Raw genomic sequence first — 110,420 nt, 5'->3', positions numbered from 1 at the left:
GAGGACACCCCAAACTCTGAAGGCTGGTGACAATCCGATTCAGGAATATCTGTCACCCACCGCCCACTCCTGCCTCTGATGCTAGAAACTCAAATTAGCTTTTGATGTTTAATGTCATTTAATCTTATCTATTGACTTATTTAAAACAACTATGACTTTCTTAGTTTTAAGTATGCATTAAAGCACATTTTGTACTTGCTGACAAGTACAAATGAAGTGATCTCTTAAAACACATCATTGGAAGTAATTTCAGATGCCTCAATTTCTTCCCAATTTAGGCTGCCATCAAGCCTTACCGTTCCCATCACAAAACTTCCAAAGTACCCCCATCTCTGCACTTTCACCCCTACTGGGCTAAATTTAAAAACTAACTCTGACTTTTGGGTGTAGAGTAAGGGTTGGGGGTGGGCAGAGCAGAGAAAGTCAGTCATCTCTGAAAGTTTCATGAGAGGCTCACTTTTCATAAAATCGTTTTGAGTGGTGTACTGATGGAGCTTACCCTCACTCAGAAAGAGCGTTGGTATCCTCACGATGGAACCTTAAGTAAAGAATAACGAAAGTTGGTTGGGGAAAGAAAGTAGGAGAAGAGAGTGATTAATATACTCAGTTTGTCAAGTGCAAAGAAATTTCAGCGAGCTGTAAAGTTCGAGCATGGGCATAACTTTTTATTCTCCTTTGACGTGTGATTATGCTTACTAGCTCCTGGAAGTTAACATTTACACACCAGCTGTAGCAGCAACACATTTTACATTCATTTGCAAATTAGTTTTCAATCTAGTATATCTCCAGAAAAGAGAAAAAAATCCTGAAAAAATAGCCCTCATAAACCAAAATATCATATTTTTGACAGAAACTAAAGGGAAAAGGGAGAAGTGAGAACTCAAGATTTGCTAAGCGTGTAATGTGACCGGTGCTCATTGCTGTAATGCGCATGTCATCATTTAATTCTCACTACGTTATCTCCATTTTTATTCAGGAGGATGCTGAGCCTTGAAAGAATATGGAGATTTCCTATGTCCAGTCAGCTGGTCCTGCTTGGGAAGGGTAGAACTCGCCTGCAGGCAGACTCCCGCCCCTCTGGCCCCACCTTCCAGCCAGTGTTCTGCCTCATCTGGGCGGCTCTGACTGCTACGGCCTCCCACCACCCTCCGCTTCACTCCCACCCCAGTGAGGGCAGGGGGCTGGGCCACCCCAAGGACCCACTCCCAGGGGTTGCACAAAGCTCAGTCAGGCCCTTTTTGTCTCATTCCAGAGTTAGCTTGCTTTGCCATTCTGCCAAACTCGGCCACAGGAAGATGCCACACCACAGCTCTGTCTTCAGGTTACATCTGGTCCAGCCGGCTCTCCAAAGGAGTGAGGATGTACAGTTTCAATGGGACAAAAGTGGGTTTTGGGAAGGGGCAGAAACTCGTAAAGCATATATATACACATAGTACAGAAACAGAGATCTCCGGCACACCTGTGCTGTGGCCATTTCAAGGAAGGGAGCGATTAGGAAAAAAAAAAATCTAAAAAGTCTCCTCACGGGGGTGATAATAATAAAAAAAGTTGAGAACATTGGGCAAGGGGAAGAGTGGAGGCCCGAGAGGCATGGGTGGCTGTTCAGTGAGTTGCTGGATCTGCCACTGCCTTCCTTGGTGGCCTGGCTCCATCATGGGTGTGACCTGGAGCCCAGGGCTCCTCCTGCTCTTTCTCAGCCTTTCTGAACATGGAAGTCCACACCAGGCACAGGCCACAGCCAGCAACGAGAATGTGTTACACAACCCGACCTTGTGCTCTCCATTTCCTCCCTGGGAGCTTCACTGGGGGGTTTATCTCCCACACAGAAATAGTAAAAAGACTTCAAGGGAATGAGCAGTAGTCCCCTTCCTTAAGCAGCCCGGGGACACTTGAAGTGGGAACACTCTAAAGGGCAACGACCCAAAGACCTCTTCATCTATCTAATTCACGGAACCCCCAGGTATGGCGTAGGTCAGGGCCGCGTGTGAAATCCTCCAGCTGCTCTGGCATAATTGGCAACAAGGGTGGGGTAGGAGGGCTTTTCAGAAAACGAAATTAATCTTTAGGTCGACCTAAGGATTCCTCCACCAAAGTGAGATTTGAAGCTTTACTCCTGCGAGCTCAAGGGTCTGTTCTCTCTCTCCTACAGGGGACTGTGGAAGGGGCTGCAGTGACTGATTCTTTTGTTACTTCTCCACTCTTGACAGAGTAGCATTTAAGGCAAGTATCCTCTGGGTTACCATCCTGCTCATCAGTTGTTGTTTTAAAAGTTACATCAGCTGTAGTCCTAGTTTGCTAAATATAATCTGTGTCTTTTCACTGTAATAAAGTACCATCATGAGTTTAAGAGATTTTCTGAGTTGCGAGAGTCCATCTAGCAAATCACTGAAGCTGAGAGTAGTCTTAAAGACTTTGATTCCGATGTTTATTGGGCATTAAAGAAAAGATGTCTCATAGACTGTTGGCTAAGTAAGTTGAGAACTGTAGGAGGACTCAAAGCTGGAAAAATTAATTGAGTCATTGGCATGTGGATGATAGACAAAAATGTGGGAAGGTCACCTACAAAGTATCTCAAGGAATATGAAGAAAGAAAGAAAGAAAGAAAGAAAGAAAGAAAGAAAGAAAGAAAGAAAGAAAGAAAGAAAGAAAAAAGAAAACTGAAGAACAGTGCTCTAATATCTGTGCCTTCTCTGCATGTGACAGGGCATAACGTGTTTTCACTTACTTGTCTTTGTCTCGAAGAAGGGAAAGGACTATTAAAGATTTTTAAATGTGAGATAAAGGAAGAGTTCTGTTAATGGTAGGAAGAAAACTATACATTTAGGTCAGTCACTAACACACTTAAAAGAAAGTGTCTCCAGTGACCATAAATAATTGGATTTCTTACAGGGGGCACACAATGCTTCAGATAACTCCTTTCCCCTTTATGTAGGTTTTTGATACCTGGTAGGAGGGAGTGGGGGAGAGACACTTCACAGTGGATGGAGGTAGATAAAAGGGAAAGATCTGACAGTTGCCATTATTACCGTGCCGTATCATTTACCTCAGCCAGGAGTCACCAACATGCCAGGTCACCCCCGAGGTTGAGGGCAAGACGAGAAGTTTACACAGCCACGCGGGGTAGCTTGCTGGCTGGGGGCGTACATCAAAGTGTGACAACAAACATGAGAAGAAGATTTGTTCAGGTACAGAGATCAAGATAACAGTGCTTTCCTTGCAATATTCTACCTCTTTGGTGGAAGGGGCGCTTTAAATTTCAGCATCAGTTCTTTCCGGGCTTTTGAGAAGGAGCAAACGTAATTAAGGGTGTCGTGGAATATTGAGTTTCTTTAGAAGTGAGCTCTTCCTAAAAATTTATTGTTTCACTAATGTCTTCCTCTGTACCATCTCCAGATTTGAAATAGAAATCTCCCTGTTTTATTGTGGTAAAATATACATATATAAAGTTTCTCATTTTAATCATTTTTATGTGTACAGTTTAGTGGCATTGAGTACATTAACAGTGTGCAAACATCACCATCATCCATTTCCAGAACTTTTTCATCATCTTCAACTGAAGCTCTGTACCCATCAAACGCTAACTCCCCATTCCTTCCATAACCCTATAACCTCCCAGTCCCTAGTAACCACTATTCTACTTTCTAGCTCTACAAATTTGATGAATAGTTACCTCACATAAGTACAATCAGACAATATTTGTCCCTTTGTGTCTGGCTTATTTCACAATGTGAAATAATGAAACTTGAATGAAACTTGAAGCAGAATGTCTTCAAGTTTCACTCATGTCGTAGCCTGCATCAGAATTTCATTCGTTTCTAAGAGTTAATAACATTCCATTAAATGTATATATTACATTTTGTTTCTCCATTCATCTATTCATGGACATTTGGGCTGTTTCCATCTTTTGGCTATTGTGAATAATGCTGCTATGGATATTGGTGTACAAGTATATTTAAGTCCATGCTTGTAATTCTTTTGAGTATATACCCAGAAGTAGAATTGCTGGATCATATGGTAATTATATGTTTAACTTTTTGAGAAATGACCATGCTGTTTCTCTCCTACCCCCTGCCTTTTTTTGCACCTTAAACCGATGTGGTTTTTTTATTGGGCATTATATGAATATATTTTATGATGGTAAAATGGTTCCGTAGACTAAATATTTTGAAATAAGTTACACTTTTCTACAATGGCAGTGATTGCCTGTATAGGGTCTAAACAGTACCGACAGTCAGCTAGGGGGTGAGAGATACCCAGTGAGTGTTATTTCCCACGAGATACCTTATTACAGTGAGATCAGCATGCTGTCTTCAATGTTAAGCCAAAGGCATCAATGGAGTAGATGTCACTAATCCAGCATGGCTACTCTCCACTTGGGACATCGATTTGCTACCACATGAGAAACCTGTGAGTTCTGAATTCGGTTCATCAACGCCCAGTTCCCTGAGACTTGCGAGTAGCGGCAGTACAGGGAGACTTAGGAGACCTGGGTGCTAATCTGATCCTGTCACAAATTAGTCTCTTAAGCGGGTCCTTGAGCCTCTCAGAGCCATACATTCCCTAAGTGACCTTAGAGCTTTATAATTCTGTGATTTGACAGTTACTTTGATACTATGCTGTTGCCAAATATTGATAATTCCTAATTCTGGCTCCTTTAACAAATCCAACAATTTTTTTTAAAAAGCTGTAATAATTCTGACTTTTTATTCCTGGTTACTAACAGCTTTCTGCTCAGTCACAGAGGATTTTTTGTTGCACCAACATTTTGGCAGCTCCTCTGGGTGCTTGTGGGTTTGTCCATTTGCCCAATATTTGTGAGTTCTTCTGGTCTCACCTGTTTCAACATTATGAGTTCCAAAAAGCACCCTTTGAAAGAAGAAAACACTGGAACTTCCCAAAGGAGGAGCATATCCAATGGGTGCCTACAATTGACTACACAAAGATACCCATTTCCCTGCAGTTAGAATAAAATTAAGTGAAGAAAATAAGATTTTACCTGTGCATAGAGTTACAGGTTATTTCCCCCTCAAACACCACTGTGAGATAAATATGATTTCCTGGGTTTTTACGAAAAAAGTGATTTGAATATTGGGTCTGGAGTTCCAAATTCAAACTGGTTGTTTATTGTAGTTCTCGTTCTAACAGGGCTTGGAGGCTAGCCAGAATTTCCAGGTGCCATTCGGAAAACCTGCAGGTGGGAGTTTCGATTTGCAAGAAATTAAAACAACACCCAGGTTAAAGTGCCATTTCTTATTAGCTAAGATCTTGGCCAGGCTTATAGTGGAAAAGGTTGATTCTGTGAAGTGTGCCATCCAGGTTGTTGGATTCTATGATAGGTTCATTTGTTTAAGACAGTAGACATGGGTATTTGTGTTTCGTTTCTGAATCCTTAACCTTACATGATGAGTAGTATGACTCCAAGAGATCTCAGATTTCTAGTGATTAAGGAAACCATACAATTAATGTGTTGCAGCATTAGAGAGGTAGTGATATGATAAATAATAAAACTGTACTACCACTGTTTAGCGGGTATTTAATGGTGTTATATCAAAATTTAAAATACAACAAAGTGTATAATACATATATATATGATTTAGAGACTAATATTCTGAAGACTCCATCGCACAGATGAAAAAATAATATTTCTAGTACTTTAAGCCCTGCGTGCCCCTCCTGCAGCACATCCTACACTCTCCCCCGGCAGTAGTGATTTGTAACTCTGGCTACACATGAGAATCACCTGGAAGGCTTTTAAACCATGATGATGCCAATCCTGATTACACATTACAATGGGGGAGGCCATATATAAAACAATATGATATGATGCAATATGATGTAGTATATATGTAATCAGTTTTGATTCTAATATACAGCATACAGCTAAGGGTAAATGCGACTATACTAGAGCTCTTCTCAAACTTTAAAATTTAACCTAAAGATATTGTTAAAATGTAGCCCTTAAAAGGCTTGCACATCCTTTGTTAGGTATCTTGTGATTATATTTTTGTTACTATTGTAAATGGTCTTTTAACTGATTGTTGGCAATCTATTAAAATGTATTGGCTGTTTTATATTAATACTATCCGGCAAACTTGCTATTTATTCTCTCCAACCTCTATAATTATGTCTACATATTAATTCTTAATTAGTTTAGTTGTCTTCCTCTTTCTCTTCCTCTTTTACTAATCTTACTTGTCAAAAACCCAACTTTTGGCTTTGTTGATTTTCTTATTTTAAACTGTGTTTTATATTTCATCCATTTCTATTTTTATATTTATTATTTTGTTTCTTCTACTTTTGGAGACTTATTCAGCTATTTTATTTTCTACTTTATAAATTTAATGCTTAGGTCATTGAATTGAGACTTCCTTCTATTCTAGTATAAGTATTTGAGGCTATAAATTTCTCTCACTACCACTATATCTTGCATATTTTAATATATACTAGTTAACTATTATTCTATTCTAAATATTTTATAACTTCCATTATAGTCTCTTTGAAGTTGTTTAGAAGTGTGTTTTGTAACTTTAAACATATGAGGATTTTCTATGTTTTTTTTTGTTATTGATTTCTAATGTAATTGCCTAGTGGTGTAAGAATATGTCCTGAATCATACCAACCACTGGGATTTATTTAGGTTCCCTTTAAGCCTATCATGTAGTCAGTTGTTTAAGTGGATAGATGTATACTTGATAAAAATGTGAATTCTGAGAGAGAGCGAGAGAGAGAGAGAGAGAGAGAGAAGGAGAGAGAGAGTGTGTGTGTAGGGGGCACCATAGCTACTGTTTGTTTATTGTGCTATTCAAATTTTTCACTTTAATACTGATCCCACTGGAATTACAATCTGTTGAGTTGTACCTTCCGGACATTAACCTCTGTCTCTTAACTTATCTTTCATATTTTCCAACTCTTGGTCTGTTCTGTATGCTGGGTTTTCTTTGAATTTGTCTTCTAGATATGAAGATATCTAGGCATGCCTTATATCCTGTTTAACTTTCCAATGAGTTTCTAGTTTCAATAATTTTTTATCTCTAAAAGTTCTAAGAGGTCTTATCTAAAATTATTGCTTATATGATTTTGTATTCCCACCAGCAATCTTCAGTATTTCACATTCTCACCAACACTTGGTGTGGTCATATTTTTAATTTTAGCAATTCTAGTGGATGTGTAGTGGTATCTCATTGAGCTTTTCATTTACATTTCTGTGATGACTAATGATATCAAGCATCTTTTCATGTGGTCTTTGGCTATTCCTATATCTTATCTTGTGAGTGTGAAACACTTTTACCTATTAATTTGACATTATTATTGAATTATAGGAGCTCTTTCTACATTCTGTATATAATTCTTGTCATATATATGTATCAAAAACATTTTCTCCAAGTCTATAGTTATCTTTTAATTTTCTTAACATTGCCTTTCGAAGTACAGAAATTTTTTGATTTCATAAAGTCCAAGTTGCCAACTTTTCTTTTGTGTTTAGTGTATTTTGTGTCCTGTCTACAAACGCTTTGCTTATTCTAAGTTTATAAAGATTTTCTTCTATGTTTTCTTCTGGAAAATTTATAATTTTAGCTTTTAGCTCTATAACTCATGTAGAGCTTATTTTTGTGTGTTGTGAGGTAAGAGCAGAGTTTCATCAGGTTTCCCACACAGACAGATAAATTGTTTTAACACTATTTGTTGAAAAGGCTATTCTTTCTCTCACTGAATTACCTTGGCACCTTTGTCAAAAATTAGTCGATCATTTATCCATGCGGCTCTATTTTTGAAGTCTATATCTGTAACATTGATCTAAATGTCTATCATTATACTAAAACCACACTGTCTTAATTGCTGTAGTTTTATAGTAAAACTTGTGAGCTGGTAGAGTAAGTCCTCTAACTTTGTTGTTCTTTTTCAAAATAGTTTTGGCTTTTGGGCTCTTCTACATCTTTTTATTTCCATACGCATTATAGCATCACCTTATCGATTTCTATAAAATGAGTCTGCGAGGATTTTTATTGGTATTGTATTTAATCTATAGATCAATTTGGGGGAGAATTTACGCCTTAAGAGTATTCAATCCATGAACAAGGTGTATCTCTTCATTTATTAAGGTCTCTAATTTTTCCCAATAGTGTTTTATAAATTTTTAATATATGTAAGATATGTCTTATGTATATCTTATTAAATTTATCCCTAAGTCTTTCATGCTTTAATGCTATTGTAAATAGTATCATTTTAAAATTTCATTTCCAGTTCTTTATTGTAGTATGGAAATATAATTGCTTTTGATGTATTGACATAGCCTGTGACCTTGATACATTAATTAGTTGCAGTAGCTTTTTAATAAATTTTTTAGTATATGATTATGGTACCTGCAAATAAAGACAGTTTTACTTTCCCCTTCCAACCTATATGTGTTTCTTTTTTTTACTTTTGCTTTATTGCATTGGTTAGGACATTCCAAAGAATGTTGAATAAAAATGGTAAGAAAAGACATCTGAGAGAGGACATTTTTTTCCGATTCCTGGTAAGGGAGAACCCTGTAGTCTTTCACCATTAAGTATATTAATGGTAGCATTTTTGTAGATGCTAGGCCAAATAAACAGAAAACTCATTCTAGGATTTCAGTATGGCAGAAATGGCAGTTGATAGCAGGACTTAACCGAGACTTCTTCATAGTTGTACAGATTGATGCTCAAATTAATAAGATGTACGAAGGTTTCACTTCAGAGTGAGGATTATGTCATTCTTATCAAATCTTTTCATAAACCTCATTAGTTCTTAGATTTGAGAACTACTCTAATATCTTGTTATTTAAAGACCTCTGAACTGAGAGGATCCTGGCTGAACATCACGGTGAGGATTCTGATGTTTAGAGTAGGCAGAGCTGGTGAGCAGCATCAGTTACAAAATTATTCAGCCCTAGCCTGTTATTTTTTGGTCTATAAGTGCTATACATCTACTTTGTTTTAGGTTTCTTTACTGAAGGTTAATTATTAATTTAATAATGGGTTTCTAGTGTGATTACCAATAAAGAGAACTGTCTTTGTAGTTCATGCACTTTCATGGACCTGCCTTTTTCATAGTACATTTCAGACCAAATCTAGATCTTAAAAGAACATTTTTAGTGTTTCTAGAAGTTATAAAAATGTTTTCTATACAAATTTTTCTAATTAAAATAAAAACCAATAAAATTTTAAGATGCATGACTTTTCCAATTATTCTTCATTTACTGTGGAAGATAGATTGAGTTAGGTCTTTATCCAGAATATAGATAAAATATGTCCAGTGGATGCAATATCATTTACCTTTATTGTACTTATAGATCTTGGTTAAAGAAAATAACTGGATTTATCGAGTGTTACACAGAAGAGAAAATTATTAAATTATTGCTTGTCAGGGTTCTTCCTTCATACCTTTTTTGTAGGAAAATTGTCAACTCAGAATTTCTCTTATGGGTCTCAGAGGCTAGTAACTTATTGAATACAGAAAATGTCTTGTTTAAACTTATATGCATGTGAAAAATCACCTCTTAAAAAGTCTCTAGTGTGATATAATGTACAGCTTATGCAATAGCTGTAGATAGATTTAACTATATTTATAGAGTTGCACAGATATATATTCTTGGACTTCTCCACATGTCTTCAAGAATTTTTCTTCTGAGGCCCATTCCCAGGGTTTTTTGTTTAGATGAAAGGAAAGATGACTCTTTGGCCTTCACTGACAGTCCCATTATTTATGAGTTTCCATCTAAAATTTAGTCTAAAAAGCAAACTGTGCCTTTTCCTCGTCTGAGCATTAAACAAGGCTCCAAGGCATTGAATATTCATACATTTTTGGAAATTGAGAAACTGTATTTGTAGGTTATTGACTGAAATAGATAAACTAAGAATTTGGTTTTACCTTCATAATTTTGACATAGTTTGTGCTACAGATATTTGATGGAATTCTACTATCTATGATAATGAAATCATAATTCAAGGTTACTGTTTGTTTAGGGAACACAGGAAGAGGAGGCAAGATGAATCTCTGCTGTGTTTTTGATTCACAACCATAAAGCTCTGTGGTGAAACCATACAATGAGGCATTCATTTATGTAAAAACATGCCTCTAGTGAGAAGTATTCTCTCTCTGATGTCACATTTTCACAGAAAATTAATATTAGGAAATATGGTTACATGTAGCTTTCTATCGGATTCTGACTTTCTAAGCCTTTTTTCATCCATAAACAAATAAAAAAGGATTTTAAAACTGAATGTGATTTTAACAACCCTGGGAACTTTCTAGTAACAAGACTACACAGATTCGAAAGCACCAGCCCTTCTCGTTTATGCTCAGATATTTTTAAAATAGTCCTCCATGAAAATGTTAGATGGTTTCAAAATGCCTCTGGACATATGCCCAATGCTAGTGGGAAAATAGGAATTTCCTTCACTTTTTTATGACAGAAAAAGAAACATTAGGACTTCCCTCGCCCCCATTAAGACTTCGTAAAGGGGAACTTGCCAAGTGTCCAAGTGCGATAGGAATTAGCTCGGTCAGCTTTATGTACATAGACCACATCTGCCCATGGAAATGCAGAATTAAATACAATTAAATTAAATACTGAGAACTAGCATCAATATTTACTTAAGTAAGTAGATTTGCCTGAAAAAAATTAACTTTAGCCTTGTCGTCACAGTATGAGTGACAGTTTCTAGATCTTGGTTCTATGGATAATAGATAATAGAGTTGCAAGTACGAGGAAAGAACTCTTCCTGATGGGTGTGATTGATGTTAGAGCAGAAGATGAAAAGTATATGGAGAATGGCTGGGTGCCAGCCAGACGGGTCTTTTTTCTTGTTGAGTAGCTGCGTCAAATCCTCCTGTATTCTGAGGTGAATTATCCAGCTGATTGATGAATATTGGGAGCCATAGCTTCAGGTGAGGAATTTATCTCCTTGAACTTCACATTGGATGAGAGAATGTCAGAAGGAGGCAGAAGAGCAACTTTCCTGACTTTATGATTCTAGAGACTATTATATTAGTTGGGGCACTATTACCTGCTGCAGCAAAAGACACAAAAAAATTGGTGACTCAAACAAGATAGCAGTTTATTTTTCATTCTAGTTGCAGTTCAGGGCACATGTTCTGGGGTGGCAGATGACTCTACATTTTTGTTGTTCATGAGTTCAGGCTGACAAGAGCTCTACCATCTTCAGTATATGATTTTCAAGGTCAGTACAGACTCTGCCATCTTAGCTGTCAGGCATGGTGGAGTTCAGGGTTAGAGATTTTCTCTTAGACAAGTGAGAAGAAAATTATATTCATTACTTCTCGTCTTGTTTCTTTAGCAAGAGCTGAGTCACTTGGACACACCAAATTGAGGAGGGCTAAAAAAAGACAATCGCTAACTTACACAGTCTGTGAGAAAGTTTACATACATCTTAGATGTGTGTATGGAAGGTATTTGTAGAATGTTCACTCCAAAAACTGTGAAGGTTCTAAGATATTCCCCTGCTTACATGGTTACACACATCCTCTCTCTCTCTCTCTCTCTCTCTCTCTCTCTCTCTCATTCCCTCTCAATCAGAAAAACTAGACCTCTAGATCAGAGAAAAAAAACCCTGTTTATTTACTCACAAAACATGGTAGCTCCAGTTCTTAGGAAATGCATTCTAAAGTATTTAAGGGTAAAAATGTCTGCAATAATTTTTTGTAACAGCTTTATGAGATATAATTCATCTCCTTAAAATGTACAGTTCGGGGGGGAGGTAGACGAGGTAAGGGGGGTCAAATATGTGGTGACAGAAAGAAATCTAACTATGGGAGGTGAACAAACAGTGTAAATATATATGTCTTATTGTTAAAGTATACAGCTGAAACTTATTGGATTTTATTAACCAATGTCACCATTAAAAAACAAATAAATAAATTAATTTTTAAAAATATAATGTACAATTCAATGTTTTTAAATTGTACTTAAATATATTATGTTTAAATATAAATATATAAACACACACACACACACACACACACACACACACACACACCGAGTTTATGACCATCGATACAATCAATTTTAGGACATTTTTATCAACTCCAAAGAAAACCTGTATGTACCCTTTAGTTATCAAACCCCAATCCCTACACCCCCTTTATCCTTTGCAATTGCTAATCTACTTTATGTCACTTAGACTTTCCTATCTTGGACGTTTCATGTGAATGGAATAATACAATATATGGTCTTCTTGTGACTATCTTCTTTAACTTAGCATCACGTTTTTAAGATTCATCCATGTTGTAGCATGCGTCAGTACATCATTCCTTCTTATTACCAAATAATATTTCATTATATGATTATACACATTTTGTTCTCCATTTATCTATTGATGGACATTTGAGTTGTTTTTATCTTTTAACTATTATGAACAGTGCTGCAGTGAACATTCCTATACAAGTTCGTAAGAAACATGGATGGACATGTTTCTATTTCTCCTAGGAGTGATATTGCACTTGAGTGTTTTTATCGTGAAAGGGTGCTGGAGTTTGTCAAAACCTCTTTCTGTATCTACTGGAATAAGCATGTGATGTTTATCTTTTATTCCACTGATAAAATGTATTATATTAATTGATTTTCAGGTGTTAAAATTCTCTTGGTCATGATGTATAATCCTTCTTACACATTGCTGAATTAGTTTCCTAGTATTTTGTTGAGGCTTTTCATATCTATATTCATAAAGGACATTGATCTGAAGTTTTCTTTTCTTGTGATATTTTGTCTGGTTTGGTATCAGAGTATTTACAGCCTTATTGAATGAGTTGAGCAGTGTTCCCTCTTTCTATTTTTTGGAAGTGTTTGGAAAGAATTGCTATGAATTATTCTTTAAATGTTTGGTAGAATTCACCAGTGAAGCCATCTGGATCTGAGCTTTTCTTTGTGGGAAGTTTCTAAAAATTTTTGTTATTAATTCAATATCTTTATTGTTATAGATAGATGCAGACTTTATAATTCTTTGGTCAGTTTCAATACTTTATATCTTACTAAAAACTTGTCTATTTCATCTAAGTTATTTAATTTATTGATATACAATTGTTCATAGCCTTCCCTTACAATCCTTTTTATTTTTTAAAGGCTGATAGTAACATCCCTTCTTTCACTTCTGACTTTAGTAATTTGAGTCTCCTCTCTCTGTTTCCTGGTCAATCTCAATAAAGATTTGTCCATTTCATTGGTCTTTTCAGAAAAACAGCTTTTGATTTCATTGATTTTCTATTGTTTTTCTAGTCACCATCTCATTAATTTCCAGCCTAATCTTTATTATTTCCTTCTTTCTGATTGCTTCAGGTTTAGTCGTTCTTCTTTTTCCAATGTCTTAAAGTGGAAGGTTAGATGATTGGTTTAAAATCTCCTTTTTTAATGTAGGTATTTACATTTCCTCTAAATACTGTTTTAATTGTATTTGGTAAGTCTGGGTATGTAATGTTTTCATTTCCATCTGAAAGTGTTTTGTAATTTCTCTTGTGTTGTGGATGAATTGTGCCTACCCCTGCCCCCTAATTCGTACATTGAAATCCTAACCCCTTGTACCTTAGAATGTGACCATATTCAGAAATAAGGTCATTGCAGATGTAATCGGTTAGGATGAAGTCATAATAGAATAGGGTGTCATAAAAAGATCTTAAGAGAGTTTAAAAAGGAATTGTTTCCAGAATTCACACAGGATTCCAAATCAATAAGGGAAAAGATAGACAATGCACCAGAAAAGTGGACAAGAGTTTTGATCAGGTCATTCACCGAAAGAGGATACTTAGGCTGTGAATAAACAAAAAGATGCCGAACCTCATTAGTTGTCAGGGAAATGAAAATTAAAACCATAGTGGGATACAATCGCAATCCACCAAAACGTCCGAAGTTTAAAAGGCTGACACTACCATGGGATGGCGAGGGATACCTGGTGGTACTGTAAATTGGTGCTACCACTTTGGGAGACTGGAATTATCTATTCAAGTTGAATATGTCTATATGTACATTATGACCAAACAATTTTTCCTTCAGATGTAGACCCTACAGAAATGTATACTCATGTATATCAAAAGACATTAATGATAATGTTCTTATAGCTTTAGTCAGTCTGAATTAGAAACAACCATAATGCCCATCAACAATGTATAAATTGTGGTATACGCATATGATGGAATGCTATCAGTGATGAGAATGAACAAACTATCGTTCTGTATAACAGCATAAAGTAATCTCACAGACATTGCTGAGTGAAAGAAACCAAACATAAAGCAATGTATAAGTCTACTTTTGAGTCCATTACAAGAATATATACCACGCAGGTTTCCTTCGAAAATCCACCATATACATATATATATACAAATATATATATATATTTATGTAAAGTTCAATTGTAGTCATAACAAATCTATGGTGTTAGAAGTTAGCATGGTTGGTAACTCCAGGCAGGGGGAAGGAGTAGTACTTGACTGGGGGGCAAGGTAAAGGGGTTCCAGGGAGCTATAGTAACATGGGTGTGTTCACTTGGTTATGGTTCATTAAGATAAACACTTATGATTTGTGCCCCTTTCCATGTAATGCACATTACCATATTTCATGTATGCTTTGTGTGCTATACACCAATAATAAAGCTGGTTTTGTTGGTTCGTTTGTTTGTTTGTTTTTAACTGGGACTTAAGAACTGAGAAGAATTTCAGCTGAAAGATACAAACCACTGTCACTTTCGGTGACCAAAGCCTCTACTATTTTCACCTGACAACAGCTTTAAAAATTTTAAGGTTTTTTTTTTTTTTTTTTTTTTAGGAGTGAATAAACTTCTAAAGGTTAAATCTCCATACCTGAAGTTATGAAATGATGACAAATGTCATAGATCTTCACTTATGTTCTCACATCCAGACACAAGGATAATTGAGCAACATCTCAGATGAAGTTTTTTTTTTACCTTCCTTACTCATTTTTTGAACTCTGGGTTACTTTTTAAATTTACAAATTGCTGCTAAGCACATACTAGCACTAAATACATTAACATTCCTTAGAACAAATGTCAGAGTGAATACAAAACCTGTCCTCTTACCTAGAACATACGGTTTTAACAACAACAGTGGTAATTTTTCATGTACCAGAGATGAACAGTTTGGCTTGTGCCTTTTTTATGAATTCAATCTGTTCTTGGTCCCAAGCCTATAGTACGCCTCTTTCTTTCTGAATGGCTCTCAAAAATGAGATGACAATCTGTAGATATTTCCTTTTACCACCAAGGGTACTAATCTTTTGGAAGAGATGGGAACAGATGAGAGTATTTGGTTCTGGGAATGGAAATTACAGATGGATAGAATCCCATTACAATGAGCTTTGCTGGCATTTTCTATTGAGCAATTAGCCCTTATCTGAGTGAAAAGGCTTCCCGCCACATCCTGTAGGGAATAAGGCAATATGGATTTTTATCTATTCCAGACAAATAAATATTTTGTATTTCCAGCTTCTTTAAATTTCAAATATATATATATATATATATTTTTTTTTGCCAAAGAGGATGATTTTCCACATTGAAGGCTAAGGCTGTGTGTGTGTGCGTGTGTATGTGTGTGTGTGTGTGTGTGTCTCTGTGTCTGTGTGTCTGTGTGTCTGTGTACAAAGTACGTATCCCCTATCCTGTGACTAAAATATAAATATGACTAAATAAAAGGTCTATTGGGGGTACTTGTTTTTTCATTAATTTGTTTTACAAAATATTTTGAGATCTAATTAATTTAACCTAGTTTTTAACATAGCAGAAGCTACATGCCATAAGCTACATGCCATAATTTAATCTAGTTTTTAACATAGCAGAAGCTACATGCCATAAGGTTGCATGACAAAATGCTAAAAATAATAACTCACTTAAAGTAAGATTTTGTAAAAGAATTACAGGCACAATAAAAATTCCCAGGTGTCTCTTATTTTGGTAGATGCTGTTATTAATCCAAAATAAGCACACACGCAAGTAAAAATACTAATAAACACTTATTTGTTTTATGAAACTGACCAAAATATTGATGGCATACCTCCTTTTCGTGGATGCTCTGAGACCTATTAGAATAAGGAGTACAGTGTACTTCTGTCACTAGTTTTCCTTAGTCTTTAAAAGGCTGTATACTACTTACTACTCAGACTTGCAAAGAACACACAGTTTATTTCTATAATTGATATAATCTGCTCAAACCTTCCGCCTAGGTGTGTGTGCAGTAGGCTTGTGGGAGGGGGAGAAAAGACTTGCCAATGAAAGCTTTCTCTTTCAGCTTAAATAACTCTCTTTCAGGTAAACGCTTGGGTGTTCAGCTTTTCCCCTTTGCCTTTTCCGCCACGAGGCAGTGTTTGGGTACAGACACAAGCATCAATGACCTCATGGTGGCCAGGAGAGGAAGCCTCAGGCCCTCAGGTTCAGCTCCTTGTGCGGTCCTCTGAGCTCATCACCTATTCCCTGTGCACTGCTGCAGTCACTGTTGACAGCTGCAGCTGATGAACTTGTGGTCTATTCTCTTAGCTTGGTCAGGGCCCTAAGGATGTCCTTTAATGCCTCAGTTGTACCTTGATTCTTACTGCTATGAGCGACTCTTATGACTCTCAGTTGTTTTTTCCTTCTGCTCATACTTTTCTCCTCTTTTCCTTTCTCCTTCCTCTCTCCCTTCCTCCATTTCTCTCTCCCTTCCTTCTGTATTTCCTTCCACTAATATTTATTGAGTATCTATTATGTGCAAAGCACATGGAATCCATGAATAACATTAAGATCTCTGCTTTCTTGGAGCTTACATTTTTAAGAGGGAAATTAGACAATAAGGAAAAAGCAGAAGCAATTATACAGTATATTTAAAGGTGATGAGTGCCATGGAAAAAAGGAAAGAAAAATTAAAACAGGGTAAGTGAGATCAGGACTGCCAAGAGAGAAAAGGGCAGATATAGTGTTACAGTGGTTGGGAAAGGCACGGCAGCAAGGTATTGTGCGACCCAAAGCTTGTACAAGTTGGGGGAATGTCCACCTTAAGAAACAAATACAAAATTGTGAATAAAAACTTAGTTCCCAAAGTAAGTATTTATTTAGAAAGAGAAAAGTTTACAAGAAATTACTGTCATATTGGCATCATAGCTCCCTAGTTTCTGACTAAGCAACTTACCAGAAACGTTTACATAGAAATGCTTCCTGATTATAAATGGATGTCCCCTTCCCCACACCCCACAAATACCAGCAACTTTCAGCACACACAGGGGCTTGTGTAAGTAATGTTTTCTGCAACTTAAATGTCACAAGCTTCGTTCATAAATCTGCCCCATATAGGTGTGTCTCACTAAGAAGGGGAGATTTGTCCAGGACTTGAAGGAGGGGAAAGATTTATCCAAAGACACAGATATCTAGAAGGGAGTGTTCCAGGAAGAAGGAACAGCTAGAGTAAATTCTGTAATAGTCCTCCATCTGTGCCACAATGTCTATTCTGTTCATGAGCACTTTTACAAGCATTGGAGTGGCACAGATAGAGGCTGGCCAACATCTACTGGTGAGCCATACAATCTGCTTGGTGGTTTAATGCCTCTTTTGCAGCAGAAGTTCTTGGTGGGTATTACCATGCAATGGAAAGATCTTCACATTTTGTGTCTACTTCCATAGGTTCATCTATATGTGTTTTCCCTGGACCTCCTTGTCCCCTTTCAAATGTATTCTTTCCATGCCCTTAATAAAACCAGCTAAAATCACTGGCCAGCAGTCCAAATATATATGCACCTTGAACCACTTCTCTTTCAATACAAAGGGGTCACTAGGTACAGTATCCAACTGCTTTGCCCAATAGGAGAATTTCTCACTCATCACTATCTTTCAGGGCTACCTCTGAGTGTATCTGTAGTACATCTGCAGTCCATTTTTAGCTTACTCTAACATCATCTGTTGACTTATCTTTGAACCAGCCACTTTTTCTTCTTGGTATCTTTCAGGGCTACCTCTGAGTGTATCTGTAGTATGTCTGCAGTCCATTTTCAGCTTACTCTAACATCATGTTGACTCATCTTTGAACCATCCACTTTTTCTTCTTGAACAACTGGCCATAGGTGTGAGATGAGGGAGAGGTGATAGTGTGTGTATCAGTTTCCTAAGGCTGCTGTAACAAATATCACAAACTAAGTGGCTTCAAACAACAGAAACTTTACACTGTACAGAGTGTCTGGCCAATGATGAGAATGGAGACTGAAATCCAGACAGTGATTTTGGGGTTGTATCTACATAAAAGGAGGACCTTTTTCTATTTGCACAAAGGCAAGCAGAGGTTCTAGGGAGAGGTTTAAGGTACACTATTGTCATGTATTTTAGTCCTTCTTTATCATGGGTAGAGCCAAGGTTAGGGGGATTCGACTGTTAACAAAAGATTTTATATCTTAAACATCCAAATTACATTGTATCTTTGGAATATCAAGAAACAGAAACAAACATATCCAAATTAAAAGTCAGAAAGAAATTTAAAGAAAAAGATTTAATGGCAACAAAAATTGCTTTATTATGCATTTTACCAACAAAAAGTAGAAGCACATTTCAAAGCACATCTTGAAAACAAGAGATAAGGAACCTGAAAAATTCCCAAGGTATTATAGCTGGCAAATAAAAATTAATTTATAGTAATTATTATTACCAGTTACATATATATATATGTACATTTTATTGATATTTCCTTAATGGACTGCTGTTTCTCACCTAATATGTATTACTTATTTTGTGGATATGAAATTACTTCAAGGGCTATCAGTATTTACCATTTTATTTCTCTGAACATAAAATTTATAAAGATTTCACAAGTTTAGGTGCAATCTTTGCTCCACAATCCTTTTTTTTTTTTTCTTGTAAAGTTTTAAGTTGTTCAACTACGTGTTTCCCACTCTGGAGATTTTTAGGATTCCTAACTCTCATGTTTGAGAAGGTAATACTGTAGATTCTATATTGTTTGTGGATTTTTTTTCCAGTGGCAATTACAGTGTGTTTGAGTCTCATAACTGATTACCCTTTCCCTCCCAGTCACCTAAGCTGAAAATTCCACATATTCTTTGACATTTTTTCCCTCTTAACATCTGGGATTTTTATTTTACAACATCCTTTGCAACTCTGGCTTCTATTTCCTCAGCGCCACCAGCCTAGTTGATATTTAGATTCTTGCAATAGTCTCCTAACTAGTCTTCCTAACTTCAACAATAAACAAATACAGTAAAGTTGCAGGATACAAAATCTACATACAAAAATCCATTGTGTCCTTATATAGTAACAATAAAATTTCAGAAAAAGAAATGAAAAAAGTTCCTTTTGCAATTACAACAAAAAGAATAAAATACCTAGGAATAAACTTAACAAAGGAAGTGAAGGACCTATACACTAAAAACTACAAGAAAACACAAAGAAATAGCATGTGTTTGAGGAATGGAAAATCAATACAGTCAAAATGGTTGTATTATTTAAAGCAATTTATAGATTTAATGCAATTACCATAAAAATTCCAATGGCTTTTTTTTTTTTTTTTAAAGAAATAGAACAACAAAAAAATCATCAGATTTGTATGGAATCATAGATCTCGAATAGCCAAAGCAATCTTGAGAAAGAAGAACAAGGCCAGAGGTATCACTCTGCCTGACTTTAAATTATACTACAGAGTGACAAAATCAAAATAGCAGAAAAACAGACATAGATCAATGAAACAGAATAGAGATCCCAGAAATAAAGCCAGGCCTAGAAGGTCAATTAATCTGACAAAGGAGAAAAGAATATACAATGGGGTAAAGACAGTCTATTTAATAAATGGTGTTAGGAAAACTAGAGAGATACATGCAAAAAACAAAAACAAAATGCTAGACCATTTTCTTACACTATATACAAAAATAAACTCAAAATGGATTAAAGACTTAAATGTCATACCTAAAACCATAAAACTCTTAGAAGAAAACACAGGCAGTAAATTCTCTCACATTGCTTTCCATAATATTTTTTCTGATATGTTGCCCTGGACATGGGAAACAAAAGAAAAAACAAACAAATTAAACTACATCAAACTAAAGTTTTTGTACAGCAAAGGAAACCATCAACAAAATGGAAAGACAACCTACTGAATGGGAGAAGATATTTGCCATTGATAAATCCAATAAGGGATTAATATCCAAAATTTATAAAGAACTCATGCAACTTAATACCAGAACAAACAAACAAAACCCCTCTAACGATCTAATTAAAAAATGACCAGAGGACCTTTGGAGACATTTTTCTGGAGAGGACATACATATGAACAATAGACTTATGAAAAGATACTCAACATCACTAATCATCACAGGAAAGCAAATGAAAACCACAATGAGATATCACCTCACACCTGTCAGAATGGCCATGATCAATAAATCAACAAACAACAAGTGTTGGGAAAGATGTGGAGAAAAGGGAACCCTGATGCACTGTTGGCAGGATTGCAAATTGGTACAACCCCTATGGAAAACAGTAGGGAGGTTCCTCAAAACATTGAAAATAAAACTACCACATGACCCAGCAGTTCTATTTCTAGGTATTTATTCGAAGAAATCCAAAACACTAATTAGAAAAGATATATGCATCCCTATGTTGACTGCACCATTATTTACAACAGCCAAGATATTGAAGCAACCTAAGTGTCCATGAATAGACAATTCAATAAGAAAGAAGTGGTACATATATACAATGGAATATTACACAGCCATAAAAAAGAATGAAATATTAATCATTTGTGAAAACATGGATGGACCTGGAAGATATTATGCTAAGTGCAATAAGTCAGATAGAAAAAGACAAATACCATATAATCTCACTTATACATGGAATTTAAAGAACAAAATAAACAAACAAAACAGAAACAGATTCATAGATGCAGAAAACAGTTGCCAGATGGAAAGGGGTTTGGGGGTTGTGGTGAAAAAAGTGAAGATATTAAAAAGTACACATTGGCAGTTGTAAAAATAGTTACAAGGATGTAGAGTACAGTATAGAGAATATAGTCAGTAATATTGTAATAACTGTATGATGCCAGGTGGGTACTAGACTAGTCGGGGATCAGTTCGTAAATTATATAAATGTCTAAACAGTATGCTGTACACCTGAAACTAATATAAAATAATATTGAATGTCAACTGTAATTGAAAAATCAAAAAGATGGGGGAGAAAAAAATACTACCAGTATTAAAAGCCCTCAACAACAACAACAACAACAACAACAACAGCAAACCCAGAGATGAGGCAGTCAAGGGCTGTCTCACTGTCCATGGTGCTGAATTATCATTGCACACTACCACATAAAAGGTCAGGAGGACATTTAGATACTGGAGATTCTTGTCTATCTTTCCTTATATTTATGAAACAAAAGGAAATGTTATTGACTATATCCTCAGTAGGATTCTAGCTCCTAAAGCAGAATTTCAGAGGAATAAAATAAGGATTTTCTGTCCTCCATGATAGAGAAACAAAGTACCTCTTTTTCTTGGAAAGAAACAGACTGGTAATAAAAAATAAAAAAGGGTTTAAATAAATCTTCATATTAGCTGAAAAATTTCACTTTTCTGTTGAAAAAACATAGTCAAGGAAAGTGTTAAAAGAAGATTTTGATCCTCTTGTTTTCATAATTTTATAGCTTCATAACCAAGAATGATTGAAAACAAGAGAAAAATGGCTGTCAAAGATTGTACAGTATAATGAAGTTGTACAGCAAGGTTCAAAAATATAAATGTTAGCAGGTACATGAATACTTCTATGACTGTTGGCTATTAGAACAAGACTGTAAATTTCTGCCTTGAGGAAGATTCTGATGATCTATAAAATGTCAACTGATGTTGTCACAAATCAGTGGTTCATATGAATCTCATAAAGATTATAGAACCTACAGCACTTGTTATATAAAGATGAAAGAGTATTTCCTCTAAATCTCCAGCTAGCTACAATTCAGCTGAATGCAAATCAGAAAGCTTAAGTAAGACCTAGAGTTTTGAAAATAGTTAGGTTTCTCATATAAGTAAAAATGAATCGAGAACTTGAAAAAACAGAACAATATCTGTTATTCATGGTTCTACCATAATGCTGTTACAGTACTTACAACTATTATAGCAGCTTGATGTAGACCATTTAAAAACTTACTTTCTCCTTTCTGTCACAGCAAATCTCTGTTTGCCTGATGCTGAGAAAAATTACTGTTTAATTGTGGGAATCACCACGAATGTTCGACTTCATATTAACTGTAATATTTGAATGACCCAATGTACTGAAACTCTTCTTCGATGTGAGTTTTTAACGTAGATTTCCATTTAGTAAGTTTGTTTGCAAGTGTTACATGCTAGGCCATGCAGATATCGAAATAAAAAGACAGAGTCTGACACTTAGAAATTTCACTATCCAGTGAAGGACACAGATAAGAAGATAAATCAATATCACTATATTATATTACCTGATAGATGTATAAACGAAAGTATGTCAGCACATAGAGAGATACCTAATCAAAAGGAGATAGTCTTCCCAGGTAAGATGATGCTCACTCTTTCAGGACAGTAGGAGTCAGCTAGGCAAGCAAATGGAAGAAAATCATTCCAGAGTAAGGAAGCAGTATGAGCAAAGAGGTGTGCGGCAGTAGAGCAAGATTTGGAAATTAAATGAGGTTCACTCTCCTGGCACAATGGGTGTGAAAGAGAAAAAGGCAAGATCAAGAAAAGCCATGTAGAGTATTTTAAGGAATTTGAATATTTTCCTGAGAGTAAAGGGGAGGTATTAAAGGATTCTGAGTAGTGAAGGGACACGATATTATTTGCATATTAAGAAAATCCTCTGACAATATTATAACGAGTAGATTCACATGTAAGACTCTGAAGAGGGAGATGATTTTTGAATATTACAGAAATATTGAGTCGCCAAGTCATTGGAAGTGAAGATGGAGAATAAGAGAAAAGTTGAAAAGACATTTAGTGCTGAATCGCTGTGTGTATAACTGAAACTAATATAATATTATACTTCGACTATAATTAAAATCAATTAAAAATATAAAATAAGCTAGTTAAGTTATAGTTTCAATAATACATATTAAACAATTAGGTTTGGAGCACGGGAGAGAAAAAAGCCTCAGATAACCTCAAAGTTTCATGTTAGGAAAAGGATACCCCTTGCTGAGCAAGTGGATGCAGAAGGAGAAACGTATTTTGGGGAAAGATGACATGTGTTTTGGACATGTTATATTTCAGATGCCCATGGATCATAAGAGTCGAGATGTCCAGCAGGAAGATGCATACTTGATTTTGAAGTTTGGAAGATCAACGTTGGCTCAAAGAAGATATTTAGAAGTTATTAGTGGTAGGTGCATCCATGAATGGAATCCCCAGAGAGAGTGTGTAAAGTGAGGCGAGAGCCAGGTAAAGTCTCCAGGGAAAGGTAATATTTATGCAGTGATTGGAGGAAGAGGAACCATGGAAGGAGAATAAACTTGGGTAGACAGAGAGATCAGAGGAAAACAAAAGAATGTGTATCATGGAGGCCAGTGGAGGAGGAGTTTTCAAGAGTGGAAATAATAGTGAATAAGAAGACTGAAGGAGTCTGTAACTTAATTGCTGTTATTGTCATTTTTGACTAGTTGAAATTTGTATTTATATTCTATTTATATTAGCTACTAAATGCAAAAATATATGTTTAAATAAATTACATAAAAATCTACATAGTCATATTTTATAGATATTTCAGCTAACAATTATGGCCACCTCAGGGGACATCTTCCTCTGGTACTCTTATAGTAATGCCAGAGACATTCTTTCCTGTTGTGCTCGAAGCAAAGCCTGGAACCATATAAAGCAACAATGTCTGAGATTCCTCAGTGTAAAAATGAAATTTTAAGTTATTAAATCGAACTCTTAACATATGACTGAATGGATCCTTTTGAGAGACATTTTATAACACCATAATGTAACTACTTTATACTCACAGGTTCAGTCATTCAGGTTTTTACATTTGTCATAATGTCAGAAATTACCCTGAGGTGCCCAGAGAGTAGAGGTGCTTTGGATGCGGTGGAAACACATTCAGAGTTCTCAACAGTGTCACGTAAACGTTGAACCTAAATAATTGAATGAGAGAAATACATTTTAAAAGGTTTACTTCATGAGTTAAGGTCAGATTATTTTATAATAGCCTCAAAAAGAATGCTGAATCTAGATCTGGGATACTGGTCGTTTGGGGCTAAAGGATAAGTGAGTTGAAACTCAGAATATTACTTGTTAGGTGCGGCATTCACAATTGTGTGTTGGTTTATAGGATGTCTGCCAATGACACATCTGGAGTCTAGATTGCCTAAGAGGCAGGATGGCGTATATGAACAGTATAGGTGCACTCTTCCCAAAGGGATTTACATATTAGGTGGATGCTCTGTTCCCTTCTGGTTTCTCAAAAAGGGATGCATTCTTATAGCTCTTACATATACCCACTTAAAAAAGATGTGGATTGAACACATCAACCAATTTGTTTACAAGTAGTTAATTTGTTAGGAAATAAGTATGGGCTTCATATCTGTTAAAAAGTGATGGTTACCATAAACCACCACCCACAGGAAATGTAATAGTTCCCTCAATTTACTATTTTGAACAATTTCAAAGCTACAGAGAAGTTGAAAGAGTAGTATATACATCGTTCATCTAGAATCACAAGTTGGTAACATTTGGCCACATTTGCTTGATCAATCTGTATATGGGTGCATGTGTGTATATATTTTCTTTGAATTATTTGAAAATAATTCATAGGCATTATGACCTACCAGTCCTAAAAACTCTGTACCCCTAAGAATGAGGAAATATCCTATGTAATCACAGCACCATTCACAAACACACAAGGGCTAACATCAGTATCATAATATTATCTATTCATATTCAAAATTCTCCATTTGTCCCTGTAATATCCAGGATCTAATCAAGAGCCACATACTACATTTGGTTATCATATCTTTATAGTCTCTTTCTTGGGTTGTTGTTATTTGTGATATTGGTATTTTTAGAGAACCCAATCTGAATTCGTGTTATTAGTTTCCTAGGGCTGCTGTAACAAAGTACCACAAACTGGGTGGCTAAAAAAATAGAAATTTGTTGACCCACAGTTCTGGAGGCTAGAAATCTAAAATCAAGGAGTTGGCAGTGCCGCACTCCCTCCAAAGGCTCTCGGGGAGAATATTTTCTGCTTTTTCCAGCTTCTGGTGGCTCCTGACATCCCTTGGTTTCGTAGAGATCATTACAGTCTCTACCTTTGTCTTCACATGTTAGGCTTCCCTATGTTCTTGTAAAAACACCATTCACTGCATTTAGGGTTTACTCTGCTCCTTTATGACCTCATCTTAACAAATTGCATCTGCAAGGACCCTATTTTCAAATAAAGCTACATTTTCAAGTACTGCACATTACAGTTTTAAAATATGAATTTGGAAGAGGGGAGACACATTTCAACCATCCCAGTGTGACTATTTCCTTATGATTAAAATGAGCCTGAAGAGTTTTGCCAAGAATACGTCATGGATGATGTTGTGTACTTCCCATTGTATTAGTTTGTGCCATTATTGGTGATACTAAGTTTGTTCACTTAGTTAAGGTGCTATCTACCACCAGAAAATTAATTTCTTTTGTTATTAATAAGTAATCTGTGAGTGTGGGGACAAACTTGAGACAGGATTCAAGTGCAAGTCTTTATTTGGAAGCTCCTCTAGGACCAGAAAAAGCCCTCAGATCTTCGGTGCTGGTGCATCACAAGTTAGGCTAAGGGTGATGGCCAGGGCACTGACAGCATCTGTTACAATGGCCTTTTAAACTTACTTGATAAGCAGGTTATCGACCTCAGCTACTCGGTCTTTAGCTACGCTTTTAGGAGTTTTCTCTGTAAAATGTCCTGCCTTGTCAATTTCAGTTAATTTTGGTTTCATATTTTTATGGTCTTAGAAATCAGAGTTAATACAAAGTCTGCTTCTCACACATCACAGATAATATAGTTTTTATATTGTTAATAATGTTTTCATTAATTAAAGAGAAGTAAATGTTCATTAAATAAAAACTGGGAAATATAGGAAAGTATAAAAAAGACAATAAAAGTTATCCATAATATGACCCTTGGTGGTAACCACTTTTAAATGTTTTGTGTATTTCCTTCCAGTCTTTTTTTTCTTCCTACATATATGTGCATGGGCATGCATATATCACCCTGATTAACATCATACCATGTGTATGATTTTGTGTCCTAAGAAGCTGTATAGCCTAGTGCTTAAGTACATGGGCTCTGCAGTCATTTGACCTAAATTCAAATGCTGGCTCTGCCATTTATTAGCAATGCGACTCTGACCAAGATTCTTAAATCTCTGACTCAGTTTCCACATTTTAAAATGGAGATAATAGAATTAATTATGCCATCAGTTAATGAGGATTAAATGAAACAATGTACATATAGCAACTTTCACAATGTCTGGTACACAGTAAGTACTCAAAAAAATTTATCTTTTTTGAAAGATATTATGGTATTTTCTCATACTATCAAATATTCTTCAAATACAGGGTTCATTCTAATTACTTAGTATCCCATTATATCTATGTATTCTATATCCATCCCTTTTTGATGACAGCATAATGTAGAAACCAAGGCAGTGCAGCATAGTGGCAAGCTCTAGAGTCAAAATGCCTGACCCCTGGCTCCGCCACTTACTGTCTGTGTGACTCTGGGTGAGTTACTTATCTTCTATAATCACAATCTCCTAATCTGTGAAATGAGTTATTTATATTTCTCTGAGTCGTTATGATAATTAAATGATATGTGTGAAGTACTCAGTAAATCTTGGTGATGATGATCATGGTGGTGATGTTTTCAAACATTAAATTTGTTTCCAATGTATGCCAATTGCCTTGCTGGCTTTACAATCTTTAGGAAGTGAGATTAAATGAAAGCATAGAGCTCACCAGAAAACAGGGCGCTCTGGTTGGCCAATGGACAAAATATACTTCAAGGTTCTAAAAGGTGCAAGTGAAATAAATCTTGTTTAGTAACAACAAATGTGTCATATGTTTTTAGCAAGACTGTTGAATAAAAGAAAAAGGTCAACCACTTCAAGAGGACATGTGATTTGATTATAAAGCAATGACACAGACTCCATAACAATCAATATTATTATTTTAGAGTCACACCTAAAATACTTACTCCCTTCTGGAAATAGGAAGCTTTGGTGAGCCTAATGATTATGTCACTAGATGTCAGTTTATGATGAGTAAAAGTATACACATCTACTAATATTCCTTTTGGCTTTAAGCCTTGAAACTAAAAATATGATCTAGCATATGTCGTACTGGTTTTCATGTGATCAGATATAATCTTCTATTTGATGACTCAAGTACTAATGAATTCAATACATTAACTGTTATTGTCAGAGAAAAATTCTGGTAGATTCTTAGTTATTTTCTCAGTCGATGATATAGGCCTGAATTCAAAAAAGTAATTCAAGTTCTTTTGAAGCTCTATGAGATCTGTTTTCTTCATCTGCTCCATGCATGAAGTAATTAACTTTGGTTATATTAATATTATGCTGTCCCATAATAAAAGAAAATTATTCCAACATTTTTCAAACTTTTTTTAAATATTAAAATCATAGACCTGGGAGCATCAAAAATAGTGGAAGGTAGAACCTGGCCAAAGGCAATACAACAAAGATTAATTTACACCTAAACACTTCCCCATTAATTTGATAAGCCTTTCATACACAGTATAGAAATGACACAGTTGAATATAATAAGTGTTTTATGGGGAGCAACGCAATGATCGGAAAAGGCAAGTTTGCTCAAAAATCTTCCCACAGATCCAGGAGGTGGCCGATTGCAGTAGAAAGCATATCTACTGTGCCTCTCTAAGAAGCCTCTAGTTCTGAATCCTTCCCGCAGTGCCTCCATGCATTGAAAAATTTTAAGTTCATCTGGCCACTAGAGAGCACCTTGAGACTGACAAACCTTGGTCTGGGCACCCAGGTCTCCCTCTGAACCCTGGTATCCCATGACAGAGGGGCCGCACGCTCAGTCACTGCGCCATCTAGCTACCCGGCGGCAGCTTACAAATGGCCATCAAGGCTGATGGATGCATTTGGTGAAGCTTAGTGACCTGTGGTAGTGATAATGAAGTATTCTGAAGCCCAGATAACATTTTATTCTGTCACTATGGTTTTCTGCCTCTGGTGACATCACCTAATTTGTACTGCTTTACAGCGTATTTCTAAGGCAAGCATTTTAGCCAGGATCCCAGTTCCCTTATTGCTCCTTCTCTTTCCTGTCAGATTGAATTTCTCTCAAAGAGAAAATATTGCCTGATATTGATTCCAGTGTACGAGATAATTTCAGGTTCTCACTCTGCAGTTCATCCAAAGCCCTGTTTAAAATCTTGAAGAGATTTTCCAAGTCTAAGAGGCGCAGTTCTAAAGAACAGTTCTTAAATGTGTTTAAAGGACCCTCGGCTACGTTTTCTGATGTTTCATCAGCAGTTTGCACTGGTACACTTTCCATTGTTATTACAACTGAGCCATGTCATAGGGAGTTGTACCAGCAAGACCATCCAAAAGCTATAAAGTTTTGATGTTTTCTGGCCGATTTCTTACTGTGCTCTTAAAAATATTTAGCTTCTGCTGAGCCAAATGGGTACCTCTAAAGGCATATGTAGCAAAAAAACTCTTCAAGCATCTCGGTAACTGCTGCAGTATCTGTATAGACAGCAGGAAGATGAGATTCTGTTTAGATGAAGCAAGTGCGTGTGGGGGCGGGGCGGTGTTCTTTGTGGCAGGCGTTGTGAATGAATAATGCCGACCTTCAGCTAGCCCTTGGCCCATCAGCATAGGGGTCTGTCTGTGGATATAGAAGAATCTGCTTTCTTAACCACTCTTATGAGGTTTTCCCTAAGCCATTTCATTCTCGTATTATTGTTTGCATCAAAGAGAAATCAAAAGCATCACTTCTAGCCCTGATTCCTAACACTGATTGAGGTGTTTATAAGGCTGGTTTGCAGGGGATTTCTTTGATGTTTTAAGAAATCCTAAATAATTTCTCCCTCTTTTGAATGACACTTGACTTTCAAGTAAAGAATATTTCTGCATGTGAAATGTCAGTTACGTCTAATAATAACCTGATTAATGTGCCACTAAAATCTCTGAAAGAATTTGCCACCATTTTTATAAAATGAAGTTCTTTCTTCTCTCTGGGTGCCTGGCTTGTAGAATCTGGTTAGAATAGTGGCAGACTGTCACAAACAGATTGCTTCATAATGAAATTACACTCTAAAATGTAAACTTGCTATCTCACCTTTTGCCAACACATACCATTTGTGATGTGACACCAGAATAGCACGGGAGTGAATAGGCTATTAACAAAGACTTTCGAGAAATAGTCTCCTCTGGGTTTCACAGGTAGCCATGACTATGAAAACATAAAGGAGTGGAAGGCAAAGATAAGGAGTTTACAAGGGGTATATGCATTATTGTGCAGATATTGTTGCTTTCAGCAGCCAGACTCCGTTTTTAGCTATCAGTCTCTATGCCAAATTCAGAGACAGTCTTCTTCCATCCTACAGGAGTACTCCCTGCATGGTCTTATTTATTTATGTCATGTGATGCTTTTTGTGCAGGTGAAAAGATAGGGGAACTCTATCTATACGATAATGTTATCCCTGGGATTTCAACGAGGATTGAATTAAATAGTACAAAGTAGAAAGATAGCGTGCCTGTGTATATGTGTATATATTTGTTTGTCTGAAACTCCAGGGGCTATGATTATGTTAGGGACACGTTATCATTTGAGATATAGTGAATGCAAAGAGATGGCACTCATTTTTCTTTGTCTGGGCTTACCCACAGTGCTAAAGACAAATTAAGATTTTCTCAGATAGGATCTTTTCCGTAGGTTGTGCAGGACTTTGGTTCAGGCAACTTCTTATAATCAAGGTTGAGATGAAAATTATTCCATACGTCTGTGCAGACTCTCATTCTTCGTATCTTGTATACTTTACATTTCTTCCAAAAAAGAGGTTGAGTTATAAACGGAATACTGTACTAAATGGAAGTAACAGTGAAGGAATCAGGGGGGTAGCTCTGGGTCCATAAACTACTTCCCGGGTGAGCAGAAAGAGATTTTTTTAAGGTAGAAGACACATGACAAATCATGTCCTACTTTGGGATAGCTCTTTTATTGTTGTCTTACATCGCAACATTACACGCATTTGAATGTTGATTAACCTGTTATGTAGTTTTATCTTCTCTTTGGCAAAGAATCAGAGAAAGCTCATTCAGCTTTCTTTATACTCCTTGAAGGCTTAGCAGAGCGCCTTCCATAGAGGCTTTCAATAAACAGCTATTGTTTGATTCACAGACTCTAAGACTGGGGACAAGCAATGTGGCATGGAAGACACCTCACCAGATCAGCTGTGTGAATGGGAGTGAGCTTTCCGGACCACTATTTCCTGACTTGTAAAAACAAGGGGCTGGACTCAGTGATTGCTAAGGTCACTTCTAACTCTGTAAATTCTATGCTTTTAAAAAATACTCGGATCCTGATAGAAGAAAATCTTCTTGCGTTTCCGGACAAAAGAGCCCAGGGCGCATTTGTACTTGACCTCCTACCACATCCTGAGTTTCTACTCTAATGAATCCAGGTTTATTCTTCAGTTAAATGGCTCAGCTCCAGGAGCCCTTGGTGTGATTCTAACACTGTGTAGATATTGATTTTTCTTGCAGGAGAGTGGTTACTCTAACCACCAAACTATTAAATCTCTCCTGTTCTCATAAGGATGATTTCACGAGTGTCAATTCACTCCCTTTGGTTGATATTTAACTCCATCCAGGGCTCGTCTGAAGATAGCAATATTATCAAAGTATCTCAGAATGCTTTGTGGCCGAAGGTGCTCTACCTTTCATCATCTCTGTGTTGTCTATCAATCACGGCAGTAGACAGAATTTGGTCAAAATAAGACTGGAAGACTCTGACCTCGTTGCTGCCATGTTGTTTTCCATTACCTCCTGCATCAAAGCTCACAGTTTCTTACTGTGAACGGTATCAATAGCTATTCAAATCAAACAGGCTTCCTCCTTATTTTGCTTGTTCGTGCCATTAGAAGATGACTTTTCACCTCCCAGCATCGATTGTTGTCGTGGCAGGACCACAGACGTTATCCTCAATATACACGGCACAGCGAGCTACAATAGTAAAATATTAATTAGATTCTTGCTTTCTCATTTTAGAAGTTTACCCTCAGCGAGCTCTCCAGTTAGCTGATGGAAGGTACAACATGTCGATCAGGTTATGATAGGTGTTAACTTCCAAGTACAATTTAACAGAGGCTTTCATGACAATGATTCTTGGGCACTCACCTTGTTACATTAGTTAAAACACACACTATGAAATCAGTGGGGACTTTGATGCCAGTAAAGAATTCTATATCCAGAACCATAATACCTTGTTGGTTATCTTTCAGTGGATTCCATGGTGACCCCAGAGTGGAGGGGATAATTTAATGAGATCGTTAATATTTCTATACAACCAGCAATCTGATAAATTCTCTTTTGGTAGGCATTTTTGCAGAACTAGCATAAGTGACTGTTCCACATGAAGCTTTATCTTTTCTTGTACAACATTGAAAGCTTACATGCTGCTTGACAAATTTGAATTTTAAAAAGTAAGAATGATTGGCACTTGGTAACTTCCACAGAAATATAAAGTGGTACAAGAAAATTGCCCATTTCTTTTAGATTTACATTTTATATGTTTTTTTTTTCTTTTAAGGAGTGATAAGACATGTAATTTCCATCAACTTCAACCAGTTATGTATGAAAGAGGCTACAAGTTCAGCTCTGTAGAGAAAAAGCAAGTTGTAGGGAGAACTGACATACCATAAAAAAAGCACACAGCCTTCCCAGCTGCCTTCCATTCTGGTACTAGAGATGCTTATTTGCAGGAAAGACCAAAATCCTAAGACTAGGGTACCACACGTCTTGAAACAACTCTGCTTGTTCTTGGTTCCTGACTCACCAGCCCCACTGTCTCACTGATTAAATGTCCTTTTGAGTCCATTAAACGCAAGGAGAAAAAGAAAGCAGATAGAGAGGTATAATCAGAATTTACAGATGAAGACTTCTCTTGATGCACTGGATGCTCCAAAAAACTTGGCATAAAGCAATTACTGTCTATTAATTCCTTTATTTGGTCAACATTTATTGATATATAACAGTAAAGCACCCAGCTCAATGCATATAGCAAGCAAACATTCCCTCATTGATCTCATTTATAATTTTGAAGATATGTAATGATAAAAATAATTGAGGGCCTCGACTCATAACATAAATCCTATTTTGGAATCTTGATTTTTTTTGATAGGAATATTATCATTTCATTTGTAGTCTGTATGTCTTTCATTGAACATGAAGTGCTGACCTCATGGTCTAACACATGTATAAAAAATGACATGATTGTATACTTAATTTTTTTCTAGAATTTTCTAGACATCTTTTCTGGTTTACCATATATTCTAGTCATCCCCTTACTTAAACAGTTCTCTCTAGTTTGGACTGTTGAATGCAAACATAAACAATTACTTCTTTGAAAACCACTAAAAGTGGTACTTAGCCTCTAAGGACAGTTGTTGGGCAATGAAAAAAAGTTTTTGGTCCTGACAACCACTGAATTAAGAACAAAGCTATTCCAATGGGTGATTTATCTTATAATAACACTTAGTGTATTGAATTATCAATGAGGTTCATTTATTCAGCATTTATTTGAGATGGGAATGGAGGTAAGTCCTCTGAAGGCAAGAACTGGTTTATATTGTTCGTTGTTAGTATTTGCAGCACCTAGCACACAGCGCATTAACGACAACAACAAAAATGATTGATTGAATGAATATGATTTAGCGATGAGGAAGCAAAGACTCCAAGATGTAAGTATATTCTGAAGGTCTCGTAGGTGGTAAGAAGTGGAATTAGAGTTCCAAGGCTGTTTTGACTCCAAGGCCTATGCCCTTTTTCTCAGGACAAACTTGATGTACAGGAACTTTCCAGACTCCCTGCCTCTGTTTCCTGGTTTCAAGTCATATCCTTTCCTGGGCAGGCAGAAGCAGTGGAAGAAGCGGTAAGCAGTATCTTGGGAGAGTAGACATCCATGAATGCCATCAAAGCCTCATCTGAAGTAGCCCCAGAAGAATCTTACCTTGATTTCTATCTTTTTAATCTGGATCCCCATCTTCGAGGTACCAAAATACATTCCAGCTTATGCTATAGATCAGACATAGATAATTTATGGCAGGCCCGTAAAAGGAGGAGCCAAGCCAACACCTGAGACAATAGTTCTCACAAATGTCTGATTGTGTTCACCCTTATGTGAAGCCCACTCTCCTTGCTCTTGATGTGGCCAAAAATATAGTGATCCTCTGTGTCTGTGGCTGGGGAAGAAAGATCCTCAATTATAAACCAAAAATACCAGGTATTTACAAGAGAGATTTAATAGCTACAGTCACACTTGGAGTTATAGGGTGTTAATGAACAAGCTATACCAAGAAATGCACTTTTTCCCCTTCTTGGCTGCCTGGATTCGCTGTTGGTACAGAATAATTGAAACCCCAAGTTGTGAAACTATGAATCAGGAGGGTTTCCTGTATAATGAATGATGTCATCTTATAAGATGGGAGACTTCCAGTGAAATGCAAGAACATTCAGGGTAATGTGTCTGTAGCAAGCAGGATCCTGAATTTATTGCAGAGGGGAGTGTGTGAGTCGACCAAAATGGAGAATGATGAGAAGTAACTAAATTATGTATGACAGTCTTTACAGAGCAGAGGAAGGAAGAAAGCTTAATGATGTTGTGGTTGAAGGACCAGCAGCAATTGGTGATGTATAGGTTGGAGGTTGGTAAGAAGAGAAATGGATCTATGAAGACTCAAAGAGTATACGTGACTCTTGACAAAGACCAAGCAGTAGATTTGCGAGGGGGAGGGGTAACGGGAGCTGAGCATATAATAAATTTTAGGGCAACAAGACAGCCAAGTAAAGTTAACTTGACATTAAAAATCATCATCTTAATCTATGTAGCTCTTTCAAGCCTGAGTCTTATCAAGGAAAAAAAATCTATAGTTAACGATGAAGTATTTTTCTTCCCTTTTGCTTTCCCGGCATCCACCAAATGCAGTACATAATTTAATTATTGAATCTACAGGCTGGACCATGGAGATGAAGAATGATGTGTCTGCTGTAGTGAGAAATTAGATAGAACCGACTGTTTATTCTCATCATTCTTCCTCCGGTAGGCTAAATTAATATAGTTAACAAGCTTTTGTTTGGATTAGTGGCTCAGATCTGGGATGTGCAGATCAGAACTCGTGATTATTACAGTAGCTATTATTTATGGAGTGCTGACAGTATCCTCAAGCTCCATATGTAAAACACTAAGGGGCTCTTTTGTCATTCTCTGTGCTAGAACCAATGTTCCATCAGACTTAGGAGGTAGACGTCTGAATAGAATAATGTTCAAGAAAATCAGATTTTGTTTCTTGGGGCATACGACTTCAGAAATGTCACTGAAGGTCTTTCCTTTTGACCTGTGCCATCTTTTTCTGATCTTTTAAACAATTGTAACAAAAATATGCACAGTTTTATAGCCAGCAACCTTAATGGGGAATACCAAGAGGGATGTGTGGATAGTAGTGAGGTTTGGGCAATAATGGCTGGCTTTAGCCTGTATTTCAGGCTCGTCCACAAAATTTGAGTGGGAACAGCAAACTGGCTATACAAAGCACAAATGCAAATGTAGCTTCGAGGCATTTGTGCCTCGAGGCAGAGCATCCCCTCTTGACCCTGTGAAGCTGCTACTGGTAAATATTCCCCACAAGAACACAGCGACACAGCAGGCCTCTTTCAAAGGCCAAAACGGGGTCTCACTTTCTGCCTCTTTCTGTTTCATTGCACTGTACTCGAGTCGTCTTTTATTCACATATTATGTATATAATTATAGCTAGAGTTTTAAGTAGTTGACGGGGATTCAAGTGGAGGAAAAAAAATCTCACCCTCAACCCTCAGATTCAGAGAGCTGAAAAACGCAACGGTTCGGAAGCCTTCGCCTTGGAGCAGCCGCGAGCAAACCCTCCCCGCGCCCACTCGGGGTCCACGGTCGTGGGCGGGGCTCCGGGGTCGCGGGACCCAGGGCGGCGTGTGCTTCTTGGTGAGCGTAGTGTTTATTTCCTTGTTAGGCTTTTATTTAATCTTCCTTGTGATTAAACTTGCCTCCATAGCACATGGCTAATCTATTATTTTTCTCTCTCTGGCCTGAAAAATTTCTCCTAGGAAAGGATATCCAGCTTGATCTCCCTCATTTTGCTGCCCAAGTATCAACGTGGATGATGCAGGGTGGAGTAAAGGCAGGTAGGAAGAGCAGAATAGAAAATACAGTTCTATCTTTAGCTTTTCCTCTGAAAGTGATCATCTTGGTGGCAAGCTGAGGTAAGAGAATCAGCAGCTCAGTTCTTATAACATTCTTTGAGCTGCCTTGGAAATTCTTAGCTAAAGAAACTCTCGAGGCTCTTAGAAACGTATTTCTATTCGGGGGGCCCCGAGCCGCCGGCCCCTCTCCGGGTTAAGCCTGGCGCTCTCTGCGCAGGAGTGCGGGGCCGGAAGTGCGCGGCTAACTTCGCCGCTAACTTCGCAGCAGGCGGCGCGGCCTCCGGGAGGCCTTCCCCATCTGGGAAGCCGAGAGAGGGTGGATGTGGGACTCAAAGTGGCAGTCATTTCTTGCGCCCGCGTGTGCGTTGGGAATGCGTGATTTCGTCCCGGGGTCGGAATCGAGGAGGGGTGGAGGTGGGACTAGGTGTATCTCCCTGGACTAGTTGTCCCTCCTCTGTCACTGCAGCTGGGGTTAGGGCACCAGTTAGCATTCAGCTAGACTCAGGGAAAACGCCGGGTGGAGCATAAGTTCCTTTCCCTCCTCTTCGTCTCTTCCCCACCTCGTGTGGTAGGCAGTTACCTAGCACCCTGCAGCGATTATGGTGCGAACCCTTTAGCTGGGTAGTGAACCAGTCCAATCCAGCATCGCTTCATGTTAAGAGGTTTCCCAGGTTTCTGAGAATTTAGGCAGCGTAAACAGCGGGTACTCCTGGTTCCCAGTACCGACCTGTTCTCTGCGTCGCAGCCGCGGGCACTGCAGCTGTGCACTTTAGCATAAGGTTCCCCGGTAGAAGTGGGGAAATTCTCACTTTCGTTTAGCTCAGATGTCTAGGCTTTCTCCAGACATCTCAAGTGATACCTACCCAGTTCTTGTGTTGCCCTCCTTCCTTGTCCTTGAAAGTACCCTCTTTCCTGGAAGTTTTAGGTCCCCTTCAGGGGCTGTCCCTGTTGTAACAACAGCTTGTGCCTGCTCAAGCATAAAGCCTATTTTACTACAACTTGACACTTTTCATAGTTTCTCCTCATTTGATTCAGTTCTCAGAGTTGATAACTCTGTCCCATCTGGGGAAAGTAGGGGAAATGGAAGGGACACATTATCTGGTTAATGTCAGAGTTGGGACAGCTCCAGATGGATAATAATCTTGTGTGATTAGGAGAGTTACCTAAATTCTCAGAGTCTCTAAGATGGAATGTTAATATATGCCTTAGCTAGGAATGAGGCTTGAGTGAGGTGATGTGTATAACCTTTAACATGGTCTGAAATATATTATGTCCTTTTTTCCTCTTCCCTCTTGTGCTGACTCCATTTTATGAGAGAGGTAAAGGATGAGAGCAATTTGTAGGGTAGGCATTTGTATTAACTAAAAAAAAAAATCCTATGACAAAGTTAGTAAATAGATATAATATTTGGGAAGGTGAAGCTCTGTGTGCCAAATTCAAACTTCTGAAATAATAATTTAATTTCTTAATTTTTCTCTTTAGATCAGAGACTGTCTGGGGGTCCATAATCTGTGATTTCTGATTGGTAAATGTAACTGAAGTCGTCCGAGCTTGGTGATACAAAGTCTGAATGTGGTTAGGTTGTACTGCAAAGCAGATTTACCAAAATGCTTTTCTCCACTGCTGTTTTGTCATGTTTTCCTTTTAGACCCAGAATGAGTGAAGTTCCCTGCAAAAAACGTGAGGACTATTTGGAATGGCCCGAGTATTTCATGGCAGTGGCCTTCTTATCGGCACAGAGAAGCAAAGATCCAAATTCCCAGGTAAGTGAGTTTTATAGGAGAATGTTTAGACCCTCACAGACACAGAGATGCCTGCAAATGAGCAACTTACAAAAAGAAGAGACTGGGTGGACACCTGTCAGTTTACAAAGGCAGAGTAAAGCTGCTGTCTTTACTCAGTAAAGCTGTATTCCTGCATGCTTACATTTTCCTGTGAGAGAGTAAGTTGTCACATGCCATCATTCATTACCTCTTGTACCCCTCTGGGGCCGTGGGTACTCTTTCTCTGGCTTGTGGGAACCGCCACAGAAAACAAGCAAGGAGACAGAGCTCTTAGTACCTCCAGAAGCTGTGTGCCCATTTTTGAGCTCTGCAGCCCTCTGGTTTCATTTATTGCCGCTCCAGTGGCAGACGGGCCATTTGAAGTCACCAAGCCTTTGGGCATATTTCTTTGTAGGTCGGAGCCTGCATCGTGAATGCAGAAAACAAAATTGTCGGGATCGGGTACAATGGAATGCCAAATGGGTGCAGCGATGACCACTTGCCTTGGAGGAGAACAGCGGAGAGAAAGCTGGATACCAAATACCCTTATGGTAGGGAATGCTTTGTGTTCCACTCTGCTTAGCGGCATAGCCTCGAGTGCTTAAGTTTGGTAGTTGGTCAGAAAGTGTCATCTCCCTTTTTAGTCAGCAGCAGCTGGAAAGAAAAAAAAAATCCTATTGAACTACCCCAATTTCCTGTCCCCGTCCCTTAAGTTCCAAAGAGAGCCAACAGATGGAAGCATGGTTGTGATCACGCGGCCTAGCCCTGAGATCCACGGCTGTGTTGCCTGCGGTGGGCCTGGCATGTTTCACTGGCGACCTGCCAGGCTTTACAACACCAGAGCATTGATGGCAGGCTTCTCTGCAGAGGGCCACCGCCTCTGGCTAAGGAATGTGCATAATGCCTCTGCGGTTGTTTCTTTGCTCCTTGGAAGAAGAGACAGCTAACCAAGTACTGGCCGGGGCTTTGCTCTGATGAGAAACAGTTCACTCAGCCCTTCTGCCTACCCAGGAAATCTGGCTCAACCCATCTCTGGGAAGCAGGAAACAAACTGTGTTCTGGACATTAGAAGATAGATGATGGGTAGATGATGCAGTGGCCTCTTCCTGTTCCAGGGGACTCTGCAGTTGCAGAGTAGGCTGTGGTCAGATCATTAGCCAGATGTGTGGTACTGAACACTTCTGGCCGGGTCATCCCTGGTTTTCATTTTTAAGTGAGGGAAGTGAACCTTTTATAATTTGTTTCCTATCTAAGCCCAAGGGAGAATCACTTCAGAGATTATCTGGGAGAGACAAACCACAGATTCACTTTTCCTTTAATTCCCTGGAGAATTTGTAACTAATGCCCTAAAAGGCAAATTGGGCTGCATATGCTTGTTGCTGCCTTTTCATGTTAGGACCTGTGCTTAAGTCTTGAAATGAATAGATGGGCTGCGGCGGGAGTCAAGTAGATTAAGACAACCCAAACGGGAAAGACTGTGCTTTTGGGAAACACGGTCACGGTGCTGCGTGAGGCCTTTCTGCTGTGTTGACTCCTCCCAGTAGGTTTTCCTCTGGGTTCTTCTCACGAAGAATTCCAAGTCTACCTTTAGCCTAATTTGCATATTTTTACTAATGTTCCTGGACCTTAATCGTGTTAAATAAACTCCATAAATTTCTTTTTTAAACTCTGGGCAACTGCCGTATTTTGGAAAGAAACAGAAAAAAGGTGCCTGGAGGTGGAGAGGGCATTGAGGAAGGAGGATGAGGAGAATTACAAAGCACTCAGGGGTTTCAGGGAATAAAACATACTTTAGTGATTAAGGGGATTTTAGTCAGATCAGTCCATTTTAACTTCACCCCTTGGAGGAGCAGGAAGAGTGGGATTCCAGTTGGGAGAATGTAAAACTGTCTTCTCAGCCCTCACTTTGTAGCTGAGTGGAATGCGTGAAATGAAAAACGTGCTCACGTATTTTAGAAACTTTTTCTCATCCTAATTTTGATTCTGTAAGCTTTTGGATGTTAAAAAAAGAAGGGAAATGATTACTTGTTTATAGGTACATGCAAAGGTAATTTTTCACGGTACAGGTCAGTGTCCCGTATAAAAATCACAGCAGTGAAAGGGTCGATGTGTTTAAGATTACACTGAAATATATGATTGCCGTAGTCATTACTTCACGAAGTGAAGACAGTGAAGTATAGGTCCTTGCGCTGATCCCCTATGTGGGGAATTCTTAGGTGCTATCAGTCTTTGGCGCTGAGGCTGGTTGCAACATATGCCAGTGGTTGGACCGATGTAGAGGGGTCCTTACTGGTTACTCTGCGGCTCACCCAGGGGGACCTGTGCCTTCTTCAATCACTGTGAGCCCCAGGCAGATCTGTGGCAGTGACCTAGAAGCCAGAGGCTTTGTAGCACATTTGTAATCCCCCAACTTCCCAGCGTTTAGAATCTCTCAAGTAGCTGATTTTGGTTGTTCTGAGACACTGCATTTTGTCCAAGTTGGAGAGAATACCTTTCAGAGCTCCTTTCCAGAAAAAAATGAAAAAAAAAAAAAAAATTCACACAGGCATTTGTCCAACTTCACTGATTGTTTTTTATTGAATAGTTGCTGAGTTTCTGGGCACTGGTTGTCTGTCTGCATTATATTTTACTATCTGTATGATACCTCTTGGTTTTCAAAGCTCTTTGCCCTCACTTATCAATTATTCATTTTACATGTAGCTGTGTTAGAATGTAGACAATTTTCTTTCACGAGAGTAAGCTTGTAATTTGATGTGCTACCGTAAAAGTCGTCGAAGGTATTAAATGATTTTTAAAAGGCATTTAGTATTACTGCCATCATAATACACACGTAGATGGGCCTTCAGTCTGAATAACGGTGACTGGCTGTAAACTGTACACTCAGTCTTATCTTTTCAAAGGACTTCGGGCCACGGAGTAATAAATATTTAGATAGCCTTACATGTAATAGAAATGTTTGGTGGTAATTGACTAAAATGAAAATTCACTTTACTTCCATTTTAAGACTTCAAAAATTAATTTAAAAATTAAGTGCTAATGTCTGGAATTGGGTAGGCCTCTTTCCTCACCAGCATTAATGGTGGCTGAGCTGCTCTATCAGGAAGGATAGATTATGGGTTAATCCTTTTAAAGGAGCTTTAGTGATTATCTGGAGCTCTAGACCAATGATTCCTAATTCTTTTGACTATATGGGAACACTCTTAAATGTCAAGAAAACTTCCAGGACCCCTACATTCGTATCTTTTGAGTAAGAAAATCCGTGATGACAAAAAGCTACTTGATATCAGTAATGCTTTGTGTTAATCTGGACATTATTAAACAGGATCGTATGTGTTTGGAAAAGTATATTACGTCCAAGATGTGATGTTTACCCAGTCAGTGGCCCATGCTGGACCCCTTGCAGATCCTCCGTAGTGCCTCAGGGTTCTGGGCCCACAGGATCCAAGTCTACCCATTTCTTTTAGGATAGGGAAATGAAGTCTCCCAAAATGTCAGGTAACTTCTGTCATGCCACACCGGCAGGGTGACATCTCCTAATTCCCAAGTCAGTGCTCTTTTCCCACCCCACTCTCTCATGTGGGACACAGGAATTCAGCTTTTCTGAAATGATATATAATCCTTGCACAGTGGACCCCCTTTTCTCACTCTGCACTTGAGCAAACAGTGGCTTAGGTGAAGTGACTCCCCAGAAGTCAAGCACTGGCGGTGGTGGCCTGTACCTAGCGTTATAGGCAGAAAGCCATTTGCACGGGGCTGGCTGTAACATTTCTCCAAAGTGGAGCTACAGATGGGGCTTGTATAAGTTTGAATTTACCAATAGCAAATACAACTTAATTCTCCTTATTAATTCTGTAAGTTAGGAAGTCATTAGTCTTGATTGACACTCTGTGGAAAGGAGGGAGACTGAATACTTGTAACATAATAGGAAGATGGAGCTTTTCCCAGCTGTGTCTCTGGAGAGGCATTTTTAAAGGGTGTTTTTGTTCTTCCAACCTTAGGATCAAAACTTCATGAAACTATTTGATTACAATGTAGTATTAATATGGAAAATGAAAATTCCCCCTGCCAAGGAAACAGCTTTTTATCTCATCCTTTTCCTGAAAAATCCAAAAGATAGTGTGATGTCAGTAACATTAAGTGGCAGGAAGAAGTCAGAGTTATTACAGTGACACATTTTCACGTGAATGACAATTAAAAAACTGGGAAGCAGCAGATTGATCTAATTTAGTATAAAAAAAAACTTTGGAAGATTTTTATTTTTAGGAGGGGGTGGTTGTTAAACCTGGGATGAAGTGTTCAGCTGACATTTTTAGTTCTTTTCTCTTTGTGAAATTCATTAGAGTGAAGCACATTTAATCAAAATACCAATTTTATAAAATGGGAGTAAAATACTCCTGGTAATTCACATATCTCTCTTTCCTTGGGTTTTTGTAACCGATTTTGAAGACATAGTTTACAGACCGGAGAGTTGGAGTAGAATCACATTCTTTAATCCTCAAGACCCATTGTTAAACTTTACATTTTTAGTAGCGCTCGCTATGCTTATTAAGTTGTATGCATTTTCCTGCTATGCTGTTTCTTGTTGTTGAAAGGATTTGTGGGTAAGCATACCTCCGCGTGGCCTCCTCTTCCATCCCGATCGTTCGTGAAGCCTGGATTACTTTTGTCTGTTGTCACATCACATTTCTTCGTCATAGAAGGGACCATAGTCTTAATGTCCCAAGAGTGGGTGGTACCACATGCTAGATGCTTGAAGCAGAAATGGAGACATGAGGCTGTTTCTAGAGTTAGTTCATATTTCTGCAGGAATACTGTAAAAAGGATAAAATTCTGGAAAGAAAGTGCTGGAATTAAGGCAAGAGTTCAGCATGGCACTTTAAACAGTTTTGCCAGTGTGTGGCAGTACTCCTTTAAATTTTATATTTAAATTTAATCTTTATCTTTCAGATTTAGCATATTGTTAAGCATGCATAGATGTCATTTTAGTGATTACTTAGCCATTTACCTTACCCCCTTGAACACTGACATTTTCCTGACTGCCATGCATGTGATATATTTCTTTGGCATCTAAAAGGTTAGTCTTGAGAAACTAATTTATCAAGAAGTTAGGAGGCTGATCCTTCTTAAGCTGTGACTTCCTCACAACTTGTAAGAGCTTCTTAGTAATTAAGATCAAATTTGTTCCTTCAGCCAGTTGAAATTGAATGCCCTCTGGTTTTGTTAGGCAGATCCATGGATTTGATGACTTGCTGTTTCTCTTCCTGCAGAATTCTAATTTCACTTATAGCTTCCTATCATCCCTCCCCTGCCTGGCCATCCAATAGTTGTGGTCTGACAGTGGGTCTAATTAGGGACTTTTATACAAAATAACTAATCTAATCAATGAAAAACCTTTGAGCAAGTTTACAGGAAAGAAAGTAGGTGATTTTTATGAATCAAGAAACAAATTCAGATATCACTGTGTGGTGTTTTAGATAAACGGGAAAACCATGGCTTCTGTATGAGGCTGCCCTCTACCTGCCCCAAAATTAACCAGTTTGAATAAGCATATTTCACTTTTAGGTATAATTCTTTATAAACGGTCTTCAGAAAAGAGTACACAATGACTTTTTGTTAATTTATTTGATTCTTATCTGTGTATTTTAATCTCTAGATTTAGGGTTAATGATTTTTGAAGAGCTGTAGATCCCTATTTTACTATGAATATCTACAAAGTACGTATATAGTACAACTCCCTGTCCTGATGATGCAGGAAAAGCTGAAATGCTCGTCTCTTGGACTAAACCCACCCATGAAAAGACATATTTGCTTTTGTTTTATAAAGAATCAGTTTACTTCATAGAAGGTTGTAATAAAACTTAAAATAATTCAAGGTTAATGATTCCCAAGTTGATGACCAAAAGTGGCTCAAGTTGATCTTTGTCTTGTCTCTTGAAGGAAAGGGTTTGTTGAGAAATTAATAGCCTCAATAAAATTTCAGGGCCAGTTTTCAACTTATTTTAGATTTTGTGGTGTGCGAGCACATTAATTATCTAAATGAAAAAGGATAGCCCTATTGATAAATATAGCTTCTTTAAGTCTGAGCTTTGTACAGGGGGCGCCTGACAATGATGAACCTCATAGCCTTTATTCTGCCTACCTAGTCTATGGGTGTTATGCTGATTTTTGACTGTTCGTCTTTGAAATTGGCTTGAATTACTAGTTTTATTTTGAGTTTTTTTTCAAGGATCTCTCTTTCATAAGTTTTGTTAATACTGATATTAAAGGAAAATATTTATTATTGTTTGCTCCCAGAAATATGTTCTAAAACCTGGTTCCTAGAGGTTTTCGCAGATATTATATTGTGTTTTACTTTTACTTCTTAAGACTTTTGTATTCTGTTTGGATGTATACATCTTTAATATGAATATCAGCTAAGAAAAGCCCCATAATGTTTAAAACAGCAATTCTCAGATTCAAGGGAAAATGTCATGGACTGGTCATCTGGAGCCTGGGTTCCAAATGTGTTGTATTTTTATCCAGTAATCGTGAGATTGTTAGATACATAACTTGACATTTATTTCTCAATATCTTTATGAAATAAATGATCAGTGAGGACTCTTCCAGTTCTAGAATTCTAAATAAAAATTAAACAATATAGTTTTGATTGCATTGGATTAGGGTGCTCTTTCTGCTGGGTGAAGGTACAGAGTTGTAAAAAGCTGTGGGTGGCAGTGACACAGAGAATACACATCTGTGCATACGGACAAATTAATAGAGACAGCCTTCATCCCCTCCTCCGTAGAGGTTCAAATCTGCACCAGTTCTAAGATGAATATGAGAATATAAGCGAGACGGAGACATATGCACAAGCAGGAGGGGCAGTTGAAGGATGCAAGTTACCCTACAAACGTGGAGGTTAGAAGACATTGGATGAAAAAAGGTTGGAGGACAGCAATGAAGAAAAAGACCCATGTCTAAGTATAAGAAAACATATGAATAGACGGGGCACACTTAAAACTCTTTGGAGACAAGAGGGTTTTCTAAAACCAAATAGAAAAGAATTTCGAGATCCTTTTGTGAACGAGTCAATGTGACAGTGTTTATTGAAACATATTTGCCTAGCTTTGGGAATAAATGGAGAATGGAAATAAGTGGGGCTAAATAAATCCCATGATAAATGGAGAATATTGGGGAAAGCAAGGGAGTTAGAATGTGAGGGAGCTCTTCGTGCTCCCTGATGCTCAGCTGTCGGGAGGGTAGGTACTAGCCAATTAGTAGAGGTGTAAATTTTATCACTGTGCTTCTTCCAAATGATAGATGCCATAGCAAATTTAAAATATTGAATATGATAACTGAGCATGAATTTTTTAATTCTGCAATTAAAAGACTTTGCTCAAAATGCCATTAATTTTGAGTTTAGGTGAAAAAGGGAAGCAGAATTCCTCATTGTCGTTTTTTTCCTTGGTGAGTGAGTTATAACGTTTTAGAAATTGAAGTCAATACTAATGAGTCATCTATTCTTTTATCAGCTTGAGTCATGTTGGTGATGGGGGAGTTCATGAGTCATCTTGCTTCCTTTTGAAAAATTATAACTAATTTTATAATGCACATTTCTAGAGTACGTTCACCTGTCATCATTCATTCACTCAGCAAATACTTACAGGGCAATTAATTATATGTATTCTGTGCTAGGCACTCTGCAGTGGTAAATAAAGTGTCCAATGTCCTGGTTTTCAAGGAGTGTGCACACTGAGAGTGGAGGTTGACATTAATGAAATAAACATATTATTGAATATTCCTTTCCAAGGAGGTGACTTTTGAACTGAGGTCTGAAGGATTAGATGAGTCCCATCAGATGAAGGTGGGGTAGTCAGTGTTTGGGGCTGGGAAGGGCATTCCTTGCAGGAAGAGTGCTTGGGTGAAGGCCGTCAGGCAGGAAGGCATTTGGAGCATCATGTGAAAGGAGAGAGTTTGGCTCAAGCTTAGTGGGTGAAGCTGCAGTAGTAAGGTGAGGGGTCCTGTAGGGTAAGGAGTTTGGATTTAAAAGATGACATTGGTTGTGCTTGGGAAATGGATTGTTGGGGGCAAGAGTGGAAACAGGGAGACCAGCTGAGGGATGATGGCCACAGACTGGGTGGGGGACTGTGTTAGAGGGGGTGGAAGTGCTGGAGATGGAGAGGATGGGTGAGTATAGGGTGTATTTTGGAGACAGTACCAAGAGGGCTGGGTGATATGGGGTGGGGGATAGAGATTGACTCCCCCCCAAACATTTCCAGCCTGAGCACTTGGGTTTGGGGGAAGGTCAAGGAAGATTTGGACCCCTGACATTTGAGATGTCAATGAGGGCTCCCAGGAAGGGTGTCAGGTGGTCAGGTTGGGTACATGAGCGCCTAGAGAAGTGTAGGTTGGAAATGTCAGTATCTGCATGTGTGCCGTTTGGGTGACATCAGTGCCATGGAAATGAGTGGGGTGATCTTGCGAGAGTGTGCAGAGGCCGGGCCCAATCCCTGAGAGCTGCCATATCGAGAGGTAGAGTGGAGGAGGAAGGGCCTGCAAAGCAAGAGTAGGACATCATAGTGTGCACATAGGGCAGTGTCGTAAGTAGGAAGGAGTGGTCGGCTGTGTCAAAGGCTGCTGAGAGGTCTAAGAAGATTGAAGAATGTCCATGGAGGTTAGCAACATGGAGGTCACCGTTGATATTCCAAAGAGCAGCTGTGATGGAGCGGCAGGTTGGAAGGCAAATTGGAAACAGCAGGAGGAGCAGAAACTGAGAAAGTGGGGACAGTGTATGTAGATGTGCTTTTGAGATATTTGTGGAGAGAGCAGAACAGTAGGGCGGTGGCTGGAATGGGAGATGGGGCCAAGAGAAAGGTTTATATCGTCTGTATGAGGAGAGAATTTTATTTGTTTTTTGCAACAGACATTTGTCTGCTGATGGGAATAATCCAGTAGAGGGAGACTGATATGCAAAACCGGGAAAAGAGGCAAGGTCTTGCAGGAGGTGAGAGGGGAAGGCACATTGATTAGTAATAGGAGGGACACTAAGTGGGGGGCGAAAGAGGGACCGTGATAGCCGATACAGAGGTTCATGGAGTCGCAGGCGGGGATATGGTCAATTACAGCATTTCAGGGGAGAGCGAGGCAAGGTCGTTGTCAGTTGAAAGAGGAGGGAGAAGGAGCGTGAGCAGGTTTGGACACTGGGGAGAAAAGAAGCAAAAATTGTCCCGTGCATGGAGAAGGCCTGCTGGAGAGATGTCCTAGGAATGTAGGGCAGTGTCAGGGGCTCTGTCTCATCTCAGAAGCCTGAGTTAGGTCAGTTAAGCCCCATTTTCTCCATGCTGGAACAGCATCAGTGAGTTGCCTGGGGCATGCCTTGTAGAGCTGGAATTAATTAGAACACACACATCCTGACTCCTATTCCAGTGCTCACTGCTCAGTTCCAGTTTACCCTTTAAAAGCTATTAACACAAGAGGGAAGCTTTGAATCTTTTTAGTATAGATTTGCATTACAAAGCTGTCAAACCGTGATTAGTGTTCTGTTTCTTTTCGTGTTTCCTTAGTACATTTCAAGCATCAAAGGTATTTCACAAGAACAGTAGGAAGGGAGTTGGGCTTGGCTCACCCATCGATGAAATGCAGATGAAATGCAGTATTTCCACGTCCTCCTCCTTCTGACCTGATTGTGTGCCTTTAGCACATAGGGAAGCAGTGTAATTAGAGTTCTGGGGGCTTTATTATCAATAATGGAAACACCACAGTCAGAAATCTCTTTAGCCCTAAGCACTACCATTGGGGCTAAGTGGCTCCCCTGGGTGCCATGAGTTGCTGCCAGCAGTCTTTGCAAGAGGCAGCAGGGAAGGGGGCAAGGGATGGGGACCAAAGTACGAGAGAAAGAAAAAGAAATGTCTGTTTTCTCCCATCCACAGAGCTGAACAGCTCAGGGCTGTGGGTGTCAGCTGGGCGGCCAGCAGGAGAGGTTTGGGAGCACAAGCATTTGTCAGGTCCGTCTTCTGCACTGTGCTCTCACAGATACTAGTCTTTGTGATGGTTCTCTTGTTCTCTGCATTTCACAGGCCAGGAGGCTGAGGCTTCACAAGATCGTAAGGTCATAAAACTAGCAGGTGAGGGAGGCAGAGTCTGTGAGGAGGTGACCAAGGGGACATGTCAGGAGGAAGCACTGGGAAAGGCAGAGCCATGGGACGCCTGCAAGAACTGGGCCTATTTGGACAACCCCAAAGCCATGATTCCAGTGGAGACGGGTCATTAACTTGTTGTGGTTCACAAGGCCGTCAGCAGGTGGGGCACCCTTGGAGTTGGGGCTGTACCAGGCAGAGCCTGGAGGATTTGACTGTCTTATATGTGAGCAGCTCACCTTCAGATCCCAGACCCAACCAGAATTCCTTTCTGTTGTCACTTTCTGCTAGCAGAGACCTCTTCTCTGGACACAGTGTGGTAACAGGCTGACTTCCTGTGCTTTACCACTATTATGTTTTTAGTTTCATATGTCAGCTTATACTGTAATAATAAATGCCCCTCCACTGAAATTGTGTGGCCCTCGATGCCCTGAGGTTGTGGGCCCAGTTATTTTATCTTCTGAATAGAAAGGCCCCTGACCGTGCATGGGGTGACATGGGGGTGGGGGGCATGGTGTTGATTCTGAGCACACGGAGTGGAATGGCTGGAGCATGCTCCTGTGGGACAGAAGTGCTGTCACCTGTCACCTCTGCTCAGGAAGCCCTCGTTCCTGGCTGCTGACTCCCCCAGGTCTTCATCACAGGCAGGACCTGCTGGAGTCGAGGCTGTTCTTTTTCAGAAAACAAGCCCAGGTCTGACTCTTGATAACGACTTTATTTGCATAATTCTTTCTAGTTCATAAAACTTTTTCCTACCTCGTTCCTCATCATTGTAACCCTGGGAGATAGGAAGGGATGATATTAATATTATTCCTGTTTGTAGTTTAACGAGGCTGGTATTTGAAACCTCGTGTAGGCAGATCCCAGGGTTTAGACCCCTTTTGCTCTGAAAAGCCATTTGTAATCCAAATACATTTTCTACAGAGATAATGTTACCTGCAGATTCAGTTAAGTCTACCCACAAACAGTGCATGTAGCCCGTTTCCTGGATTTTCTCAACACTTTACTTCTTCTGAGGTCCTCCTGCTGTGTCTGTAGCCTTCACTCAGAGCTCTGGTTGATTCTGTGTGTGGGTGTCCTCTGCCTGTCCCCGCAGCCCCCAGCACCCAGCCCTGTGAGTGCTCTGCCTGGGTCAGGTGATGTTTGCAACCTGCACGTATATGGGGAATGTCTCCAGTTTTAAACTCTCTTCTGTCCCCGTTGCAGCCCAATACGAAGGGTGCTTCTCTGGCCATGGGGTGGGCAGAGTTCTCTCTGAGAAGCGTAAGAGTGAAGTAGGCTTTGGCGCACGCCAAGAAGTTGCGTGTGGGGGTGGACTATGAGCAGGGGCTCGGGGCCCGAAGAGTGGGGAGCAGAGGCTGAGAAGAGCGAGGAGTGGCTGGCGGGGCCTGTTTGGTTGCAGTTGCCTTAGAGAAGAGCTGTAACTGTTGTTTCCTAAGTTGCTTCTCCTCCCCTTTATTTCAAATCCTTTGAAAACCCTGATAATGACTCTCACTGCTATTTTACAGATATGGGCAATTCTTGAAGGAGAGATAAGGTAGAGTAGTGAAATTGTTTGGAGCCAAATTGGAGAAGTATTCGCTTTAGATTTTGGGGTAGCCATAAGAGTGAACATTTTATAACGGGGGGTTGCCCCAGGGGTAGATTGGAGGGGCTTAAATTTAGAGGCTACTCTATTGTTAAATTATTGACTTGAAGGATAGGTACTTTGAAGGTTGGCAGTGATATATGAGGCCCTGTCAGGATATCTTTCAATAATTAAGAAATAAGTAGTTGAAATTCCATTTTAGCTTCAGGAGCTGTGAAACTGTTCCCTAAATGGATCTTTTAGAGGAGTGAGCGCGTGCCCGCCCCTCCAGTGGAGTTATCCATCAGGCATCTGTGGGACATTGAGAGCAGGGAGGGGGTTCCCATGTTCCAAGAGAGAGAAGTGCCTGGATTTAGTGACTCTGATACTTGTAGAACCCCAGAAGTGAAGACATTTAGGTCTGTATTTTAAGAAGTAGCGACAAAAAGCTTTGTCATCAGAATAGAAATGGAATATCTTATAAAAATTAACATCGAGTTATTTTTAAAAATGCACAGGTCAACCTTGAACTTTGGTACCCATTTCATGTCAATTATTAATTGCAGGATGAAGCTTCCCACATTTTTATTCCAGAAGGCTGTGAGCAGACGCTTCTTGGCTCTTGAGTTCTGACCTCTGTCTTGTCAGTGAGCCCAACTGTCTGTGTTTTGAATGTGGTTGGCTGCACAGCCCGGGAACCTTCACGGTCATCAGTCAGGGGCAGAGGTGCGTTTCCCCAGAGACAGTCAGAGGCTTGTATGATACAGCCTGGAGCGTTTTGGCAGAAGGTGGTGCGGGTCCGGGCTCAGTGGCAACAGGTGCTCGGTGACTGGCCCTCAAACCTGACCCTCACAAAGCTGCCACAACAAGCTCCCCACTTTTCAGCTCAGCTTTGGCCAAATACCCCTCGGGCATGAGGAAGTACTTTTCTTCAGATACCTCTAAAAACAAGGAATTTTAAACAATCTGGAGAGTTTCTTTAACTTGAATAGAAACTTAGTTTTCCTGACTCCAAATTTTATCATGTGCTGGTAGCACAGGAAGACCAGTTGAGGGTAGAGTTACAGAAGTACTGCTAAATTATTTGTGCAGCAATTAGCATCTGTTTAGCATTATTCAGGGTTTTTTTTTTTTTTTTTTTTTTTACCTATTAAAGTAACCTTAATAATACTACCATCTAAAATAGATATTATATTAGTCTTATATCAAATGAGATGAAAGTCAAATTTATAAAATGTTGAATCTCTTAAATCTAAATCTAACCAAGGATGGAATATATCCTGTTAATTTGTCAAACTTGGAGAGAACCGCCTTACATGAGACAGTAAGGATTAATCAAGCCTGAGTAAGAGGGAATTTGAAAAATACAGTTTTCTAATTATACAATCTCTTCTCCATGGTCCAAGGTTAATGCAGTTCTGAATTCTGACAGTTAGTAATAGAAAAGAAGGAAAAAAAAAAGACCAAAGCTTATGAATTGTCTTATAATTACCTGAAACAGAGGTTCTCCTTCTGGCAATGAAGAACTTTATAAGTGTTAATCTGATATTTTTAGCTTTTGATTCTTTTCCTTTTAAACAATGTTGAGAATAATTGAAGGGTTTTATGTCACTCTTTGTGCCTATCACAAATACTTGTAGTGTTTGGAGAGTTCTTTTGCCTATTGCTTAGCCACAGATGACTAATTCTAGGTAAATAGTTAGAAAATTGGTCTCTTTTTTTTTTGGACAGTTTAGTTATCTTATGACTACTTCCTAGACACTATATCTTTGGGATCATGGTTCTCTTTTTTTAAATATTAAAACTGTGCTCATCTCAAGATCACTGTGAGAACTGTCCTCTGTAGTTGGTTTTTGCGCTCAAATATTTGTAGCATTGCTGCATTTATTCCAAGGCAATATAATAAAAATGCTAGCACGACAAAAAGATAAATTCTTTAACTTTTTGCTGTCAAATGCCTGTAGAATGTTTATTGTAGTGAGAAAAGTTGCAGAGAAGTCTCAGGCCACCCAACGAAAAGGCTTGAGGAGAAGATGAGACATAGAGGTTAGAAATGTAGATTTAGGGTTTTACAACTAGATCTATTTGAGAATCTAGGAATGGATGAATTCTTTAAGTCATTGACTGCTGGAGAAAAGTTGAAGAGCAGAACTGAAACTTGGGAGATGCCCAGAAAGACAAGAGAAAGAAAAGGACCCGCAGAAAGCAGGAGACCCCAAAGGGTCTGGTGCTCCTGAGAGGGTTTAGAGTGGAGAGTACGCAGTCATCAGGAGCCGGCGGAGCAGACAGATGAGATTGCAAGCACGAGATTTGGGGTTTAGGTCAAGATAAAGCACCCAGTGGTGTGGTGGAACCAGCTCACCAAAACAGACGTGCGCATATCTTCCCAACTCCGTGTCATCGTGTCATGTTGGGAACTTGAAATTGGCCACGTGGGAGTATTCACACCACAGAAATGGGCAGATGCTACAAATTAGAGCCATTTAAAAAAATTGTCGGTTGTAAACATTACTGACATGTTACAGAGGTCAGTGGGTTTCCACAGAGTAGTGTTTCCCAAACTTTTTATATGGTGACTCAGCAAACATAGTTTACACCTGAAACACACACACACACACACACACACACGGAACAGTTTTAGGAGCAGCACCTAACCTTACCATGAGGGGTGCATTCTGATCTTGTTCCTTCTCTTTTAATCCATTTCATTAAAAAAGAAAAAAAAAAATGCTTTTTATAACTCACTAAACTGATTTCATGACCTGCAGTTTGAAAGATATGGTTTTAGAGACAACTAGGGTTTTTATATGCATTACAAAGTCAAGAGCCAGTTATTTAAAAAGTAAATTAGAGTAGCAGTTGTAAATGAGACAATTTCATCTTGAAAGAAGAAAGTAAAGAGATCTAAAATACTGAAAAGATAGGCTCTTCGGAATGGGGACTAAGTATACATGCATAAAGGAGAAGAAAATGGAGTAGAGAGAAGCCAGTGCCATCAGAAGTGGCCGGAGTGAGAGCTTCGCTGAGAGCCAGGCCTTGCCCTTGGCAGTGGGAGAGAAGACTCATGCTTCGTGGTCAGCAGCCTGTCTTGGAGAAGATCAGCTATTTTAGCAGATGGAAGAAGGAAACTGGACACATTAGGGAAAAACTGAAAATTGGATACTTGCTATTTTTAAAATTGTTTTTATTTAGTTAGTTGGAAATGCACTTTTTGAGAGGCATTGTTATTCCTGCAAACCGAAAGAGCACTTATGCACCTTGTCACACAGCTGTAAGTGGCAAAACTGGGCCTTGAACCCTGGGGCTGACTCCTGTTGCAGAGCTCTTCCTCCATACTTGCCTGCCAGGTGGAGAATAAAGCGGGGAGATGTTTGGCCTGTGGTCAGGCCAGCCAGGGCCCGGAGCAAGGAGTGAGCCAGTTAGGGCTTGTCCTGAGTGCTCTTTGTGGCCTGAGGCATATTTGGCAGTTACCTGTTATTTGATCAGTTTAGGTGGCCAGTACAGGTAAATGAGTCCCCAAACTCCACTCTGATTGACCTACATTAAGTAAATCAAATGGATAGTTGTCAAGTTGTTCTGCCAAGTTTCCGCTGTGGGGACAGTCTGGGGGGCCTGAGGCCTAAGGCCTGACTGAGTAGTGCCTCCTGATGCATCAGTCCTGGAGAGAAATGCGTGTGGTTTTGGAGATGAAGCCGAGGGTCAGAGCCACAGAGGCTGTGAAGCTCGTGGACCTGGGCCAGTTTCAGGCTTCTCGCTCTGGACACACCCCACATGGAGAGTTCTGAGGTGGGCGGGGCCGGACTGAGGTGTCAGGTGCTGCCCTGGGTTGGGGTTTCTCTTTCAACCATGTAGGGACAGACAGGGGAAGCCGGTGTTAATCAGACAAGGTTTGGTGGGCCAAGGGGACTCTGGGGAAGGTGGGAATTGGTGTTTGTCATTTCTGAAGTTAAAGAGGTACAGGTATGAATCAGAGAAATCAAGTGTGGACGGAACACTTGAATCTTATTTTTGCCATCGTCTCGTTTTAAATATGTGGGGTTGTGGATTGTGAACTGTTTCTTTTAAAGAGTCTCACATGTGCCTGACACTCAGCTATTCGTGTTGCCTGGTAGACCTCATGCTTTTCTAACAAGAAGCCTTATATTTTCCATCTTGTGATTTTGCAGTTAAGAGAAAGAAAGTCTGTTTATGATCCTGTATATTATTTCTATAAACCACCCTTTATACAGGGATGTTGGATGCTGCCCAAGAGAATCTGTTTCAGATGGTAATTTTCATTAATGAATCCAGACATATAATGTTAAATTTTGCCCTGAACTGCCTCAGATGAATTAGAGGACAGTAGTTGCTGTCAGTGTGACAATTTTTAGAGATTCAAAAGAGGACAGTGTAATAGGTTTCCTAAGAGATTCAGAAACTGTAGTTCTGAATATTAATACCAACACCATCAAAAAATATTTGTTAGATGGGAAAGCATAGTTTTGATATTTGAATTTAAGAAGACTTTCTGTATTTCCCAACGTCACCATCAATAATTGGAATCTGCATTTCCTCTTTTATTCATTCAATAAATATTTAACACCCATTATGTTCATGGCATCGAATTACACTCTGGGGGAGTTACAAAGGACCTGGAAGACTGGTCTCTGCCCTCCAGGGGGAAATAGAAGAAATAATTACATCTAATTGTTTTTAACACCAGAGCAGTGTTAATCCCTGCTTGGGAATGTTTTGGTCGCCAGGGAAGGAAATGGGGCCAAGGGGACTTCTGCTGAGGCCAGCACCTTCATGGCCGCTGAGCATCAGGGCCTTTCTCTTTCCTGTCCTCACGCCCCTCGAGGTTTATAAGCCAGCGTGGCTCAGGGAGCTGGCTCAGGTCCCTCTGGCCCATGGGGATTGCTCTCTGATGGGCTGTGATCTGATTAAGTGCAGCTTTTTTTTCTTCAGATTTTCTTACAATACTAGAGACTTTTATTTCCACGCACGACCAAGACTTTCTAAATCATGGTCTTCACAGACTAAACGAGCACTCCCCTGTATTTTCTGGAAGGGCCCTAGGTCAGCTTTCTGCCTGCAGCATGGCAGAGCGGCTGTGGGACACACACTCGTACACAGTGGCCGTTCTACCTGGAAGCTAGAGGCCTGGGGAGGAACGTGGCCCTTCACCCCGTCTGAGCCGGAGCAGGTATTCATTCAATAAAGGCTCGCTAAGGGAACACCTGATGGCCGAGCTGTGTGAGAGCCACGAGTTTAGGCCTCAACGCTCCTGGAGGAAGGTGTGAAGTGTAGGAGGCTGGTTGGAGAGGGTGGAAGAGACCCTTGACGTCTCCGTGTTTCTAATTCTAGGAGATTTGTGTGATTTGGACCAGGGCCAGGTCGTCATTAATTCGTTCAACAAACATTTATTTTAGCACTTGTGTGCATAGCGTGTGTTAAGTCACCTTGGGGATACGATACCAGAGGATTCTGTGAGGTAGTGTTTCCTAAACATGTCTGCACATTAGAATCATGTGGGGGAACTTCTTAAAAATTTCGAGGCCCAGACCATACCCCAGGCTGTCTCAGGCTCCTTGTGTGAGACATGGATGTTGGTGTTTTGGAAGCTGCCCATGGAATTCCAACAGGCAGACAAGTTTGTGAATCACTGTCACAAGGAGATTATAATATAGTTTTAGATAATGTACCCAGAAAATTAAATAGCAATATAAGGTAGCATATAGCAACCTCACAAAGCAGGTAGAGGATTCCAGACTAAATCAGTGGTGAGTAAGACTCCTCCCTTGAGAAGAGCGCCTGTGGGTTAGGTGGTGGGAATACCTAGCTAAATGGCCGATGGAATGGGTAGGCTTTGATAAGTATGGGTGAGGAGGGTGTCCCTTTATCCTTGAATTCAGGCAAGTCTGAGGATGACCGTGGATCACTGTTTGGGGATCTTTGGTGGAATGGGCCATTATAGCAAGAACTTGACTTTTAATTGCCATTAAATGGATGAATATTTTTCTTATAAAAGATAAACTACTGGTTATCCACTGGAGTCCTTGTGTGAGTGTGGGTTGAGAACCTTGAGGTGAAGCAAATCCCTTGGGGTAGAAATGCTCAGCTTCACTTCTTGATTCTCTTGCTCTTAAAATTGCTCCCTGCCCTCTTAACGGCCACAGCAATATCCCTGCCTGTGCATATCGACACCCAAATGAGCCGTTTTATGTGGGCAATTCCATACCCCAGGGTCTTGTGGAGCTGCGAGCTATTGTTCCACTGAGGGTGGGTGAAGATATTGACCTTGGCCCCTCTTGGCTGCTGTAGGTGCTTACTGACCCAGGGCTGCCTTGGCGAACCATTTTGCTGCTAATGGCCAACCTGTCAGACCACATGACCCTCATTTGGTATTCTCAGTGCTTTGTTTCTAATCAGTTTTTTTTTTTAAATTGAGTCTATTATATGTTATTTCAGAGGGAGAATGGAATGCTTCAACACTATTAATAAATTCTTCATGAGCTGCGGTCTAAGTTTTTCTTTTTTTCTCGTTCGCACCCACAGTGTGCCATGCCGAGCTGAATGCCATCATGAACAAAAACTCGACTGACGTGAAAGGCTGTACTATATATGTGGCCTTGTTCCCATGTAATGAATGTGCTAAGCTCATCATCCAGGCAGGTAGGAACCGGCCGTTCCATTTGTCCCATTTATATCGCTGCCTGCTCATCAGTAGCTCATTGCAGACGTGTTTGATCTTAAGTTGCTATTGTTTAGATCTAAATTAATTGCACTATCATCTTTGCAGGATATTTCCCGTGTTTTGTTTTTGAATGGTGCCAGGTATTCTAAGACTAATTGTATCCTCTGTGATTCTTAGCATGTTTTTAATTTAGTTTGCAACTTCTTAAACTGCAAGCTGCCAAAAAACAACACAGGCTTTGCATATAATTACTGTCAATTTACTCTTCTCTGACATATTGTGCATAGATTAAGGGGGAGGGAGAGAAATGAATTTCTGTCAGAAACAAGGTCAGCTGGGAGTCTGTATATGAAATTTTAATTTGTATCTAATATATGATAGATGTTTGAGGACCTAAACATACCTTTGCATATAAATGTCATAAGGCTCCAATGGTACTACTTTAAGTTTTTCTTACCATAAATCTGGGCCATTGTAATTCAAATACTTCACTTTTTTCAAATTGTCACATCTAAGATTCAGTTACACTTTATCTCCATAAAACTCTTGGCGTGAGATTTAAAGACTTATCACGTTAGCCAGATGTCTGGTTTAAAGGGGCTGTTTTTGACGAGCCCATGGCTCTCTGAGCAGAAGAGGTCTAGTGGTGTCACAATCAAAAGTCTCTGTTAAGAAGTATCGTGGGCTCCCGCACTGATGGTGCGAGGTCCTTCGGGAGTTTTCTAAGGCTGTCCTTAAGCACAGAGGTGGTGGCAGGCATGTGGGAAGGTCGGCATGTGCCCTGTGAGGTGTCTTCTGCTGTCCCTTCAGAGGCTGGTGGAGGAGCAGGGTGGTGGATCAAGCGCCCTCCAGATTCTTGGCCCTGAAGTTAGCACTGCCGGGTGAGACAGGAAAAGAAAACAGATCTGTTCTCTGTGGCACTGGCTTGAGCTGGTCTGCAGGGCCGTTCTTGGCAGCCCGGTGGGACTTCTCCTTGATTTTGCCAGCATTCTCCACTCCCCTCCATTCGCCTCTTGAGTTGAGTAGTCGCCTTATGAATAGAGTGTATTTGACTGCCTGCCGTAAAGAAAATTTGTTAATCGGATCAAGGCTTGACTACTTGACATGTTTCACTATGCATTTGTTAAAAAAAATCCATAAAAACTGGAGAGCAGATTAAGTATAATGTGTTCACTGCTGTATTTGAGAGCAGCGGCTGTATATTGTAGTAACTGGACATGTGTGCAAGTGCGCTTGGAAAAGGCGATTCATCATAGACACTGTCAGGGCTGTCTGCTTCTGCACGTCCATCGTGGTGTCTCTGGGTGTGTATACTAATGGGGCTTCTTTCACTGTTGCCTTTTAAGGTATCAAAGAAGTTATTTTCATGTCTGATAAGTACCATGATAGTGAGGAGGCAACAGCTGCGAGGCTCATGTTTAATATGGCTCGGGTTGACTTTAGGTAAGTAGGAAGAGCTCGGGGGAGAGGTGGCATGGAAGCCTGATGGAGAAACAGATTTGACCTGGGCCGATGTTTAATTTCTACTTGTGATGCCCGACTTCCATACCTGGAAGCATCTTTTCCAATGCAATAGGCTAAGAATCTAAGGATTATTTTAGGGATAGATTTTTAAGAGTAGTGAGAAAAGTATTTGAAGACAATCTGTCTAGTGATTGCACTTCAATATTAGTAGCTTTCCAAGACTTGGACTAATTATTCTAGTAGCAAGAAATTTAAAATAATTCACAAGTTTTATAATATTAACATTGAACCTCTGTAAATTTTGCAAATGTAACAACTCTGGCATAGAAAATTTAGGATGAAAGTAACCTGCCAGGTTTGAAACACCAGGAATTCTTTTTACAGTGACATTTTAAATGGAGATTTGAAGTCATTTAGGTTTTCATGATTATCTTTGCTAGGCAAAATCAGGAGGTATGTTTTACTTGCAGGTAAGTTTATCCAGCTTTGATTCATGGTGGAAACTTCTTTTGAGACTATAAAAGCTTTCAAAGCAGTTCCTTTATAGTATTTGTGGTCAGCAGTGGGGTTCTTGTAAATGGTAACCTACCTGGCCCCTCCCATTCCTCCTTAGGGATATAGGTTATAGGTCATGAATCTGTTGTGCCTTATGAAACTTCAAATCCAAGTTATTTGCATAATAATAATTAGATATTTACTCTCTATGGATTTTTAAAAGAATATATTTAGTCCCCAAACATTTTCTTTTTAGAGGGTACATTAATGGGTAAAAAATACAATGGGCTTATTTTACTTCCGCATTTTTTAGAACATGATTTTTAAAAATGACTCCTCATTGAACCTAGCTGATTTTTGCTATGTACAAGAGGCAAAAGAAATTTCAGCTCTTTTTTGCTTTAAAGTGATTCCACATTGGCCGCAGAAATTTCCTAGAAAATAAGCTAAATCTAAATGGGAAAACGTAATCGGATGTCATTTTATGCAGTTAACTTGTTAATCCTTTGACCCCCCGATAATTCATGAACTCAGCCAATTGAAAAACCTACAAGCCCAGCCACCCCATGCATTATTTTGGGTCTTGGTCTTTTCTGGGTTGTGTTTCTCTCACTGGTGCTCTGTAATTGGCTCTTATAGGATAAACTATCAAGCAAATCCCGGGAAAATTTTTCCTCCCCATAGAAAATGTAGGTTAAGCCGAAGTAAACAAATCGCTTTAACTACTCACTGGCTAATATCATTATATATTTTGTTTCTCACGTTTAGGAAATTCACACCAAAGTGCAGCAAGATTGTCATTGACTTTGATTCAATTAACAGCAGACCGAATCAGAAGCTTCAGTGAGTTACATCTCATTAAACCTCCAGAAGATTGAGATTATCCTCTTCTAAGGAGCTGCTAATGCCTTTCATCTTGAAGTTACACATAACTTTTTAATAGCCAGTACAGCAAAAGTAGACATCTAAAGAATATAAAGCCTCAAATCTTCCTAACTCTCTCTCCTGTCACATGAAATCTGCATCTGTTTAAGCTATTGATTTAGGGTTTAAGATAAAGGAGCCTGTAGATGGCCTGTCGCAGTGGAGTGGGGTGCCTTCCCTTTGTGTCCTGGTTTGCTGGGATGCTGATGGCTCTGCAGAAGGGTGTCAGCTCTCTGTCATCCACTGCATCTCACAGCTGCTGCATGCTGCTACATGTGCTGGAAGGACAAATAAATAATTGTTGTGATCCTAGCGGGATGAACAGACACACTGATTTGAACATCTGGCCCAAATGAAGCATAACATGTAGTGCCCTTGGAAAAAAGAAATAGGACCCACACGACAGCAGTGTTAAAGTATTTGCCTTAGAGAGTTGAGGGAAACCCCCACCCACTCATCCAAAAGACCTAGAGAGGATGGCACATCTGTCCTGACAGCCGATGAGCGTAACTGAGCTGTGGGTAACTTTCTCTACTTCTGCTGTCTTGATACCACAGGGTAGTGGCACAGTGTTTCTCTGGAGATGGGGACCCCTGTTGTTTTGGCATCTTAGTTTTGGTTTGTTGGTCACACGGAGCTCTTACATTAGTTTATCTGAGTAATGAGTTGTTCCAGGAGGAGACAGCCTATCTCCTCTTGTCACCCCTAAGACCACGCCCTGCTGTGGCGTTGAGGATTGTGTGGATGGAAGGGGGCGCCAGGCGCCACTTCTGCCACGTGGGACCGTGTTGCCACTCCTCCACGTGCCAACACGGTTCATTTCCAAGGCCACTCCACAACCGGAGAGTAAATTAATTCTTATCCTGTAAGTGAAATGTGAGGAAATTCAGCCCACCTCGGGGCAGTTTATTCCAGATCTATTGATGATGGGAGCTCATTTGTGCTCCTGGCGCCATGCCTGCCTTCACTGACACAAATCTCAGCTTCCTAATCACTGTGACTTGGGGACTGTGCACCTTGTCTTTAATCTCATTTAATTTTTATTAAACATGCTCAGTACCTTTGTTGAGAAAATGGTTTCTTTATCCTAAAGATAATTACTGTTTTAAAGCACTCTTATATTTTTATGAGTTTTATTTTGTCTCTAAGGTTTTGTACTCCATATTCTGGGGCATTTTGTAATTTGGCTGCTTACCAATATTATTAAAGTCTTATTAAAATCTACCCTACCGAAGTATGTTCATTTTTACATTATAATTATATGCTTAACTCTTCATTTCTCTCATTTCTGTATTGTCTGCGAAGCACATTGCATATGTTTTAATGCCCAGAGAACAATCTGAGACCCTGACACCGTGTGCTCCATTTGGGCTGATGGGTAGCACTTCTTTATGGACCAGACTAAAGATGTTAAGAAAGGTTCTCTTACCTTTCGCTCCTGTGTGCCTGCTCCTTGTCTCAGGTGTGGCCATCTGATCGGTCCCAGGCCTCCTCCCCGCTGTAATACTTCAGTCTCCAGTTCCGGTTTCTCCTGCTGCTCTCTTGCCTTTTTAACCCCTCTTCCTACATCTCTCTTCTTTTATCTTCTCAATTTTTTCTCTGTTACCTCCTCCAAACCCCTTGTTGTCTCTTTGTTCCAAAACGCATAAAACAAAAGCTATGTAGAAGAAAAAAATCAGTAAAGGTACTTTAAAGATGGAAAATATATTAGATACTTACAGTGCTGCAAATCCTGAGTTGGGAGCCCTGTTAACAATGTATAAGTTTCGTTATTTCACATTCATAAATATGTGCAGGGGCTAATAAGCCAGCAGTGCATCTAATTTATTTAATTTGACACTATCTTATATTTTGTCCCATTTTGCTACATTGAGGTTTAGTGAAGAAAATCTCTTTTCTTTTTCCTTTTGGGAGGAGGTTAACAGAAAGGACCCTTGCTGAGAAGGGGGTGTGTCTGTTGACAGTCTGAGGTTGAGTCCTTTGTGCAGGGCGATGCTCTCAGTGTGGGTGTGTGAGGCTTCCAGGTATAGACCATGTTGCTGAACTTGATTCCTAGTGACTGGAGTGTAAGTAATTATGTCTTAGTTGCTGGCCTTAACTATGCGAGTAGTGGAATCTTCTGTCCAGAGAATTCTGCAGATGTCAGTGTTCCAGTTAATAGGGGTTTGCTTTGAATTGTTGCCTTTGAGAAAAGCGTTCCAGAAAGGAGTTTCGAGCAGTCTTCTGTCTTGCGGGCAGCGCTAAATAATTGTGGTGAAGGGAGACTGTGTCTGAGAGGAATGTTGCTGCTTGTCATGGCTAATAAATGACAATAAAGAAACCACCTTTCACTGAACTGTTAGTGGCAGAATTACAGTTAAAAGGCAAAATTTGTGAGTGAAATGATAGGAACTCCATTTTTCTGATACATTTTATGCTTTTGTATTTTTTACAAGTCTGCCCTTACAGACTTCTGAAGCCCAAGAAGACCCAGCCATGAAAGTGATCTAGTATATTAGCCATGTTTTCCTAAATTAAAAATGAAGCAAAATAAGGGAACAAGTATAAGCAGAAAAATCTTGAGAAAAGCTTGCATAAACTTCTCGTGTGATCGCTGATCTAAACTTCCTGTGTGCTAGACAGATATTTTTCTCTTCTGATGTCCATATCTACCTACAGATTAAAAATATTTAGGCTGAAGAATCGATTATTGCAGCAGGGCCTAAAAATGCAGGGGAGATCATTTTCTTATTGTGACACCAGTAAGAAGTTTTAATGGTTATAGTTCACTTGTTTTTGTTTTTTAAAGTAAGGTCACTAAAAATGGTAGTTTCATCAAGTCGTCAGTCAGGAGGCCTCCCTAAAACTCGTGGGAAGACTGGACTTCACAGGACCGGGGCTTTACAGACCTACCTGCTGTCGGAACCATGGGGATGAGAGTTACAGGTCACATCTGTGGAGGCAGGCAAAATAACCTTGGGCCTAGGACTTTTGGGATCCAAGGTCACATTTAGAGGAAAGGCTTATCACATTTAGAGTAAATGAGGATGCCCAAGAATTCTTCTGAAAAGACCTAGAGCTAACGCAATTTTCCTTTCAGAACTGTCGGAGTGGTCTAACGCCATTTCTTCACGAGAGTATATGAATCTCCAAATAGTTGCTGAGCGCCTACCGTGCCTCAGGAGGCCTCTGCAGTGGTTCCTGCTTCAGTGTTAGAGAAGATGCAGAGGGTCAGATAATGGAATTGTTATTTAGATGAAGCCTTCGATATTGCGATTTATCATTAAGATATATATTTGATCTTTTTTGCCATTTCTGGCACGGAGCTAAAACCCTCGGACTATCCTATGTGATGTGAGTGATAAAGGTGTCTCTTGTTAGGTAAATGAGGTGACTTTGGGGTCCCACGTAAGGATGAGGGTTGGTTTCCAGGAGAACCAACCGTGCGATTAGAGGGTTGGAACTTTCAGTCCCACCCGACCCCATTCTGGTGAGGGGAGAGGGGCTAGAAGTTGAACCAATCGGCGGTGGCCAGTGATCTAATCACTCATGTCTGTATAGCGAAGCCTTGAGAGAAACCCAAAGGACAGGATCTGGAAGAGCCGTGTTGGTGAACATGTGGAGATCTGGGGAGAGCGGCCCTCCTGGTACGGTCAAGGGTGCTCTGTGCCCCCTTTTCCATGCCTTGCCCTGTGCATCTCTTTCATCTGGCTGTTCCTGAGTTACATCCTTTTACAATAAATGGATAATCTAGTAAGTGAAACGTTCTCATGAGTTCTGTGAGCTGCTCTAGCAAATTAATTGAACTCAGGGAGAGGGTGGTAGGAACCTGATTTATAGCCAGTTGGTCGATAGTACCGGTGACAACCTGGGCTTGTAATTGGCCTCTGAACTTGGGGGTGGGTGGGTGGGTGCAGTCTTGTAGGACTAAGCCCTTTTTACCTGTTGGATCTGATGCTAAATCCAGATAGTACAGAATTGAGTTGAGTTGTAGCTGGTGTCCTGAAAATTGCTTGGTGATATGGGGGAAAATTATTCCCCTACTAAGGTTGAATTTGGGTCTAGGAACCCAAAATAAAGCCCAACTTTGCCACCCTCTTTACTAAACTAAATAATGCTGTCCACCTACCTGTGCCATGCAGATACGACCTGCACTTTATTTTCTCTGAGATTGAGTTGTCTCCTTTAGTGTCCGCATTCGAGTAAGGCCAGTAGGGGGAGGGCAGGCTCAGAAGCGAGCACCCAGCTCTTATTCATGTCCAAGGTCAGAGATTTTTAAAGTTTTTAAAGGTTTTCATTACGTTAAAACAAGTTCAGTATTTCCAAAGAAAATTGGGGGAGGGCTTCTGTTTACCACCTGCTCACCACTCAGTAGTGGCATTACTAGATGGAGCCCAAGGGTCTCACAGGCCTGGAGCCTAAGAAAGATGTTACCCTTATTTTTGGCGGTCAACTGCCAAATCTCTCGAGCCCTGCCCTCCCTCTTGAACCGCAGTCTGCATCTTTGCTTTCCTGCTGCTGTCCTTTCTCTATGTTTTTAAATCTCTCTCTCTCTCTCTCTCTCTGTGTGTGTGTGTGTGTATGTGTGTAAATGCATTAAAATATACGTAAAATAAAATTTGCCATCCTAACCATTTTTAAGTATACACAGTTCAGTGGTATTAAGTATATTCACATTGTTGTGCAACCATCACAACCATCCATCTCCAAGTCTTTTCATCTTGCAAAACTGACTCTCTGCGCCCATTAAACACTAACTCCCCATTCCCCTCTCCCCTCAGCCCCTGGAAACCACTGTCCTACTTTCTGCCTCTGAATTTGAGTACTCTAGGTACCTCATATAAGTGGAATTATACAGAACTTTTTCTTTGTGACTGGCTTATTTCACCTAGCATGATGTCTTTAAGGTTTACGCGTATCGTAGCACATGTCAGAATTTCCTTCCTTTTGAAGTCTGAATAATATTCCACTGTATACCATATTTTGTTTATTCATTCATCTGTTGATGGATTCTTGGATTTTCTCCACCTTTTGGCTGCCACTTTCTTTTGAACCACCTAGGCCCCTGACTGCCTCCCTCCCTACACCAGTCACACAAATATCCTGGAGGACTTCTCACTTTGAAAAAAAAATAAAAATAAAAACAGCCTTTCTAGGAGGCTGTTAATATGCTTCCTTGGCCCACCCACAGGGTTAGATGCATCTTTCAAGATTGAGCTAGGATCCCGCTTTCTCTAAAATGTCTCCCCCAGGCCTTTCTCAGCTCCAGCTGATCTTTTTCTTCTCTGAAACCCTGCAGCAGTTATTGTCAGCAAGTCTTTTTGGCAATGAATCATGCACTTTTATGACATCTCTTTTGCTATCTAGAACTATTATTGAAACATTTCATTGAGAATCCCGCAATGACCTCTTCCTGTTCTAACTGGATGGTGAACTCCACAAGGGCGTATGTGTGTCTTGTGTGTCTCTGTGCCTACTCGCCCCCATTCCACCCACGTTTGCACAGTATTTCACTCAGAGGTACTTAATACACATGTTTAATATTTCCATTTAAAAGTTATAAACCTGATTGCACTTTAATTCAGTGAAGTAGCTGATCAGGAGCCAACTTCCCAAATTATTTTCTCCGAACCGATTTCCTCATGAGTGGCTTGAAAAAAATGGTCAGATGAAATGTAAGAGAAAGAAATCTTCCTGTTAGCACCAGGGTTAATGGGCACATTTATCTTTGAGAGAGAAGGGAGATTACTATTTAAATGTCTTATTTTTAACTTCTGTGTTTCAGTTAAAGCATTCTTATATACGGTCTTGCATTGGGAATTTGGCAATAATATACACTCTTGGCAGGACACCCAGAGATGATGTTTCCATTTAAACCTATCTGATTAGAAGATGCCTTGACCCGTTCAGGTCTTAAATCACTGTAAAATGCTGACTGTTGCAGGCGTTCTCTATTTTAACTTTTGTTAATGAAAATTGTTACATCTTTGGTATTGTTAAAAATGCCATTCAGCTCTGGTTTGAAATGGAAATTTTATTACAGAATTGCTTCCTCTGCACAGTGGTGCACGGCGTGCAGCCTTTTGTATTTATTCTCTTGCCTTTCCCGGGTTTTCCTGAATAAGCAGCCGTCAGTAATATGTGCAGCTGTAAGTAACAGACACCTGACTCTCAGTGGCTTAAATAGTATATTTGTCTCACATGGTAAGTATAGAGGTAAGCATTTGCTGGAGTTGGTTCAGCTGTTCAGGGATGTCAGCAATGACGTAGGCTTTTTATTTTCACTTGGCCATCTTAACATCATAGCTTCAAGTTTGTTTTGTCGAGCTCCAGGCACCCTCATTAAATACAAGAAGAAGACGGGATGGAGATGGGCATTAGACTTCTCCCCTCTTGCCTTCCCCTTCTATCAGGAATCTTCCAGCAAATTGTCTTTTAGGTCTCATTAGCCACAAGTAGATGACATGGCCACCCTTAGCTGCAAAGGGAGGCTGTCAGGGTACTTGGCATCCCAAATTCTACAGTGGAGGCTGCATGGGCGAAGGGGGTTAGTAACACCTGTTCCTACAGTCATGTGCTGCATAACAACGTTTTGGTCGACGACGGACCACATATGCAACGGAGGTGTATGTGTACTAGGCTATACCGTCTCGATTTGTGAAAGTGCACTCTATGATGTTAATGCAATGACTAAATGTCCTAATGATGCGTTTCTCAGAAGGGATCCCTGTTGTTAAATGGCTCATGACCATGATATTGGCCACAATATATACACCTTGCTTGGGAAATTGTGTAACAGTCTATGGAATTTCTACTCAGCTGCTTTTCACATGCTAGGCGTTAAAGTATTTGTTGAGCTGAAAAGTGATATTTGCCTTGACTTTCAAATTCATATGTAGGAAGCCTTAGTTTCTTAGTTGGGCAGAGCTATAAAAGAGAAGCACACACACACACGCATGCACACTAATCATTTGAAGGTAAGTTACATCATGGCCTTTGGCACCCTTTATAAATACTGTGTTTTTCCCAAGAATAGGGATATTTTCATATAGTACCACAGTATGTTTAGTGTCTTCAATACATTTAACATTGTTACAATACTTTACCATTTATATTCCAATTTTGTTAATTGACCCGATAATTTTCTTTATAGCATTTTCAGTACGGGATCCAGTCTCAGGTAAGGTATTACATTTAGTTGTCATGTCTCTTTAGTCTGGAACACTTCTACAGTGGCAGTGCTTCTTACGAGAGCCCCTTTCTCCTGCTACCTTATGCGAAGATTCCTTAGAAGCAGCAGTTTTCAAAATTTTTGGTCTCAGGGATTCTTTACACTTTTAAAAATTATTGGGGACCCCAAAGCACTTTTTGTTTATGCGAATTATGTTCTTTACTACATTAGAAATTAAAACATATTTAAGAAATATTTTAATTCATTTAAAATAACAATAATAAGTCTCTTGCATGTTAACAAATAATTTTTTGTGAAAAATAACTTTTTCAGAACAGCAAAAATAGAGAAAAGAGTAACATCATCTTACATTTTTGCAACTTTTTTTAAATGTCTTGCTTAATAGAAAACAGTTAGATTCTTATTTCTGTGAGCGCTTTCTAACTATTGTGATACATTATTTTAGTTGAAGTATATGAAGAAAATTCAGTTACGTGCAGATATGTAGCTAGAAAAGGGTGGAGTATTTTAATAGCCTTTTCGGAAAATTGTAAATATTTTTCTTTGATACTACACTAAAACTAGATAAGTGCTAGTTTCTTAAAGACTAGCTGCTATGTGAAATCAGAAACTATATAAATGAACTTTTCCTATTCTCTTACATTAAGATCCACGGGTCTGTCTCGAACTTTGAACCGATGTTATATCATATCATTTGCATATCATATCATTTGGAAAATACTGGTTCACTGAGTTATATAGATCTTCCAAATGTTGACACATTTCATTATACAATATCCAAAAATCACTTTCATACATATCACAACTCATCTCATTGGAGAAATCTTCTAAGTATTGGGAGGCTGTTAAGCTCAGAGTGCCAGTTAACAAGTTTTCCAAAACTAAATTTATCTTGAAAGCTTGAGTTTCAACATTTCATTTTCCTCGAAGTGATAGGCTTATTTTGTTCATTTTCAAGAAAATGTTTGTCATATACTCAAATATGAGTAACCATAGTTCGTCAGTCTCTCTTTCAAGTAAAAACCGTGCTTCGTGAACTGAGGGGCTGGTTGGGCTCGCAACTCCGACAATTACGCATCCGCTTTTCCTAAAGACAGTGTCATACTTGGGGTGCAGCGCAGGCGCTGTGTGCAGCCTTCCCATCTCATCCTGAGGTGTTAGAAAGACTCTGGGTTGAGATTTAGTATGTCATACTTTTTCAGGCTTCATCACGGACATTCTTCAGTGAAACTGGCTTTTTTTCTTCTTCCTTTCTTTTTTCCTTCCCTGAGTGTGTGATGGTGAAGAAAACTCATCCCTGTTGGAGCCACTCCCTCGATTCACTCATCAGCACCGGACCCACCATTGCGTTTGTCACATCAGTGCAAATATCGACACAGCGGAAAGGGCAGAGAGCATCTCCGCGGTATATGGAAATAGTTTTGACAGGGCAGATCCCCTGAAAGAGTCCACAGGACTACGCTTTGAGAACCACTGCCTTAGATGACAGTGTGGTGCCGGCCTGACTGCCGCTTGGAACTGGCTGGTCACTGTCGGCTCTGCCCCTTTCTCTTTATGCATTTCTTGGCCTAGGTGACATTGCCTGAGATTTTTTTTTTAAAGAATTGATCATTTCTCACTCACCTGTAATTTTATCTCATGTAATATCATGGTGAGTATGCAAGGTATAATTAATACCATTGCTTTAAGAGAAAACAGTGCAGCTCTAGATATATACCAGGGCTATCTTGGTTTGCTACAGCCAAATAAACCTAACAGTCTGTTAAGGTTTTGCAAATTAGAATACCATAGATGTGCTTCTTATTTAATGCCCCTGTGTGAGAATGTCTGTAAGGAACATTGAGTTAGGTGAGTCAGGTCACAGCAGTATGTTCAGCCTTAGTCTACCCGTGGCCCAGGCCAGCTGCTGAAAAGGTGGGCTGTGCACTCCAATGAAAACTCTGCCCACAGAGTGGGGCCCTCTTGTTTCTTGCTTCCTTTGCATTGAATGGGGATAATAGTTTTTCATTCTAATTCCAGATGAGGCTGATTGGCCATCTCTGTTGTAGAGTTGGAGCTTTTAATTATCTGCAGCAGCCGGCAGCCATAGAAGAGCCGATAAGCAACAGAGCCATCAACACTTGAACAACACATGTCGGCGCTGATTAGCGCGGCTGGTTAGAGTGGGGACTAATGAGGCCAAGGTCACGGACGTGGCCCTGCAGCCCAGGTAGCTGGGCCACACTCCAGACTGCCGCCCCTCCCTGTCAGCTGCCTCACAGATGCACACTGCCTTCTGGACTGGGGCCAGGGAGGCCCCAGCCAGCAGTCAGCACGGGCTCCTTTTGTTTAAAACCAAACAAAATAAAAACAGGTTCTCTAATGTACCACCCTCTGTGATCCCTCTCTAGGAATATCAGACTTAATTATTTAAATTTAATTTGTTAGCCATTTGGTGGTTAATTTTTAAAAAACCTAATGATTTATTAGCATTCGTATAATAAACAACATTTAATATCTATTAATGAGAGTTCAAATAGATCAACTATTTAATTTCTTAATAAAAATGAATCAGAAAAGTATTACTTAGAAGGCACTCCATACTGTGAGCATGTGCTCTGCATGTTTTGTGACCTGGGCTCTTTCCCATTAGAGGAATCAGAATCGGAGCGGAGAATGGAGCCGTTTTGTCCTTCTGCCAGCAGCTCTGACTTCTAAGAGGAAAGCACGGGATTGGGGAAGGGGCACAGCGGATTGTCTGTTTAGCACACAGATATCACAAACTAATGACAATGGAGTCTGCTGTGTCCCCTCATCTCTCTTTTCCACTATGTACACCCAGTGATGCTGATGAGGCAGGCTGGGCCCCATGTCACACCCAGGAAGAGTGGGAGGAAGGTGCAAACTGGCTTAAGAAAAAGGCCCTACAGAAATGCACATGCAAATAACTCCGGCCTATTCTTGCCTACTGTGAACCTCATCAGTCTTCACTGTCACGTTTTCATTGAGTGGCTGCTAATATCTTTAAAAAGGGGAGGAGGCGGGGAGTTGAGTTCTGCAATGCAGTTCCAGCTGGTGAAATTCGGAGGCAAGAGGTACTGAGCATCATCATGACTTGGGCCCCTCTACCTCCCCAAACAGGGGTTCCTTACCGAACAGTAGCAGCACCTGATTTAAAAGCCGCATGGCACCATCCCTGTGAGTGATAGGTGCTGGGCACAGAGAGAATTCACCACAGTGTGGGCCCCTCCTTTCCCAAAACCCTCCAGTTAAACGTTGTCTCTGGAGTTGTAAGTGGCCTGAGCTCCGGGCCCCCCGGGGTTTGCAGCCTGACTGTGGATCTCGACAGTCCTTCCTGGGAGGGGCAATGTGCGGCATTGGAAACCCAGTTTAATTGAGTAAAGGATTAGCCATTTCAGCTCCCGGTGGTGTTGCGGGTGAACTCTGTGCTTCCAACCGTCGATGTGCTTTGGCCCAATTAGGGAGTCAGCTGCAGCCTGGGGCGCAGGCAGTCGTATTGCCTGCTGTCTGATATTTTGCCAACTTGCTTTAGTGCAATCACTCCGCTGAACTGGGATGATGTTTCAATTTAGACTCCTGCTCAGTCAGGACTCTTCAGAGCCTCATTGTCTGGGAGTGGGCGTCCTGCCTGTTACCTCTCTCTCCTCCTGCCTGTCCTCTCTTGGATACCACCGTGACACTGCTCCAACGCCAAGTGAGTTGTTAGTGTCCCCGGGCTGCGGTTGGCAGGTTTCCACTCTCCCAGGAGCGGCAGCAGGTTTGCAGGGGAAGGTCCTAGGCTCTTGAAGTGCGAGCTTGGTGCCTTGACACTTGGAGTCCTGATGTTCTTCGTGAGTCTGCATTCATGAGCAAGCAGCATTTGCACAGTTGTTGCTGGGGAATATTAGGGGTTATAATCATTTCACGCCCTCACTTTGTAGATAAAGAGCATGCAGTTGACTTACCCAGGCTTCCGCAGCTCTAGAGGTAGAACAGAGGTGAGAATGTAGGCTTTCCAACTCCAAGGCCAGTGACCTGGCCAAGATACTGAGCTAAGTTACAGGGACAAAGGGGGCAGGGCATGAAGCTGGGTCTGGAGCAAAGCAGGCATGGGGACACCTTACTCTGCAGCTTCCCCCATGGCCAGATTTATGGCCTCCCCTTTACTCTCTTATTCTTGATGCTCTGGCCTTGCTAGCCACTGTTTTGTTTTTTGAATATTCCTTCCAAGGTCAAGGCTCCTGCACTTGGCTATTTCTCCTTCCAGGACGGGAGCTTCCTCCCCCAGCCCTTCTCATCTCTGCACTCAGCTCGTCTTACTCCTCAGAGAAGCCTGCCCTGGCTACCCGTCCGACCAGAAGTCCTACCTCCAGTTTCCATTTCATCACCCAGTTTCTTTCCTTCTGTCATTATTTTGTCTGTCTGTCTGCTTTTTTGTCTGGTTTCTGTTTATCTTCCCCCAAGACAGCAGAAGCCAGGTCTCTTATTCCCTGTTGACTCCCTACTGCCTGGAACGGGACGTGGCCAGGGAATGGTTCTGGATAGATAGATATTAAATGACTAATCAAGTAGGGAGATGAACTTGATCTATAGCATCTTTTTCAGAAAAGCTCTCTGTTATCAACCAGACTCCATTTGCCATCTTTAGGGGCTGAGGGGAAACATCGTAGATTGAAGGGTGGTGTGAGATTCAGCTCGTCATTCACAATGAGCATCCTGGAGAGGGCTTTTATGATTCCACCGTGGCATCTGCCTGTCAGGGACCACGTTGCGCAGCTCCTGGGAGCACCATCCTGTGGTTTCTCTGTTAATGATGAGCCTATAGTTGTTCCACAGAGTGGTCCGCAGAGGCTTCCTTATCTTAGAGTAAGGCTGATCATGGTCAGGCCAGTGGCAGCAGAGGCAGGTTGCAAAGTTCTGGGCACTGGACTCAGATCTTTAACCAGGGTGGGACAAGTGCTAGGGGAGCTACAGCTTAGGGGACAGGGACAGCCCCAGAGTCAGAATCCAGCAGCGAGTTTGGATTTACAATTGTGTAGTAATTGGGGCCGGTGATGATGAAAAGGAGGGAGAGCCACTGGTTTTCCAAGAGACAGTGAGCAAGGGAGGGGACAAGCCCAGAGTGAGGGTGACTAGAGGAGCCAGCGAGAGGCTCTTAGGAGCGAGAGATCTAAGTAGGTAGCGAAGAGAGAGGAGAGAGGTCTGTCAGCAGGTGACAGGGCCCTAGCCACCAGGGCAGGACCTGGAAACGGGAACTGCCAGGGCAAGGGGCTGGATTATCAGGCAGGTAACCTGATTACCAGAACTGGAAATAGGGTCGAAATCCAGTCACCAGAACTTGTCAGGGGCCCAGAGCTCCTCAATCCCTCTCCTAAGGGATGGTCCTAAAAGAGCCAGGGGAGACCTGTCAGTGCGACCTGTGGCTTCTGCTTGGGGGGTGGGGGCGGTGGGGGAGGTTTGCGGCGGGGGAGGGGGGGGGGGTGGGCTCAGAGTCCCAGGGAGGCCTGGGGAGAGCTTACCACAACTGAGAACTGTATAGAGGAAAAAAATTCTGATCATCTAATACATTAAATACAATCGTTTTTCATGGAATAAACATTTATTACCATTGCATTCTTTTGGGATGGTGTATGAGAAGAATGCATATCCCTCTTTGGCAATTAACAAGGTTTTTTTTTCCACACTGACACAGAAGGATTCGCAAGTCAGCTCACTGCTCTGATCTCCTGGTGTGTGGTCTCTCATGCAGAAACCTCAGCAAGAAAACCAGAATTCACTCTGTCCTGCAAACACCCGCTCCCTCCCTTTGGATATGAGCAAGGACACATAAGGCCAAACATATTCGAGACTATCCATGGAAAGTCTCATGAAAATTAGTGTAAAGTATGATTTTAAATATGGCTGTTGCCAGGGGTTAGAGGAGAGGGAGGGATGACTAGGCAGAGCACAGGATTTTTAGGGCAGTGAAACTGTTCTGGAATGACATTTGTCAAAGCCCATAGAATGTACAACACCAAGAATGAACCCTAGTCTATGGCCATGCCACTCTGAACGTGCCTGATCTTGTCTGATCTCGGAAGCTAAGCAGGGTTGGGCCTGGTTAGTACTTGGATAGGAGACCACCTAGGACCAGGTGCTGTAGGCGTAAAACAAACAAACAAACAAACAAATTCCTTTCGGGCCATGTTTGATAAATAAAATTAAAAAAAAAAAAAAAGAATGAACCCTAATATAAACTATAGACTTGAGTTCATAATAATGTATCAGTATTGGATCATCAAATGTGCCACACTAATGCAAGATGCTAATAATAAGAAAATGTGTGTGTATATAAATAAAATTAAGTGTGTGCGCATGCGTGTGCGTGTGTGCGTGTGCATGTGCGTGTGCGTGCGTGTGTGTGTGTGTGTGTGTGTGTGTGTTGTGGGGGAATAGTATTAAGGGGATAATATGGAACTTTCTGTACTTTCAATTTTCCTGAAACCTAAAACTGCTCTAAAAAATAATCTGTTAAATTTTTTAATCTGAAAACCAAAACAACCCCAGGGCCAGTGCCACAATTAATAATTTGAGTGAGAAACCACTCAGAAAAGTGCAGAGGGGTCAGAGAGGACGAGCACAAGCCCTCTGTTTTCTTTGTTACTTTTTATTGTCATAGGGAATACACTGTTAGGATGGACTTTGCCCAGGTGAGAAACCCTTTACGTTTTTGCACAATGGCAATAGTAATGAATTATGAGTTCTCCAAGGGGGGTGAGTATAAATATTGCTGAACAAAGGAATAAAAATCACCAAAACAAATATCAGGATCACCTTTTATCTGCTGGGATCTGTTTATTCCTGGCTGTGAAATAGAGAAAAATTAGACAAATTTAACTTTCTAGTATATTTAAAAGATGATCTGGGAGTTGAGAAAAGTTGAAGAAAAAATTGGAAGAGGAAAGGGTAGTGCTTGGTGAAATCCAACAGCAGGGCTGGATTGAATAGGTGGTGGGTCGTTTTAAGATGAGGAAGTAATGGGAGAAAAAAAAGATAGTTATTCTGGAAAGCCTGAAACAGGCAGCAAATGGAGACATTTCAAGGGATGAAAGAAGCCGAGGACAGTGCAAACCAGGATGTAGGGAGCTCGATGCTGAAGGCAAGAAATTGTAGGAGCAAAAAGCATGCTCATTCCTTTCAGGAGGAGCCGATGGGGTTACAGGGGAGGTAGACAGATCCGAGTGCTGCTACAAAGCCTGACATGTCTCCTGTATAAAACAGCCGCCCACGTCCATGTGCATGGCATGAAGTGGAAGCAACTCAGGTGTCTATCAACAGATAAATGGATAAACAAAATATATATATATACATACAGTGGAGTATTATTCAGCCATAAAAAGGTAGAAAATGCTGACCCATGCTACAACATGGATAAACCTTGAAAACATTATACTTAGTGAAGTAGGCCAGTCACAAAAAGAAATACTGTATAATAGCACTTAAACAAGGTATCTAGAGTAGCTAAAATTCATAGAGACAGACAGGAGACCCGTGGGTACTGGGGGCTGGGAGTGAGGGTGTGGGTGGGGGAATGGGGCATTGCTTAATGAATATAGAGTTTCACAAGGTGAAAAAATTCTGGAGATTGATTGCACACCAATGTAAATAGACTTAACATAACTGTATGTTTAGAAATGATTAATTAAGACGGTAAATTTCATGTTATGTGTTCCTACCGTAATAAAAAACAACAACAACAGAAAATAGAACAGCCACATCTGCCCCTCAGTGGTCACCAGGGACTACATAGAAGGTGAATTTTCTCATCAGTCGGGGTGAAGCTGTGAACTGCCACCCCCTGCCCTGATCTGTTTCCACCATCACTCAGTCTCCGACCATATTTTCTCCCCGCGGAATAAATCAAAGAGGCATGTATACAGCATCCTACTTCATGGCTCTGTTCCTTCCCATGCCGCTTCTCTGCCCGAGCCTCTTGGACTATCTCAGGAGCACCTTCCCTGTTTCACCCCACTCTCTAGGACCCTACAATGCAGAGCCTCTGCCATGAACACTGCCCTCGGTCTTCCGCCCAGGGCTTGGCCAGCCGTCTTGCTCTCGTGGCATAAATATGATTGTAATGTGACTGTGCACGGAACCCGGGCCGCTCTGGCCCCCCATGCTCCAGAGAATTCCAAGCGGAGCAGCATTTCTATTATCACTTTGTAATTGGAGTTCTGCAGGCTTGGGATTACTGCTAATGGAAAGCAAATGGCCTAAGAATCAAGAAATAAGCACTTGAACAGCCGGCACCACTCAGTAAAGCGAAGAGGCTATTATGCCACTTTATACGGCTAGAGATCATCATTTGTAGAAAGACTTGCAAAAACCTTACCAGCCCATAGAAATGATGCCCCCACGAGGCTTTCTAGTGGCCCTGCCCTCCCTGGCCAGAGTGCTAAGTGGCCGCTCAGGTAGGAAGCCCCTTCTGCAGCGCGTGCATTGCTGCCTGAGGCCCAGGCTCTCCTCCTCAGCGGGAGAGAAATTTAATTTTGCCTGCGCTGTCTCTCCGGTACCCACATTTCAGAGAAGCTCTCAGAACCCAAAGCACTTCCACACGCTCCTCCTTAGACTTCCTCAGCCTTGTCACTAGCCACGGCCCAGAGAACAGGCAGTGACAGGCCCGGGATGGGGCTGCTGTGGGCGAGGAGCCCAGAACAGTGGCTCTTGACTCAAGGAGAGAGAAGTGGCTGTAAAGAGTGACGTTTCCCGGGGTTTGCTGACCCCTGGGCTCCCAGCTAATCTTGCCCTTTCTCCTCAGTGGGGTAGTGTCAGCAATCATACATTTACATGAGGGGCCTTTTCTCCACAGATCATGCCACCCTCTTCTCAGTTGCTAAAAGGCAATTTAATATGCAGAAGCTCTGCTGGAACAGCATTAGGTTATGACATGAGGAAATGGAAAAAAAAAAATCTAAGCCCAAACTCTGCCCTTCAGTTGTCCTGAGAGAGTGTGCTGGCGTTGGCCAAGGACAGAGCGGGTGTGCCGTGGTTCTCGGGCTCAGCAAACGGCAAGAAATCCTAGACGACTCCAGCCGTTTGCAAAAGACCATCGAGGCTCACGTGAGTTCTCATGTTCAAGTTGGGCCGAGGGCTTTGAGGGTTCAGGCTTTCACCACCTTTGCTGGCAGATGCCGGGACGTTTCCAGACAGCCTCTCGGCGGTGAGAGAAGAACACTAACTCTGTGACTTAGCCGCTAGGAGAGGTGCCTCCACTCACCGGCGATTACCTCACTTAGCCATTAAATGTCACTGCAGCCCGTTCACGCAGGGGAGGGAATCTACATTAAAAAAGGTGATGAAATGAAAGAAGTTGTGAAATGACATTTTTTTCCAGCAGGTTTGTCATATCTCCTGCATGGAGGAAAATTGCTTTCAGTAAATCTTGGTCCAACAGAACAAAAACACCTATTTCTTTCCAGTTGGGGAGACAGACATTCTCATAGGCATAATGAAGGTATTGTAAGCTGTGACTTTTACAAAGTCTGGGGGAAACCAATCTGCAATCTTGACAGATATGATCTTTCCAGGATGCACTGTTCGTTTACGGCAGCGAGAGACCTCAATTAATTTATGAGCGAGGACAGCGGGATGTGACCCCTTGCGTGCAGTCTAGGTGGAGCTGTCCCTGTCTGAATTTATGTTCTGGTAATTTAAAAAGATTTATATTAAGCTTTTCTTTCATTTTGAGAGTAGATTAAAATTCTAATGGAAACCATTTGTATGCATTTGTTGAATTGAATAGTATTTATGGCCATGTAAAAAAAATGCTGCAAAATTTTGCCAATAATAAAGTCAGTGAAGCAAGAATAAGTGTAAAAACAGGAAGGAAAGACTCAATAGAAGCCGTACTGTATTATACAAGTATAATGAGAGAGCGAAGCCGAGCAGAACGGGCCGGGGATTAGGCCCCTGAATGGGATAGTTTTCCTTATTTAGTGGAAGGTTTTTATAGCCCTTTTACGACTTAAAACCAAATTTAAATTTCGAAATAGGCCAGACAGGTCCTTGCAGATCTCATGGCCAAGTCGCCCTTTCCCATCGTTCTTGAACTCTGACCAGTGTCCAGGACACATGGGCAGGAAAGAACATCTAAGCCGCATCTCAGAGAAAAGGTGCCGATCCCAGGGAAAGATGACATGCCGTGCAGGAGGAGGTCAGAGGTTAGAGAGTAAGGCACAGGTCTGCACTAGGGAGCGTAGTGCAGGTGGAGGACAGACAGACCTGGTACTTTCTGGGCAAGACCAGGATCGTCTACTGCTCGCATCTGTCGGTGTGCCTCTGGCACCCACATTTATTACCATGGCCACTTGACTGGTGCCTGGACTAGAGCCATCTCGGTCACTTCCATAGTGAAGGGCAAGGCACAAACCACAGCCCTGTCAACGGCCTTTAGCTGGCCATGGAAGTAGTGCGAATGACACGATGATCTGTGAACACGGCCATCTGAGAGGATAGCATTCGCACAAATACAGCCAAAGAAGGCTCTCTTGCTGTCACCTTTCCCAAGGTAGAAAAAAAGGAGGCATCCTTGAGCCCTTTACCTTTACCTTGTTGGAAGGGCAAAGAAATTTGGTGCTCTGTCAACATCTATCTCAGAGCCGAGAGCAGGAGTTTCACCAGAAAACATTATCTTGGAAACGGCAGCCGTGATAGCATCTCGGAGCCAGGGAACACCAAGCATGATGGTTAACAGTGCTAAGTTAGGAGAAAATGGAAATTTCCCGAGAGCCTGCACTTCTCTGATCCTGACTTGTTTTTACCTCTCAGCTGTAAGCATGTTCTTTAAGAGAGCTGCATGGATCTCATAAAATGCCTCCTGATGTATTAGAGTAGAATCGTGCATTAGCACATTTCACAAATGCAAGGTGGTACTGCTGTCAACAGAAGCCTGCATGGAAAATCGGGAGGATATTAAAAAAGTACTCTCTTCTCAAAATTTTACCAAAGCCGGAAATACAAGAGTTTTGGCCTAAGCATTTTCTGGAGCAAATAACATGCCTGTACTGCCCAAAGCGCAGGTCCTTTCCCGCCCTGTCTGTCTCATCGGCCTCAGAGTCCACTCACCTCTGCTCTATTTAGTTCATGTCATATCTGTGAGGCCAGAAAATGGGTCCGTCTGGTCTACTGTGCACCTCTGGCATGTACGACAGTTTGTGGCACACAGTAGGTACTCAGTACATACTCATTGAGCTAAAGTATGTTCTAGGCCCCAGGGGAGTCTCCAGAAGGAACCAGTCCTGCTGACACCTTGATTTTATTGCTGTAAGATTCATTTTGGACTTCTGACCTCCAGAACTGTAAAAGAATACATTTGTGTTGCTTTGAGCCACTAAGTTTGTGGTCATTTGTTATGGTAGCAATGAGGAGGCTAACCAACCACATATCTAGTTCTGTATTTGTTCATTCTTTGTCTTCCTCCACTGGAATGTGAACTTCACGAGGCCAGGGACTTTGTCTATTGCCTTGACTGTTGTATCCCCTGTGCCTAGAACAGAGGCTGGTACAGGAATGATACCCCATAAGTGCTTGCTGAATGAATGAAGACAGAGAGGCCATGCTGGAAGAGAAACTACTGCATAGGTAAAGGCCCTGAGATATGAGAGATCATGGTGCGCTCTGCGATGGCAGGTGGACACAGCTTCTTCCTGAGCTGAAATGGGGAAAAAGTGTGTGTGTGGTGGGGGGAGGGTTGGGGGCGATGCTGGAGCATTTACTCTGCAAGTGAGGAAGAACTGGTGATGGGTTTTATGTAGAATGGAGACAGGATCATATGTGATTATTGCTTTTTTAAGTAATTTTTCCCTGTTTATTGTTAAAAACTGGGAATATACAGAAACATGGATAAAAAATTACTCATAATCTCACTTCTTAGAGCTATTAACATTTTGGTGGGTGCATGTGCATGTGTGTATATTTCTCTCTTCAAAATTGGGAATATACTTTATATGCTATTTAGAAACTGGCTTCCGAGGATTTCCCTATGCCATTAACTATTCTTTTAAAAACACGGTATTTAATGACTACATAGTGTTCTATCACACAGCCACGACTAAATTTATTTAACCAATTCCTCTAATTAGACAGTTCTCTCATTCCCCCGATATTTTGTTGTTATAAGTAATAATAGCAGTGCCTGGCATATAGTAGGCATTCGATATTTGTTGAACAAATGAATGAATGATTCAGAGGACATACCCATAGTAGATCTTTTTATATATCTGTTTCTTTAGGAAAAAAAGTTCTCACAAGTACAAGTGTTGGGTCAAAGGCTATATTTTTTTAATGGCTCTTAATACATATGGCCAAATTGCCTTTCAAAAAGGTTATAAAAATTATAACCCCACCGGTAATATATGAGTGCATAATTTGACTGCATCTATGGTAGTATGAACAATTTTAAAACCCTTATTTGCATTTTAGGAAAGTTTCCACGGGAACAGGGAGGCAGTAGTGAAGGGGTCTTGTGAAGTTCAGACAAACAGTGCTAAAAACCTGAACTATAGCTATGGAGAGAATATCAGAAAGTACAAGGATCTGAGAGGGATGCAGGACACAGAATCAATAGGACTGGAATGCAAAAGGTTGAGAGAGATGATAGAACAATCCTGGGGTTTCTGTCTTGGGTAGAGTATGGGTTATGATTCTTTGTTGCAAGTAAGAAGAGAAACTGACTTTATGACTTTAGTGCAGTGGTCCCTAACATTTTTGGCACCATAAAACAGTGCTCCTATGAGAGAGAACCTAATGCCTGATGATCTGAGGTGGAGCTGAGGCGGTGATGCTAGTGCTGGGGAGTGGCTGCAAATACAGATGAAGCTTCTTCGCTGGCTCACCTGCCGCTCACCTGCCGCTCACCTCCTGCTGTGTGGCCAAGTTCCTAACAGGCCACGGACCAATATCCGTCCATGGCTCAGGGGTTGGGGACCCCTGCTTTAGTGTAAAGTTATGGAGCAAATCACTGTGTCAGACCTAAGACACCAAGCTCCGGGAACAGTGGGATTCTAGCCCCATTCAGGAACCCAAGAGGCACAAAGGAATGGACAATAGCTCCAGGGGACTCTGCCTGTGGAGCGTGTCCATTTTTGTGTCAGTTATAAGGTTCAAATTCCAAGAAGGGCTTATCTGGTCTACTTTGGGTCAACTGTCCATCTCGTGGACAGAGGCAGAGAGCCCCTTCATAGACACATTCTTATCAAGAAGAGAGAGGGTCTATATATACTGTTACCAGCAGAAGACCATTTAAATAAATGCCAGTCATGCAAAAACCCATGGCCGACTCTTCATATGGGATGAATTCATGGCAACAGGAATGTGGAGGTGGAATATTTGGGACAGTGGTCTGGTGTCCAGAGCTAACCAGACCACTGCTTCCTAAGTTTACAGCTCCCGCTCCCATTTCAATCTCTTATCGAACCCAAGGTAACTCCTTTCTAAGATGAGATGAGGAGGAGAGTGATAGAAACCCCTTTCTTGACCTTGTTGGGGTCCTGGCTCAAACCTCCTTTTCCCCTTTGAAATCTAGCAGCCAACAAACAGCCTTTACTTAACCCCAGTGTGGTAGTCAGTAGCCACCGGTATTTTATGCTCCCTTTATCGTGCCACAATGTTGTCCCTGGGAAGTGGCGCCAACCCACAGACGAGCTTCTCCCAGCCCCACGTGCACTGGGATGGAGCCAGGGGCCTCGTTCTCACCAATGGAAAAATCTGGAACAGGGTGTTTTAGAGGCAGATGTGCCTTCTCCGTTGCGTTTCCCCCTTTTCAATGACTTGAAGCAGAGGGAATATTTGTGCCACAAGATGCAAGGAGCCTGGGACCCCACATGACCACCCGGGAAAGCCGTATGCTGACCAAGAACACCCACGTTAGACTGTTATGTGAGTGAGAAACCAACTCTGAGCATGTTACACTATTGAAATGTCGAGACTTATGTGTTACCACCACTAATTAATAACCTCGTAAACACCTCTGGATACTCGTCTAATAAAGGGCTGAGAGGAATTAAATGAGCGATGAGTGAAAAGGACCCTATAGGATTCCAGAGTAACATGGTTCTTAAAATCCAGGAAATAACCCAGCAATTCTGTTCCCAGGAATGCACCAAAGAAACATGAAAACACAGAAACTGGTACATGAATGTTCACAGTAGCAGTATACACTATAGCCCCAAAGCGGAAACAAACCAAATGTTCATCAATTGCTGAATGGATAAATAAAATGTGATATATTCATATAATATTATTCACTATATAATAAAAAGAAATTAAGTATTGATACATGCTCTAATATGGGTAAACCTTGAAAACACTATGCTAAGTGAAAGAAGCCAGTTACAAAGACCACATATTGTAGGAGTCCATTTATAAGACACATCCACAATAGGCCAATGTATAGACAGAAATGGATTAGTGGTTGCCTGGGGGTGGGGTGGGGGTAGGGTAGGTGGGTAGAAATGGGGAGTGACTACTCATGTGTAGGGAGTTCTTTTTGGAGTGATGAAAATATTTGGAAAATTAATAGTGGCGATGTTTGCATAACTCTGTGACTATACTAAAAAGTGTTGAATCGTACACTTTAAATAGGTGAGTTGTATCTCAATAAAGTTTTTTTTTTTTTTTTTAAGAGAGGAATGCTGGGAACAGCAACACAATGTGATCATGCTAAAAAACACACACACACACAACTAAATGTGACAGATTATCTCCTCCTGTTCTGGCAACCAGTCTCTCCCAGGGCAAAGGAGAAGCCCTAGGGCGACAGCTTCCAGGTGAAGCATTGCCATCCTGCAGCTCTAAAGAAGCCTGCACTCGCTTCTCGTCGTGGGTGAAAATTCTCTGGATTCCATAGGATAACAAGGCTTTGCTTCCAAATAAAGAGTGAATATGAATTTCAAAGGAATACTGACCAAACGCCAATCCCACAGGGATTCTAAGAGACTGTAGATCTTAGCTGGCGATAGTATGAAAAATAAAACAACAAAACCAAGATGCTTTGCAAGAAATCGAAATGCAGAGAGGTGAGAGGCCAGTGCTGGCTCATGGACGTGCGTAGCCAGGTTAGTGCAGGTGAGCTGAGATTCGCTCCGACGTCCGTCAGAGCCTACCAAATGGAAAAATCATTTTGAAAAGCATCCAGCGCTCTCCGATGTGAGGTATCATTGGGATGTATGAAAATTACTTTCATTTGAATGGAAAGAGAAAACCAGACAAACAGAAGCCATAGGCCCTCTCAAATAGTTGATCACGAATTTGTACTTTGAAAGGAAAATTAAGAAAACTAGATTCATAATGACTGATTAAAAACATACCATTGATCAAAAGTTGGCAAAATTGTGGTGCATAAATTTGGGAGGCACTCTGCTTGACCCCCAGTCAACAAATCTGGGATCTCTTAACCCCTCCCCTGTAAAAGTGCTCCTGGAGCTCGGAGCGCCAACCCCTCTGCCCCCCGACCTTGGCCTGCGTCCCACCTCGGCCCGCACCCCGGCCCTACCCCGGTTTCTGGACCTAGGGCAGACCCTGCTTCAAACAAGCTTTGGATGAATCGATTTTCTGCTTTGTGGCATTAGCAAGCCTTCAGGTGCTCCCCAAATCTGACTGATTGCAGCAAGGGAACCTGGCAGAGGAGAGAGGGCCCTGCAGCGTTGGCAGGGAATTCCAAGTCGGAGGAAAGAAAGAGAAGGAGGAAGACTGGCCTTGCTCCTAAGAAGGACGTGATTTTATCCATTTTGTAGTCTTTTTTCCTGAGAAGACACCTCTTGCTGCCTTTTGGGGAAAGAATTCCTCAGTTTTATTATGAAGGAAGGAAAGAGCATGAGTCTGGTGGCTTTTTTGTCCTCCCGCAACCTGGCAGGTCAGCCCTATTTTATAGATGAGAAGATTGGGATGTGGAAATGTTTATTAACTCTCCCTGGGCCCAAATTTAAACCCAGCTCTGACCTACAGTTTTGTTGTCTTTCTATTGCTCCCCACGGCCTCCTGAGAAAAATGGCTTCCCCTTGTCCTCCTTGTCCGAGAAAAATGAGTTTCGCTTATTTCCTCTGGACGGGGAAATGATGGGAATAAAATTACTGTGTTTTAGTAGGGAATGCATGTTGCTGGCTACACTGAATTATGAGGATAGGTCCAGGCATTCAGAATGCCAGAAACTTTTTTATTTATGACTTATTTTCTGGTGCAAGTTAAGAGTAGAGCTGGTGTCCATCCTCTGATAATTGCAGATCTAAACTCAGCAAAAGCCGAAGGCAGACTGTGAAATGGGATCCAGACTCACTTTGCCATCTTGCTGGGATAAGACACTATGCGGTACTTGAGATTTTTGTAAGAAACCTGGGGCATTGGGATTAATTCTCTCCAGTGGTTTCTCCAGGACTTGAGTCTCTGTGTTAGAAGAATATAGGGTGCTAGGCACATAGTCACCAGGCTTGAGCTGGTCCATTTGCTAAACACAGGTGAGGCTCATTCACCGACACCCAGGATGTGCCCAGTAAGTCTCTCGGGGTGTTTTCTGTTCTTGCCTCACCTCACGCTTTTTCTTCAGTGGGGCTGCTTCTGTTTTTCTTCCCTTAGCCACAGCAGCCTGCTTTCACCCTACACAAAGACAAAGTGGTTTTTTTTGCAGTGTAGATTTAAAGCAGAGATTTCTAAACTTTCTCTTTTTTTTGCCCCAAGGAACCCCTTGGCAGTCTATGGAACCCTTTTCAGAATAATACTTTTAAATGCATTAATAAAATACATAAGATTACAATGGAAACCAATTATAGTGATATACAGTTACCAGAATAGTTTTTAAAACATTTGAGATAGAGTAAATTAGTGCTTTTTATTGAATTAAATAATAAATTCTAGTCCAGGTTTAATAACCACCATAATTTTGAAGTAGTGATAAGGGTAAATAATATTTTGAGATATTTGCAGCAATTGGTAATGGGATATGAAAAGATCTGTGATTTCTATTGGGAATAAACCACAGGAACTGCTAAAAGTACTGTGGCTCAGTGCCCATGTTTATCAAGAAAAGAAATGTTACATTTTGGCTAGAAGTTAGTGAAAATAAAGATGAAACTGTTCTCCTACCCAGATTGAGGGTATTCACAGACCTTGAATTTCTCTAAGGAATGAAAGTGTTCAGTACAGGCCTCTCTAAGATGTGCCACTTTGGCATGTGTGTTATTTTGAACTAAAGGCATTCGAGACCCTTTGGGTTCAAGAGAAAGTTTTGCCCCCCTCCCCTTGCCCATAATAAGAGTTATTACCAGAGATGACTTTTATGACGATTCTGTAGAGCAGGACAAATTTCTAATTACTTAACATCTGCTCTTCTTATCATCCTGCGAATTACCTCCTCCCCTCTGAGGCCTGAGGGTTCTTACCTCGTTCTTTAGCTCAGGATGTCATATTTACCTTTCTATCACTGAACCTCTTGTGCATGTGGGTCTCTGACTCACTTAGGTATGTGGAGTTCCTGTATGCACGTATGTGATTAAATTTGGTTGTTTTTCTCCTGTTAATTTGTTTCATGTTGATTTAATCATTAGACCAGCTGACAGAATCTAGAAAGGCAGAGTAAAATTTCTTCCTCCCCTACAGCTTTCTTCCCTCCAGATTTTTAAAGAGAAAACACTAATTCATTATTGTTGTTCTTGCTGTTTTCTTGCTTTTTAAAATTCTTTCAATTTCCCAATCAGTCTGATTTGTCTTGTTCATCCTCTCTGCAGTCTCAGAATTCCTTCTTCAGTCTTCTGAACACCTTTCCTTTCCTTTTAAAAAAGCCTTTTACTTCTCTCAATCCTGTAAACACAGTAGGAAATGCAAAGAAAGATTTCGAAAATATCCAATAGGTAGAAAATGGGAGGGAGGAGGAGCTAATATGCACGTTAGATAATCTCTCTGTAACATGGTAACATGTTGTATCTGGGCACCTCTCATTAATTCATCCTCCTGGGCTCTTCAACTCTGCATAGTTCCTTGTCATTGCAGACGGCTGGGTCTGGGGTTCTCCCACCTCTGGAATGTGGGGTCTTCCTGATTTCTTGTGCCCCTCACCTGTCAAATCAAGTAGTGACAGTAGTGCCCCCAACCTTTTCTCTTGTATAACCCCTAAAACAATTTTGATACACTACATATCTCTTAACAAATTTTTAGGTAGAGAACTCAAAATTTTAATTATAAGTTTAAATCATTTTAAAGGATTTACTTTACTGCATATTGTATATTGTCTACCTGCTTTAAATACATAGTGTATTACAACCTTGGAGCTCTAGATTTTAGTTCATCAATTTATGTAACCCAAATGACAAAGCCAGTCCTTGCTGTCACAATGATCGTCTAAATCAGACTTATTATTTGGCAGAAGAGTACTGAGTCCCCAAGAATACTGATGACCACCTTAGTTATGAATTTGAATCCTGACATGATCAGGATGTGGCCTCAGATAGAGAGGTGGCTGCAGCGATGTAGGGAGAGAGGCAGATGGCAGGTAGAGAGATAGATAACAGGTGGTAGGATGAGGCCATGTCTGGGTTCTTTTTTGGGATAAACTGCTCTCTTCAAAGATTCTTTCTAAAATTCTCCTTGCCTGGCCATCAGGGCATCCTCAGGAACAATGCATTCTGGAACCGCCTCTTTTTTTGAAGTCCTCCTAGAAAGGTTTACACTATAGGACAATTTAGGTGGGTGAGAGCAAGGGCTTACTTTTGCTCACTGAGAAGACAATTGCGCAAGGGAATGGGGTGGGGGGAAACCCTCTGTAACACTGGCACATGCTTGGATTGATCAATTGTAGAAGTTGAGAATCTGGAAATAGGTTCCCTTAAAGCCAGCCATGTCCACTAAAGAGACTTTGTGGGCTTTGGTTTCACTGAAGACTCATGAAATAAAGGGCCTTCCTGCTTTCTTAATTAACCTCTTTATATCAATTATGATGCAAGCACTCTGCACTTCCTCAGTTACCAGGTAGTCATTGAAAACCTACTACGTGCCAGCACTTGGTGGGCTGTTGGGGGAAACCGAGCTACAGGTTCCCTGTCTGCGGAGTCTGGGAAAAGAGACAGACAAATGCAGTGATGTGAGTGGTGCTGTGGGAGAGACGTGGAGCATGGAGGAGAGGAACTCAGCTCAGGCAGTGTGTGCTCGGGTGCAGGAGGGTTTCCTGGGAAGAGAGCGTCCACTCTGAAGCCTGAAGGGCAGGCATGAGCAAACCAGAAGAGAAAGGGGTTGGGGGCAATGAGAGTGGGGGAGGGCTCTGCAGGCAGAGGCACCTGTGTGGGCAAAGGTTTGCGGGCTGGAGGGCGAACTCTAAATAGCCACGTGCCAGAACTGGCCCATCCAGACAGAAAGCCGGAAACTATAAGGTGGATTGAGTCAACTGCTTACATTGCAGAGAAATGGAAATATCGAGGCCACACGCTAAAATTAGTGGCTAGTCTTGAATTACGATCCGGACCTCGTAGCTGGAAGGCCAGAGCCATGACTTGTCTTTACGAGAGGCGCTATTTATTCTAGCATTTTTTAAAATTTCAAGGCGTTTAACCACTGTCAGTTAATTAAGCCTCTAAAGACTGCTGAGTGCAAGGTGGAATTATCTCCAGTTCGGAGAGGGGGAAAGTCAGGGTCCAACAAAACGACATAGTCTGTCTCAGATTAGCTTCAATTTGGGGCGTTAGGGAACCTTGGATTTCTGACTCTTGGTAGGCGACAATAGCCATACCTTTTCACTCCTCTCTCAGGTCTTGCCTAGTAGGATTACCAGGTGCAGCCCCCTTTGTGAGGGGCATGGCCTGGCTGAGGCTTTGCTCTGCCACCACCAAGAGCCGGCAGCCAGCCACCTGCCCGTCAGTCCGGGCGGCCGCAGCCTGGTGCTTTTGTTCCTGCATTGACTTTTCTTTTCTGAACTTGGCACATCAAAGACAGTCCCAGGAGGAGAATGCTTTCCCACAGGAGGTTAAGCTTTTTGGCTTTAGCTTTAAATACAACTTGCTTTACTCCCTCCCGCCCCGCCCCCGCCACTTCACAGAGATAAGTGAACATCCCACGGGTGGGATTAGCTCTTCCAAAAAAACAAGAGTGCCCAGGCTTTGCAAGGAGGCAGGGAGAGAGATGACCAAGTGGCCAGTCACAGCTGGAGCCACTGATCAAGGACACAGGTGGCCGGGGAAAGCTGGAGTCAGTGGGAAATGCTAGGGGATACCTGGAAAGTTGTATGCTTGAACGAAGGGTCCCCAGAGCATGAACAGCAGCAGTGACTTTTGCCATTTTGTCTTCTAAAGGCTGTCAGCTGGTACACAGCGTGATCTGCTTTAATTTCTGGTTTGCTGGAGCAGCTGCCTTTTGGATGAGGGTGAGACTGAGAACTACCCAACTCCTGGTGGCTGTGCTCACCCGAGTGTGGCAGTCAGAGCCACGTTCTGCCAAAACTTATTTGTTGGCACGGGGGCCTGGTGAGGACGCATCCTTTTAGCCAGGGAGATGCATTTTTCTCCATTTGACTCCTGAGTTGCAGGAGAGAAGGCCTGACTTCTCGGTAGCAGCCTGGCTGAAGTGGGCCACCTGCAGTGTCCTAATGTGGGACTACAGTGACAGGCCTGCCACAGGTGTGAGCCAGGGGTGGGGAAGAGAGATGGATGGCAGGCTCTCCTGCCTCTTGCTGGCCCTTGGCTAGTCACTGCCATGTGCTTGCAAATGGCCCTTTACCCAGTGCCCCCAGGAGACAGGCAGGTCCTGGAATAAAATATTTTGTCGAGCTCTTATATGCCATTCTCCTTACTAATTTTCAAGTCTTCGACAAAACATCTCACAGCACATAATGTAGAGTAGGCGCTCAGTAATTCCTTGAATGAGTTAGCAAATTAAAATAAATGGCATTGTAATATCGCATGCTGGCCTTGGACTCAGTGTCGCATAAAATAAGGGCCACGGCTTTTTAATGTGCTTTGTGAGCCCCCAACACACTAATATTTTTTGATGACGATTATTACTATTGTAATACTAGTCTAAAGAATGATGGAATATCGGAACTTGAAAAGTAAGAATTATGTGTATTCATAAGGAAAATTGGGATTGGAAATTTGAAACCCTAGAAAATAAACTAGCCCAATACAATAGACCCCTCAATGGTGGAAGGCCCCTAGAGAACACATACAATTTTTTTCTGTTTCAATTTACTCTCTTTATCAAAAAAAAAAAAGTGAGTGGAAATATATATTAGTTTCCTAGGCTGCCGAAACAGAATACCGCAGACTGGGTGGCTTAAATGTCAGAAATGTATTGTCTCACAGGTGTCAGCAGGTTTGGTTTCTTCCGAGAGCTGTGAGGAGGAAACTGTTCTGTCTCCTGGCTTCCGGTGAACTGCTGGCCGTCTTCAGTGTTCCATGGCTCCTAGAAGCATCGCCCCAGTCTCTGACTTCATCTTCACATGGTGTTCTCCCTATGTGTCTGTCTGTGTCCAAATTTCCCCTTTCGTAAGGACACTTCTTATTTTGGGTTGGGGCCAACCCTCCTCTAGTATGACCTCATCTCAGCTTAACTAATTATACCTATTTCCAAATACAGTCAAGTTCTGCGATATCGGGTGTTAGGACTTCAACATATGAATTTTTGGGGGGTGTGGGACACAAGTCAACTCATCACAGCATTTCCACAGCTTTGCAAAGAGGAGAGAGAGAGAAACATCGAATGAGCAAAACGGCATGTAAGAGTGATGAGGTAAAGGAGGGAGATGGGGAATGAGGAAGAAAGCAAGGGGGCAGCCATGGTGGCAAAAAGAAGGAACACAGAGGCAGCAGCATGAGAGAAGGGGTTACTCATTCATTCATTCATTCATTCATTCCTGAGTCCCTGCTGTTTTCTGGGCAATGTACTAAATGGGAAGCATGAGGTTTATTTCCTCAATGAGCTCCTAATTTAGCTCATTTATGTGGCTATTTAAATTAATTGGAATTAAATAAAATTAAAAATCCGGTTCCTCAGTCTCATTAGCCGCATTTCAAGTGTGCCTTGTGATTTCCGTTTTGACAGTGAAGATACAGAACATTTTCAGCATCATAGGAAGTTCTAGCAGACAGGGCCGGTCCAGAGGATTGAACACGGGAATCTGAGGAGGGACCAGGCCTGGGAGAGGCTCCCATCACTCCTACAATTCTGGTGTTCAGGGCAAGTTTAGGGAGGTAGGAATGTGAGCAAGAAATGTGACCAGAAGAAAGATAGAAGTGGGTTGAAAGGTGGGGAAGGGCGTTGTAGGCAGGGCCACAGCTAACCTCCAACTCCAGCGGCAGGAGTGAGCATGCAGGGTTTAGAGATTGGTGAGGATAGTAACGCAGCCGGCCGGAGAGCTTGAGGTGGGGAGTGATGGGCTGAAAGGCTGGGTGACAGGTCCGGTGGCCCTGGAGTTGGCCTTTATCTTACAGCCCGCTTCTAAGAGGCCTTTGCTCTATCATCGTTATTGAGGATACTCTGGAAATGTCTTCAGAACCTCCAGCTTGGGAAACACTGGCCCAGAGCAGAGCAGAGCAGGGCCCTGGACGGCCACTTGCTTCTCTGAGGCCCTGGAGGCCTGTAGTCTGGGACTCCCTGTCAAGAAGTGATGACATCCTTTCCTCATGCCCTTGCAAATGCCTCCCAACTGGCCTCGTTCTGAGGACAGGAACCGAAGTCAACATGGCTTAGTTAAAGTAGACGGACGTTTGATGAATAATAAGATGTCTTTCAGTAATAACATGAATAACATGCTTTTAAGGACTGGATAGATATAAGCTATTTTGTGCATATCCAAGTGGGAGACAGCACAGCAGACAAAACCTCAGGGATTATTGAGTCTCAGAAGCAGAATGTAATGGCCAGTGCCACACCAGTATTGACAGAGGGAGTGCCCGTGTGGCCAGCATGAACAGGGGTGACACAAGACCACCAGGGAGCACTCGGCAGGCTGTACAGACACAGTAGAGGTCAGGCTCAGTGACAGGACTTCACACCATGCTTTGCTCTCTGAATTTTAAGAGCAATAAAGTAAAACCACAGCAAATCACAAGCAGCAACGAGCGAAGGTTACGAAGGAGTTGAAGTGATTAAACTTGTAAAAAAGAAATGTTAAGAACTGCATAATACAGTCTTATTCGCATGTGCATGAGAAGCTATGACAAGGAGACCAGAGGACAGTGGAGGGGTTGAGAAGAGCTTCAGTTACTGCTTGAGGAGTACGTGTGGAGAAGAACTCCGAAGATGGCCAATGTGTTCATTAATAACCGTCTCCTAGGGGAAGTTGAAGCTCATGGGCCACCCCGGGGCAGGGCCTGGGCTGGCCAATACAGTGTCTGGCGGTCAATATTTTTGAGTCTACAAGTTATCAGATGTTCTCCTGAGATATTCTCCACTTTCATGACCAACACCTCACACTAACCCACCATCACCTCTGACCTGTGCTGTGCAGAATGCCTCTCCTGCATATCTAGGGTTTCCTTCATGCTGGGAAAGCTCCTGGCCTCTCCTGGCCTCGACTCCCTCGGCCACAGCACTGGCTGATGGAGCATGGACTGGACCTGTTCAGCTCAGCTGCACCCTGCTTCCTCTCAGGAACACTGCCTGAAGGGAGCTGGTGCTCTCTGCTGAGCTTCCAGTGCCCGCCAGCTCTTCCCTTCCAGGGAAATGGGGGGACTAACCAATTGTGGAAGTCAAATTAAGAAGCTCTTTGGCTCTTATACCTAGCTTTATCAACAATAAGGGTGATGTTTTGGCATCCATCAGCCACTCCACTGTTTATTCCCGGATGATTCAGAACTCAGGCAAGAAAGAGAAGTACTATTTGGGGGGTTCTTTCAAGAGCCCAGCAGCCTGGCTGCAATAATATCACAATGATCTCGCTACCTTTGCTCCCCTGGAATCCACTCTCACTGCCATGCGGAGCTTTACGAAATGCAAATCGGATCATGTTGCTTCCGGTGAAAAATCCTGCACTGGTTTCCCATCGCAATTGAAATAAAACTAAACTCCTGTCTGTGACCCCAGGATCTGGCCCCCCCGCTCTCCTGCTCTGACCCAGGTCACTCTCCCCCTTGCTGCATGAATACCAAGCTCGATGGGACCCTAGGGACTTGGCAGTACCGTTCTCACTGTCTGGAAAGTTCTCTGTGGTCATGCACTCCTCAGCTTACCTCCCCAGAGAACCTTTCTTCATCCCTTGCTCCAAACCGGTCCCTGCTCCCACTCTTCCACATGATTCTTTTGTTTTCTCGATAGCACGCATATCACTAATGACATTACCGTGTGTCTCCTGACTTGTTCATTTACTGTCTGTCTCCCTCATTAAGATGGAGAGACTTCCCATGAGAGCAGGGATCTGGTCTCTCTCCACTCCCTTTCCAGCCTCAGTGCCTGGCGTGGAACAGCCACTCGGTAAACACCTGTGCGACGAATGAAGGAGGGTAGTGTCAGGGAGAAGCAGCATGATCTCTAGGACAATCCCTGTGCTTGGAACGAAGGAAGTGTGGCTTTAGACCCTGATCATCACTAATAGTGGGCTGGGCAGAATACGTGCCCTTGTGCTTGTCACCTACCTCCGATTCTTCACTTCCTTCATCTCTGAAACAAGGAGTTTTCACTACCTGCCTCGGAGAGTCTTGGAAAGGCCAGAGGTACTCTTGGAGGAGTCTTCTGCTTCTCAGGAAAGGTGTGTTTTCCCAGCCGGGGCTGGCGCTATCTTTCGCCTGCCTGCTCCTCTCCACTGTTAAGGCAGCAGCTGACCTGTTTACCGTGTGAGTGTTCAGGGATCGAGTCTGAAGGGCAAATAAGATAATAGACGAAGCAGCACTGTTGCATCGTTCTTTCCGCTGCTGGGGATTTTGGAGCTTTTATGTTTCTTGGGCATCGTGACTTTACCGACATAAAGAATAAAATAAATCACATAGCCTGATCACACCCCCAGCCCCGCCAGAGCTCCGAACGGGAGCAATTTTAAATGAGGAGATTATAGCTGCAGCTAATGGAGCGGGAGTGAGAAACACTTGCGCTGGGCTGGCAGCACCAAATGCCCCTTATCACCCTCGGGGAGAATTATTATTTTAATGTTTAACACAGTAAATTGCAAACTAGTATAGTCACATTCAGACGCGCCTCCCTTCTGGTTGTCCGGTGACAGGTGCGTGCATTAATAAGGTTCTCCGTATTGTGAGGTTCCTCAGCGGCTGAGTCCATTCTGCCGCCTTTATCTCCTTTGGTACTTTTTGTTGAACCGTGGAATAAAGTCTCCTTTTTAAAGTACAATGCGTTTCCTCAACCCTATTCTTCGGGGGCTTTTATGACTCACAATTGACAAAGGCCTCACTAATGGAAATGCAAATTTCCTACCTGTCAAAGACTGAGAACGCTTTCTGAAAACACAGGCTGGCGGGGCAGAAAGTACATTAGCATCTGCATGTTAGGGGGAGAAGCTGCTTTCCATGAATTGGCAGGATGAAAATGTTTATTTGATGCTGAGATATAAATAAAGTAGCAGTGGTTAGATCTCCCATGCAGATAGGACCATTCCTTGGGAATTTCAAACTTTTATTATTCCTTTGGTTTCATCACATGAATTATTCAGATTCAAATAACTTGCTATTGCTTTTATAATGGCTTTGATTTGGGGACCAGGAAGGTGGGGTGCCCTGGATCTCCCCTGCTGTTTTGCTGAGTAAAACTCAGCCGAAGTCCCACTGATGTCTGGCTACCCTGGGACCCGTCACTTCTGAAGCGGTGCGCATCTCTCTTCCTCTTGTTCATTACTGCCCTTTGTCTTCATCACCTTCTTCTTCTCCTATTGTTATTAATTAGTATTATTTAACTTTGTGTACGTGTGAAGACTGGCGAGTGAAATATGGTCTTTGCCCAGGATTTTCACGGAGAGCAGGCGGCGGGGGTGGTTGCCGAGACGCAGTGGTGGCTGCCTAGGTTGTCAGTGTGCGGGGGCTGCCGTGATGAAGGACCACAGCCTGGGCAGCTGCAACAACAGAATCTATTGTCTCTCAGTTCTGGAGGCTGGAAGTGAAGAAATCAAGCTGTCAGTAGCGTGGCTTCCTTCGGAGGGCAATGAGGGAAGGCTCTGCTCTGTTCCAGGCTTTGCTCCTTGGCTTGCAGATGATCGTCTTCATGTCCTCTTCCCACTATGCCTGTCTCTGTTCAAATTTCCTCCACCTGTGAGGACACAGTCATACTGGGTTCACGACCACCTAATGACCCTCTCATTTTAACTTGATAACCTCTCTGAAGACTGTGTCTCCTCACAAGGTCACACCTGAGGTACTGGGGGTTAGGACTTCAGCATATGCACCTGAAGCAGTAGGGGAAACAATTTAACGCAGTAACACTGCCCATCTGGAAAGGCGCGTAGGGCTCTGATCAGCCGAGATCCCCTTCAAGGAGACTGGGTAGAGACAGGAGATGTGTAGGCCATCTCCCGCTCTTGGCCCCTGCTCCTTGTCACTGTGCAGCCTGCCATGGAAGTGACTAAAGCTTTCCAAGGACCCAATTACGGGCTTCTTCTCAGTGGCCCATTGGCCCAGCAGAAGTCCTAATGTTTGCCACAACATTTTAATTACTTTTAAAATGCACGCTAATCACGAAGACACAGCGGCAGAGAGTCTGATCAAAGTGACTTTCCCGGCAGAGGGCCATTCTCTGTGAAAGAGGGCTGCTCTCAGGGCAGGAAGGGGGCCAAAGCTCGGGCGTTCAAGGGCAACGAGGGCGGGAAATCCTCACACCCTCAGTGAGCAGCAGCACAAATGCGATTTCTTCTCCCCGCTTTAAAGGGTGGCAGGGATGTGGGACATTGCTCGGTGTCGTGCTGCAAACAGATGGGCTGGCTTTGATGTGCTCTCAGGGCACAAGGCGGGCCAGGGGGTCTGGCCCAAGCCTCTGCGGCATCCTCTGAGGCAGAGTGATTTATCAAAAGTTTAGAGCAATGGAATAACCTGATGGAAAAAATTAACTGCATCTCATTGACTTGGCTGTGTCCTCATAAATGAGAAAGAAAGAGAAAAGAGATGGCTCTCCTCTTTCAGTCCTGGAGTTTTCCCAGGAAGAGTCACGGGATATTATCACTATCGTTGTCGTCGTTGGCTTTAAACAACAGAAATTTATTGTCTCACAGTTCTGTAGCCTAAAGTCTGAAATCAAGGTGTCGACAGGGCCACAGGGCTCCTTCCGAAACCTGTAGGGAGTCCTTCCTTTCTTGTCTCTTCCTAGCTTCCGGTGGTTTGCTGGCAACCTTCCACCTTCGCATGGCGTTCTTACTGTGTTTCTGTTTACACCTGGATGTCTTCTCATCAGGACCCGAGGTACGGTTTTAAAATGTCTGAGGCCAGAAGCTAGAGAAGAAATACTTCTTCTATTTTTATGAAGGAAATTCAAACGCCTTTAGATGGAGCGAGTCTGGCCGTTACCACAGTCCCCACCACTCCCTGTTGATGCCCTTTCAGCTGCTGTCTGGTTTTGGATTTTGAGAGTCTAACTTCTAAACGTTTGGGAGTAGGGACTGCTGCTTCGGGTTGAAGACAGAGAGTGGAGGATGGTTAACTTATCCTGGGAGGACAATGAGGAACAGGTTATGAGAAGGATCTGTGTCCTGTTCCCACCCAAAGCCTGAGGGAAGCAGGACCTCCCTGGGGGAGGTGGCAGAAATCCCTGCAGACCGAGTGCCTTGACTGGCCTTGGTGGCCTCTGGGAAGATCTGGTGGGTGACTTGGTTCTGGCGAGAGGATATAAGAACCGAAGAGCCATGTGCTTTTGGCTTGTCAATGAATCTCTGCAAACCCCCAGGGACTAAAGACCAGAGTTTTTTTTCACAGTGACTCAGTTGCATGAATCATGAAGATGGGCCCTCGCTCGGCCCTGGAAAATGACCAAGATAGGAAGAATGGGTGAGGCTTAGCCAGATCTAGTTGTATGTTTTTTATTAATTATTATCTTAGAATATTTTTCTTACGATATAGATTTTATTATATACAATATATTATATAACACGGAATATATTTATTATAACAACGTTATATTTCTGTATTTAGAATATAATAATATATTATAAAATAAATATATACATATAGCTAAATCATATATTTATTTTGATTTTATAATATTGTTCCCATGGTGTTTTTATTATGGGGAATTTTGAACAAATACAGAAATAGAACATTATAAGGATACGTTCTCTGCACATTATGATGGCAATAGTTCCTTTGTCTTGTTCTCTGAGCAAAGTGGGACCAAGGCCACCCCAGACTTCCACACTCGTGGCCATGTTAGCCGATGGGTGATGGAGTCTCCTGGTTTGGAGGAGCCAGATGCAGACCCTCTTCCTGAGCCCTGGGGTGGGGACCCATGATGCCGAGCCCTCTGCAGGGCTCCTTGGAGCATAGTAGGCTGTCGCAGAGCCCAGATGGCCCGAAGGCACCTGAGGGGCATGGATTCTGAATGGCCATACAATTCCTGGCTTTCCTGGCCTTTACACCTTCAGTAAGGTCTCCAAGCAAAACGCTAGAGCTTTGGCAAAAAGTAAGCACTTTATTTGAATAATTATTTCCAGCTGTGCCTTGACTCTAAGGCGTGAGATCGGGAAACTTTTTTCCTTGCTCACTGCTTCATGGTCGAGGAGGTAAGATCAGACCTAAGCCAGTTTGTCCACACTCTGGAAAATATCACGAGCATCTCCCCTGCCAGGAATTATATTTCTGCCCACCTATCCCCGCTACCAGGCGATATGTTGTAAGGAAAGCAAGTCTCCAGCTCGTTGCTGACAAATAGTTATTAGCAGGCCTCCAAAGAAATACACCCTCCAGACCTATGGGCTAGGCAGAGTTCCTGCTCACTGCCCTTCAGGAAAGGTTCACTCCAGGACACACAAGAATATTCTGATGGCAGGATCAATAACCTTCAGGATGAATCTGGCAACAGATTCTCTGTTGACTGTCTTCGGGGTGGAGGGTAGGCACCCCCAGACCCGTGAGAATTCCGACTTCAGTCTCTCCCCGAAAGGAGATACTCCAGTCGTGCAAGTGCAAAAGATCTGTTTCTAGGCAACCTCATAGCTTCAGCACTAGCAATTTTACAAGGGAAAATAATTTTTGAGACCCCAATACTAAAGGAATGAAATTTGTTGTACAGATTTAACCAGGACATGGAATCTCTCCCCAGAGAGTGGACCCCCGATCACAGTCCTCAGAATGCCACGCAACCCCTCCTGGAGAGTGGATTAGAGTTAGTTCACACATACACAGCTGCACCGTCCCTACTGAATTGTGTTAACACACATTATGTGTCCTCTAGCACCAGTACTGTGTCCAATGAATTAATCAATCTTCCGTTTTTTAAAATCAAGAGACCTCTGTCACGGGGCCACCAAACCGACGGAGAAGGAAGGACGTGCCATGCGGATACACTGGGCCGTGGAACAGGCTACGGGGTTTCTGTGCGGGTAGGACAGACCCGCATGATAGTAAGCCCTGCTTACTGGCCAGACGGATGATAATTCTGAACGAGAGAGAATAGATCCAGCCTCTCATGGAGGGCGTTGCTGGGAAATACCGGAACTCACGTTTCCTGTGGGAGGGCTTCCTTCAACTTCAGCAGAAGGTCTTGTCACCTGCTATTTGTATGCACAAAAGCTGAGTGTTTAGAAAATAAGAAGCCGAAGGACTGAGAAAAGTTCAAGTGGCTGGAGCGTGCAGAATTAGTGGAGAAGGTTTTGAAAAAGGATGGAGAGGTAACGGGCCGGGCCGGGCCGGGAAGGGCCTCGTAGGCCTGTGGTGAGGATCTGGAAACTCCCTGTAATGGGTTGAGTTGTGTCCCCTAAAAAAGATGTGTTGAGGTCCTCCTTACTCTCAGTCCCTCAGAATGTGACTTTATTTGGAAATAGGGTCTTAGACAAAGATAAGGTTATAAGAGTGGGCCTTCATCTAATATGACTGGTGTCCTTATAACAAGGGAAAATTTGAACACAGACACAGGGAGGGACACAAAGGGACGTAGGCTGTGCACTAAATCTGCAGAACTTATTCATTCCTGGGTACAATTTTGTGCCCTTAAACAACGACTTTCAAATTCTCCCATTCCCCAGCCTCTGGTAACCACTGTTCTACTCACTGTTTTTACAGCTTTGGGTTTTTTTAGATGCCACATAGAAGTGATACCATGTGGTATTTGTCTTTCTCTATCTGACTTATCTCACTTCGCATAACGCACTCAAGGTCTACCCATGTTGTTGCAAGTGGCAGGCTGTCCTTTCTTGTGACAATAGTATTCCATTGTAGATACACACCACATCTTCTTTACCCATTCTTTACCCATTCTTTCTTATTTCCCCAGAACAGGAATGGGCATTCCTTGACTTCGCTAGAAGAGGCGTGCCTATTATTGCATTCATTTTACCTGTTTCTTTTCTCTCCCATTTCTATCTTCCTCTCTTTGTTTCTCAGTCCTTACCTGATTAAAGGACTAGAGAATTGGATGGGATTGGTCACTGACCCCTGATCAGTTGCAGTCTTTGAGAGAGGAAAGGTGGACGATGAGACGGGTAAGGAGCAAGGCATTGTGGTGACCTGGTGTGAGCTGGATGACCAAATTGGCCTTCGGTGTCTCCAATGTCTATGGTTGTGTGGATATTGATTTTAGTTCGTAACTGTCACTTATGACTAATGGGGTCCTGGTGACAGATACAGTTTGAAAAGGAAACAAACAGGGGACAATTGACTTGTTACAGAAAATTAATTAAAACTAAATTTCGGCAGAGGAAAAGAGGAGAAAGTGTCAGAATAATTTAGAAGCATGGTAAGGATAAGTCACAGAACACTCGATGTAGCAGCACGTCCGATCGTCATCGTAAAGGAGAACCAACGCGTCCTTGTTAGTAACTTCCAGACCGGCTGACTTGGGCTCCAGGGCTTGGCGAGACGAGTTCTCCTGGGTTCCCAACATCCCCGCTGAAGGATCAGTCAGAATCAGATTTACCTGCGTCACCAAGGAGTACGACTTCCCCGCTCTTTTCCAAATTAAAAAAAAAAAAAAAAAAAAGAGCAGCACTTCAGCCACCTTCTTACCTGGGATATAAACGTAGACTAGTTTTACCCAACTTCTCTATTAGCCAAAAAAAGCCTTTTCTAGGTAGAGCCGAAACGTGAAGTCACCTGAAACAAGATAAACATTTCTAATTCGGACTTGTCTGTCCTCTTTAGGTGATCTTTCTAACGGCTCTAGAGCCCTGATAAATTAGTTCTCTAGGGGTGACCAGAAGGGAGATAGAGAGAAACTGCTGTGGGAAGAGGAATTTGGAGAAAGCTTTGTCTGTCAAGGCCGAGGTTCGCGATCCTTCTGACAAGGGGTTGACTTGCTCAGTCTGGCCTCTGGGGGTGCGCCCTGGACGGCATCTGAGTGGTAGGAGCAAGGTCAGGCCCCTCCTTCGAAAACATGGGTTTTTTAAATCACTCGGTCCTGGATGCAACAGTTCACTTTTTCGCTTCTGAGGCATCTGTCCTCTGGCAGCTGACCTCGCTCGCCTCTGAACCTTAGTTACTTCATTATAAAGTGAGGTTAATCACAGCATCTACTTCACAGTCTCATTCGGAGGTTAAACGAAAGCATCTATGGAAAGCGTTTAGAAGAGTGATCTGCTTGCGACACAGGCTAAATTAAAGGTATTTTCCTTTATGTCCTACACAATCTGAACAGAGCTTTACCTGTCTGCCTTATGAGGCAGGATTAAGCCTTTTATTTATCCTTTTATTTATCCATTTAAGCAAAAGTTTTGAGCGCCAACCACATGTCAGGCGCTGGTTTAGGTGTCGAAGCCGGAGCAGTGAAAAGAGGGACGAGGTCCCTCCCCTAGTGGTGCACACGTGACGGCGGGGGAGCCCGGCGGGGGAGCCCGGCATGGGACCGCGAACGCTGGCACAAACCCATCGGTTCACGTGGGGATTGTATTAGTAACAAATCACCACAAACCGAGTGGTCTGAAACAACTGAAATTGATCATCTCACAGCTCTGGAGGCAAGAATTCTGAAATCGAGGTACTGACAGAGCCACGCTCTCTGAAGACTCCAGGAAGCAGTCCCTTGTCTCGAGCCCCCGTCTCCAGGTGCCAGCGATCCTTGACGTTCCTCGGTGTGCAGAAGCATCAATCCATCCTCTACCTCCTTTGCACTTGGCATTTCCCGCTGTGTGTCTCTGCGTCCAAGTTTCTCTCCTCTTGTAAAGATGCCAGCTACTGGATGAGGGCCCACCTTCCTCCTGTGTGTCATCTTCCTAACTCGATTGCATCTGCAGAGACCCTATTTCCAAAAAGATCATATTCACACTTTTTTGGGGGACATGATTTTTGGGAGATACTATTCAACTCAGTACAGTGAAATAAGCTATGAGGATAAGAAAACTGGAGACAGTGGCACTGAGTGGGGGTAGGGTTGCCATTGCTGGGGAGCCTCTGGGATGTGGATTAGGGATAGCCCCTCTCAGAGTGTGACCTTTGAGCTCACATATAGAGACAGTAGCGTTACAGCTTCAGGAAGGGTATTCACTTATCAGGGTCAATTTCTTCTCAGACAGCAGGTTTTCATTCTAAGTCAGGACATCTCCACATAGATGACAAACTAAAATCAGCTGGAGAGCTTCAAAATCTATATGCCGGTTCTCAGAGCATTGACACAGACTCTCCCCAGACCAATTAAACAGAATCTCTGAGGACTGGACCGAGTGTAGATATTTTTTAAAGCTCCCTAGTAAGTAGCCAGAATTGGGAATTCTGGGGACCCCTGGCTGCACGATGGAATCAGCTAGATGCTTTATGTGTATGTTCTCATCTCATCTCTTAACGAAGAATTACTGCCACCGGGGTCCCAGGGGACTTGACGTATGGGTGGGGTGGCGGGCTTGCTCAAGGTCCTGAGGTGCCTGTTCCGCTGTGGCTGCTTTCTGAAGGTGTTTGGGGTGAGGAGTGTAGAGTAAGGTGAAACTCGGGTTGGAAAAGTACCCCTATGACTCCAGGAGTGCGAGTCTTTGGAAGATGGAAGGCAGCCCAAGAGTCCCAGACCTCTGACAGAGGAATTGCTGAGAGGGGGCTCTGAGAGGCAGGGGAGAGCCACAGGGTGCAGCTGTTCCTGCAAGAGCATGGCTTCCCACAGCCTGAGTTCAGACCTCAACATTTCGGTCCAGCATTTCCTGCCACCTTGGCAAGCTGCTTAATCTATTTAACCTCAGTTTCCGTCTATGAAATGAAAATAATAACAGTGCCTGATACATTGTCATGTATTGTAAAACCCACATTCAAGAATACACAAAAAAGCCTGTCCCACAGGGCCTGCCAGGGGTAAGCTTCTAGTGAACGGCAGCCCTTATATTTAACCAGAAGCACCTGTCACCCCCCTCACTCTTGCCGAAGTCCCGGGACCTGCAGAATCTCAGCAGGGTCTTAGGTGACCATAAACAGGCCACCTCAGCCCAGGTTGCTGGTCCTTCAGGTTCGAGATAATGCTGATGATGGCATTTCTGACGTTGCTGACAACGATGCAGCCCCAAGGCACCAGTAAATGTAATTTGGCTGAGGCCTAGAGCCTAGAGGAAGCATCTTCCTGCATCTCCAGACAGAACTTGAATCTGGCTTTGCCGTCTGTCTATTGTGGGGGACTCAGTCCAGCCAGGAGCACCTGCCAGCACCTGCCTGGCCAGTGGGGTCAGTGGAGTGGATAGTTTGGCCTCTATGAGCAGGTCAGCTCCACCTTGTCAGCACAGGGAGTGAACGGATGAGGAGACCCCCTTTTCTGAGGCTTACAGATGGGGTGCTCCCTGGGCCACACAGGGCCCGGCCTGCCTGACTCGGGGCTAGCCTGCATGCTGGGTCCCAGTAATGTTAATAAAGTTGAGCTGTCTTTTCCCACAGCAGGCCGCATCTGTCTTCATTGAAGCATGCTCTCGGTAATTTCATTGCGGGGTTTTCCATTAAAAAGTTTGATTAATTCCATAAATATTAAAATAAGACAGATAATTAGAATCCAGGTACTCACTGTTACACAAAAGCAGTAAAGTCTGCACTAAATTATTATTATTAATAATAAGCACTCATATAGCGCTGGTAATAAGTGCATAGAGAAAAAGGCCCACAATCACTGTTATTAATATCATCCCCCCAAGACAGTCTGGAGCGGTGGCTGTAAGTGTCTCCACGTTGCTGCAGGAGTGAGACAAGCCCAGCGAGGGGAAGAACTTGCTAGGACGAGCAGATCCTCCACTGGGCGGCAGTGAGGGGGCCCTGGCTGAGCTTCAGCTCTGTGCTCACCTCTGAGTAGTGTCCTGCTTCTGGTCCCTAGAGAGTTTCTCCCTTTCCCCTGACTCTTTTTTCCCTGTGTAGGAGGCTGTTTGCGTTTCTTCTGGGACCGTGGCAGTGATGGGGAAAGAGGCCCACGACTTGGTCCCTGGGGTGTTTGTTTGAGAGCAAGAGCTGAATAATAGGTGTCTCTGCGCCTCTCTATAAATCATGCAGACAGGTTTAAACTATGAATCATTAAGGTAGAAGGGAAGGGACACAGAATCGATAAATAGCCAAGAAAGGGGAAAACTTGCCGTACACTTAAGCTCAAGCGCCTATTTTGTTGAATTTGGTCAGTCGTAATTGTCTCACTAATCACCTGATGGCGAGTCCCCCAGAATGGCCACTTTGGAGAAGGAAAAACAGGGCTTGTTCTTATTTTTAATCAGTCAACTATCAAGAACACTTTCCTTTTTTTTTTGTAAGCACGTGTATGTGTGTGTACATGCACGTGTGTGTTTTAAAAAGCCTGCTCGGTAACTACCCGAGGACGTGGCCTGACCTTTCCATATCAGGTCTTCGATATCTGGGCCTCAGGTGGGCCTGTTTCCATCACCGCTAGACACGGATGGAGCACTGCGAATGCACGGTTCAGACCTGGCACAGGGCCACCCGTGACTCCATCTGTGCAGACAGCTGCTGTGCCTTTCACTCGGCAGACGTGGAGGCTCCGGCTGACCTGTCCCTTCTCTGAGGATACCAGAACAGACAAGGGGACCACTACGCCATTTCTGACCACCACAGAGTGAAGTGAGTGATGAAAAATGAGAGAAAGCTCGCACCTGCTCTGAGGGGTCCTGGTCATCAGCGGGAAGGGCGATCCTGGCTTGAGGAGGTGGATTTCAAAAACAGGAGGGGCCCATGACCAGGCTCTCAGGGAAGAGGGCAACGCAGTGCTGGAGTTCGCCGTGCGAATGTGCATCGTGCCACTGAACTGTACTCAATAATGGTAAATGTCTTGTATGTTTTACCACAATTTAGAAAAAGGGCCCTATCAAGCCACATTGAAGCCTGAGACAAAAGCAAAAATACTGGTGGGGTGTGTGACGCCATCTGGAGCCCTGAGGGAGCCCGGAAGAACATTTGGCTACTGGCAGGCTGGGGGGCACTATGGGGACCGGAAACCAGTTCTCTCTAGTCGTAAAGACAAGAGGAAAGTGAGACAGACGGCTATTATCATGCGGTCCCAGTCAGCTACCAGAACACACCAATCCAGGTTTGTGATCATCAAGAAAGGATGTGGTGGAGATCAGCATGAGGTTGCCATGGATAAACTCTGCCAGACAACCCTGCATAGTTTTAGGAGTCTCAGCCTGCTAGATGACAGGCATGTGACAGGCACACACATCTGAACCAGCACTAGAGCTTCCTAGTTCATCTCTTATTTCCCTACTTGACCCTGCTACAGTCCTGGTCACTTAATTTTCTTTAACCCCCTGACTGAAATTATTTCATTAAATTATTTACTTGTTGGTTGACTGTTGCCTCTCTTCTCCCTTGCCCCCACCCCATCAATTTAAACTCCATAAGAGAAGGAACACATCCCATCTTGTTCAATCCAGTATCTCCAGCACTTAGAATAGGACCCAGCACACAGTAGGAGCTCGATAAGTATTTGTTGAATGACTAATGCGTGAATGAGTGAATGAAAAGCTGGATTTCAACAAGGCCTTTGACCAATTCTTATGTACAAAATGGATAAAGGAAACTGAAAGATGGCACATTTACATAGACAGTTAACTAGGTGAATAAATAAGGAGTGTTGCCTAATGGATCAGAGGGGTTTCTCGTGGAATGCTGCAGGGCTCTTGGCTCTACCCATCCACTGTCAATGACTTGTGTTTCACGCTAAGTGTGGTTTTCAGAGCTGGAATGGCCCCACCACATTTAGGTTACAAGGTCAAGTTTAACAAAGATTGGTGACCCTTTTAAATGGGTAGGTATCCAGAAAAGATTGTCTGAGTGAGAAAAGAAGGGCAGACTTGATGGGGGTGATGGCTGCTGTGGGTGGTAGTGGGCAGCCAGGATAACCCAGACATTTGTGGAAGGAAGATTAGATTTATTCCGTGGGGGCCCCAGACTGCCAAATGAGGACCAGAGGTTGGAAGTTACAGGTATGCTGTGGGCCAGTATAAGCCAGATATTTCTAACCCTGGAAGCTGGCCAGCATTGGACTAGGATACCTCATGAGGTTGAGAGCTCCTTGTCACTGGGGGTATCCTGAGGGCCAGGATGGGTAGAGGGAATCTCTGAATCCAAGAGGGAGCTTTCCAGAACAGGCAGAGATTTCTTGCAGAATAAGTTTAGCTGGAGCCGCATCAGCTGGCACTGTCCTCAGAAGAGATCTCCTTGATCCTTGGGCCATAGTGTACCTGGTGTGCGAGGTGTCTGGGAAGATGCAGTTGTCTGCTGAGCAGCCTGTTTCTGATTGGAGATATGGCTTGGGGCAGAGAGGAGCGTTTGCAGCCATTCTGTGTGCTTCGCCATCTACTTCCTGGCAAACTAGGCAAATGAGATGGGGAAACAGAAAGCACTAAAAAATCTCACCTCTTTTTTTCCCCGTCTCCTTCCTTCGTTTTGTTTGCTTCTTATTTTAATGAACAAACTGTTATGAAAGAACAAACATTCAATCCAGGAATGTGATGCTCCTTCACACATACATTTAAATCTCTCCAACCAGAGAATTTTCTAAATTAAGTATTCTGAGAATTTTGCTTTTGGGGAGGAGAGAAATTTAGGGATATGAGGAGAGTAAGGGAATTTGTAGGGGAAAAAGTACAGTTATTTTTCAGGTCAGTGGTTAAGGTTCTAAGGATCTGTAGCCTAGGAACCCAGATTTGGGCACTTGGGGATCGAGAGTCCAGGTCCAGGTCAAGTTTGCAATAGTGTCACGTCTTTGCCAATGAAGCTGAAGGATTCAGGCGATGCAAGCGATGCAGGTGTGGCCCTAGTCACTGGCTGGGGCAGCACACTGAGCCGTTTGCTTATTTCCCCAAGTAAGATGATCCATGTGTCTTTAGCTTCTTTCAAGACTCAGTGTCTTCATCTGTAAATTGGGAATGATAAGAACACCTTTTTTTACAGGGCTGTTGTGAAGATTAAATGAGGTAAGGAAAATTAAGAGCTTATACCTGGCACGGTTAAGCGCTGAGTAAATGTTGGCCCGGAACTCCATTTCCCCAAGAAAGAAGGGGATTTTAGGAGTTTCGTTGACCACCACTAGGGGGAGCGCTGGCCCAGTTTCTGCCACCGGGTTCTAGGGGAGATTTTCATTGTGCTCCCATAAAATGAGTGAGTAGTAGAAAGAGAAGGTGGTGGTGGTGCCCTGGGGATCCAGGGCGTTTGTAGAACCAGCCGGCAGTGACTGAGGGATTAATGGTGCAGGCATCTCCAGGTATCACCAGCAGCATGCAGAGGGAGCCTTGTCTCCGGAGACCCAGCAGTTTCCTGCCCTTTCCAAGCCTCTGCGGCCCCATTCCTCACACTTGAGTTGGGCGCTCACAGAGGACATCTACAGACAACAGAATTTTGTAATGACATCACCCTATAGGTTTGATTTGAAATATACGTTTTCTGTGAAATACCTTTTTGTACGATGGTGTTTTTACGAGCTTTTGGCAGAAGGAAGCACTCAGCTCTCTGATAGGTGATGCCAAATGTTAGAATCGGGAGCTGTTGTAAACACAGTGGATGCTCTGGACATTTACCTCTCTGGCCCCAAACCCAGTTTCCCATTCTCAGCTCTCAGCTGTCAGGGCTGGGACTCTGAAAATGTATTCCTCCTTTGCAGGCTGACTCCTGTTAGTTCAGCTAAAAGGGCCCACTGGGAGCCAGGAGAGGGTAAGGAGGAAGGAGAGGGGACTTCCTGGTTCCTATCTGTTTACTGTTTCTGGCATTGTTGCTTCAGCAGTGGCACCATGTCCTGTCCTGGTGGCAGCAGCCGTTTGTTCCAGCTGCCAGCCTCGTCACGCCCCCTCAGAGGCACCGGGCAGCAGCAGCCGGCATCACCCCCAGCTCCAGGGTCTGTGTCCCAGCTCCGTGGGGCGAGGCCCTTCTCCAAGCATCTAGCTTTCGATAAAGCCAACCCTTCCCCATTATTCCCCTAGCGCTACTGCTGCTTCTTATCATTATCACTTTTACTTTGATGTCCCTCACCTCCACCCCCCAACACTTTTTCTTTTCTTTCAGTACTCCATTACTCACATGCCCAATTCTTTATGTAAAATTCCCTCTGTTGAAATAACTGTTTTCCTGACTGGAGCCTCCTGGTTTTTTTTGTTTTGTTTTTTTAACTTATTTTTTTATTTTTATTTTTTATTTTTAGGCAAGGCAACCCTTGGTTCATCTCACAGATTGCAAGGACCTTGTCAGCTTACGATCCCTTCTTTTTTAATTTTTTATGCCTATAGCACCTGGTCTTTCTAGGCGGTCTCCCATCCAAGTACTAACCAGGCCCGACCCTGCTTAGCTTCCGAGATCAGATGAGATCGGGCACGTTCAGGGTGGCATGGCTGTAGACCCTCCTGGGTTTCTGACTCTTGTAAATGGAGGCGATTGACACCAAGGTTACCTATCTGAGGTCAGGAGGATTATAAAAGTGGTGAGAGGAGGTACGGGAAGAGGTTCAGAGGGGCATCAAGTGCTAAGTTTTGTCGTTTTGCTCAGAGGTAGAGTGGGCAAGTGGTGCAAATGCCCTGGTCAGAGTGGCAGGATCAGATTTAAAGATTGTAAAAACTATTTCCCCAAAGTGTCCATGTTTCTCACGTAAAGAAGAAGATAAGAATAAGAACAACAAAGGGGAAGAAATGGAGATTTATCCGTACAAACCCTTTCTTTGTTTCTTTCTTTATTATGAATATAGACAAGTAAATTATTGGGAGGCTTCCTACCTCAGGATCACCTTTAGGAGAAAGGGAGTTTTGAGAAAGGAAGAGAAAGAAAAAGTAATTAGGGAGCACAAGGCTCTGTGGGGAAGGCAAGGACCAGGAGGATGCCAGGAGGGGAGCCTGGACAGAGGGCCACACAGAAGCTCTGGAGTCCCGAGAGGCAGGAGAAGGAGGATGCCAAGAGTGAGAGGAGATCTGAATACTGGGGAGGAAGGGTCTAAAATCAACTTTACTTTGAAATTTTGATAAGGCACTAGACTCTCTCCTTTTGGATATAATAAATTAAAAAGAGATAATAAATTTTTTAAAGGCCAGATCTAAAATACCGTATGTCACATATTTTCTGTGGCACACCATCTGGAATTCCTCTATGTTTGTACTAACAAGTAAGTGGCACTGGGGAAGGCTGGCGATGGTGGCCATTCAGTCATTTTTGGTTTGGTGCTAAGTGCTAGGCAAGCAATCCGATTAAACGAATTCGCTGAAGGCAATGGAGGTTTTGACTGGTGCACAGATGTCCTTCCATTAAATGACATCTTTCTCAGTTACCGTTAAGAGACATCCTAAAGAGAAACAAAAAAGGAGAGTTAATAGCTTTTAGTTTTAGTCCTGGGGGAACCCTCTGCCCAAGACCAGGAAGCTCCGGGCCTCGTGGGTCTGGAGAAGGGCCTCAGTGCTGCTGGACTGGGTTTCCGTCAACGGACCCGGAAATGCTCAGTGTGCTGTGGAAAAGGCATACTAATTGCAGTCATTTAGGCAAATTGATTACCATTTAGGCCTAAGTGCCAACAGCACAGTAATGATTCTGCCTATCATTATATATGTGTCAGATGAAGTTGACTGTAAGCTTTATTTGATTAAAACAATAAATCCTCTTCTGTCTCAGGCTTTGTAAACTCAGGCTTCAGCTACAGTTTGCTCACGTGGCTGGCCCGTCATGGATAAACAGGAAGGCTTCGTGCAGAGGAGTGAAGGAGTCGCTGCGTGACCCACCCTGGAGCTTTCTTGCTGCTCCTTCCAGCTCCCCTCCCCTCCCCCTCCCATATTTGGCCGTGACAAGGATTCTGTCTGGGTTTCTGTTATTTGGGGCCTCCCTGATATCAGGAGATGCCAGCCTCCTTTGTTGCACTGTTCTTTCTGACCTTTTTTCCTGTGCAAGGGTCTCTCTGCACTTGGCCCTCCCTCTGGGGAGGCTGAGTTGTCACTTTGCCATCAGAGGAAGATGGTCTGTTCCTGAACACGGCATCCTGACTGAAGATGTGGCCCCGGGGAAAGTGTGCAAGTAGATTACTCAGAAGCTAGTCGCTCCTCTTTATATGAAAATATGCCGTTAATTATGTCAGGGCCTATCATGTTCATATTATGGCACTTTACAAAAGATACACAAATCGTGGCGCAGTAGACTCTTGAGGCAGGAAAACACGTAAGGCGCTGGAATACTCAATAGAACCTGGAAAGATCAGAGCATCTTAAGCGCTTCAAAGACCCGCCTCTTTGAATCTCTCGATGTGAGACGAAGCCATTTGCAGCAGCCACATAATGGAGGATTTATGCCTTTGAATTCTTGCTTCTCTGAAGAATCCCACAGGTATGAAGGGTGACTGTCTCAGGCTGGGAAGAAAGGAGTAAGGACGTTTTGAGCCTTTACCTGAATAGAAAGAAGCTGCCCCAGGCCCAGAAAATCAGGTATCCTGTGGGGACCCAGCAGATAAGGAGATAGCCCCAGCATAACTATCCCTAAGAGAGGCTGTCAGAGGCCCAGGACAAAAAGAATGCTGTCTCCTTCTCCAGAAGGTGCTGCCCAACTGCCGTATCAGGCTTCCCCTGCGGCGCAAGGGACACACGCCAAGGAGAGAGAAGCAGACAGGGCCCTGAGAAAGGGCTGTCCACCGTGTGTGTGCGTGCGTGCGTGCGTGTGTGCGTGTGTGTGTGTGTGTGTGTGTGTGTGATGGTGGTGGTTAGCGGCGGCGGATTTAATGAAATAAGTCACAGACTATCCTCCACTCTGTACTACTTATTATGGCGACTCAGACCACAGGCTCCGTTAATTAATTATTGATACTAGGTATCTGATGTGACGACTTCTCCATCTAGAAAGATTCCAAATAATAAGTAAAGCCCCCCAGGCCTGTTTGTCACCTGGCAGCATTGTGCATTTTCACAACAGAGTCCAGACGCAGAACTGCAGATACTGGGGCTGAAGCCCCCATTGTGGAAGGCCGGGTGGGCCCGGAGCTCTGGGGGCTTCCCAGGGGAGCAGCAGCTTCTAACCAATCTGTCCCTCTTAGGGAACAGCCCAGGAGACTCAGTCCCTTATTGAACCCCCTCCTTTCACCGGCCACCCACACTTCACTGGCCAGGCCACAGGTCCCTGGTTGGAGTGGAACTGGGGCTAAGCCAGGGACCTCACTCAGGCCACAGTCTTCGTTGATCAGGCCAGATGCAGTTTCTACCTTTGAAGATGCTTCCTCTTCCTCTGCAGGAGCTCAGCCTCAGCCTCGCACAGCACTTCAGAGGCAACTCGACGACCAGTGAGCCCCAGGCACACACGCCCTGCATCCAGGGTTTTCTTGTGGTAGTGTTGGTGGCATTAGGCTTGTTTCTGGGGCCTCGGGAGGGTGCCCTTACTGCCAGGCTCTTGGCAGGAAGAGAAGAGAGCCGGTTCCAGTCTCCACACTCAGGCCCAGGTGTCCCAGGGGTCAGCTCCTGCTGCCCTGGCGTCCTGTGGGTTTGGCCTTGTGAACTTCGTGGGCAGATATGGGATGTTTCTTTCTCAGTCAGATTTTATGGTTATCTGGATCTGAACACTTTTGGTGAGGTAGATGTGAGTGAATGCAGAGTGAATTCACTACTGGATTGAAGAGTTTCTCCCAAATTCATGTCCATCAGGAAGCTCAAAATGTGACCTTATATGGAAATAGGGTCTTTGGAGATGTAATCAAGTTACAACGAGGCCATACTGGATTAGGGTATAAGCAGAGAAAACAGAAACCCGCAGACCCCAGGGAGGACGCCATGTGGTGAGGGAGGCAGAGGCTGGAACGATGCTGCCACGGGCCAGAGGACACCGAGGATCCGGTGCCCGCCAGAGGCTGGAAGAGGCGGGGCAGAGAAAGTGTGGCTCCGCCTTGGAGCCTGCAGAGCAAGTGTGGCTCTGCCAACACTGTGATTTCCTTGGCTTCAGGATTCTAGCCTCCGGAACTATAAGATGATGCATTTCTGTCGTTTAACCCCCCCTGTTCATGGTACCTTGTTCTGCCAGCCCTGGCAAAAGTACATCTTCCTGGACATTTCTCTTTCACGCCACTGCACCAGAGGGGCAAGCAGGGGTCTGAGGAATAGATGCCATCAGGTCCTGTCCTGACCTAAGGCTGTCACATTCAGCGCGCGCGCGCGCGCACACACACACACACACACACACACACACACACACACACACACACACACACAAATAGGATGCCGGTGAAATCTGAATTTCAGATCAACAACAAATAAAAACTTTTTTAGTATAAGCTTACAGCAGATATTGCATGGGACATACTCATACTGACAAATTATTTGTTGATCTGAAATTCGGTTTTAACTGAGCACCCTGCATTTTCTGTGGCACTCCTAGCCCCCACCTCTGCTTGCGCCTCCCCACTCCACAATTTCTTTGGGTCCTTGCCTCACCCAAGGGCACACACGGCCTGCTCTGACCTGCTCTGACCTGCTCTGACCTGCACTCAAGGAAGGTCCCAGCGGCGGCCAGGAGCCCTACAGGGGCGACCAGGGAGCTTGGCAGGGGCTGCTTCTAAACCCACGCCTGCTCCTCCACTGGGGCTCCCTGAGCCCTGCCAGCCGCCTGCAGTCTGAACATCATCTCTACCAGCTGGATGCAAGTCTGGCAGGATTGGAACAGCCGGGAAGAGGCTCGGAGGGGAGCGCACCGCCTGCCTGGGGGCGATTCCAGCGGGAGGATCGGGTCTCCCCGGTTGGGCCTGCTGAGCCACACTTGGCATCAGCCCCTGCTCTTTGATTTGTTCTATTTTAAACTGTCTTTATTTTCCCTCCTGGGTTGAGGTCAGGCGTGGAGTGAATCAGGGAATTTGGGACCCGTTGGTAAACCCGATGCCAGTTGCTGAGTTGTGTGGGATTCTGAGGGACGGGAATGCTAAGGTAAAGGCGAGAAAGAGGGAGGCCTTGTGAGGAAGAAACCCGGCAGCCAGCGTGGCTGGAGCGCAGGGCTCCTCAGTGGGTGCAGGATGGAGGGGGGCCGGGCCTGAGTGGCCAAGAGAGCCATTTCGAAAGAATCTGTAGGACCTGGTAACTCATTTGGATATGGGGACAAGGTAATGCTGAGAACACAAGCCTGCATGGCAAGCAAGACTGTGGTGCCGTTTCCCAAAAATAGATCTCAGGAGGAGGAGGAGCAGTTTGAAGGAGCGGCTCCCCTCAACAGGCTGGTGGAACAGCGTGGGGCAGAGAGAAAGGCCCAGGGCTGGGCACGGTAGGGAGGGTTATTAATCAGTGTGGGGATCATTCCAGGGAGCCCGAGTGCCTGGGGGAAGGGCCTGCATGCCCTTGGGGCTGAGTGGGCTGTGCCTGCAGCTGCTCTGGACTCACCTTAGGGCCTAGGCAGGCCCCGGTCTTCAGGGCTGAGGGACAGCAGAGCCAGCCCCTCCCTCTGTGAGCAAGGGCAGGCTCTGTCAAGGACAGCACTCAGAGAAGGAACACTGTTATAAGTGAGTGTGGAATGGTGAGTCTGCGAGCATCAGTCTTGGGCCCGAGGACATCAGAAAATGGTGCTTGGCGAGTGAGGCATCAAAGTCTGGATAAAGAGCAGTTCCAGAGCTCTTTGGGGTGGTTCTTGCCCTGTCTCCCGGGCCAGTAGGAACACAGTTAATTAGGTAGTTCATTTTTTATCAGTTAATTAGGTAGTTCATTTTTTTATCACTCATTCACTTATTCGCCTAACAGACATCAAGTCCTGTTACCTGCCTGATACCACATTGGGGGCTGATGACACAAATATGAGTGGTCCCACAGAATCTAGCTCTGGGGGACTGACATGGAAACCAATAAGCAGTACTGTCTCCATGGAGACGAGGAGAAAAGCCTCACGCACCTGAATTCAAGTCCTGGCCCAGCTTCTCACTACAGATCTGCAGCTTCAGTTTCCTCATCCGTAAAATGGAGAGATGATCAAATCTACTTTTCAGGGTCAATATTGTTGGATTAGAGATACTGTCTATAAATTAACACGCACGACTCACACCATCTAGTAGGCTCTCAGTGAATTGTAGCTACTGTAGAAATACATGCAGAGCACAGTGGGGACCTAAAGAGTGACTGGAGGTAATGACATTTGAGCCGAATCATGAAAAATGGTTGGTTTCATGAGGAGGAGAGGGACTTAGAGCCTGGTGTCTAGCCTGTTCTCCCATAACAGATGTTTATTAAATAGTATCGAGTCTTATTTAACTTTCATATGAAATGTAGGAGGCAGTTTAGATTTTGGAGTCAGAGATGCTTGGGTTCAAATTCTAATTTTGATATCTGTGAGCTGTGTGACCTCAGACAAGTTTTTTTTTTTAACTTTCTGCAGCT

At 42.4% G+C, this 110,420-nt stretch overlaps 1 protein-coding gene, 2 long non-coding RNA genes, 1 other non-coding gene and 1 pseudogene across 4 annotated transcripts; 3 read left to right on the top strand and 2 right to left on the bottom strand.

The window, feature by feature from the left end:
* Positions 1-32,195: 32,195 nt before the first annotated feature.
* LOC112483337 lies at positions 32,196-35,198 on the bottom strand. Its single transcript, XR_003047607.1, has 2 exons — positions 35,070-35,198; positions 32,196-33,452 (listed from the first exon to the last, which is right to left on the bottom strand). It is a non-coding gene; the product is annotated as an uncharacterized LOC112483337 (long non-coding RNA).
* Positions 35,199-35,670: 472 nt separating this feature from the next.
* On the top strand, positions 35,671-59,670 carry DCTD (dCMP deaminase). The gene is made up of 6 exons (XM_006916362.3): positions 35,671-35,802; positions 37,091-37,205; positions 37,621-37,756; positions 55,425-55,541; positions 56,910-57,006; positions 58,291-59,670. The coding sequence occupies exons 2-6, from the start codon at positions 37,098-37,100 to the stop codon at positions 58,367-58,369; spliced, it is 537 nt and encodes a 178-aa protein (XP_006916424.2). The 5' UTR covers positions 35,671-35,802; positions 37,091-37,097; the 3' UTR covers positions 58,370-59,670.
* A 6,624-nt stretch (positions 59,671-66,294) lies between these two features.
* LOC107195977 lies at positions 66,295-67,983 on the top strand. The gene is made up of 2 exons (XR_001517289.2): positions 66,295-67,022; positions 67,637-67,983. It is a non-coding gene; the product is annotated as an uncharacterized LOC107195977 (long non-coding RNA).
* A 3,642-nt stretch (positions 67,984-71,625) lies between these two features.
* Positions 71,626-71,741, top strand: LOC112483413 (annotated as a pseudogene).
* Positions 71,742-104,345: 32,604 nt separating this feature from the next.
* Positions 104,346-104,464, bottom strand: LOC112483367. The gene has a single exon (XR_003047625.1). It is a non-coding gene; the product is annotated as a 5S ribosomal RNA (ribosomal RNA).
* Between the last annotated feature and the right edge of the window lie 5,956 nt (positions 104,465-110,420).

The sequence above is a fragment of the Pteropus alecto genome, unplaced genomic scaffold (genome assembly GCF_000325575.1).
Source record: "Pteropus alecto unplaced genomic scaffold, ASM32557v1 scaffold24, whole genome shotgun sequence".
In the NCBI taxonomy this organism is placed as follows: Eukaryota; Metazoa; Chordata; class Mammalia; order Chiroptera; family Pteropodidae; genus Pteropus; species Pteropus alecto.
This window is presented reverse-complemented; position numbering and strand designations above follow the sequence as displayed.

Bases quoted from the DNA above. Each gene is read 5' to 3' on its own strand.
- DCTD (XM_006916362.3), top strand. From the start codon at position 37,098: ATGAGTGAAGTTCCCTGCAAAAAACGTGAGGACTATTTGGAATGGCCC. The intron at 37,206-37,620 runs GTAAGTGAGTTT...ATTTCTTTGTAG, and splicing joins GCAAAGATCCAAATTCCCAG to GTCGGAGCCTGCATCGTGAA. The intron at 37,757-55,424 runs GTAGGGAATGCT...TCGCACCCACAG, and splicing joins GGATACCAAATACCCTTATG to TGTGCCATGCCGAGCTGAAT.